Genomic DNA, 144179 nt, shown 5'->3' with positions numbered 1-144179 from the left:
TCAAAGTACTTTATATATCGATTTTGACAACGGCATCGTGTTCCTTGGAAAATTCTAGCCCGATTTGACCTATAAAAGTCCATACTTAAGTTGAAAAATGGCGGTTCTGGAGCAAATTAAAGATTGTTTAAAAATGAGCAACCATGCGTCTCCATCAAACAGAAAAATTAACCCATACGATCAAAATATGTATCTGCAGTTCTGATTATGCCTAGCATGTAGCAAGCGTTTCTGCTGCAAAATGATGAAATATAATTATTTTATCAAATTCTACTCCATAAAGAATTAAAGATAGCTTATAAATATTTAAAGAACAAAAACTTTAAATTTTAATAAAATATCAAATAAAAGCAGTACTGCTGACAATCTGAGGCACATCTAATGATTGGAGAGTGTTATTCTGATGTCTAGGAATGAAATTCAGCCATTCTACCAAATTCTACCTCATTGTAAAATTGTTAATTAATACATTTTTAAAGAAATTTCAACAAATTCCCAAAGAAAATGGAATTTTTTTCAAAATTTCAAGTAAAAGCTACCCTGTGAACAATCGGTGGAGCATTCAATGATTGGAGAGTGTTATTCTGATGTCTAAGAATGAAATTCAGCCATTCTACCAAATTCTACCTCTTTGTAAAATTGTTTATTAATACATTTTTAAAGAAATTTCAACAAATTCCCAAAGAAAATGGATTTTTTTTCAAAATTTCAAGTAAAAGCTACCCTGTGAACAATCGGTGAAGCATTCAATGATTGGAGAGTTGTACGGAATGAGCCTCCCCGAATAGCCGAATAATTACAGTTTCACTGTTCTTTTCCAAAGTCATTTATTATCTTCTCACCGGCCATGGCAACTGCTCTTCTTTCTCTTTTCTTCCTACACCCAACTCTTCCTCACCTCTCCTCGTCGTGCCCGGCCTGCTGCGTTCGTCACCGCGTGGTTGTCTGATGAGCCGGTTCCCTCCGGATCACGTTCGGTTCAGCTGCCGCGGAATGCCGGGTACGACCCGTCCTGGTTCTTGGGGGGTTCACCCGCATGGCGGCGCGTGGTTTCAACGGCGGTTGCGGTCGGCGGCCAGCGAAACGTGATTCTTGTTCGCCGGTGCGCGTGGTTGGCCAGCGGGACGTGGTTCTTGTCCGGCGGTTGCGGTCGGCGGCCAGCGGAACGTGGTTCTTTTAGTTGGATCCAAGTGTTGACCAGCATCACCAGCGCCGGTTCCTGACGGTGGCGCCGAGCTTCCGCGGCCTCCCGCCGCTCTGGTCAACTCCTCCAACGGCGATCTCTTGCGGCGCGATCAAATCAGAAAAGATGCCGCGTGAAAACTTTTCCGCGATGGTTTTTTGCGCGACGCGACCTTCTGCACGAACAGGCAGGCAAGAACTCATCGAGCGAAGACGTGGAAGAAAGTAACCCACCACCACCAGCAGGCCATGAGCTTCGCTCTCTTTTTTCTCCTTACTCACACTCGAACAGGCCGGAAGCAGTGTGAGTGTAGTGGTGTTATCTGCTGCTTGACGTTTCGCTGGGGCGACTTTGAGGTTGGGGTATTGTTCGTTTCAATTAAATCTTACATAATATAGTGGTTTTACAGATTTACATATTATTTTAACTATTGGACCAAAGCAAAAACTACAAACGTTACAGAGTGTTATTCTGATGTCTAGGAACGAAATTCAGCCATTCTACCAAATTCTACCTCATTGTAAAATTGTTTATTAATACATTTTTAAAGAAATTTCAACAAATTCCCAAAGAAAATGGATTTTTTTCAAAATTTCAAGTAAAAGCTACCCTGTGAACAATCGGTGAAGCATTCAATGATTGGAGAGTGTTATTCTGATGTCTAGGAATGAAATTCAGCCATTCTACCAAATTCTACCTCATTGTAAAATTGTTTATTAATACATTTTTAAAGAAATTTCAACAAATTCCCAAAGAAAATGGAAATTTTTCAAAATTTCAAGCAAAAGCTACTTTGTGAACAATCGGTGAAGCATTCAATGATTGGAGAGTGTTATTCTGATGTCTAGGAATGAAATTCAGCCTTTCTACCAAATTCTACCTCATTGTAAAATTGTTTATTAATACATTTTTAAAGAAATTTCAACAAATTCCCAAAGAAAATGGAAATTTTTCAAAATTTCAAGCAAAAGCTACCCTGTGAACAATCGGTGGAGCATTCAATGATTGGAGAGTGTTATTCTGATGTGTAGGAACGAAATTCAGCCATTCTACCAAATTCTACCTCTTTGTAAAATTGTTTATTAATACATTTTTAAAGAAATTTCAACAAATTCCCAAAGAAAATGGAATTTTTTTCAAAATTTCAAGCAAAAGCTACCCTGTGAACAATCGGTGAAGCATTCAATGATTGGAGAGTAGCGTGGTTCACGTTTCTATGAAAAAGACAAAAGTTGTTATTTTGTCTTGGGGAGCGTTCTTTTATTACGTAACGCAGTAGGGGGGGAGGGGGGGTCGGAGGCCGTGTTACGCTCCATACAAAATTTTAAAAATTTGTATGGAAATTTTGTTACGAGGGGGGGGAGGGGGTCCAAAAGTCCGATTTTTCGCGTTACGTAATAAAAGAACGCTCCCTTGCATCAACCGGAATTTCGTTCTTTTATGTCCCCAGAAGCACTCCTGAAAATTTGAGCCCATTTGGTAAGGTCTAGGAGCTCCAGTTTTAATTTGAAATTTATATGGGATTTTGATTTATTTTCCATGGGAAACTATCTTTTTTTACATTGTATTAGGATTTTTTTATAAATCGATGAAATGACTTGATTCTTATAGTAGGAGATAGGTTTTGAACTGGGAACAACTTTGTAGAACATACCAACATGCTAGGAAGTGACCCTTTAAAGATACAGATACTTTTAGATGGTGGCTTTTGAAGGACCAGCCACCATCTAAAAGTATCTGTATCTTTAAAGGGTCACTTCCTAGCATGTTGGTATGTTCTACAAAGTTGTTCCCAGTTCAAAACCTATCTCCTACTATAAGAATCAAGTCATTTCATCGATTTATAAAAAAATCCTAATACAATGTAAAAAAAGATAGTTTCCCATGGAAAATAAATCAAAATCCCATATAAATTTCAAATTAAAACTGGAGCTCCTAGACCTTACCAAATGGGCTCAAATTTTCAGGAGTGCTTCTGGGGACATAAAAGAACGAAATTCCGGTTGATGCAAGACAAAATAACAACTTTTGTCTTTTTCATAGAAACGTGAACCACGCTATTGGAGAGTGTTATTCTGATGTCTAGGAATGAAATTCAGCCATTCTACCAAATTCTACCTCATTGTAAAATTGTTTATTAATACATTTTTAAAGAAATTTCAACAAATTCCCAAAGAAAATGGAAATTTTTCAAAATTTCAAGCAAAAGCTACTTTGTGAACAATCGGTGAAGCATTCAATGATTGGAGAGTGTTATTCTGATGTCTAGGAATGAAATTCAGCCATTCTACCAAATTCTACCTCATTGTAAAATTGTTTATTAATACATTTTTAAAGAAATTTCAACAAATTCCCAAAGAAAATGGAAATTTTTCAAAATTTCAAGCAAAAGCTACCCTGTGAACAATCGGTGGAGCATTCAATGATTGGAGAGTGTTATTCTGATGTGTAGGAACGAAATTCAGCCATTCTACCAAATTCTACCTCATTGTAAAATTGTTTATTAATACATTTTTAAAGAAATTTCAACAAATTCCCAAAGAAAATGGAAATTTTTCAAAATTTCAAGCAAAAGCTACTTTGTGAACAATCGGTGAAACATTCAATGATTGGAGAGTTTTATTTTGATGTCTAGGAATGAAATTCAGTCATTCCTTAATTTAGTCATTCAGTTGATTTAGTCGTTCAGAAAATTATTCGTTTTGATTGTGATTACTAGCAAATTCGAATTGAACTACGTAAATTTACTCACCTTTATGTGTTGTTCCATTCTAATTGTCTTACTTCTAAAATAAACTGCCGTTTTCACTTGTTTCGGATATGCTTGGAATAAATGAAAATACACAATGATTTTTTATATAAGTTATATTGTTCATTTTAAATATTTGCAATTATTATAGTTCAAAAGCCAAGATTATTATGTTTAATTAATCAAAAAAAATAACAAGAAAGGAAAATTGATTTATTATGTTTTTTAAGGACCCTCCTCTCACCCCCATACCAAAAAGCTTAATTTCAAGCCCTCTGGTCTGGACTCCTTTTAAAATTTTTATTATGAAAATCTTTTATTTAATCTTTTATTCTTTTATGGATTTTTAAGTTTTAATGGTTTTATTATCAGTATTAGATCGATTTGTTGAAAGTTTGATTGCCTTATTTTCTTTAATGTTTTTGTTGTGTTTTGCATTGGATTTGAGATTTCTTCCGGATGCTTTTAAAATTTTCTAGTATAAAAAGTATAAAGGAAATACTGCTTGAAGGTTGCTTGATTTTAAAATTAAATAAAATATATCTCATTTCCATTGAAAAGATTTTCAGTTTTATAAATGATTTGAAATAAGTTCAAGCCGATGATCTTTTGTTTTCTCAATATTTATATTCTCTATGGTTGCCTATATTAATAAGTATCAAAGGAATAAAAAAAAGTTTTTCATGAAATGCCTGCTTACGTTATGTACCATGATTTGTTACAAAAATAAAGAAATTACAAGGGATTGAATTTTCTTTAAACTATTATGTGTTTTTACTTAAAATTCCACGGGAACTACTTGCTCTGACGAAAAACAGTCGATACTTGTCAATATTTCTACGGCCATACTAAATCTAATTCTTTTTGACCACGTCAACTCTAGATCGTTCACTATCCCCCTTACTGTCACCCCGTCGCAACGCCTTGGTAACAGCTTGCACGTAGCAAAACGAAATCAGAGATCCGTATCTCAGAATCAGAACCAATGCATCCGCGGCCTCAACCGCTCAACGGCATGTGCATCACCTGTTATACTTTATCAACGTTCGCATCTGTTAAACACGTGGCGTTCGAAACTGTGAAATCTTAAGTCAAAACTGCTCATTATATCTTTTTTAAATACTTTAATAAACTGAAGGTACCAAGATGTGTTGCATTTTTAGTATGCAAATATTTCATGAAAAACGTTAAAAACAGAAGAAAAGTGTTGAGTTTTAAATAATAAGAGAAGAAATAAAATAAAACAAAAGAAAATTTGTTTGAAACTTCTTTAAATAACTGACTACACCAAATCATTCATGAGTCACTTGCAAACTAAACTATATGTATGAAAAAATCAAGCAATCTTCTAAAAATAAAAATAAAAAAATGTCAAAATCTAATTGCATTCAGAAGAAAACACAAAAACAAAATGCAAAGGAAATTATGGTATATGATTTTTTTTTTATTTGATAAGTTAAACATTAGATTTATAGTAGAAATTATATTTACGTTTAGTATTTTTTTTTTCAATCCAATAACAAAAATCAAAAAAACAGCTCTACGTATTTAAATATCAAATGATTTAGGTTCAAAAAATAGTTAAAATACGATTAAAATAACTAGTTTGATAATAATAGTATTAAGGGTGTTTTATTATACATTTTAACTTTTTTTGTCGGATTTTTTTTCATTTTTTTTTTAAATTTGGATATGCACATAAACTCAACAGAATGCAGAGTTTGGAATTTGAAATTTGAATGATTTATTTTTTATTTTCATGGTGAACTGTTATTGTTTGGATTTTTCATGTATTGATTTTATTTTCCTGATTTGTTTTATTTGATTTTTTAATTATTATTTATATGTGTTTGCTTTATTGTAATCATGTTGAAAATGGTCATGTGCTTGGACCAAGGAACTTAAAAAAATCTTCAAATAAAGTGTGGTCGTTGCTGTGAGGTGGTGACTAAAGCTGAAGGATTAATGTATAAATGAATATAACACAAAAATATATTTAAAAAATCACAAAACACACAAAATATAGAAAAACAACAGAGACATCAATAAATTAAAAATAATCTTGTAAATATATATTTAAAAAAATCTTCATGTAATGAATAACGATAGATTTGGCAGGCATTAAGTTCCCTCAACCAATGTTTGAGCAGCAATAAATCAGTAGCACAGGATTAATTATTTTTCCGACTGGTTTACACTTCTTGAGTAGATCATCAAACTGTTCCCATTTACCATTCGCTCTTTTTACGATAGCCACATAGTGTCCCATTCCACGTCGACCTAGTGGTGGAACAAAATGTATAACAGCGCGCAATGTAAACGTTTTATCATTAAGGTTGAATGCTTCTTGAATACTTTCAATTTTAGTGTTATTATATGTAACCAAATGATCTTTTTTTTTGACAATCTATAAGAACAATGTCAGATAGTTTGACTTCGGGAATGACCAAATTTGAGCATGTCTCACAAGATCTTTCTGAAAATTGAATAAATTTGCTAATTCCCCCCAAACTTTCGTCCTCATCGAAAACATCAATTCCAACTGGCAAAAATTTGAATTGCAATTCCTTGTTTACGCAACATTTGAACTCCATTGTTACAGAGGGTCGTTCTTATTTTACTAATCAAATGGCATGCATTCGTAGCACAAGATATTTGTTCAATGAAATTATGTTCTTGAATATTTTCACGGAAAAGATCATGCAAAATTAGGTTTCGGGACTGCTTCGCTTTAATCTTCCATCCAGCTGATGATAAACAGATTAAAAAGTTATGAATCGACTCATTCAACCCGTCATCAATTTTGAAATCAATCAAAAATATAAGAAAAATTTGGCAAATTGCGTCAAATGCACAAGTATTTGTAGTAATAATAATCCGTTTCCCATGGTTAGTCTTAGCACCGTTAGTCATAAATGGAATGTCAGCATTTTTAGTAGGACCACTCGGAAGGTTTTGCTGTTCAAGAATGCTAGTTTGACTACGTCGCAACTTTTTCTCTGCTCGGCTTGCCTTACCCCGCCAGTCTTCCAAAATTTTTGATTCGTTGCGGTATTCAGCAACCGAATCAATACAATCGCTTTCGTAATCACTGTAACCAGTGTGAGTGTTGTGTACAATAATTGATGTGACTCGTCGCGAATTTTGTGTTAAATTATTTAAATGTAAATTATTGTGCCAAGAAGACGTTGTGTTTGTCGACGGGAAGTTACCAGGAAGCCGTCCAGCAAGCAAGAAACCCGAAGCTGGAAGTCCCACACCGTGCGTCGTTACCGCTAGTCACCACCAGGAGCGCTGCTGCATAACATCGCATGGGCGGCCATTGGGGGTGGTGAATGTGCGTAATCCTTGAGGATGACAGGATGAGGAGGAGATGGGTTGGCGCGTAAGAGGTCAGGGGTTCGGGATTTTGGTCTGACCGTTGCTCGGTCATTAAGTCCGGATATCTACCGCGGAAAGGTTGTCGCCAATAGCAACCCTCACCCGCGAAGTCAGTGTACCAGTGTTGAAGTAGTGAATCCTTGGAGGATTGGGAAGTGCCCGGAAGAGCTACATCCGTGGCCGTGCCGAGAGAGCAGGAGTTTCCCGTAGGAGATTTGGACATCCAGGTATGACCGGAAAACCCCCAGGAAAATCCCTGAACAAACCCCTAGCCTGACAATACCCTAACCGCCATTTTGAATCCCTCATCCAGGACCCCTTTGTGTTCCTTTGTTCACTTCGTGAACACCGCTTGGTTTCACCCCGGCCGTACGACATCCGGCCCGGTGAACCATCTGTACGAGCCGTCAGCGTTTCGCTGGACAGTGCTCAACCGCCAGGCCGTTACCGTTATACCCGCGAACCCTAACCCCGGACTGTTCCGACGAAGTCCCCGGACACCGTCGAAGCCTGTTGCACGTCACCAAGCACAGGAAGGGCGCGAACGGCTGGCGAGGGTCCGTGAAGGCTGCAGCCGAAACGTCGGAGGGTCCATCCGACTGACGTAGAAGCCACCCCTTGGCAGAGCGCCGGAGGAGCGTCGACGACAGCAGGAAGGAGCAGCGACGACGGCAGAGCGGCGAGAACGGGGCCCCGAACGCGTGCACCGGAAGTGCGAAGAGAGGAAGAAGAGGACGTGTGAGGTAGGAGTATTTATAAGGAAGTGGGACGGGACGTGTGAGCTAGTGGAAGTTTGGAAGGGATTCCCGGAATAAATCGTCGACTGAGCACGAAATAAAAGTAGTTTCCCTTAGGTAAATGCAGTGTTTTCTTGGTTCTTGAATAATTTCGAGCGTCACGCCGACCCTGGGTATTATAAGGGAGAGTCCCATCGGTTTTGTACGCCCTGACACCGGAAGCACATCTCTTACAAGGTTAGTTCACTTCGAGTATGGACTGGGAGTGAACACCAGTTGTTATACTTGGCGCCCAACAAGAATAGCTTAGCTTATTCAGGCTCGGGAAAACGCTGCATTAATGAGAGGTCGACAGATTCTTTGGTAAAACTTCCGCAACTATACTAGCTCAACTTGCAAAAACTTTACGCTACTTTGAGTGGCTAAATTTAACTAAGATCATTTAGTATTTGAGGGTCTTGAAGATGTTTTAAGGGAGGAAGACTACCAACACTGGAAAGACACAAATTGAACAGAAAAGTCGGAGAATTGTTCATACTTACTCAACTTATTATTTTGGAAAAATCCGGAGTTCTTTACTCATGAAGTGCAGTCCCTGGCAGGACAAATAAAACACCAGACGGAAACAGTCGTTTATTTTCGTTAAAATTTTGTAACCTGTACAATATGCTTGATTTTCTAGGATTTTCTAATTGATTACTTCTGTGATACTTAGGCACTATTTTTCAATTTTCACTTGTGCTTGATTGCTTCTAGGAAGCGTGAATAAATTTTAGGTTTTCTAATTTTTAGTATTTCTTTTTAAATTTTAATTGTTGTGTTTCTAAACGATACCATAATGGAGGTGAAACATATGCTGTCGCAGTATTATGGGATGAATGCATCGCACCTGACGATTGATGAGGTCAGCCATGAGTTGCACATCCGCAAGTTGCCTCTGGATGGAGCACGCAGTCAGCTGGAGAAGGTGTTGTACAATCATCTGAAACAGGAAAGAAAGCAGCTTAATGTGTCGTATGAGTTTGTGAGTGATTCGGTAGACGAAGAACTAGGTGTGTGTGAGGACAAACTAGATTTTATCAAAAACCACTTGGAAACCAGCCGTGCGGCGAAAGCACCTGGTCAAGTGTACAAAACGAGATTGATCCACATGTTATTTAGGATGGAACGATTGAGGAAACATATCACCGAAAACGCAGACTTGGACAGGTTGGCTGTGGTGGCTGTGGAGATAGTTAGACTGTTGAGCGTGTACTACTCCATTGTTTCTCCAATACCGGAAGTAAGAGCAGCTGAGTGGGAGTTGATTAATCAGAGCATTACGGTGGCGAAGAAACAATTGGAGGAAAATACACCAGGAGACGAGAATGGGTCAGGAGGCGATGGTACTGAGAAGAGTGACCAAACAGGAGCACTTGTTGAGAGGCGTGAAAGCGATAAGAGAACTGCTGGCGACGATGGTGAGGAAAAGCAAAAATTGGTCGATCAGAACCAGGAGTTACGACTAGCTGTGAGTGCTTTACTCCAGCGAATCGAAACTCTTGAGTTGAAACAACCCGAAAAAGATCCCGCCACGGCCGCCAACAGCACTCAAATCGCGAGTAACGAAAACGGCAAGCAATCAGGAGAAACTGGAAAAGCAGAACCCGATTTCTTCATGTGGTTGAAGGAAAAGGTTGGCTCGTTGGATAACTCTCGAGACTCGGAACAAAATAACAAGGAAAAACCGAAGTCCAAACCAGAACAGTCGTCTGGGAATGAAAAGTCGAAAGATAACCGAAACCGTTTACCGGTTCATAAATGGACAGTACGATACGACGGAATGGACAACGGTCGCAGACTGAATGAGTTCCTGAAAGAGGTTGAATTCAACGCTCGTTCAGAAGGATTTTCCGAGGCGGAGCTTTTCCAATGTGCGCACCACCTGTTCACTCACAAAGCCAGATCGTGGTTCATGGAGGTGAATGGGAACAATGAATTAGGAACGTGGAGACGCATGGTTAAGGAGTTAAAGAATGAGTTCTTACCCATTGATATCGACTACGTGTACGAGCGGCAGGTGTACAATCGGAAGCAGGGTGCTCGGGAGAAATTTCACGATTTCTACCTGGACATGGCCAGAATTTTCCGCAACATGTCTCAGCAGTGGGACGAAAAACGGAAATTCGACTCCCTGTTCCGCAACACGCGCGAAGATTGCCAGATCGCTATGCTCGCCGCCAATATCCAGGACATAGCTGCAATGAAAGAGTTTGGAAAGAGGTTCGACTCGATTAATTGGCAGTTGTACAAACGGAAGGAGAATAGGTTCACACCTCGTACCGCACACGTTGAAGAAGTAGGAGAACTACGTAGACCGTACGGAGGAAATGGAAAAGGAAATAGGTTCCAGAACAACAACCAAGATGGTAGAGGTTACTATCAGCAGCAGAAACCGCAGGTGAAAGGGTTTCAGAAGGGGAATTGGAATCAACGTCCACCCAAGCAGGAACAACAACAGTATCAGCGGCGTAACCAACAGTATCATCAGCAGCCGAAGAATCGTGAGCAGAGTCAAAGAGAGGAGAAAGCTAAACCGAAACAGGACAACCAGCAACGGCCGAAGAGTCCAGTTCAAGGTCCAAGCGGAACTGACCCACTTCAACGGATCGTGAGAGCGTACATTCCGATCAAGAGAGGAGTGTGCTACAATTGCCATGAAGAAGGTCACGGGTTCAGCGAGTGTCCGAAGAATCGGAACGTCTTCTGTGAACGTTGTGGGTTCCCTGGGTTTGATACGCGAACGTGCCCGTTCTGCGAGTCAAAAAACTTGCAGCGGACTGCTCAGTGAGGCGAGACAGTCGCGGTGCTAACTACACAAGACCTCACGATGGATGCGAAGCGGTACTCAGTGAACTTGGCTATTCGAGAGTGAGTGGAGAAGTTACGAAAGATGATGAGATTGCTTCTTTACTCGTCACCCTAAGTAATGACCCCAGGCCATTCGCAAGAGTTGAGTTTCTGGGTATTACCGTCGTAGGATTGTTAGATAGCGGAGCAGCAAGAACTGTTCTTGGCAAAGGAGGAGAAAAATTGATCCATTCATTAGGACTGAAGGTGAGAGAGTCAGCAGTGTCATTGAAGACAGCTGCGGGACAGCAGATGAACGTCGTAGGTTGTGCAGATGTACCAATTACATTCAATGAAGAGACGAAGATCTTACCTGTTTTGATTGCTCCAGATCTAAAACGTCGTTGTATCTTAGGATACGATTTTTGGCAGAAGTTTGGAATCCGTCCGTCGGTTCACCAGAGTATCGAGACGCTCGACGAGAGTGACGACCAGATTCTAGAAGAGGAGAGATTAGATGAGCATCAAATACAGCAGTTGGAGGAGGTAAAAAAGTTGTTTCTTACAGCGAGTCCTGGAAATCTCGGCAAAACGGGGCTCATTGAGCACAAAATCGAGCTGAAGGAGGAGTTCCAAGGAGCGGATCCAGTCAGGAAAATCCGTACCCCTGGAGTCCGGAGATCCAGCGTAGAATACACCGTGCCGTGGACTTGTTGCTGAGAGATGACATCATTGAGCCTTCTTCTTCTGAATGGGCTTTACCTGTTGTACCTGTGAAGAAGCGAGACAGTGATGAAGTGCGACTTTGCCTCGACGCGAGGAAGTTGAACGAACGTACAAAGAGAGACGCATACCCACTCCCACACCAAAACCGAATTTTAAGTCATTTAGGACCTTTTAAATACCTGTCCACAATAGATTTGACCCAAGCTTTTTTACAAGTGCCCTTGGACCAGGAGTCACGGAAATACACCGCGTTTTCTGTGCCAGGTATGGGTTTATTTCAGTTTAAACGTTTACCGTTTGGCCTGATTAACAGCCCGGCGACTTTGAGTAAGCTGATGGACAAAGTATTGGGACAAGGTGCACTAGAACCGTCAATCTTTGTGTACCTGGACGATATTGTGGTCGTTAGTCAGGACTATGACGATCATATAGCAAAACTACGAGACCTTGCGAGACGCTTAAAAGATGCGAATTTATCAATCAACGTTGAGAAGTCTAGTTTTTGCTGCCATGAATTACCTTACTTGGGTTATATTCTGTCCCGTAACGGACTGAGACCTAATCCGGATCGAGTTAGAGCGATTCTTGGATATGAGGTCCCAAACTCAGTGAGATCTCTGAGACGATTCCTCGGTATGATTAATTACTACCGTAGGTTCATCGAGAACTTCAGTGAACTCACTGCACCACTCACGGATTTACTTAAAAATAAACCGAAGAGAGTGCAGTGGAATACGGCAGCGAACGAAGCTTTTCAGGCCATCAAGGAGAGGCTTATCTCTGCGCCTGTGATGGCCAACCCAGATTTTAATCTTCCGTTTACCGTCCAAACGGACGCAAGCGATACAGCTCTCGCAGGGGTACTCACGCAAGTGCAAGGTGGAGAGGAACGGGTAATTGCGTACCATTCGGAGAAGTTGAAGGGGGCAGAGCAGAACTATCACGCAGCTGAGAAGGAAGGACTTGCCGCTTTGCGGTGTATCGAGAAATTTCGGTGCTACATCGAAGGCACTCACTTCAAGCTCGTGACAGATTCTTCGGCTCTCACCTTCATCATGAGAGCGAAATGGAAGTCTTCATCGCGACTCAGCAGGTGGAGCATCATTCTACAACAGTATGACATGGAGGTCATTCATAGGAAAGGAAAGGACAACGTGGTACCTGACGCTCTGTCCCGGTCCATTGAAGCGTTGGACACGGAGGACGAAGACAGTTGGTACAAACGATTGTACGCATCTGTGGAGAGAGACCCGGAAAAGTACATGGATTTTAAGATCGAGAACAAGAAACTGTACAAGCTGGTGTCAGCTCGCTCCGACGTCCTCGATTACAGGTTCGAGTGGAAGGAGTGCGTTCCGGAGTCGTTACGTCCACAGATCATGAGACAAGAGCACGATGGCAAGATGCACATCGGCTATGAGAAGTGTGTCGACACCCTGAAACGTCGATACTACTGGCCGCGAATGAGTGCCGATCTCAAATCTTACATTGCCAAGTGTGAGGCGTGTAAGATGAACAAACACTCGACGACCGCTTCCGTACCAGAAATGGGAAAGCAACGCGTAGCGACCAGACCTTTCCAGATTGTGTGTATGGATTACATTCAGTCACTTCCCCGGAGTAAGCATGGCAATGCACACTTGTTAGTCATTATGGACATTTTTTCTAAGTACTGCCTGCTCATTCCGGTTAAGAAGATTGCTGCTGGTAATCTGTGCACCAATCTGGAAAAGGAATGGTTCCGTCGGTTTGCGGTTCCTGAGTACGTCATCACGGACAACGCGACAACGTTTATGTCCAAGGAGTTCAAGGAGTTGTTGGACAAGTATGGAGTTCAGCACTGGGCGAACGCTCGACACCACAGTCAGGCTAATCCAACCGAAAGGTTGAATCGTACGATCAATTCAATGATTCGTACCTACGTCCGTCAAGACCAGAAGCTGTGGGATACCAGGATATCAGAAATCGAGTACGTCTTGAACAACACCGTCCACTCATCGACAAAGTTCACGCCTCATCGGATCATATTCGGTCACGAGATCGTGTCCAAGGGCGATGAACATCGCTTAGAGCAGGACGAGGAGTTCACTGAGGAGGAACGGATGAACAAACTCCGCGGAGTGACCAAGAAAGTGTGGGGGACAGTGCGTGAGAACCTCAAGAAGGCTCACGAGAGTACCAAGAAGCAGTACGATTTACGACACAAACGGTACTCACCTACGTTCGACATCGGTCAGCGGGTCTTTAAACGTTCATTCAAGCAATCATCGGCGGGGGACAACTTCAACGCGAAGTTGGGTCCACCGTACACGCCGTGCACCATTACAGCGAAGAAAGGGACCAGCTCGTATGCAGTCTCTGATATGAATGGGAAGCCGCTAGGTGTCTTCTCAGCTGCCGATTTGAAGGCATGAATGGAAGTAGTCAAATGAGCAGCCAGCATGACGATTCTGCGATGAACGAGGAGCTTTTCCGGCAACAGCATTTGGAAATCCGCCGTTCGGCGATTACAGCGTCACAGGGCAGCATAATTTGGTGCTTCATTCATGGAATTGCGCAGCATAGTTTGATTCATTCGTGGTATACCTAATTGGTTGTTTTAGAAAATTTTAATTTGTTTGTTTTGTTGATTTTGGGAAAAGCCCAACCACATGTGGAAAATTTGTTTTGGAAAATAGGAGTTGGAGTTAATTGTGTAGGAGTATCTTCGATACACATGCAACAGACGCAGTCCTTAACCTTGAATGTGTTGTTATCACTTCATTGAACGATACACAATGGGAGGGATGTTGGCTTATGCATGGTGTGTGTGCAAGGTAGTTGTCGATCGATCTTGATCAACCCATAGTGCCAGAATTTAAACTTTACTTTGTAGAACGTTTTCACAACACAGCTGCAATAGTATTTCAATTAACTTACCTTTTTTCGCATTTTTTTTTCCTCATAAATATTCTAGCATCAACAAAATTGTGACCCAAGATAACTTTGGAATTAGTGATCTACCGAGGTAAAACTTATTACTGAAGTGATCAAAGGGCCCTTAATCATCGATCGATTGATTTTAAAACGATAATTTTACGCCCGGTAAGATCAAAATTCACTTAATTTTCTGGAATCACATATTTTGTTGCTGCAAACCACGTTTGACCACTGCACATTTGATAAGATCATGACAGATCGATCTTGACAGCACGCACATGAGTAAAGAACGATAACGTTATCAGTAAAGAGAAGATAAAAAGAGAAGATGAACTCCGACACGCGAAACGTTTCAACTGATCGTTACTGGTATATTGATTACCGTAACTGCGCGCGCGTTTGAAAATATTTTTTTATCCGGATTTTTAATTTATTTTATTCACGTATTGTGATGTATTTTTGAATTTGTTTTGAATTAATTGCATGCCTAAACGAAAAATTATAAAATCAACTTTGCTGTACGAATGGGATCGCTGGAGACCGGAGTTGAATTAAACGTTGATGGTCAGTAGAAGGTTCCGACCTTGAAACAGAGAGGAGTTGACTTCGGTCGACGATGAAAACTTATGACCCCGACCCATTCAAGCTTAGTTATCAAAAACAATTTAGTAGATTTTGCATGCGAGTAGAAAGAAAATTTCCCGGGAAACAAAAAAAAATGTAATGTAAATATTGTAAATAAATTTAACTTGTAAATATTTTGATTTGTGTCTCACCAGCATTGGAAGTAGTACAGTGTGATTGTATCGCTGGAGGCTAGAGTTGTTAAAACGTTGAAGGCCAGTACAAGCAATTGCTTCAAAACAGCACGGAGTTGGTTTAGTCCGACGATGAAGTCTTATGACCCCGATCAAGCCCGCACTGTATGAAATGTTTCAAACCCTTGGCTCATCAACATGACTTAGTAGAATCCAAAATGATTTTTATAAATAGAGCAACCTAAAGCAAGTAAAAAATGAAAAGGTGTTTGCTATTTGGTCTAGTTCGAGTTTTGGGTTCAGAGAGACGTGGCAGTTTATTATATGCAGGGTGTAAAAAAAAACTTGTAAACTCTTCGGAGTTTACAATTTTTTTAACCCGAGCCGGGGGAGAGTGTAACCAGTGTGAGTGTTGTGTACAATAATTGATGTGACTCGTCGCGAATTTTGTGTTAAATTATTTAAATGTAAATTATTGTGCCAAGAAGACGTTGTGTTTGTCGACGGGAAGTTACCAGGAAGCCGTCCAGCAAGCAAGAAACCCGAAGCTGGAAGTCCCACACCGTGCGTCGTTACCGCTAGTCACCACCAGGAGCGCTGCTGCATAACATCGCATGGGCGGCCATTGGGGGTGGTGAATGTGCGTAATCCTTGAGGATGACAGGATGAGGAGGAGATGGGTTGGCGCGTAAGAGGTCAGGGGTTCGGGATTTTGGTCTGACCGTTGCTCGGTCATTAAGTCCGGATATCTACCGCGGAAAGGTTGTCGCCAATAGCAACCCTCACCCGCGAAGTCAGTGTACCAGTGTTGAAGTAGTGAATCCTTGGAGGATTGGGAAGTGCCCGGAAGAGCTACATCCGTGGCCGTGCCGAGAGAGCAGGAGTTTCCCGTAGGAGATTTGGACATCCAGGTATGACCGGAAAACCCCAGGAAAATCCTGAACAAACCCCTAGCCTGACAATACCCTAACCGCCATTTTGAATCCCTCATCCAGGACCCCTTTGTGTTCCTTTGTTCACTTCGTGAACACCGCTTGGTTTCACCCCGGCCGTACGACATCCGGCCCGGTGAACCATCTGTACGAGCCGTCAGCGTTTCGCTGGACAGTGCTCAACCGCCAGGCCGTTACCGTTATACCCGCGAACCCTAACCCCGGACTGTTCCGACGAAGTCCCCGGACACCGTCGAAGCCTGTTGCACGTCACCAAGCACAGGAAGGGCGCGAACGGCTGGCGAGGGTCCGTGAAGGCTGCAGCCGAAACGTCGGAGGGTCCATCCGACTGACGTAGAAGCCACCCCTTGGCAGAGCGCCGGAGGAGCGTCGACGACAGCAGGAAGGAGCAGCGACGACGGCAGAGCGGCGAGAACGGGGCCCCGAACGCGTGCACCGGAAGTGCGAAGAGAGGAAGAAGAGGACGTGTGAGGTAGGAGTATTTATAAGGAAGTGGGACGGGACGTGTGAGCTAGTGGAAGTTTGGAAGGGATTCCCGGAATAAATCGTCGACTGAGCACGAAATAAAAGTAGTTTCCCTTAGGTAAATGCAGTGTTTTCTTGGTTCTTGAATAATTTCGAGCGTCACGCCGACCCTGGGTATTATAAGGGAGAGTCCCATCGGTTTTGTACGCCCTGACACCGGAAGCACATCTCTTACAAGGTTAGTTCACTTCGAGTATGGACTGGGAGTGAACACCAGTTGTTATATCACCGTCTTCATCAGAATCATTATCCTCAATTTTTTCAGTTGATTTCAAAATCCGCAAGGATGCCGAAAGTGACGAACAATACTTTTGAATAAAATAGTCTGCGCGCAAATTAGTTTTTCCCTCAAAAATGTGATTTTTAACGACATTAAACGAACATTCAACCGCAGCAGAAGTTCCCAGTTCAACGGGCGACTCAAACGCATCAATCAATACAGCTGACCACATCGGCAACGTTTGAAATAATCTTTTAAATTCATTGATACAATTTGGAGCGTAGTATAAATTGTCTGTTCCAGAATCGCAAATTTCAACGTTATCGTAAATTTCTGACAGAATCTCAAATTGAAGAAGTTCATCTTCTGGGTAATCCATCAGTCCTTTTGGTTCAGCGTCCAAATTCTTTTCAATATCATGTGAGACAATCGCATTGAAAAGAAATTCTTTCTTGAGTTTTATTGTTGATCCATCATTTTCGAACGGACTGGAAGCAATTGATAGAATCGAAATCATTATTTCTGAAGCAGTTTCGAAAGATCTAGATTTCATTAGCAAGCCAAAAGAATTAAGGAATAATCTTCGGCTTCGTGGATCGAGTTTTAAGAAATATTTGTTTCGATGCAAAATTGAAATAAAATGCGCCACATCAATCCTTATGAAAGTTTGTGGAAGATAAGAAACTTTCTTCGATAAATACTTAAAGCAAGCTTCGAGGTATTGTTTTCGAGTCTTGAATTCTGTAAACGTAGCTATGCAAGAAATAATCAATGCTGGTGAAAAATCAATCACAATTTCTGCTGGCTTTTTAAAATCTTCTGCCCACAACCCCAAGCAATAAGAAATATGGAAAGAAGTGTGTTTGTTAGTGATAATGTGCCCTACTGGAAAACTTTTAAATCCTTCAACTTTAGCCACCACATTATACAGATAAACAGTTGAATTAGAACCATCGATTTCCTTCAGCGGACCTTTAACAATCGTTCCAGTCGCATCAATGAAGATACTCATACGATTTTTACGGTGCAAGATTCCATAAAGCTCCTTTTGTATCGGAAGCCAGAAAATAACAGTGAAAGGGCGGCGACCAACTAGCTTAATCGATCCCCGGAATCGAGTATCCGAATTCGCGTTGAACATGTCAAGCGCCTCGAATACATCGCTGTGAAGCAGTTCCCGTTTAACTCCCTCATACCTAGCCTGCGTTATTTTCTTTTGTGTTGGTAGCACGTTGGAGTTTATATCTTCTGTTGGTTCAAATTCACTTTCGATTATTTCGTTCAAAACGTTAATTGATGATTGATTCTTTGCCTTTTTAATGATATTTTCACGTTCATCTCCGAAAATTTTTCGCTTTCGGCTGTGGTGAGCATCTGTTCCCTCAAAAAATTGCAAGAACAATTTGGAGTCAAAAATTTTGCCATTGACTCTAACCTCTGCTCCGCAGTCGGTGCAACGGGCAGTAGTCAAGAAAACTTCCATCAAAATGTCATGCTCACGGAAAGTAAACACACATTCTTTTGCATGAACTGCTTTGCAAATGATCTTGCTCAGAACAGCACTCCAGCCAGGAGCCAGGCGCTGCCTCGAACGGCGGCCCTGATAAGCAGAAATGGGCTTCAAAAACCCTTCATCAACGTCCACCCACATTTCACCCGAAGGCGGCTTATCAGACCCAAACATAGGGTCTTTTTCATAATCATCCAGCTCATCCAGCTCATCAAGATCGTCGGATGCTGGCAAACAAACTTGCGCATACATATCAGGGAAAATAAATTTCCAGTGGTACTTAAAGGCCAAATAAACAGCCTTCGGCGACACACAATCCCCTCCCTCCCACAAGCGATAATTACTCACAGCTTCCGCAATGAAAGTGTAGGTCTCGAATCCGTCATCGGTTGCAAGACCTGCGATGGTACCATCCTTACGGAACAGTCCATGCTTGTAATCTTGAAAGATCCCGTAAACTTCGGTCCAACGGAAAACCATTTTCACTTTATTACAATACGCACTGAATGATGAAAAATGCACTTATTCTTTTGTTGAAAAAGAGATTGAGATTCAAAGACACCTTATAAGTTGTTTATGAATGACAACGATGACAACAGAACATTGTGTTTTGGCGGGAAAAGCTATTTGAATTTGAATTGACAGGTTGCGTGGTACAATTGCGCCACCTGTGAATTAGTAGCGTAAACAAGTAGAACTAAACCCAGTCAACTAAATCGGAATTCTGGTACGGAATTAAATTTAAATCTTTTACGTATTTCGTTTCAAACGCCACACTCGGTACGAACATGGAATGGAAAGCTATTGTGGAGAATTAGTGTTAATCGGTTTTCCTACATACTGCATGCAATTTTTAGTTGCATGCAAGAACGACGCTCCGCCCTGATTCTCCATACAAACTTTGGAGAAAAATCATTCGGCACCCTCGTGTTGAGTCTTATCAGTCATTTTTGTCATTTTTGTAGGTCAGTGTATTGACCCTAAAGGTTAATTGGGTCGAAGTGATCTTTCAATAAAATGTATGAATACAATTACCGAATCTTAAATATGTGAAGGAAAATTCTTAATCGCTTTGTTTGTTGTGTGATAACAATAAAAGAAAAACAGTTCATTTTTATTATTTATTATATTTTAAAACTATTATTCAACTGATCAAGCTTGTAGAAATATCAACATATGAATTTTTGAACTTCGACTAAAAAGTTAATACAAGTTTTCAACACTGGAAGGGCTAACGCATGTCCAACTTAAACGGACGCCCAAGCCTCTGAAAACATTTGGAACGGTAACTTCAACTAGCTGAATCTCGGGCAAAACTTAACTAATCAAGTACAATCATTTTTTTGTGAATATTGAGGATGTTAAGATGGTTTAATAACTATGCACAACTCGATTTGAAGCTTTTGCTTGAAATTTTGAAAAAATTCCATTTTCTTTGGGAATTTGTTGAAATTTCTTTAAAAATGTATTAATAAACAATTTTACAAAGAGGTAGAATTTGGTAGAATGGCTGAATTTCGTTCCTACACATCAGAATAACACTCTCCAATCATTGAATGCTCCACCGATTGTTCACAGGGTAGCTTTTGCTTGAAATTTTGAAAAATTTCCATTTTCTTTGGGAATTTGTTGAAATTTCTTTAAAAATGTATTAATAAACAATTTTACAATGAGGTAGAATTTGGTAGAATGGCTGAATTTCGTTCCTAGACATCAGAATAACACTCTTCAATCATTGAATGCTTCACCGATTGTTCACAGGGTAGCTTTTGCTTGAAATTTTGAAAAATTTCCATTTTCTTTGGGAATTTGTTGAAATTTCTTTAAAAATGTATTAATAAACAATTTTACAATGAGGTAGAATTTGGTAGAATGGCTGAATTTCGTTCCTAGACATCAGAATAACACTCTACAATCATTGAATGCTCCACCGATTGTTCACAGGGTAGCTTTTGCTTGAAATTTTGAAAAAATTCCATTTTCTTTGGGAATTTGTTGAAATTTCTTTAAAAATGTATTAATAAACAATTTTACAAAGAGGTAGAATTTGGTAGAATGGCTGAATTTCGTTCCTACACATCAGAATAACACTCTCCAATCATTGAATGCTCCACCGATTGTTCACAGGGTAGCTTTTGCTTGAAATTTTGAAAAAAAATTCCATTTTCTTTGGGAATTTGTTGAAATTTCTTTAAAAATGTATTAATAAACAATTTTACAAAGAGGTAGAATTTGGTAGAATGGCTGAATTTCGTTCCTACACATCAGAATAACACTCTCCAATCATTGAATGCTCCACCGATTGTTCACAGGGTAGCTTTTGCTTGAAATTTTGAAAAATTTCCATTTTCTTTGGGAATTTGTTGAAATTTCTTTAAAAATGTATTAATAAACAATTTTACAATGAGGTAGAATTTGGTAGAATGGCTGAATTTCGTTCCTACACATCAGAATAACACTCTCCAATCATTGAATGCTCCACCGATTGTTCACAGGGTAGCTTTTGCTTGAAATTTTGAAAAATTTCCATTTTCTTTGGGAATTTGTTGAAATTTCTTTAAAAATGTATTAATAAACAATTTTACAATGAGGTAGAATTTGATAGAATGGCTGAATTTCGTTCCTACACATCAGAATAACACTCTTCAATCATTGAATGCTTCACCGATTGTTCACAGGGTAGCTTTTGCTTGAAATTTTGAAAAATTTCCATTTTCTTTGGGAATTTGTTGAAATTTCTTTAAAAATGTATTAATAAACAATTTTACAATGAGGTAGAATTTGATAGAATGGCTGAATTTCGTTCCTAGACATCAGAATAACACTCTACAATCATTGAATGCTCCACCGATTGTTCACAGGGTAGCTTTTGCTTGAAATTTTGAAAAATTTCCATTTTCTTTGGGAATTTGTTGAAATTTCTTTAAAAATGTATTAATAAACAATTTTACAAAGAGGTAGAATTTGGTAGAATGGCTGAATTTCGTTCCTAGACATCAGAATAACACTCTCCAATCATTGAATGCTTCACCGATTGTTCACAGGGTAGCTTTTACTTGAAATTTTGAAAAAAATCCATTTTCTTTGGGAATTTGTTGAAATTTCTTTAAAAATGTATTAATAAACAATTTTACAATGAGGTAGAATTTGATAGAATGGCTGAATTTCGTTCCTAGACATCAGAATAACACTCTACAATCATTGAATGCTCCACCGATTGTTCACAGGGTAGCTTTTGCTTGAAATTTTGAAAAATTTCCATTTTCTTTGGGAATTTGTTGAAATTTCTTTAAAAATGTATTAATAAACAATTTTACAAAGAGGTAGAATTTGGTAGAATGGCTGAATTTCGTTCCTAGATATCAGAATAACACTCTCCAATCATTGAATGCTCCACCGATTGTTCACAGGGTAGCTTTTGCTTGAAATTTTGAAAAATTTCCATTTTCTTTGGGAATTTGTTGAAATTTCTTTAAAAATGTATTAATAAACAATTTTACAAAGAGGTAGAATTTGGTAGAATGGCTGAATTTCGTTCCTAGACATCAGAATAACACTCTCCAATCATTGAATGCTTCACCGATTGTTCACAGGGTAGCTTTTGCTTGAAATTTTGAAAAATTTCCATTTTCTTTGGGAATTTGTTGAAATTTCTTTAAAAATGTATTAATTAACAATTTTACAATGAGGTAGAATTTGGTAGAATGGCTGAATTTCATTCCTAGACATCAGAATAACACTCTCCAATCATTAGATGTGCCTCAGATTGTCAGCAGTACTGCTTTTATTTGATATTTTATTAAAATTTAAAGTTTTTGTTCTTTAAATATTTATAAGCTATCTTTAATTCTTTATGGAGTAGAATTTGATAAAATAATTATATTTCATCATTTTGCAGCAGAAACGCTTGCTACATGCTAGGCATAATCAGAACTGCAGATACATATTTTGATCGTATGGGTTAATTTTTCTGTTTGATGGAGACGCATGGTTGCTCATTTTTAAACAATCTTTAATTTGCTCCAGAACCGCCATTTTTCAACTTAAGTATGGACTTTTATAGGTCAAATCGGGCTAGAATTTTCCAAGGAACACGATGCCGTTGTCAAAATCGATATATAAAGTACTTTGAAAATTAAGTATAAAGAGAAGTACTACTTATAAGAAGTTTAGGAAAATTCTGATTGCAGATTCGTTAGGTAGAACGGAGGTAGACTACTTTGTATTACTTCAGAAGTTGATTTGACGTCGTTTTCTTGAAAACAGGTATCTTTCCAGCAGGGCAATGCTACTTATTGAACTATTGAGGTAGACTAAAAATCCTTCGAGGTAGACATATGTACCAATTTGGTAGATCACTTCTGCATACTCGGATTTTTGATTCGGCCGAATTGCCCTGCTGGGTGGATTGATATGGTATTTCTAGAATTGTTCGAGTGAGACAGCACGAACGTTTGATTTAAAGATGCAGGTACAACCTGACTTTGAGAAAATTTCGGTTTGGATTTCGGCTGATGCTTAGCACGAGAATCCAAAACCTTTTTTCTGATGGGGCAGTCCCAGAAATTTGATTTGTGATTTCCACCACAATTTGCACATTTAAATTGGGTGACTTCTTTCACGGGACAATTGTCCTTGTCGTGAGAAGAATCCCCGCAAACCATGCATTTTGGAACCATGGCGCAATGATCAGTACCGTGACCGAATGCCTGGCAACGCCGGCACTGGGTCAGATTCTGGCCATTACCGCCATGTTTCTTAAAATGCTCCCACTTTACCCGTACATGGAACAAAAACTGAACTTTGTCCAAAAGTTTCAAATTGTTGATTTCATTTCTGTTGAAATGAATCAGATAAAATTGTGAAGTCAAACCAAAGCGAGAAATATTCCCGTTTGATTTTTCTTCATTGGTATTACTTGGGATGGGGCAAAGCCAAGCAACACCTTAAGTTCGTTTTTGATCTCATCCACCGACAAGTCGTTGGAGAGACCTTTCAAGACCGCCTTGAATGGCCGAGCATTCTTGGTCTCATACGTGTAGAAATTGTGTTTGTGGTTTTTCAAATAACCAACAAAAGTTTGGTGATCTTGTAAAGATTCCGTCAACAAGCGACATTCTCCTCTTCGACCAAGCTGGAACGAAACCTTCAAATTGCAAGTTTCCTTGCAATTCTTCAGTTGCGTTAGAAAGCTGGCCAAATCGGAGACGGAAGTCACAACAATTGGCGGAGCCTTTACTCGTTTCTCGACGGCAGAAGGCTCAGTACGAGGAGAAGGTTCCTTGTCATCAGTTTCGGATAAAACACCGAAACTGTTTGTCAATGGAATTGGAGGATTGACCTCACATTCAGAATCAGAATCAGACCTCAGAAGAGGCTGTTTTCTTTTTCTGTTTCCGTTAGCCGGTTCAAACGCTTCACCGACGTAACGACCAAATCTTCAGAAGATTTGCGTTTACCTTTGTTTTGACGCATTTTGCAAGCAAAGTTCTCTTAAAAGATGGCTTCGTTTGTAAAATGAGCAATTCTCTGAGATTTCGGTCATTCGATTTTTTGTATTTTTAATCCGGCTGAAACTTTTTGGTGCCTTCGGTATGCCCAAAGAAGCCATTTTGCATCATTAGTTTGTCCATATAATTTTCCATACAAATTTGGCAGCTGTCCATACAAAATGATATGTGAAAATTCAAAAATCTGTATCTTTTGAAGGAATTTTTTGATCGATTTGGTGTCTTCGGCAAAGTTGTAGGTATGAATATGGACTACACTGAAAAAAATTGATACACGATAAAAAAAAATTTGGTGATTTTTAATTTAACTTTTGTCACTAAAACTTGATTTGCAAAAAACACTATTTTTATTTTTTTCATTTTTGATATGTTTTAGAGGACATAAAATGCCAACTTTTCAGAAATTTCAGAATGGGCAAAATCTTTGACCGAGTTATGATTTTTGAATCAATACAGATTTTTTCAAAAAATCGAAATATTGGTCGCAAAAATTTTTCAACTTCATTTTCCGATGTAAAATCGAATTTGCAATCAAAAAGTACTTTAGTGAATTTTTGAAAAAGTGCACCATTTTCAAGTTATAACCTTTTTTAGGTAACTTTTTTGAAAATAGTCGCAGTTTTTCATTTTTTAAAAATAGTGCCCATGTTTGCCCACTATTGAAAAAAATATTTTTGAAGAGCTGAGAAAATTCTCTATATTTTGCTTCTTCGGACTTTGTTGATACGACCCTTAGTTGCTGAGATATTGCCATGCAAAGGTTAAAAACATGAAAATTGATGTTTTCTAAGTCTCACCCAAACAACCCACTATTTTCTAATGTCGATATCTCAGCAACTATAGGTCCGATTCACAATGTTAATATATGAAACATTTGTGAAATTTTCCGATCTTTTCGAAAAAAATATTTTCAAAAATTCAAAATCAAGACTAACATTTCAAACAGGCCAAACATTCAATATTACGCCCATTTGAAATGTTAGTCTTGATTTAAAATTTTTGAAAGTATTTTTTTCGAAAAGATCGGAAAATTTCACGAATGTTTCATGTTTCAACATTGTAAATCGGACCTATAGTTGCTGAGATATCGACATTAGAAAATGGTGGGTTGTTTGGGTGAGACTTAGAAAACATCAATTTTCCTGTTTTTTAACATTTGCATGGCAATATCTAAGGGTCATCAACAAAGTCCGAAAAGCAAAATATAGAGAATTTTCTCAACTTTCAAAATATTTTTTTCCAAAAGTGGGCAAACATGGGCACTATTTTAAAATGAAAAACTGCGACTATTTTCAAAAAGTTACTTAAAAATGGCTATAACTTAAAAACGGTACACTTTATCAAAATTTCACTAAAGTACTTTTGATTGCAAATTTTTACATCGAAAAGTTGAAAAATTTTGCGACCAATATTTCGATTTTTTTAAATCTGTATTGATTCAAAAATCATAACTCGGTCAAAGATGCCCATTCTGAAATTTCTGAAAAGTGGCATTTATAAAACATATCAAAAATGAAAAATTAAAAATAGTGTTTTTGCAAATCAAGTTTTAGTGACAAAGTTAAAAATCACCAAATTTTTTTACCGTGTATCAATTTTTTCAGTGTAGTCCATATCCATACCTACAACTTTGCCGAAGACACAAATCGATCAAAAATTCCTTCAAATACAGATTTTGACATATCATTTTGTATGGACAGCTGCCAAATTTGTATGGAAAATTATATGGACAAACTAATGATGCAAAATGGCCGAAGGCACCAAAATTTCAGCCGGATTAAAAATACAAAAATTAAAATTAAAGAAAAAAGACCGATTCCGTAGAGAACTGCTCAAATACAACAAAATTTCAGGCGGGGTTTCTTGAAAAGACTGTTTAGAATTTTGGAAAATAACTCAGGTAGTCTTTAAAAAGACTGTGAATTTTGTTTTGAAATAACTCTGAGCTTAGGTAGTAAAAAATACCGCAGCTCTAGTGTCCGTTCACCACGAAGGTTCGCAAGACACTGATCTTTCTCCTTTCAGTTCATCTTCACCTACTGCGTATCGGTAAAATTCCCATGGGCAAGGTCCGACAGCAGGTTCAGGATGTCCTGCAGCTGGTACACGATCTGGTGGTTCACCGGCAGCTGACCGTTGTCGACCTTCAGCAGGTAGATCTTGATTTTGCGCAACTGTGAGCTTCAGTCCGCTGGCTGGTGATCTTATGCGTCAAATTTCCGACGGTCGTGTCCTTCATGTCACGCAGCAGGGGTTCCACGCCCACCTCTTCCACTTCCTCCGCCCAGTTTCACTCGGTACGTGCTCAAAGGTCTTCGACGTGGGACTGCCGTCGTCATGCACCTCCTCCACCGCGATGTAAACCTCCGTCGGCAGACCCAGTTCATTCGGCATGGCATCGATTAAGACGAGCACCGAGTATTAGCCCCGGATCAGCTCATTGATGGAGATTTCGTTCTGGCACAGCTTCGGGCCCGTGTGGTACCAGCCGACCAGCCGTTCGCGGACGTTCACCTTTTTGAAAATACCGTACGTGTTCTCCAGGTAGTCGTTGTCCAGGAACCACACCGATTTGTCCTTGTCGTCCTCGTCGAAGGGGACCGCAAAGCTGTTGGACACGTCCAGTACGCTCTTGGCCCTCCAGCAGCCAAGCAGCTTCCGTTTGAAGTGGTCCATCACGCTCAGCAGCACCAGCAGGTGCACAATCACCTTCGTGACGCTCGTTTCCGACAGCATCTTGGTTGCGGGTTAGCTTCCTCGGTCAGGCGGAACAGGTTCTCAAAGATTCCGGCGGGGTTTTGCCTCAAATTCGTGCGGACAATGTTTATTTTGCCACCTGTAAATCTGAGGTTCGGAATTCGGATGATTATTGAGATTTTTCAATTTTGTTTGTTTTACTGTCAAACGTCTGTCACCTTGTCCCTTCAAATCAGGGTAGGATTGAGGGGATGTCTGAAAATTCTTACAGATATTTTAATACACTTTTACAGATTTTACAGATACAGTTAACAGAACAGACTCTTTTACCCATTTTGGAGTATACTCCAAAATAAGTTAGAGAAGAGTGGTCACAAAGAGGGCTTTCAAGTGAGTCTATATTGAATGATTGAATCTATATTATATTAATATTTTTGTTTTTTTTTTTTTTTTTGTATGTTTTGTTTGTCAGGGGGGTTTCACTAACTTGATACATGCAATGTTTACATTACCACATTGAACTGTATAAAAGTATCAGTCCACCGCCTCAACAGAAGCTGAGTTTCTCGATCCGATCGTGAGTTTTGATTGAAAGGTAAGCTATTGTTTCTTGTCTCTTAAATGATTGTTATTAGTTTTCGAACTTATTGGATAACGCTCAAAAACAAAACAATGTAAATGGGCCAATGTCGAATGGTTCCGTCTATCCTGCTCATGTCAGTTGATGTTTACATTAGGAACGAGCAGGATAGACACTGTGTAAACTTCAATATTTGCCCAATTACAATGTTCTGCAAGTTGTTTTGCTAGAAATGATCTATTTTTTATATTTTTGGTTTTAGAACGAATCTGAGGAAATCATATCGCTGGGCATTTCCGTACTGAAATTTCTTAGCAAGGACTCGACCGGAATTGGAATTCTGAATGATTATTTCATGGAACCAATGCTGTATTCGCTGCCGTCGTCCCAGCTTGAGTAGTTTAACTTTGAGTTTAGCGATCACAACAACCGGTAGGTTCAAATATTATTTGAAAAGTTACAGTGAGTTCAACGGTTTAATTTCAGGTACCACGATGACAGTTCATTAATTCCATTGCCATCGGCGGCGAGCCACTCAATCCCACAGGATGCATCCGTCATGTTCTCGGATTCTCCGCCAACGACGCAGGTCTTTAACGGGTTCCAGAAGACAGGCGCAAACCCGTTAGAAAAGGACTTTTATAACCTCAAACTGACCGGTAAGTAACATCTTGATCACCCTTGACATAAGCTTAACATTTTTAAAACTCGCTCCGCAGATCGTGAGCATCGCGTGCTGTACGAAGCGGCCAAGTGCATTCAGAAGTCGTACAAGGGGCGCAAGAGTCGCATTAAGGAGCAGGACAAGGTACGATCGGCGGCCATCGTCGTCCAGAACTACTACCGGCGGAATAAACAGCACGCGTAGTAACGCCAGATGTCCAAGGCGGCCGTCAAAAAAGTCCCAAGCCGGTGGAGGTCACTAGGCTGTCACGTATGGCGTGAGCGGCGCAGTGGACAGTTTTCCGGAGGGGCGTCCAGGTCGACGGCGCGTTACTGCAAGAAGCCGCATTCGCCTCAGCAGCAGCATCACATGAACAATCAGGATGGTTCCTCGAAGGAACCGAGCCCGTCGAAACCGTTGTGGTGAGTGGTGCAGGACTTGATGTAGGTTGTGTGAGACTTTGGGGATCTTTTTTTGCTGACGAACTTATTTGCAGCGAACTCAGAATTAAGCCGCAAGGAAAATTTAATAATTTATTATGATACAATCGATTAATATATCATTAATAATATCATTTTGAAACGCTCTTTTTTTATGGCAGCAGTCTTAGTCAGTTGAACTAATTAAAATATGTTGGACCTCTGGTTTGTCTAGTGAGTTAGAGTTGTATCATGCACACATGCGGAATAGTTTCACAATTCACCGAACTACTACGAACAGAAAGTTCGGCAAACAGGACAATCAAACGACTTGAGACAGCGCTAGTTCCGTGCAAGATATGCCAGAAGAGAGTAGGTTGTTTTCAAATGAGTAATCCTAATTATTTTAATTTTTTTCAGAAAAGCGATTTTCAAAAGAGTTACAAACGCCGCCTGAAGAATATTATCAGATTTTATCTGTGGAGATGAATATCACCAACACGAGCATCTTTAGATAAGTGCATTAATTGTTTTCTTTTGAAAGAATATGACACTTTGTGATCATTTTTATTAATTTTTAGGTTGAACATCAACTAGGACCAACAAGTACACTCAAAAGAAGTAAAATTTGACGGTAAGTCAGTACAGTTTTAAGCCTATAACAAACACACTAAAAAGTAAAAAATCAATGAAAAAAATGCGAATTGTGTATCAAAGATACCTTTTTCAAAACATATTTTCAAATCAGCATTAAAAGCATTTTTTTCTATGTGATAAAATAATAACATTTTTTGTTATGCAATCAATCCATATAAATAACAGTTTTTGTTATTTTGGTGCTCCCCATCCACCGGTCAGAATAACAAACCTTGTTATTCTATTGTTCTGGATTCTATGTTATTAGTATGTTATTGCAATAACAGAGCAATAACAATTTGAGTTATTTTTCGAACAAATCTTTGTTATGGAAATTTGTTATTTTAACAACTAATCCGATCATCCCAATAACGGATATTGATCTTCTCACAATATCAAAAACTGACCTTCCCAAGTTATTTCCGTCTGCTCGGGATATGACGTCAACGCCGACTTCAGCTCTCCAAAAATACCCGACTTCACAGATTCCGACTCCAAGTGAAAGTTGCTGAAAATTAGCTGAATCCGATGCCGTCTCCGAGGTCCGAGGTCTCACTTCAGCTCGAACTTCAACGTCAGCTCCGACTTCCTCGCTCTGTGACAATAATAACATTTTTTGTTATTCACATTTCAAAAATTCTCAATAAATAAATCAATTCCTTTAGAGAATATAACAAACATAAAAAAAAACAACTTCCAAAAGTTAATTTTATCAGATAAATTTAAGCTTAGAGACCCCATTTCATTGTTAAATAAATGATGACGATTAAATTGGTCAAAATTATTCCATAGTTCTAGCTAATTTTAGTAAAGTCCCTTAGGAGTATATCAAATAATTAAAAAATCAACTTTCAAAATTTCAACTTTTTAGAATAATTTAAGCTTTTTTTTTTAATTTATATTTATTCAAATTTCTTTTCCATGTACATTCATTCAGTTAAAATATTATTGAGTGTCCAATCACAAACGATGACTTTTCACCTCAATTTTAAATACTAGCAACTTTCATTTATTCATGAAATATTGTAGCTTTCGCTATTCAGTGATTTCAAATGTAGGAGGTCCTACATGTACAAAAGGGAAAAGGGATACCTTAAAACTAACTTATAAACTATATAAAGAGCGGATCAATGCAGCTGAAGACTGCAATGATTTTTGTCGAAATGCATCAATTATCTTATTGGACATAACATCCAAACTGTCAACTTCGGCTAATTGATGAAGTTCACTGGTGCTGAACCAGGGAGGAAGTTTCAGAATCATTTTCAGAATTTTGTTCTGAATCCTCTGAAGTTTTTTCTTCCTGGTTAAGCAACAGCTTGTCCAGATCGGCACAGCATAAAGCATGGCAGGTCTGAAAATCTGTTTATAAATTAACAGTTTATTCTTGAGACAAAGTCTAGAATTCCTGTTTATAAGTGGATACAAACATTTAATATATTTGTTACATTTAACCTGGATACTTTCAATGTGATCCTTGTACACAGAAAAAAAAATCATGGTAATATTACATCTGGGAAGGGGTACATCTTTTATGTCAGAAAAAAGGTGTAGTTTTACCTCTGGAAATGTGTAATTTTACCACTTTTCTGGTGTAATGTCACTTTTTCATTCTTAATTGAGGTAAAATTACATCAAAAAAGTGTTAATATTCAACCTTCCAAAATTACAGCTTCCAAATTTACAATATTTTTTTCTGTGTAAGTAAGGTTTTTGTCAAAAGCAAGTCCAAGATATTTCACTTGATCCTCCCACTTTAAATTTACCTCATTCATCTTTATAATGTGATGACTTTTTGGTTTAAGAAAATCAGCCCTTGGTTTGTGAGGGAAAATACTAAGTTGAGTTTTTGCAGCATTTGGAGTAATTTTCCATTCTTTCAAATAAGAATTGAAAATATCCAAGCTTTTTTGTAATCTTCTTGTGATGACACGAAGGCTTCTGCCTTTGGCGGAGATGCTTGTGTCATCAGCAAAAGTGATTTCTGACATCCTGGGGCAAATCAGGCAAGTCAGAAGTAAAAATATTGTATAAAATTGGACCCAAAATGCTTCCTTGAGGGACGCCAGCACGTACAGGTAGTTGATCAGATTTGCTATTCTGATAACATACCTGCAGAGTACGATCCGTCAAATAATTTTGAATAATTTTCACGATATAAATCGGAAAATTAAACCTTTTCAATTTCGCAATCAAACCTTTATGCCAAACACTGTCAAATGCTTTTTCTATGTCTAGAAGAGCAGCGCCAGTAGAATAGCCCTCAGATTTGTTGCTTCGAATCAAATTTGAAACTCTCAACAACTGATGAATTGAATTTTCATTAATGTGCGTCATCATTCTATTAAGAATTATTCTTTCGAATAATTTACTAATAGATGAAAGCAAACTAATGGGCCGATAGCTTGACGCTTCAGCAGGATTTTTATCCGGTTTCAAAATCGGAATTACTTTGGCATTTTTCCAACTACTGGGAAAATATGCCAAATCAAAACATTTGTTGAAAATTTTGACCAAGCTACTTAAAGTTGCTTCTGGTAATTTTTTAATTAAAATGTAAAAAATGCCATCCTCACCAGGGGCTTTCATATTTTTAAATTTTTTGATAATAGATTTTATTTCATTCAGATCCGTATTAAGAACTTCATCTGATGAAAATTCTTGTTCAACAATATTCTGAAATTCTATTGAAATTTGATCTTCAATAGGACTCAAAACATTCAAGTTGAAATTATGAGCACTCTCAAACTGCTGAGCAAGTTTTTGAGCTTTTTCCCCATTAGTTAATAGAATATAATCACCATCTTTTAAAGAAGGGATTGGTTTTTGAGGTTTCTTAAGAACCTTTGAAAGTTTCCAAAAAAGTTTGGAATAAGGTTTAATTTGTTCGACATCTCTTGCGAACTTTTCATTTCGCAGGAGAGTGAATCTGTGGTCAATAACCTTTTGCAACTCTTTTTGAATTCGCTTCAGTGCAGGATCACGAGAACGTTGATACTGTCTTCGGCGAACATTTTTTAGGCGAATCAAAAGTTGAAGATCGTCATCAATAATGGGAGAATCAAATTTGACTTGGACTTTAGGAATAGCAATATTCCTAGCATCCAAAATTGCATTAGTTAAAGATTCCAAGGCTGAATCAATATCAGCTTTGGTTTCTAAAACAAAATCATGATTTAAATTATTCTCAATATGATGCTGATACCTGTCCCAATTAGCTTTGTGGTAATTAAACACAGAACTATTGGGTCTGGTAACTGCTTCATGAGAAAGTGAAAAAGTTACTGGAAGGTGATCAGAATCAAAATCAGCATGAGTCACTAAAGGACCACAATACTGACTTTGATTTGTCAAAACCAAATCAATTGTTGATGGATTTCTAACAGAAGAAAAGCAAGTTGGCCCATTCGGATATAAAACCGAATAAAGACCAGAAGTGCAATCTCTGAATAGAATTTTACCATTGGAATTTACTTTAGAATTATTCCAAGATTGGTGTTTGGCATTAAAATCACCGATAATCAAAAATCGAGATCTATGCCGAGTAAGTTTATTCAAATCCCCTTTGAAATAATTTTTATTTTCCCCAGTGCACTGGAATGGCAAATATGCAGCTGCAATCATAATTTTCCCAAAGAAGTTTCAAGTTCAATGCCCAAACTTTCAATAACTTTTAACTTGAAGTCACGTAACGTGCTATAAGTCATACTACGGTGAAGAACTATTGCAACTCCACCGCCATTTCGATTCATTCTGTTATTGGTTATAATCTGGATCACTTTTCAAATAAGTGCCAGTTTTTAAAAATGTTTCGGTTATAACAGCAACATGCACGTTATGAACTCGTAAAAAGTTGAAAAATTCATTTTCTTTCGCTTTTAAAGAGCGAGCATTAAAATTCATAATATTGATGGAATTACTTAGATCCATGATTAAACTTCAGGGTAAGAACAACATCATTCGCAAATTTTAATCCAATCTGGATTGCTTCCATCATGGATGTAGCATTACTCATTGTTTGAATCAAACCAAACAGTGAGTTTTGCAAAAAAGTCATTTTTTCAAACGTAACATCGCCGAGATCAGAAGATCCCAAAGCGTTGCCAGCAGAAAATTTTTCAAATGAGATTTGAGGTACCTTCCCAATTTCAGCAAGATCGGTAGAGGATTTAAAATTCGTGGATGAACCCGAACCCGAAACGACGTTAGCATAAGAAATGCCATTGTTGTTACCTAACTTTTCCACGGTATTGGTATTTCTAGCATTGTTCGAGTGAGACAGCACGAACGTTTGATTTAAAGATGCAGGTACAACCTGACTTTGAGAAAATTTCGGTTTGGATTTCGGCTGATGCTTAGCACGAGAATCCAAAACCTTTTTTCTGATGGGGCAATCCAAGAAATTTGATTTGTGATTTCCACCACAATTTGCACATTTAAATTGGGTGACTTCTTTCACGGGACAATTGTCCTTGTCGTGAGAAGAATCCCCGCAAACCATGCATTTTGGAACCATGGCGCAATGATCAGTACCGTGACCGAATGCCTGGCAACGCCGGCACTGGGTCAGATTCTGGCCATTACCGCCATGTTTCTTAAAATGCTCCCATTTTACCCGTACATGGAACAAAAACTGTACTTTGTCCAAAAGTTTCAAATTGTTGATTTCATTTCTGTTGAAATGAATCAGATAAAATTGTGAAGTCAAACCAAAGCGTGAAATATTCCCGTTTGATTTTTACCTTTCTTACTAAAGAAAGGTATAGTGTTTGCTTTTGGCTCCGACGCCAAATCAAGCTTCGTTCCCAAATCATTTCTCGAGAAATATTCATTCGAAAAATCTGCAAAAAATCATGGACGATCGATTTTCGACGCCCGATCGATTGACAATGACAGAATTCGTCTGCCTCCAATATCCGAATTTTGGCGCTTAATTTACTGTAGAGCACGCGTGACGTCCGTGTGTGGTAAAAAGTGCTCAATTTTGTGGTAGGGGTTTCTCAGAGCCCACATTATGGATTTAAGCTCTCTTGGGCGCATTTGAAAGGGGATGTGCTGAACCTGAACCAGTTCCATACCAAATTTGAATTTATCCATTTTTATGGGGACTCGGAGTGTGTTTTCACCAAATCAGGCGGTTTTCAAATGAAAATTCGGTCGAAAATTGAAGTATTAAAATCGTTTATTTGTCCAAAAAATTGCATTTTTCCAGCCCTACATCCTCCCAAATTTTCATCCATGTCGGTAATGTGGTTTTGATTTACAGCTTGTGGACTAATTCACTGTGAGGGAAAAACCCTAAAAAGGTAAAAGCCAATTTTCACCAAATGCCAAAACTATTCCTTTGGCATTTTATCTAATTTTTTTTCTCCACATCATAATCTAGACCATACTCGATGTTCTGAAACAAATTTGACCTCATTTGGATTTACCGTTCAGATTTTAGAAAATTTCCATTTTTGCCTTTCTTACTAAAGAAAGGAATAGTGTTTGCTTTTGGCTCCGACGCCAAATCAAGCTTCGTTCCCAAATCTCGAGAAATATTCATTCGAAAAATCTGCAAAAAATCATGGACGATCGATTTTCGTCGCCTCGTCGACAAGTTGTCAAGTTGAGCTTCACAAGCAGACGCGAGCAATGCTGGCGCGTATAGAGTTTTGATACTAGATTACCCCCTTTTAGTGCAAGTTGCTTTATCGATTGCTCGTTCATCACACATCGCCTATCATTATTTTCTACACTGAGCAAAACTTACACAGCTCAACGAAGTGTTCTACACATGATCTGGCCCTGCTGTACAGAGCACTCAAATATCAATCGCAAAACACTTGAAATTTCGGTGATTGGCCATGAAATAATGTCAATAGCCAAACACTTGAATTTTAAATGGTGTTGAAAAAAAAGTACGTCAAGCGATTTACAGGTTCTCGCTTGCTAGTCGTGCACGCTACCACTGCGCCGGCCGGCCAGTTGAAGATGGGAGTGTTTTTTGTGCTATTGGTTCTTGCCTCGCTTCTAGCCTTCGATGAAAGTCGCGCAAAAATCAATCAGTGAAACACATTAAATTCATGTGGATAATCACGTTGACTTTGAATAGTGCCTGTTTTGGGTAGATCTTAAGATCATTTTCAAGTGTTTTGCTCATCACTTTGAATAGTTCAAGAAGGTGGGACAAATTCATGAGCAAAACAATTGAAAAGCTTGAGCCACCCGAATGAAAATAGCATGTTAAAAAATACCAAAAAGTCAACCGCCCAAACACTTGCATTTGATAGTGGTTTGGATTGATGTTGAAACACAAACCAATTAGATCTACGATGTGACTTTATTCAATCATTCAAGTGTTTGGGCACTTGAATAAAAAGTGTGGCATATTTTCAGTGTATGCTAAGCTTCAGTTAACGCAAACTAGACGCAAGCAGCTATCTGTTCTGAAGCCTCATGCTCATTCTTTTGCCTTTCTTTTTTGTTTTGCTCATTCTCTGATCGAACTCTGAGCGAACGAATTTCTGGGAAGCGTTCAAGCTTCCCATGTGCCAGTGACAACGCACATCGCGGGTTTGGTTTTCTAGCTTCGGTACTAGCCTTTTTGTGTATTAGTATTTTTGTTCGTCGTACCAGCGCACCAAGGTGGTTTATTCGGTACGTTTGCGTTTGTCGTAGTGAAGTCCCACCGAGCGCTCAGTCGTTGTATGCTTCCCAATCCCAAAAACGCCTAAATGCTTGCTTATTGAAAGCTCACAATTTTGCCGAACGCCTAAATGACAGTTTAGTGAATTACAGTAGGCGTTTCAAAGCTTTCAAGAACATTTATGCGGCTTTACCGTTACATCGTTGTTTACAACACGGCAAATTCTCGGGTGTTGAAACACTTTCTGCCAGTTATTTTGTAACCACTTTAACGCATTGGAGCAAGACGGAATTATTTTGTTTTCTCGTTAATTTTTAATATTTTGAAAAGTGCAAAAACACTCAGAGAATACGAACAATTTAGCGATATGCAGAAAACATTACGAACATCGCAAATTGTGAGCTAATTCTCTGTCTCAAAAACAATGTGTTCTGATTTAAAAAATCGAAAATGCTTGTGTGCGAGCACAGCTTACAACCGGCCATGGCAAATGGGGCAAAAACCAGCGCTTTTCAGTTATATGAAAAAATATGGTTGAGTTTCGAATTGTATTATGAATGGACCATTCTTTATATTGCTATTTCTTTGAAAAAAAATCAACTGCCGTTAACTTCCTTTTGTAAGAAAGGCTCTATCTCACCCCAGGTGGGATTAAATCGGGTTTTTCTTCATTGGTGTTACTTGGGATGGGGCAAAGCCAAGCAACACCTTAAGTTCGTTTTTGATCTCATCCACCGACAAGTCGTTGGAGAGACCTTTCAGGACCGCCTTGAATGGGCGAGCATTCTTGGTCTCATACGTGTAGAAATTGTGTTTGTGGTTTTTCAAATAACCAACAAAAGTTTGGTGATCTTGTAAAGATTCCGTAAACAAGCGACATTCTCCTCTTCGACCAAGTTGGAACGAAACTTTCAAATTGCAAGTTTCCTTGCAATTCTTCAGTTGCGTTCGAAAGCTGGCCAAATCGGAGACGGAAGTCACTACAATGGAACACCTGACGGGGTGTTTCACCAAACTGCCGCCAGGTTCGCATATTTTGTACGCTACATCCCTCTGGTGGTACATTTGATGAACTAAATTTTAACCAATAGATAGCACCACTGTGACGTAAACAGTTACCGTACGGAGTAGTTACATTGGTTTTAAATAAATTTAATCAAATTCTCAATTTTTCAAACAATTTTTAAACTAAGCTATGCAAAAGTTTGCAGAACTGACATATCTACAGTGCAATATTTTTTTCTTAACATATTATCGTGATATTTCCCTTAAAACAGAAAAACAAATTTTTATTTCAATACCGTATGGTGGTACAGTACGGTAGGATTTGTTTATGTTTATACTGCTGTTGTTGTTTTTTCTCATTAAATTTTCAGAAGCTGTGCTTTGAGTTGGTGGATGCGGCCAAGGATTCGTCGGAGAATGTGATTTACCGGATCGATATTCCGGCCAAACGATCTGCTGTGCCTGGAGGGACTGGCACGTGTGTGACATACAACCGCATCCCGAAGACTTTTCCTGCCACAATGCACATCGCCCGGCAATACTCCCTGAACAAACTGACCGAGCAACTCCGTGAACAAATCTCCCAAGCCGGATTCACCGACGGCCTGACCTTTACACTGTCCTCGCGGGACGACATCGCCGGCAAGCTGAACCGGGACATCGAGAAGATTCCAGCCATTCACATCGCCAACCCAATTTCAAGTCGTGCGAACCACGCTCATCCCCGGACTGCTCAAAACCCTGGCCGCGAACCGCAAAATTCCCCTTCCCATTAAGCTGTTTGAAATGTCCGACATGGTCCTGGCGGATTCCAAGGCCGAAGTCAGGACCAAGAACGAGCGTTGCGTTTGTGCCGTCAACTGCAACAAAACGGCTGGCTACGAGGTCGTCCACGGGCTGCTGGATCGCGTCATGCTGTTGCTGGGATGCCCTGGGACAAGGAGCAGTGTTACTTCCTGAGGGGGAGGGGGGGGGGGGTTGGGGCGTTCAAGCTGACCACGCCCTGCTCGGTTGACATGGAGTATTTCGTTTGACTGCGGCAGTCATTTGCGTTAGGCGTTAGTAATTTAATCGCAGTTGCTTTCGAAAGTTGAACAATCGCGTTTTCCCCAAGTTCTGCCGCGTGTTTAATTCCCCCGATTGGACGTTCCCCGTAAGGTGATCTCCGCCAGTGATTAATCACCCGGCATCGCTAGTGCTCGCCACGCAGGTGCACTCTTCGAACTCGCCTCCTAGTGCTAAGCTGGTTTCAGATCTACCAGCCCAGTTTAATTGCCCCAAAAATTGCGCCACGCTGAAATCGTTCGATTGGTCATCCCCCACTGAAACGATCCCGAATGGTGATAAGGTTACCCAGCCCGTGGGCTGCCCGTCTTCCGCCGATGGAGCTGCTCGATAAGCAGCCGCTGACGATTAGTGCCCTGCGCTAGCCACGTTTCGAAGAGCTGTATTCGGACCGGTTCCCGACGCAGTTTAAACAGTAAGGATTATTTGTTGGGGCGTCGCCCGAGTTGGGCAAAGATGACGATTGCGGAATTTACAGCAGAATCCGCGCGATCGGGTTGTTCATTTGGTCTCGCGAAACGCTCTGGCCGAGGTGATCTCCAAGGATTGGCACCAGAAGTTTGGCCACAACTCGGGATGTAAGGTGGTCAAATAAGCGGGGGAAACCGGAACGGATATGAAGCTGAGTGCCAAGGGACAAATTATCGTGACCACGGCAGACAAGTGTAACATTTTGTCGCGACGTTGGAAGCAGGGGAAGATCCGGATCGTCGCCATGTTGACATCGCTGTTGGACGCCCGGGACGTTTCAACTTTATGACAACGCGTCGAGGATTGCGGCCATGTCCAAACCGGTGTACAACGCCTTAACCAAGTTCAGTCCTCACAAACCGGTGATTGTGAGGTCGAGAAAGCTGGATCGCATCACGGACCGTGAGTCAACTGGTCCGTCTACGCCGAGAAGGTGAATACAAGCCGTTCCTGGATCGCATGGCGAATAAAACGCTGAAGGAGACACTCTCGCAAAGCGTTGCGTACATCCATGAAGGCTTGACGGAGTCGTATCATCACATCGTGGAGCAGCTGTTCGATTTCGGAGCGGTGTAGATTTCCGTCGTCACGCGCGATCTGTACTGGGATTTGAACATTTCCGCCCACTTGGTGGTCAACATGGACACGCATTTCTACAACGACTACCCAGTCATGGATGTGTCGAAACAAACAGGACGCCGTTGATTACCGTTCCTGTACCGGCGACTCACCCAGAACCCCAACTCTCCGATCTCGAGCAGTCCAGTGCATCAGCGTGGAGGATGAAATAGACTGCCGCTGAACCCGGGCATGATCGCGGCGTACTACTACATAAACTTCACCACAATCGAGCTGTTCAACTTGTCGTTGAATCCAAGGCCTGCTGGAGATCATCTCAAGGACAACATTTTGATGAGCTTGGCCGCGCGGCTGCCAAACAAGCTGACCAGATCGAACGGGACCGCTTACATACTTGAAATGAATACTAAATATTCGCAGAACATCAATTTCGACCATTTCCCCCCATTCAGATACATCGACCCTCACATCAAGACATGTCTGCTTCTGCAGGCGTACCTCTCCCGCCTCCAAAAATAAAGTTCCCGCCACAGACAGAAGCAGGACAAAGTATTTCCCACGGTTATTGCCGATGGCAACGTTACGATCTATCCGATGTCCAAGGACTGCGTGGACGCGATTCGAACTGACTGGGTTTGCCCCCGATCAGGTGCATTGCTGCCGCATCGATGCGTTAGTTGCAGGCCCGTAGCCAGGGGGGGGGAGCTTCCGGGCTGCAGCCCCCCCCCCCCGAAATTTTTTCCAATTTTTTTAAAATTGAACTACCTTAAAAAAATCTTAAATCAATGATTGTGTGTTCTCTTCCCAGAAATAATTTGTAAGATAGAGAATCAAGAATTGATTGATCAAACTAAGTAATTTGCCTATCCATTGCCGGGTTCAGTTTTTGTAGATTATGGATCCAAAATTTGGATATTTAAAAATTGAGCTGCAGATTTGAACATTGTTCCATTCAGTAACATCTCATTTATCTTGTAGTTTTAGCATTACATTGGTTAGGATGGTCCAAATCTGGGCTTACTTGGGGCTATCCCTGAAATCAAAGATTTACGCATCACTAGCCTAAGTTCCAAAATTTGAGCTTTTTCTGACCACTGACCACCAAGTTTGGGCAAAATCGTCAAATTGTATGGAGAAAAGCAACTGTTTCAGTTTTTGACCAATGGAAGGCGCAATAACTATCCAGTTCTTATCAATTTTCAGAACTAATATCTTCTTTAAATTTGGAAAAACTTTCCCGAACACACCTTATTTTTTTGGTTTTTTTTTCTAAAAAGTTATTAACCTTCGAAAATAGCAATTTCCGAGCGGACTGCTCTAAGGGGCTACATAGAAATAATTACCGTCATCTGGGGCGAATCGGGACCACAGTCTGAATAGGGACAGCAAAAATCCTTAGATCTTGTTGTCTTATTTTTGATTGTAGAACTTAAGTATGACCCCTAAAGAACCATAAAATAATTTAGAATTTTTGGATTCAATGTGGCGGTCAAAATGGAGGTCAAGAAATATTTCTGGTGTTTTTTTTTAAAGGTCTAATAAACCAAATTTCCAGTTTTTGCTTTTTGGGTGCTTTTGAAACTGTCAGGGGTATTGAAAAAACCCAAAAAGCAAAAACTTGGTGTATTTGCCGAATTTGATGTTAAAAACATGCCGATTTCATTTGTTCCTGATTCGGTTATCCGAAGTCCTTCGAACTTCGGATAATCGAAACTTTGGATAATCGAGGCTTCGGCTAGTCGAATTTGGATTGTAAAATAATAGCCCTCCTTTATTTGCATTAAAACCTTTAAACTGTTAATACATGTTTTTTCTCTACATTTTTCAAAATTTATCATAATTTCTCAAAAATATTTAGATTTTGTTTTCAAAAACGAAAGCATTTAATATGAAAAACATTTGAGTGAATTTTGACTATTATCAGAAATACAATTCTAATTTTATCGTTTTGGTTTTAAGAATATGGTTAGTTACATATCTAAGACCTTAGAGAAAAATGCTTGAGAAATATCTGTGTGTATTTTTTTATTACTTTTTCGCAGAGTTCGGAAACTCACTCACGAGGTACTCAACTATGAGGAAAAACTAAGTTACCTGCGAGTAAATTACTCATCACTCTCGGTGAGTGTGAGGGCCTTCCTCATTTACTCACAAAGAGGGCTTTGAGCGCTCATGAGGGCTATTTTAGAAAACAAATTTCGAGATGTCAAACTCTACACAGAAAAAAAAATCCGGTAAATTTACATCGTTTATGATGTACCAAAAGTGCTCGTCATAAATGGTGCGAATTTACATCAATTTCAACTGAAATTTAAATGCCATCCGATGTAAATGTTTCGAACAAAAATGGCCATGAAAACATGTAAATTTCCGATGAAATCTACGTAAATTTACCTAAACCCAAAATTTTTTTACCCCGTTGAATCTAGAATCTGATGTAATTTTAAAATACTTTTTTGCCAGATGTAGGATTGACGTATGGTAAAAAAGGTTTGGAAGTTTGTATCAGATTCTAAATTCAACGGAGTAACAAAATAGGACTGTGAAGTAACAAAGTTATACTTGCCTGTGATTTCAGTCTGTCTCTCTATTAAACTGATGAATTGAGACGCAATCTTCCTGATTCGCTTAACGGTTTTCACCAGTTCTACAATAGTTGTGATCATGTGACTATTCTGTGCAGCATTCTGAAGACACAACTCTGGTTGAAGGGATTCGTACAAAACTCGACATCCACGGGCAAGGCCTGAAAACGTATAATGTTAAGTTTGTAGAACGGCAACTTAAAAGTAAGGATGTAACAAACTTACGGCAACGCTTATTCATTCCTGGTTTCCTGCTGGACCAAAATTCTGATGTGCATCAACCGTGGCGCGAAGATTCTAATCGCCAACACTCCGGGCAAGATCATGTTTGACTCGACGGCGAAGATTGCCGCTGTGATCTGATCGAGAATGTCATGATCGCTGCGTTTTAGCGAAGGTCCCCTAGGAGAGGCATGCACTTTAATGATCTGTAGGGCCACCCAGTACCACCCCCTTGCCATGCCGTGTTTCAGCTGGCCGCGGAAACCCTCGGCAAGGAAACGAAGCCAATGCAAGCATTTGGTCGCACTCTGCTCCACATAAGAAGACGAGAGCCGACAGCGGATGTTTATGATTCGGAGACAGAGCAGAAGGCAAGATGCATCGTTTCGCCCAGGTGAGATAATCTGCTGTCGATCACGAGTACCATTGCTTGCTTGTATTCCTTTGATCCTTGAAACCACCCAAAACCTAGTCGTGGTCTCCCCCAGCGGCCCGTCGCCGTGCAGCGTCACCTCCCGGTGTTTCGCGCGCATCACGATGTGGGACCCGGACGTCCTGCCGCGTCCGTTACCGAACTATTCTTGCAGATGTTCATTATCACGACCGTACTCGGCTCATGAATGCCGCAGTAATGGCACGCGTGTTCTTCTGCTGGCCACCGAGCGGCCCATCATATTGGTTTTCCTCGAACTGCAGCTGGCGGACGTGATGTCGCCGATTTTCAACGCCTCCGACCTGAGCCGACATCCGAACTAGATGAGCTGTGTCGAAACAATGGGAAAGGTTAGATTCTTGTGAATTTTTCGATGATTGAGTTGTTTTACCTGTCCTCCGGCGTCACCGGTTCTGCTGGTGCCGGCTGCTCCCGCTTCTCCCCCGAGGTGGTTAAGTTGCGGGGCCAACGTATATCCACCACGAAAAACGAAAAAGAAACGCCAAATTGCTGAAAAGGTGCATCAATTTAGAAAAATATTGTTTTGATTATATATAATCTTGCAAAGAAAAATAAACGTACCTTTGAGTGCTCACTTTGGTCGGCTTGTAATCCGTGGCTTTGGTTGCATCCCTGCTTCTACTGCCGGAAGGACGAAATCCGGTCTTATTTTCTCCCGACGACAACTTAAACAACAAAAAATGCCTTTGATCGCAGTAGGCTGGTAGGCGGCCACTAACACAGACGAACACTGCTCTGAAAAGTCAAAACAAAATATACACGTTGTGCAAGAATCAGTGAATCCGAGCAAGGTTACTCATTTTAAAATGATTAAACTTAAGATGAACACTGAATTCAATGTCTTCTTTTTCATTAGCGTGTAGTTTTTAGGATTATATCTGGGAAATTACTGATCTCATAGCTACGTGCACAATAATTGTTTTCCAATAATTTTGACAGTCTTTATTTTGTATGTATTCCATGGATGAGATCTATATTTTCTTTAAGATTTGTTTAGTCTAGCTGCTTTTTGAAATTTATTGAAAAACACGGTCGCAGGCACGATCAGTCTCCCATTAAGCTTGATTTTTGTGTTTGGCAAAGCGTAGTCGCGGAAATGTGGACCAGCATGCAAGGAAATTATCAAAAACCAGCGCAGACCGATTCCCGTTTGCTGCCGTTTTATGGCCCGTGACGATCTTGTTCCGCAGACGTACCCTTCTTGGCGATCCATATCAAACGGAACAGGAACCCAGAAGCAGGAGTGTCTCAGAAAATACTATTCCGGCTGGAGTGCTTGGGCGTCGCGTTTCCCGGATATCAGGAACATAACCTTTACTTCAATCCAGCAGGTATTTCCGTAAAATCAGATCATTTAATGTTCCTTTGATTACTGAAATAACACATGAACATTTAAGCTGACTCTGCAAAATATTACAGATTACAATTTTTTGTTGTGACAAAAACCTACCTGTCCTGTTTAATTTAACGTGATATAGCTGGAATATTTTCAAAACATTTCTAGGAAGTCACCAAAAGCACGACAGTTCCGTTTTCCTTCATAGATTTTCGGCAACAACGGGAACCCTGCAGCAGGTGTCATTATTCATTATTTTAAAACTTCAGAACGACTTTTCCACATGTTGTTTACATTTCAACATTAAAACTCAACATAAATATCAGATAAACACGTCCGCTTCTCACGCGAAACACGATAATAATAATGAACTGTCATTGACAACATCAAGCATAATTGTAAAGTTGAAATTTACGTGCTGGGATTGGGTTTATTTTACATCGTTTCAAAATTACATGCTTTTCATATTTTCAAATTTGAGTATCGCCAACAAAATAATGATCGTTTACATGAGATTTAAGGTTTACGTGCAATTTTAATTTACATGAACCGTCTTTAAATGAAATACAACGATTTACATCGGTTTTCAAATTTACATCGAGCATGTTTACGATTGATACATGGATTCAGTGTCGTGTAAATTTACACTTTTTTTCTGTGTAGATCGGTGATTTTCTAGTTCACTCAACAGCGAAAAAGTAGTCCTGTTGGTAGAGGCGCAGAGCTATCAATTAGAAGTTTTTGTATCACAGTAGTTCAAATCCTGATTTTTATCTGTTTTTTTTCAGCGAGTTTATTTTTTTAATCACATAGTTTGTTGTCAGCTTCCAGCTGTCCTACCGACGGATAGGTCGGAGGTTGTTTAGACGGGAGATGCCTCTGCGGGTGGATTTTTACAGCTTTACCAGCAATGGATGGCCGTGTTGCTGAGGTAAGTGGCCACTGCCGGTCGTCGACAGTTATACAAATGTGTTTTGGTTCAGCATCGGGACATGCCGAAGAAGTTACAGTAGCCGCCGGTGGCTTTGGCTTGGAGGCTCACTGAAAACTAAAAAAGGCCGATCCAGTGCTTTAAACAGCTTTAGGCCAGGGAACTGTCAGCGACCGGGAGTGGCCACAGTTGCACAGCTGTCGAAGGGAGTGACCACCATTACTCACAGCAACACGGCCGTCTTCTTTTGGTATGGCTGCCAACATCCACCCGCAGAAGCTGCCCTCGTCTGCGGCCTCCGATTTGTCCTGCGGTAGGTCTATCCACAACGGATTCGACTGGTCACCAATCTTAAAATTATGAAATTAATTGCCCATCCATTGAACTTTGACAATCCAAGGTTTCTTTTGAAGCAATGAAAAAAAAATTACGGACAAAAAAATATTTATATCACATTAATACCAACCTTGAACCTTCGGATTTATAGACATTGACGCTACCTCCAATGTACAACCGATTGATAAAGACACATGATTTTGAATTGATGTTGTCATTGATTTTGTAAATAACAAATTTTTGGAAACGGCCTACTCACACCCTCATTTTACTCAAATATGAGTAAATTTACTCAGCCCTCACACTCACGGTGAGTATCGAGAGTGTTTGCTGTGAGGAAGCCTACTCGATTTGTGAGTGTGAGTGGTTTTCCGAACTCTGCTTTTTCGTAAACCTTTTTTTCCGAAACCACTCGTCCAAAATGCTTTCTTTTGGTCACATTTTTTAGTTTCCACCGTGGCCAATCTCCAATTTTTATTTAATATATCAAAAATCGGAAGATCAACTAAGTGAATACTTATTATCAACTAATTTTCACTTTGTGCATGAGCTTGCGATTTTTAAAGGAAGAAATAAAATGATAAAAATATTCAAAACGTTAAAAAAATTTAAGCTTGGATTCAAAAACTCTGAAATTAAATTAATTAAACATAACTTTCAAATTATATAATTTCTGATCAATAATTCATTTTTAAACTATTAAATTTCTATTTTTTGGATTTTACAGATTAGAATTTGCATTTTGAAAATTTTAAAATTTCTTTATTATTTTTTTATAATTTCTTATTTCTGAATATCAATTGTAAATATTTTCCAAAGTTTATGTTGCCACCTTTTCAAAATGGACCAAAAACAGAGAGCAAATACAATATTTAAAAAAATAGCTTCACAATTTTAATGGAAATAACTTATTTCGATTAAGTCTTTTAGGACCAGCGACCAGGTCGGTCCGGAAAACAAATTTGAAATGTTTTTCCTGCTTTGATAATCATATACGACATGTTTGGGCTCGTTTAAAAATATTTAGAATTTTTGTAACATGTCGTGGAACCGCGGAAAGTTTTTTCTCACGAAAAAATGATTTCGCCATCAGCTAGATATTTTGAAAACTAATGATGCAAAACAACTGTACTGATTTAAAGTGTGTTTTGAACACTTTTAAAATAATAAAATCATAGCTTGTAGTTTTGATTTGTAACCCTCTCAACTTTAGTCAGAGTTTAGTGACATAAACTTCAGAATAATATTCGCAACGGCTAATTGAAGATTTAAAAATTTTACACTTTCAAATTTCTAGATTTTTATAATTTTTGATTTAAATTTTTTTGGTATAAGACAAAGAAATGCCAGAAATAAAAAATAAAAATAATAAAAACATAAAAAATTTAAGATAACAATTCAACAGAATAATATCAAAAAATCTGAAATTCCAAAAATTAAAAAATCTAAAACTGAAAAATTAATAAAATAATTGATACTTAAGAAATCCTAAACTAAAAAAAATATCATTTTAAAAATTAAGTTATTCAAAATCCAATAAATTATGTTTTTTCAATCTTAATTTTTGGATGCTTTAAATATTTTTATGTTTGAATTCTAGTATTCCTAAATTAATTTTTATTTACCAGAAAATTAAGTGTTTTTTGTAATGGCTTTTCCCTTATTTCAGCATTTTAAGATTCAGCGTTTTGATAGTCAGCTTCTTGAGGCAATTCTTCAATATTATTTAAGCGAATACATTTTTTTCAAACGTTATTTTCAGTCGCATGCAAATAAACAAATCAAAATCTCATCAACACATATTGCTCCCGAAGAAATATCAAACGACGCTTTTTGTTTCTGTTCCTTTTCAGCTGCGTACCGCTTAAGAGAAGTCTTTTCGTAAACCTTTTCTTGACCGTTCCTTGAGATTTTTTTGTATGGAGTTTTAAGAGTCTCCGTACTACAGGACATTTTTTAAAATTTTCGTTTGAAAGTAAAATATAGTTCTTGTAGCAAAATTCAGACTAAGATTTGATTTACAGGAAAAATGTAAACATAAATTTAAGATAATAATTACACATGATAATTTCAAAAAAATCAGAAATTCCAAAAATGAAAAAAATCAAATACATAAAAAAAATATAAAATAATTACAACAAAAAAATCCTTAAATTATAAAAAAAAACATTTTTTATCATTTTTAAATAAAGATATTCAAAAAATAATTTTCAATCATTTCAATAAATTATGTTTTAATAATCTTATTTTTTTTTTGATGCTTCGAATATTGGTATGCTTGAATTCAAGTGCAGACTAAGATTAGATTTACAGGATAAAACTAATCAATTTATGAATTCTTACATAAAGTTTTCTTTATTTTTAATTTAGCAACGTTTCATAATATAAAATTTCTTAACCATAAAATGTGCAGGATTTTGTTCCTAGAGTCAAGATATTGCTTGAACAAACATCGATTTTAATAAATGGTTACAATCCTAAATTATTAAACATGTATATTAGAGTGGGTACGTTTTTCAAAAAGTTCTCGGATCAAGTTTTAGTATGGTTCCCCTTGTAGCGCATGCCCATAGGGACATTCATGCCAAATATCAGCTCATTTGGTTGTAAACTGGCTGCGCGCATCAGGGTTAAAGTTTACATGGGAATTACTATGGGAAATTGGAACTTTTTGTTAAAACGCTCCTACAGGTCTGGGAAAATCACGCGCCAACTTCTGGTATGGTCAGGCCTAAGGGGAATGGTCTGGTGAACACTTTTCCCGAAGAGAGCATATGGATTCGTTGTCCCTAGACCTGGCGCATCGGCAAACAATCCGATGTCTCCGGAATCAACGGTTTTCCCTGAAAAAGCATCAAATTTTCCTTAGCATGCTATGAAAGTATGATGAACACCGCGACGCCATACGTCAGACAGCTACCACGTGGTTGAAAAATTTGCAAAAAAATACGAATTTGCTATGCATATATTCAGAATTCGACTAAATAATATCAGGACTGCTCGAAATGAACATTTTCTAGTTAAAGATGGTTTACAATTGAATATTCCAGCCGTTTCTCACCCACGTGGTAGCTGTCTGACATAAGGCGTCGCGGTGTTCATCAAGATTTCATAGCATGCTAAGGAAAATTTGATGCTTTTTGAGGGAAAACCGTTGATTCCGGAGACATCGGATTGTTTGCCGATGCGCCAGCTCTAGGGACAACGAATCCATATGCTCTCTTCGGGAAAAGTGTTCACCAGACCATTCCCCTTAGGCCTGACCATTCCAGAAGTTGGCGCGTGATTTTCCCAGACCTGTAGGAGCGTTTTAACAAAAAGTTCCAATTTCCCATAGTAATTCCCATGTAAACTTTAACCCTGATGCGCGCAGCCAGTTTACAACCAAATGAGCTGATATTTGGCATGAAAGTCCCTATGGGCATGCCCTACAAGGGGGACCATACTAAAACTTGATCCGAGAAGTTTTTGAAAAACGTACCCACCCTAATGTATATAGATTAAAATTTTATTAAAAAATTATCTTTAGAATTGAGATCTGATTAAATTTTTTTGTCATGTTTTAAAATTTTATTTTTGCTCAAATTCTGGACCAATTTTCAGAATACAATGAGTAATGAATTTGAAAATGGCGTTTAGTCGGAATATTAAAGTTAAACATGATTCGTTTTAATGTTTGATGCAATCGAGGAAAATTTTAACGGTTACATATGCATTTAAAAATGGTTACATGTGCATTATTAACAACTCTTCCAGTGAATATTTTGGCGTTAAAAATTAATTTAATACATTTTATCTAAATTTTTTAACACATTAAAATTAAACACAGGCACTGATTTTTTTTCTTCAAATATATATTTATTATAGGCCTACACAGAAAAAAAAATGTGAATTTACTCGACACGGAAAAAATGAATCACATGTAAACTCAGTTGATGTCAACTTGAGATTCGACGTCATTTTTTTTTGCTGAAGCTGAAATTTCAACGATTATATTTTTTGTATTTCATTAAAATTATTTATTTTTGAGAGCACCAGGAGCTTCGCAAAATATGAAATGGCTTCAATAGCTTAGAACAATTAAAATAAAACATTGTTTAAGTTTGTTTATAAAATTTTAAGAAAAACAAATATTCCAGTTATGAGTTTTATGTTGTGCTAGAAAAAATGAAAAATGTTAGATAAACCATCACAATTATCACACAGCTGAAAATGTAAATCCAGACGGTTTAAAATTTCTCTCAGTATAAAATACAGAAAACATAATACTTATGGTTAGATAAATCGATATTTCTTTAAAAAAAAAATTATGCTTTCAAAAATTTGATTCAAGTTAAGTATATTTTAAATTTAGCGACGTTTATCACGAAATTGGATTACAATTAAACAATTCAAGAAAATGTTAAAAAACACTTTCTCTACTCCTTTAATACAAACTAGCTGTTAAAATAAAGAAAAAAAATGACGAACGAGTTTCTTCAATAAATACATTGATAACTTAATATGAAAATCTTCGAAAACTTTTTTGCATACATTACATTAAAATTTTATAATTCATCTCAATAATTATACCACAAACCAAGTGATGGTATACAGTATGTAAAAAAAGTATTTACACCCCTTGAGCACTATGCACATTTTGTGATGAAACATGTAAAGAATTTAAAGTTTGACAGGAACCTAGTACTACGTTTTGTTCAGAAACTCATGCCAAACATTTTGCTACAAACAGCTCATGAAAAGATGATTTCTATAAAAGTTATATAACAAATACTATTACGAAAATAAAAAGGTGCAAAAAAGTTTGTACACCTTTCGAAAAATTAACATAAATAATGTTATTTGTTGACAAATCACCATAAATCCAGTCTCCTAACTCCAAATAGGCATCCTTGACTGATTAAAAAATGATTTGGATTGAATATAAAGTTTACTAACTACTTAGTATAAAAGTTTATATAACTCTGGAAATTCTATATAAAACTTATCTAAACTTAATTTTGCAAACTTTTAATTCAACTAAATGTCAATATATTACCATAGAATTGCTAAATAAATATTTTGGAGTGGGTATAACACCGTTTTGGGGGTATTTGTATCGATAGAATAGATTTTTCGTTGGAATTTCGTACCAACCCGGAATTACGTCGTCGGAAAATCCGCCGGCATTCGAACCGGTCCATAATTCTTAAGTCAACCTATGTGGCATCGGAAAGGGCATAAAATTTCCGATCTTTTGATACCCATACATCTAGGTTTTCTATAAAACCCACGTTTTTAAATACCTGGGCAAAAAGTAAGTTTGATCCACGAGAACAAAAATTACGAAATTCCATACATTTTTGGCAGATTGCTCAAACAAAACCATAACAACGTTTTTACCTAGGTATATAAAATCGTGGGTTTTATAGAAAACCTAGATGTATGGGTATCAAAAGATCGGAAATTTTATGCCCTTTCCGATGCCACATAGGTTGACTTAAGAATTGTAGACCGGTTCGGATGCCGGCGGATTTTCCGACGACGTAATTCCGGGTTGGTACGAAATTCCAACGAAAAATCTATTCTATCGATACAAATACCCCCAAAACGGTGTTATACCCACTCCAAAATGTTTATTTAGCAATTATATGGTAATATATTGACATTTAGTTGAATTAAAAGTTTGCAAAATTAAGTTTAGATAAGTTTTATATAGAATTTCAGAGTTATATAAACTTTTATACTAAGTTGTTAGTAAACTTTATATTCAATCCAAATTATTTTATAAATCAGTCAAGGATGCCTATTTGAAGTTGGGAGACTGGATTTATGGTGATTTGTCAACAAATAACATTATTTATGTTAATTTTTCGAAAGGTGTACAAACTTTTTTTGCACCTTTTTTAGTTTCGTAATAGTATTTGTTATATAACTTTTTATAGAAATCATCTTTTCATGAGCTTTTTGTAGCAAAATGTCTGGCATGAGTTTCTGAACAAAACGTAGTACTAGGTTTCTGTCAACATTAAATTGTTTAGATGTTTCATCACAATATGTGCATAGTGCCCAAGGGGTGTAAATACTTTTTATACATACTGTAAATGATTTGCTGATTTTTATACTCCTTGAATTTTTGCACCCAAGCCCCCCCCCGAACAAAAATCCTGGCTACGGCCCTGGTTAGTTGTGTTGTCCTCTGAACAGCAGCTGATTATCGTGGTGATTATTGCATTCGATCGTTATATTACGATCGTTATTTCTCGACTCACGATCGAGATTTCTCGATGGTAAGATTACGACTTACCATCGACAAATCTCGATCTACCATCGACAAATTAGGACTTAGGTACCATCGAGAAATTACGATCGCAATTTTACTGTTGAGAAATCTCGCTCGTGGATCGAGAAATTACGATCGTGATTTGTAATGCCATTTTTTGAATATTTTTTATTTAAACGGCATTTTTATTTCAAAAATTTCAAAAGTTTCAAAAATTTTAAAAAATTCAAAAAAAATTAAAAATTTTAGAAAATCCAAGAATTGAAAAATTTTCAAAATTTTAAAAAATTTCCAAAATTTCAAAATTAAAAAAAAATATTTATTTCAAAAATTTTAAATTTTTTTTTTTAATATTTCAGAAGATTTTTAAAAAAATTAAAAAAAATTAAAAACATCGAAAATTTGAAAAATTAAAAAAAAATTACAAATTTTAAAAACTTTGAAAATTTCAATATTTTTTAAAATTTTAATTTTTTTTAATGTTTTAAAAATTTCAACAATTTTATTTTTTTTTCAAATTTCAATTTTTTTTTAAATTTATAAAAAATAAACAAAATTAAATAAAATCAAAAATTTCACAAATTTTAAAAACTTTGAAAATTTCAATAGTTTTTAAAATTTAATTATTTTTTAATGTTTTAAAAATTACAACAATTTTTAATATTTTTTAAATTTATTTTTTTTTAAATTTATAAAAAATTAAAAAATGAAATAAAATCCAATCCAATCCAATAACTCCTTCGCGAAAAAACTGGATTTCCTCCTGATTTGTTTTTTTTTTTCTCTTTTGAAAAAGCACACGATGTTGAACCAAACTGCATCAATAACTCTAAATTGATAAAAATGCAAATGGGACATTTATGCGATCAGGGGCAGTACAGTCCACACTCGATTATCCGAAGGTCTCGCAAAAATTTCACTTCGGATTATCGAATAACGAAAATACAATTTGTTTCGTTGTTTAATTTTTGATTGTCGAGCAAAATGGTGGCCAATAAAATTTATTGATTTTTTTTTTTAAATTTTTGAGATTTAAAAAAAATAATAAAATAATAAATTTTTGAAATTTTTAAAACTTTAAATTTTTTTGAAATTTCGAATTTTTTTGAAATTTTTGATTTTTAAAATTTTTAAAATTTTTGAAATTTTCTGTGAATTTTTGAAATTTTAGAATTTTTTGAATTTTTTGGAAATTTTTGAAATTTTTGAAACTTTTAAAATTTTTAATATTTTTGAAAATTTCAAAAATTTAAAAAAAAATAGCAAATTTTAAAATTTAAAAAAAATTGAAATTTTTAATTTTTTTAAAAAAATTGAAATTTTTAAATTTTTTAAAAAAATTGAAATTTTTAAAATTTTGAAAATTTTTGTAATTTTTGTAGTTTTTAAATTTTTGAAAATTTTTAAATTTTTGAAATTTTTAAAATTTTTGAAATTTTTGAAATTTACCAAATTTATAAAAAAATTAAGATTTTAAAATTTATAAAAAAAAATAATTTTTCAAATTTAAAAAAAAAATGAAATTTTTGACATTTTCAAAATTTTTGGTTTTTTTTTTTTAATTTTTGAATACTTGAATTTTTTAAAACACGTATCGAGATTTTCTCGATCGCTAGTCGTAAATTGTCAACGGTAGATCGAGAAATTACGATCGAATGATCTCAATCTACTATCGACAAATTACAACTTACCATTGACAAATTACGATCGAGAAATCTCGATCGTGACTCGAGAAATTACGATCGAAATATTACGATCGAATGCAATAATCACCACGTGGCACGTGTTCTGCTGGATCTCTCTTCCTAGAGAGTCGTGCATTAGCATGGGTTCACCAACGTCCGACAAAGATTCGGACTACGATCCGCTGGCGGATCTGCATCACGAGGATCCGCCAATAATAAAACAAAAGAAGAAAACAACCTTGAGACCCCCCCTCCCTTCTTCCCCGCTTATTTTTTTTTATTATTTAATATTAATATTTAACAAGTAAGCACACATTTAGGTTACGAAGATCGCGGCGCGGATGATCAGCTTCGCAATGGCGATCGTGTACAGCGATGCTAGGTGACATTCGAGCAAGTACTGGCCGATCATGATCAGGTTCATCTCCACCACCATTGACTCCCAGCAGAATGCTCTGCAATCAAATTAAATAAATATATATTTTTAATTTTAACTACTTCCATTCAACTAACCAACTTGTTCTAAGCGCTTAAGATCTGCTGGATTCAGGCGAGCTTCTCTGGACGCTCTGCATGCGCTCGACCTCGTGTGCATATTGCGTCACAGATTTTGATCAGAACGATGTACTCGAGGCACGAGTTGAATAGCAGCGTTAGCTTGTCCGAAACGAGCATCTCCGTGATGGGTTTCAGCGAGATCAGCAGGTCGTGAAGTCAGCTCGATGCGATGGCCGAGCACGGTGAAGAAGCCCAGCTTGAGCTGTTTGGCGATGTGGGGGTCCGTGAGTACTTTCACCACTTTGATGACCTGAAGTCGTTCTTGGGCTCCGTCAACGTGTACTTGATGGGGACGATTCTACGATCGCGCATGACAGAGCCTATCTCGACGACGGCCTACATCCGAGAAACGGCACGCTCAATCGGCAGGTTGATGTACTTCCTATTTGAAGTGAGCATCATCTGAAAGTGCACACTTCCCTCGATATTCTCCATGTTCAGCTGGCGCAACCGCTGAAAAAAAACTCCGTCAGGTAGGGCGTAAACGGCGCCATCATTTGCACCATAGCCATCAACACGTCGTACAGCGTATCCAACTCGTGGTAGTTATCCTCCACGCCAAACTCGCCTTTGATACGCTTGCGGTTCATGTGCACATACCAGTCGGTCAGCTGATCGATGAACTTGGTCAACCGCGGCACGACCGTGTACAACTGGTACGCCTTCATCTCCTTGACCACAAACTCCAGCAGCGACTCCTTGAACGATGTATCCACACATCCATCACGTTCGTCGAGCTCTTGCTTGCGCGACGACCCGCGTCATATCGGTAAACAATCTTGTCCTCCTTCTCGAACCGATCAATATTCTGCAACAGGAAGCGGAACGCGTTGAACCACGACAGGAACACGTCCTTGATGATGTCCTTGAAGCTGAAAGATACATCATTGTTAGCAACGACTTCTAAAGCAACGCTCAAGATATCAAACCCACTGCAAATTCTCCGCGCGCACAACCGGTGAATTGATGAGGTACAGCCGCAGCTCGTCCGCCCCGTATTTGAGGTGCACCTCCAATGGGTACGGGTAGTTCTTCTTGCGCTTGCTCATCTTCTGCCCGTCGGCGGCCAGCACCAACCGGGTGCAGTTCGGTCCGGGTAAATCTCAGAATTCCATAAAGTTTGGCTGGTGCGCCATCGTCACCTTCTGTCCCTCCATTAGGCGACCGTTCATCTGGACCATGGCCTTGGCGGCATCGGCCGCCTCAAAGTACTGGATGTTACCGAAACCCTTGGAGAGTCCCGTCTCCTTGTCCATCACCAGCCGGAGCGCCGTAACGGTTCCGAACGGAGAGAATTTCGCCGCCAGCTGCTGGACGTTGATGGTTCGCTTCAGATTTCCCACAAACAAGACCTTTCCCTTGGTGGATTCCTTCGGGACCTTGGCCTTTGCAGCAACGGGACTGGCAATCGGAGCAGGACCCTTCCGACCTCAAGACGGGCGCCACGACGGATTCCGGCGGTTAGAGCGGTCATGCACACGAGTCCATCATCCGTAAAGGTGGCCAAAACAATCCGACTAGACGTGCCATCGTACCGAGCCTGAATTAACTTAAATTGGTTAAATTTCTCAAGTATTTCAAACTTTTTAGCAAACTTACCTACGTAGGGGAGAAAACTCGCGAGCAGCAAAACGAAAATCGTACGGAATGTTCTGCAACAGGAAGCGGAACGCGGATCTTTGAGGCCAATTCGGAAGCGTGTCAGTTAGACGAAACTGAGGATTACTTTCGCGTAGCAGACCTTGCGGTGGCCACTTTCTTTTACATTTTCTTCGACGCTTCCGCCAGTTGCTGGCAAGTTACCTTTCTGCAGCCGCCTTCCCGTAGATTATGCCCATCTTTGGCAACCATTAATCAAGATTTTTTGTCGATTCCGGCCGGTTATTGATTCCAGTGAGAAAATAAAAATTTGTAGAAGAACCACAAATATTTTTTGCCGGACACATTCAAAACAAAAACAATGGTTTGACAGATCTAGCTGTCAAGAGCGGGGAGAGAAAGAGAAAAAATGATGATGGCGGCTGCTGTCATGCTGGTAGTAAGCGATTTAAAAAATGTATGGGGGGAATCAATTTAAATTAAATATTTCCCAAATTAAAGATCGGTTAGGGATAAAATTTGACCTGGTGAAAGCTAATTTTTTTGTGAATCAGCAGGTCAAATTTTGTAACCCTGCGATTTGTAGTTGCTGAAATATTCATAAAAAAGTAAATTTCTCAGAACAAATTTGAATTTCTTACTACCAAACGAACAGCGCCATCTATGAGAAATTTTGGCCCGTCCGGTAATCCATTGGCGGAGCCTTTACTCGTTTCTCGACGGCAGAAGGCTCAGTACGAGGAGAAGGTTCCTTGTCACCAGTTTCGGATAAAACACCGAAACTGTTTGTCAATGGAATTGGAGAATTGACCTCACATTCAGAATCAGAATCAGACCTCAGAAGAGGCTGTTTTCTTTTTCTGTTTCCGTTAGCCGGTTTAGCGTTCAAACGCTTCACCGACGTAACGACCAAATCTTCAGAAGATTTGCGTTTACCTTTGTTTTGACGCATTTTGCAAGCAAAGTTCTCTTAAAAGATGGCTTCGTTTGTAAAATACAACAAAATTTCAGGTGGTGTTAGTCTTGAAAAGACTGTTTAGAATTTTGGAAAATAACTCAGGTAGTCTTTAAAAAGACTGTGAATTTTGTTTTGAAATAACTCTGAGCTTAGGTAGTAAAAAATACCGCAGCTCTAGTGTCCGTTCACCACGAAGGTTCGCAAGACACTGAGAATAATTTAAGCTTAAGGACCTCATTTCATGGCCAAAATAATGATCCCGACGAAAATGGTCAAAATTATCCCATAGTTCTACTAGCCAATATAAGCAAAGTCCCTTTTAGTGGGTATATCAAATGATTAGAAAAAAATCAACTTTCAAAATTTCAACTTTTTAGAATAACTGTAGCTTAAGGACCCCATTTCATGGCCAAAATAATGACCCCGACGAAAATGGTCAACATTTTCCCATAGTTCTAGCCAATTTTAGCAAAGTCCTTTAGGGGGTATATCAAATGGGTAATTATCTACCAACTCACACGAAATCGGGAAAAGTTGCCCCGACCCCTCTTCGATTTGCGTGAAACTTTGTCCTAAGGGGTAACTTTTGTCCCTGATCACGAATCCGAGGTCCGTTTTTTGATATCTCGTGACGGAGGGGCGGTACGACCCCTTTCATTTTTGAACATGCGAAAAAAGAGGTGTTTTTCAATAATTTGCAGCCTGAAACGGTGATGAGATAGAAATTTGATGTCAAAGGGACTTTTATGTAAAATTAGACGCCCGATTTGATGGCGTACTCAGAATTCCGAAAAAACCTATTTTTCATCGTAAAAAACACTAAAAAAGTTTTAAAAATTCTCCCATTTTCCGGAATTACTCGACTGTAAAAATTTTTGGAACATTTCATTTTATGGGAAATTTAATGTACTTTTCGAATCTCCATTGACCCAGATGGGTAATTTTTTCATTTAGAACAAATTTTTCCATTTTAAAATTTCGTGTTTTTTCTAACTTTGCAGGGTTATTTTTTAGAGTGTAACAATGTTCTACAAAGTTGTAAAGCAGACAATTACAAAAAAATTGATATGTAGACATAAGGGGTTTGCTTATAAACATCACGAGATATCACGATTTTACGAAGAAAAGCCTCTTTTTTCGCATGTTCAAAAATGAAAGGTGTCGTACCGCCCCTCCGTCACGAGATATCTAAAAACGGACCTCGAATTCGTGATCAGGGACAAAAGTTACCCCTTAGGACAAAGTTTCACGCAAATCGAAGAGGGGTCCGGGCAACTACTGTGTGAGTTGGCGGAGAATAACCCAAATAATAAAAAAAAACAACTTTCAAATTTTCAACTTTTTAGAATAACTGTAGCTTAAGGACCCCATTTCATTGTCAAATTAATTACCCTGACGAAATTGGTCAAAATTATCCCTTAGTATTAGCCATTTTAAATAAAGTCCCTTTGGGGGTATATCAAATAATTAAAAAAAACTCTCAAAATTTCAACGTTTTTGAATAATTTAAGTTTGAGGACCCCATTTCATGGTTAAATAAATGACCACGATTAAATTGGTCAAAATTATTCCATAGTTCTAGCCAATTTTAGTAAAGTCCCTTAGTGGGTATATCAAATGATTAAAAACAAAAAAAAAAAACAACTTTCAAAATTCCAACTTTCTAGAATAATTGTAGCTTAAGGACCCCATTTCATTGCCAACATAATGACCCCGACGAAAATGGTCAAAATTATCCCATAGTTCTAGCCAATTTTAGCAAAGTCCTTTAGAGGGTATATCAAAAATTAAAAAAAATCAACTTTCAAATTTTCAACTTTTTCGAATAATTTTAGCTTAAGGACCCCATGGCCAAAATAATGACCCCGACGAAATTGGACAAAATTATATCAAAGATCTAAACATATTTAACAAAAGAAAAAATAATAACAGATTTTGTTATGGACACTTAAAAACTTTTCCATTTTTGCGATTAATTGTAATTTTATTTCTAAGTCAGAATACCAAACGAACACAGAAAAAAATAATCCGGTAAATTTACATCATTAATGATGTACCAAAAGTGCACGTCATTAATGATGCTAATTTACATCAACTTCATTTTAAATTTACATGTCATCCTACGTAATCGTTCCCAGGCAAAATATTTCAAATAAGTGTAAATTTCCGATGAAAATAACGTAAATTTACCGGAGGAACTTTTTTTTTTGCTTCGCTGAATCTAGAATCCGATGTAAATTTCAATCGCATTTGATATTCATTGCGTTTTGAAAATTTGTCGGAATCAAGATCCAGCGAAGCAAAATAAGTAAATGGGATAATGCTAAACGTTAGAAGTAGAAAAGAGAGAACGTCCTAATATAAGTTGTCAATGTTAGAAAATTGTGATTTTGGTAATACGGAATGTACTCACCTAATAATTATGTGTTCTCGATCCGTTGAGTTGCTTCGGTGCCAACGAATTGTCTGCCGTCGAGCAGCCGCTGCAGTTAATGGTTCCGATACAACTCTAAAGTGGAGTCCATCGACGATGATTCTGCTCAGTAACGAAGTCTCGAAGTCGGCTCGTTGATGGTGACCAGCATCTCACCACGACCTTCTGGGTATCGGCCCAGACCTTGATAGTACGAAGACATGCAGAACAATCGAACAACTTTTCATCCGTGTGGACACGCGCTTTCGCAGGACTTAACCGTGCCGGAACCATCCTGCTCAACAAGGCAGCGCAGAAATTCCTCCTCGATCCGGATGCTACTCTTGGGAAACACTTTCGGAATCGCTGTCGTGTCGGTGAGGTGATTTGCTGGAAATCAGAATATTGTTCTTGTGCCTACATATGTTTATGATCGTTCCGAAAAACTTACGCTCGGAGACGTTTCTTTGACGATCTGCGACACTGCGATTGCAAACTGGAACCGCACAATCGTACAAACCAGGTCAAATCGACGAGGTGGATGCACATGACCAGTCTGCACTCGTTCCTCACTAGGAAGATTTATCGTTGTTGAGAACTAAAAAATTTAACGTGTTATTCTACATCGTATACGTATTATTAAAAGAAACTAACTCAATAATACCTGAACATCCTCCCTGAAAAATTTACGATCTGCCCAAAAACACCTGTACGTCACACTCGAACATTTTTTTTTGCTTCGCGGCGCTGTTTTTTTGCACCGAAATGACCGATTTTTGCATCTGGCAGTCTACGATCTTTCCGAACTTGGCCAAATAACCGAGAATGTCCGCTTCTTCCACCTGGCGCGGGATATTCGTGACCAGCAGCTTCGTTTGCGACTCCGATTCTGGTTCGTAGCCACCACTCTGTTCCGGATCAAGCCAGTCTTCTGTGCTTTGCTAACAGGATGCAAATTTTCTTACGCACTGGTTGAATCTCGATGTCAACACCTTGGAGAAATCGAATCTACACTCACGACGAAAAAAATATAGACGCACTGAGAACAAATCAAAACAAAAACAAACTAGTTGAACGCTGCAAAAGAATCAAGCAGAATCGATTTTGAATTTACTTTCTAATTTTTTTTTTCAGAAGAATATTTTTTAAAATAATTTTTGCTTTACTCTGACTCATAATTTCAAAGATTTAATTTTTTCAACTAAAATTACAAAAGTGTATTTAACTTAAATTGCAAATTTGGTTATCTGTAACAACGTGTAATATTCGCTCGACCCACCGCACAGTGGCCGGTTAGAGAACCATATTATCCAAGACATGAACCAAACTTGTGCGATACACGTTTCTGGAAGAATACCGAATAAGTAAAGAGTTTAAATTAAGTTTAGTGACCCATTTTTCCACAACGTGTCCCATTTCTTATTAAATCTCCTGCAACGTGCCAAATTTGTTTATTTTCGTTTTTTTTAAGTTGCCTTCAGTTTCGATTGTAGTTTTTAGTTACTGCCGATTTTTCTTTTATAAGAATCTAAGAATTTCCAAAAAAATAAGAATTTTTAGTGATTAAAAAGAAATTACAAGCTGGGCGTGCAAATTTGAGTATGTTCGCCTCGTTCCTCTTCAACATAAGTTCTATCTTTGGTAAGTTCTTGGAACATTTCTATACTTCTGCAACTCTGACCAAAACAAAACCCACCGCATGTGCAGGCCTTTCTACAACTCCACGGCAGTTCCGTCATCGGAAAATCACCCTTGGGTACCTGTTTGGAGGGTCCCGTGGCATAATCGATACGCGTTGGCGAGGACACCACCAAAGAGAAAAAAACCCCAATTAAACATGCTGCACAAAGACTAGTTTTGGTCAAGCCCCTACTAGCTGCTTCTCCAACACTGTAACCAGGATATTGTCCACGAGAAGCTCAACAAGGACTCGTGTTCGATCTTGCCGGAAACATGCACCAAGACTGCTAGGACCTGAGAAAGTCCAAGTATGACGGCGCAACTGAATACCAGTTATCCGGCGCCCCAACGTCAACAACCATCGCAAAAAGGTAAAAAAAACCTCTTGCCTCGGAAACCATTTCCACCTGCAAAAACTGAATCATATTAGTGTTTCCAGCACATAAATTTGGACGTTTTTCGATCGGCAAGGAGTAAACACCCGTTGTAAACAACTTACTTTAGCTACTAAATCAGGATCAGCAGCTAACGGGCAACATCCCGGATCCCGGCGCTAAGTCACAAGCAAGTGCATTTCAGCTTCCGGAATCTATTTTGAAATAGAATGGTGAAAATTCCAAATTATTTTACCCGGCTTCATTTTTAAACTTACATTTTGAAATAAGCTGAACCAGAATCAATTCCTCAAGACTTCTGGTCGTATGCTGTTTCTTGTTTCCACACCTTGCAATCGGGAATGGGAACGGGTTTCGGAACACCGACCAGAAGTGTCCCCACTATCGATACAGATTGCCAATGTTACCATGAAAGTGGTCCGCCGGAAAGAAACTTACATTTCCGAGCAACCGAACTGACCCGCAGCTGCTCATAATTGTTTTGATTTTGCTAGCTGTCAATCACAAAAGCAAGCAAAACAATTGAGATTTTATATTATTTTAGCATTTACATGAAACGTTTTTAGATGTTTTTCACAGTTTACATGTTTTTCATCCATTCAAATTTGTCGGTTTTCGTAAAAAAACAATTCATTTACACGAGATTTACCGATTACGTACAATCTAATTTTACATGATGGGTGTTTAAATGGCATTTAACCATTTACATCGGATTTCAAATTTACATGAAGCGAGTTTACGTCTAAAACAAAGTTTCTGTGTCGGGTAATTTTACACTTTTTTTCTGTGAATGACAAATCTTGTTATTAGGAGAGTTTTTGAAATGTATAAATGTAGCCTTCCAAAGTTGGCGAAAAAGTTCGGTCCACCGGTGGACGGATTGCGGCACAAGGATGCAAGAGGAATCCGTCCGCCGGTTGACGGATTGCCTGCACAAGGTTTTGCAAGAGGAATCCGTCCACCGGTGGACGGTTTGCCTTCCAATGTTGGTGAAAAAGTTCGGTCCACCGGTGAACGGATTACGGCACAAGGATGGATGCAAGAGGAATCCGTCCGCCGGTGGACAGATTGCCATCCAATGTTGGTGGAAAAGTTTGGTCCACCGGTGGACGGATTACGGCACAAGAATGCAAGAGGAATCCGTCCGCCGGTGGACAGATTGCCATCCAATGTTGGTGGAAAAGTTCGGTCCACCGGTGGACGGATTACGGCACAAGGATGCAAGAGGAATCCGTCCGCCGGTGGACGGATTGCCATCCAATGTTGGTGGAAAAGTTCGGTCCATCGGTCGACGGATTACTGGACAAGGACGCAAGAGGAATCCGTCCGCCGGTGGACGGATTGCCTTCCAATGTTGGTGAAAAAGTTCGGTTCACCGGTGGATGGATTACTGGACAAGGATGCAAGAGGAATCCGTCTGCCGGTGGACGGATTGCCTTCCTATGTTGGCGAAAGGGTTCGGAGAATTCTTTCCACCGGTGGACAGGTTTCGGCAAAAATGAGAAGAGCTTTCGGATAGGCGTTGGATGGATTTTTATGGGTTAAACCCAGGGCGTGACAATAGTAAAAAATTAAATAATTTAATTAATTAACTGCAGAAATTAACGAATTAACTTTTGTTTCCGATCATAACATCGCCACCTCTCTTTACATCACATTGGTTTGCCGATGACGTGTGACAGTTTGACATCTCGTGTAATTGTTGTTGTTGCGTTTGGTGGAATATTTTTATTTTTATCTTCAAAAAGAAAATGGCTGGCCCGTACACTGGATCCGTTAGGAAAGGACACCGAGTTCAGGAAACCTGTTGTAGCTGGCAAGTCCAAAGCATCGTTTCGGTTTTCAATCAGCTGAAAACTCGTCGGAACTAAGCAAGTGGACGGATTCGGTTGATAAAAAGAAGCGAGGTGATTCCGGAAGTGGTGGAGGATGACTGCGAACTTGAAGCGAAAAAGGTAGTAATTTATACGAGGGTGGACAACACAATGTCATTCCACCCTAAGATCGATCCGCCGTCAGGAGAACAGGTCGTGCCTCAACGACACACATCTGGTGCGGGGCGTACAAGCCTGAACCTGAACCTGAACGGCTACAACGCGATCTTTAACAAAATGGTCGTGCACCTGTAAAGTGTCCTCGTGTCAATGGAACGATGTTCTTCTGCGACACTGGGTACAACTTCCAGCAATTCCGCTCCTGGTGTACAGCTTGGTGGTCCAAATGCTGACAACTCGTGCCATTAGATTTGGTCAGATTCGATTACCATTACCGACCGATGTTCGCTCGATGGAGGATTCAGAAGACTGGACGTGTTACGGTTCAGCTGCGGATGCTACGTGCCGGAGAAAAAAAAGTGATTTGTTGATTGTGACAACTCGGCTCTGGGGGTTTCAGCGTCGGCCTTCTACAAGGGCAAGCATAAGATGCTGGCCAGGTTGGCGAACGAGACTAACAACGCGCCGCCAAAGTACTTTAGAAGACTAAAAGGTAGGTAGCCCCTCAACAGTGGATTAGTATCAGAATCTATTATCCTCTCAATTCCAGAGCACGAAGCTGCTGCTGAACATCGAGTGTTTCATGAATGAGATTAACGTGTCCCCGCCGTTGCAACGACAGATCATGGAGCAGATGTGCGCGGGTCTACTGCAGCGCATCGCGGCCAGCATTAAGAAGTTGCTGGTAGATTCAAAGCTGACCCCGGAGGAAATACACGTGAGCCTGAGTTTACCTATAGCAACGTGGAGCCCTACTCAAAGTTTTTTGGTGAATAGTCCACCACCAAACCTGTGAAAAACGGGACCCGAACCCCGACCCGCTCACCAACCCTGATCCGACCGGCACAACTCGTCAGTAACGTCGGCCAGATTGTCATCACAAGCAGTCCTACCACCCAGTCGCCGTCTACTTCGACCGCCCTGAGCTGGAATAGTCGTCGAGCGGACTCAAAATCCACGTCTCTCAAACCCACTCCAATCCGGCCATCGTATTATCGCGCCAGATCCATGAGCAGCAGCAGCTTTGCAACAATACTCTCCCCCGCCAAGCGACGCACCAGCCGAAGTTGTAGTGGCCGCCACCACTGATTTATTTGATTAGAAATACCCACCTGCGTTGCGAGCCGAACATTCTCCAGAGGTAGCGGAGGAAGAACCTGCCAAACCGGAGTTCTTCGAAAAGAACAAAGCAACCGTCGCCAAGATGGAACCCGAGTTTAGAAGTTCGTCCAAGGTGAGCCTCCTTGAGAACCTCTGCCGAAGGAACCGAATCCAGTTCCAACCTAGGTTCCAACGCACAGTAATTATACCAGCTGATCGCCGTGCCGGCGGAAACTTCGACGGACCTGCGATCGTGCTGATTGTGGAAGCATAAACACAAGCAGATCATTCTTTATTTATTGTTTCAATTCCAACAACTCAAAGCCAAAAGTACCTACATGCAGCTGAATAAAAAAAAACGAAATAAATAAATAATTATTGCACTTATTTTTTTTTATTTGCTATTAGCATCGACCTTTTTCGGGGCAAAAACGACAGTGCAACCGCCCATCGATGTGGCTACGGGGAATTCCCTTGTTCAAAGAAACCGCAGCCCATGTCGTCCTCGCATTCGGGCTATTCCATCTTCTAATCCTTTTTCTTCTCCTCGGCGGCAATGACGGGCACAGCACCACCGGACGACATCGAGGACTGGTTCTCGCGGCCGGAAGCGATCAGTTTCTCGATGACCTCCTTGTTGATGCGGGTTGAGTCAGCCTCGAGACCGACCGAGCGGCATTTCGAAACCTTTTGTAGCTACCAGCAACCGAAATTTACTAATTCCTTTCGGAAACATTCGCGAAAATAAATTAAAAACAATAACAAATGACCGGCATCTCCTCATTTTTGAGCAAGAGCAAATCAATACAAACTTGACAGGCGGGTGTGCGAAGGAGACGCAAAACAAATCAATGTTTTCGACAAAGCAAATATATTAAGGCCAGTTTCGCGCCCCTCGATCCAGGGTTAAACTAATATTGACTTTTTTTACTTTTTAGAATATTTCAAAAAAATACGAATACTCTGCAAGACCTTACTTCCCAAAGATCTTTTCGATTCCAGCATGGATGTGCCTTGGGTCGGACTAGCCGAAACGACAACATCGCCGCATCACAGGTGTGCGACGGGGTTCGCTGAACCGCCCGTCCTTTCGTATTATTTTTGTCACCATTTGCGATGGATCCTTTGTCCCTACCGAGTACGCATTCTGGAATCGCCCACCCTCAAACTGGTAAAACTTTTTCTTGAACTAACCTTCTTTTTTTTTTAGGCCAACTCGGACATTCCCTGAATCCCGGAAAAAAACATCTGAAGCTGGTGGGAAGTCAGACGAGTGCGCATTGGTTCCACGAGGTCGTGTGGAGTCTGCTGGATTTTGGTACGGCCACGAACCCGAACGGGGTCATCCTCGGTGGTTGCGAAGGTGGCATCATCCAGGTTTACGCTTTGAAGCTGTTGTGCGGGGAGAACGCGCTGATGGCCCAGCAGGACAAACATAACGGAGCAGTGCGCATTATGGACTACAATTCGTACCAGAATAAACTGTTGGCCTCAGGAGCGTCGGAGTAGGAAATCTTCATCTGGGATCTGAACATCACGGCGGCGCCGATGAGCCCAGGAGTGAAGGCACAACTGACCGACACCCAATCGCGGATCCGTTGGCGAGCGCCGTCCAGTGGCACCCGGAAGTGGCCACCCAGTTGTGGGTAACTAGCGAGGCAGATCAAGCCTCCCCCGTTCAACTGTGGGATCTCCGCTACACCCCCACCAAAACCTTCCACATCCACCAGCGGGGTGTCCTCGGTTTGACCTGGTGCCCGAAGAATTTCGACCTGGTCGCTTCCTGCGGCAAAGACAACAAAATCTACTGCTGGAACCAAAACTCCGAAGAGCAAAACGGGGAAATCCTCTCCGAGCTCGCGACCACCAACCAGTGGAACTTTGACGTGGCCTGGTGTCCACGCAACCCGGCGCTCATCGCCGGTTCCAGCTTCGACGGCAACGTAACCGTTTATTCGATCAACGGCGGAGCGCACGCCCAGCTGCAAACGGTGAACAAAATAGCCGATTCGTTTACCGGAGTCTACGGCATCGAGCACGAGCCGGTTCACCAGTCCGCAGGACAACCGCAGCCCACCTACAACGATCTGAAGCGACCGGCGGGAGCGTGCTTTGGGGTGAGTCGCCATCATAAACTTTCACAAAACAAAACCAAACATTTTCAACCCCTCACAGTTCAGCGGCAAGCTGGACACATTCAACGGAATGAGCCGCACCGTCATCGTGAACCAGGTCCTAACGGATCGCGAGCTGATCGAATGCTCGAACCGTCTCGAGCAAGTACTGGCCGAGGGAACTCGCTCCGACACCTGCGTGGGAAGGAACTTGAAGGATTGCTGGGAGACTTCACGGCTTGACTGCGCGAACTTTTCCGATGCCGGGGACATTTGAAGCGACCTAAATTTTCTCGAAGCACCATTTAAAGAAAAAAAATGTTATTGTTTTTATTGCTGTACTATTTTACATATTAATAAATAACTACACGCAGAAAAATAAGGCATATTTGAATCAACAAAACGTTTTGTTGATTTGAAAATCATGATTTTTGTTGAATCAACGCTAAACGTCAAAGCAGCTTTTTCAAAACAACAAAAGAATTTTGTGGAATTGAGAAAATCAAGGTTTGTTTCAACGCAATTTTTTGTTGACTATATTCAACAAAAATTTTGTTGATTCAAACCTCGTACAGGCTGATTCTACAAAACATTTATCTGCGTGTATGCCGTTGTGGTTTTATTTTAGTTTCTAATTAAAATTATTTCAATTCCAATCCCTCAAGAAAAACCAGAAAGCGTCCGAATATAGGCAACATCCGAACAGATTTGTTCCAGTGAAATATTTCTCCACGCTCGAACTCGGCAAATCATGAAAATCATGATTTGCCAGTTCGACCCATTTTACCAAAAAAACGTTACTTAATCCACCCTTAGGTGGTTGGTGCCTTCCTCTCATTCAAAGGGTAATGCTATCCATAATAGACACGCTCGTGGGAAGGTCTTTAAATTACCTATCCAAAGATAGGTCGCATGATATATTTGGAATACGTTTTCATCTAAATATCTGAGAACTAGCCTCCAAAAAGTGTATAAATAACTCTTAAGTGCTCATAAATTTTGATAGGGTTGTCAGATCTTCAATGTTTTGGACGCGTTGGAAAGGTCTTTTGATTACCTGTTCAACGACGGGTTGCATGATATATCCGGACAACGTTTTCATCGTGATATCTGAGATCCGGCTTCCAAAAAGTGCATAAATAACACTTAATTGCTAATAACTTTTGATAGGGTTGTCAGATCTTCAATGTATTGGTCGCGTTGGAAAGGTCTTTTAAATACCTTTCTAAAAATGTGTAGCATGCTGGGGTTTCTTACAAAAACCACCCTTTTTACAATCTTTCGGACTTTAGTCAAAATTGTTTTTTTAGCATAACTTTTGAAGTACTTTACTAAACTTCATAATCTTCAATAGGGACTTATGGGACCCCAAGACGAATCGAATGAGACCAAAACGGTCCAAATCGGTTAAGCCAGTGCTGAGATAATCGAGTGCATATTTTTTGGTGCACAGACCCACATCCCTACACACACACACACACACACACACACACACACACACACACACACACACACACACACACACACACACACACACACACACACACACACACAGACATTTGCTCAGAATTCGATTCTGAGTCGATAGGTATACATGAAGGTGGGTCTAGGAGGTCTAATTGAGAAGTTCAGTTTTCGAGTGATTTTATAGCCTTTCCTCAGTAAGGTGAGGAAGGCAAAAAGTGTTATCCGAGTTGAACTCGAAAAATCTTGATAATTACCATTTTTTTGGTTTTATTTGGTAAGCGTGTATAATCACTAGCGTGCCCAGCTCTTTGAGGAAGATGGGGCAATAATATGGACGTTTTGAAAAATACGTCATTTGTGGACACCCCTGCCCAAATGTACACGCAAAATCCACATAACACAGATCTGTGTAAAATTTGACACAGATTGCCCAAAACCGGTAATACACAGAATCTGTGTAAAAGCCTAGTATAGAACAAATTTCTGAGGATGGTGGGGCAGTTGCCCCATGCTGCCCCGCCCTGTGCACGCTAGTGTATATAATATCACTTCAATACCAAATCTTGTTATTTTATCAAAAACTGTTATTATTTTTTTTCTTGAAGTTGAAGTTCAGGATAAAATAATAACACTTTTTGTTATTTTAACAGGATTTGTTATTGAAATATTATTAATTTTGTTATTACCGTCTGCCCGGGAAGAGAGATAGACTGTAAGTTTACGTCTAGGGTTTCACCCTCTTTAAAAGTTACTATGGATTCATCCGGCAATGAAACAAAAAATTGGAGGTGGGCAAAACCCTAGGGGGTGGTCAGATCGGTTAACACGTTATCAGTACATTAAAATAGTTGGTCAGTTTATTTACTTTTCGTCAATATATTGACGAAACCCCACCTTTTAATTTTCACCGTTTTAACCTCAGTTTTAACTAACCTTGGTTTCCCACCCTACCTCATTGAACGTGTTAGAAAAAAAAATCGTGTTGGACGCCATTTTTTCATTGCTTTGGTTGCGTTCGGTCGATGAAGGTTCGTTTTCGAAGTGCTCGGTTTTTGAAGAAAATTTGATTCGAATTTGCTGAATCTGAAAAGATGGTAAGTAGGTTATCCTGCGCGTTTGTGATTATTGCAAGAAGGGGCCGAAAAACAGGCTGGATGAGCGACTGAAGGCCGCTGGAAATTGAAATCAAAACTTAGCAAATTGCTTGCCATTTGTTACTGGTTAATACTGGTTTTTCTTATTTTCCCCCTGCAGGGGTCTTGAAAAAGGCTAGGCTGGCTGTCCAGTGCCCCGACGATGCTGGTTACGATAGAGGACGATGATTATTATTTGGAGGAAGCGGTTTCTTCCGAGCAAATCGTGATTCTGACGGCCAGCAAAGAAATCTCACGCACTTGCACATAACCCCGCCGAAGGAGAGCTTTTCGTTTCAACGGCGAACGTTGGCCGGAAGATGTGGCAAACCCTGACCATTGCATCCGGAAACAGTTCGTCGGGGAGAGGAGCAGGAGAAAAAAATACCTGCAAACGATTATAAGAAGTTGGAATAGGAAGCACAAGTGCCGCCGCACCTCAACCGACCCCGGATGTTGTCAACCCCCTTCGGTCGTCTTCGGTATCGCCTCTGTAAAAACTAAATTCAGCAATGATCTCATAAAGTGTTATATTTCTTCAGTTATTAGTTTTTTGTGAATAAAATGCTATTTCCTTTTTTGTTTTACTTCCCGCTACCAACCTTAATCAGGCTGGAAGGGGGAAAGCTTTCATAAAGATGGCCACCTCGATAGCTGATGCACGGCCTCCGTTCCTGAACTGGTTCCGTTCCTAGACAACAGTGCTTTGCCATAAAACTAAGCTGTCCCTCTAGGTTCCATCGGCGTTCTTTCCGCGTACTTGCTGGTCGCACCCGTAACAAATACCCCACCAGCGGAATGTCTTCCGGACAATCTTTTCCATTCTTCCTTCTACAATCAACACTGGAAAAAGCTGCTGAGCTGCTCGAATTTCTCTTATTCCAATGCTGTAGACCGGTACCCATCGCCAGCAGGTTCACATGCCCTCGGAACGGATTTCCATGTCCAACAATTTTTCTCCCGTTTCACCGAAAAGGTGCCGGTTTCTTTCATCGTTGCAAAAATGTTTTTTTTTTTTTTTTTTTGATTTTTTAATCATCTGTCAAACACGATCGATATATATGGTGGGAACGTTCGAACGAATTTTTCGTCAAAGTATTAACTAGTATATCGATAACAACGTCAATATATCAACGGATGGTAAAAACTTTTACTCTGTCTAGCCCCTAGGCAAAACCGCTCTTTTTTAGGAGCCGCTTATTTTCGTTCGCTCATGAAAAAGAGCCGCTCTTTTGAACGGCTCTTTCGCTCTTTTTCAAAATTTTGATAAAAAGGTTATTTTTAAGAATGGTGTGATTTTTAAAGTTACATCACATTGGACTTTTATAAATCATTGCGTTTATTTTGTCTAAAATTGAACTTAGGCTGATATTTTATTTGGAGAAAATATTCTGCGAACTCTTTTCTAGATTCTGATTTAATCGATGAAGTCTATAAACGCTGAAGTTTAATCAGGCAAGAGAATTATTTTTTCCATAATCTCTCAGATATTTAGTAGATTTTTGGTAATATTTTACAAGCTATGCAATTTTAAATGCTCAAATTTGTATTCGGAAAATACTTTAATGTACGATCAGTTATAAGCGGTGTATGTACTGCGGAAGGATTTGGTCAAGAAAAATTTCAAATGGGCAGCAGCGGCAGCGAAAGCAAGCCAGAGAGGGTGAAGAAAAGCCCCAAGAAAACGCTCCCTCTCCTTTGTTCTGCTGTTCGTAAAGCTGATTCTTGACCCATTTCCTTCCGATCTCCATACTAGCCAATATAAAGAAAAGTTTTTTCATTTTGTTTACAAAATCATTTACTTTTTGAATTTCAAAGAAAAGTAGGAAACTGAAAATGAGTTTTAAACTTATAAGTGGTGTTTGGCAGCAATGCTATTTTGGGATTAATGTTTATAAGCAATTATTTTTCAATTTAGAATTGCATTTTCAATGCCAAAAACAAATTTTATGATGCAATTTGTTCGAAATTCAACAATTATTTATAACAAGATTAAAAATAATTCCATCTTAGAATGGTTCTTTCAGAAGACCGAAGTTTAAAAAGAATCACGGTTCTTTTTTGTGAGCTATGGTTCGTTCGCTCTTTTTAATGAACTGGCTCTTTGAGCGGCTCGCTCTTTTTTTGCCCACCTCTACAAAAAATCATCTTTCTTCGAACATGCCAAGAATAGAAGTCATCACCATGAGGGGAAAAACGTATTGAAATATAATATAGTTTATTTATCATCAATCATTATCATCTTTTTTCTTTTTTGAGACTACTTAGCTGGCGTGTAAGTCTATCAATCTCCAATCCTAATGTATCGATGTTTTCCTAAAACATAAAAAAACAGTTAATATATTTCTGTTAATAAAACTGAAATTAATGGAATAACATTCAACAAATATATCCATTAGGGTGGTCCAAATCCGGTAAATCATAGATTGACCCATCACTAAGCTAAATTCCAAATTTGAGCTCATTCTGACCACGGGAACCCCTCCCTCCAATCGCTTGAAGTTTGTACACTCAAACCCCGATGATTTGACACTAACTGTTGTCAAGCGAACGGGGTCACTTTTTAGTTTGACAACCATTTTACACGGAGTTCACACACATCACCAAACGTTTGTTTTGATAGTGTGCGTGAGCGCCGTGTAAAAAGTGACAGTTCGGTGATTTTGGCGTGTTTCTGTATACGGACGTTGAGGAAGCGCCGCCGGCGCCGGCCGCCGATGAGTCCAAGGTGCTGAACGACAGCATCGAGTGTCAGAATGGCCGACCGGTTAAAGCAGCGGTTGGATTTGATCTCGAACGGAAGCAGCACACCGAACGCGGCCGTCAGCTCGAGCAACGTGTACAATCCGACCCCGATCCAGAAGCAGTTCGAAATCAGCTCGGAGAGCGTGAGCAAGATTACGCGACCCTCGGTAGACAACAGCCACAGGAGGACGAGGAGGAGCACGGCGTCATCGTGGCGGACAATTCAGCAGCCGGCTGTTGCAGCGAAGGAGCCGGAGCCCAAGAAGGATGCTCCCGAAACAAGCAAGGAATCTGTTGCCTCGTCGGTGAAAGAAGAAAGCAGTCTGAAATCATCGGAGGTCGATTCGTGTACAGGTTTGTTGCACCGGGTAGGAGATTGGCTTGGGCGTCATCCATAAAGTACGTCACGCTCTTAGGGGGGGAGGGGGTTTGGCGAAGCGTGACAAAGTGTGACAAGGGGGAGGGGGTTCAGATCAGCGTGACGTACCGTTAGATTTATTTTTCTTTTAATTTGTCCTAAACAACCAACCGCAATGCCAAAAGCTTGAAATAGAAAGCAATTCTAAAACGCATCCGTAGCCAACTCAAAAATAGGTTTGTGCAAACTTGATTCTAAGTACACGGTTTAAGCGTGTGAAATCAATACACACGATTATAGAATTTTTGAATTTTCATGAGTTTCGTCAGATTATTAGTATGCTTCATTGAGAGTGTACTCAGTTGACAGCTACAATTTTAAATTTTCAACTGTTCTTTTGACGTGTGCGGCGCAAATTGAGCGGAAGTTTTTTTTAAACCAAGTGCAAAGAACGACTTAAAAATGGACCACAACGAAATGTTTGGTGACCTTTTCAAGGCTTTCGTCAAAGCGTATCCCGAGAAGAAGAAATCTGCATGCCAAGCAGAGGCGATCCTCTTTTGGAACCAGCTCAACACATCTGAACCGAAGGACAAACTTCCGGAACTCGTAAGGTTAAAAATTCAGCAGCTCGAAGCGCTGGCGCTTGGACGGCAGGGAGCTTTAATGAAGTTCTGGGGGAAGGCTGCAAGCGCTGCTAGCCCAACTCCTGCGGTATCGCAGTCGAGGGCGTCTCCATCGGAACATGGAGCATCGGGGTCCGGACAGTCGAGCCAAAAAGGCGAAGCAAAAATAGCGCAGCCAAGTTCCGCGAGCTGTTTGAAGCGACCTGCGCCAGTCCAGCAGAAAATCTCGGAAGAGCTGAACGAGGTTACAGCCCAAGTGCTGCGGATGAAAGAGCGCGAATCTGCGGGATTGAAGCAGGTAAGTTAAAAAAGCTGGGTTTTTACACCTCTAAAATAAAATATGTTTATATTCTCAGCCAAGTTCCTGTCAGTAAGATCAAACATCGGCCGTCCACGCCTGGAAGAGCAGCAAACAGATTTATTGAAGGCCATCTGTGATATCGCGATCTACGGTTCGGCGACTCAGGACAAGCGACAGTTTGAAGCGATTCGAAGTATTCATACATTGGACGAACTCAAAGATGCGCTGTTCCACCAAGGTTTCAAGCTGAGTAGATCTGCAACCTACTTACGATTGCTGCCACGTAGATCGAACACTGCGGAAGGGGGACGTCACGTCAATCCAGTTCCGGTCAAACTGCAAAAAGCCACTAACACCAAGCACCATGATCATTCAGATGGTCGATTTTGCACGTCTACAATTCGGTCTCTGGAAGAGCTCTCTTCACTGCTAGGACCGGAAGAGGTTGCATTTCTAAGCCAGGACGACAAAGCGCGAGTTGTAATCGGTTTAACAGCCGCAAACAAACAGTCCCCATTCTTGATGCACATCGAATACCGAGTTAAACTTCCAGACCACAACTGGGTCGTCGCACAGCGACACAAGCTTATCCCATCAGTCACCGCTGGAATAATTATCAAGAAAAATGGATTGGGAAAGCCGGAGGCTGTTGGGTATTCCGGTCCGACATACGTTGGAATCCGCTCCGGAAAGCACTCGTCGTCAACCGCGTATTCTCATGCACTGGGTTTCAAACGATTGACCGAGCTGGAAGAATTTGCGCCGATCTTGCGTCATGATGGGATCATCAAACCCGTGGTTGTGATTGTGGTGGATGGTGGGCCTGACGAAAACCCGCGCTATCGCAAGGTTATTCAGGTCGCCATCCACCACTTTCTTGAACATAACCTTGATGCCATTTTCATCGCGACTAACGCGCCGGGAAGAAGTGCCTTCAACCGGGTCGAAAGACGGATGTCCCCGTTAAGCCGAGAGCTAGCAGGTCTAATCCTTCCTCATGATCATTATGGATCACATCTAGACTCACAAATGCGGACCACAGATGAACATTTGGAGCGGCAGAATTTCAAGTTCGCTGGAAAAACGCTTGCGGAGGTTTGGGGTGGGCTGATCATTGATGGATATCCGACGGTTGCTGAATTTATTGAGCCAGAAGCGTCAGAAGTTGACCCCGAATCGTTGGAGTGTCGTGACCAATGCTGGTTTTCGAACCACGTTCGAACCAGCCAATACATGCTCCAGATTGTGAAGTGTGATAATAGGTAAATTTATCATATATTAATTTAAAACAATAATAATTAAAACATTTTTTTGCATTTCATTTCAGATCCTGCTGTTCGCCACTGCGAAGCTCTTTGTCGACGGTACTTCCTGGACGGTTTCTTCCTCCACCAATTCCGCTTATCCACTCGTCCGATGGACTAAAAGCGGCAGGAAAGGATGACCACCAACACTTTCCATCTTTGTTTGTCGCCATTTCACTCGACGTTTCGAAGATCCTACCAAAATCTTATCTTGGGTTCAAGAAAATCCCGTATGATCTGTTTTGCCCTTCTCAGACCAATCTGGTCAACGATCGGATCTGTACGACCTGTGGACTGTACCATGCGTCTCTAGTTATGCTTAAGGAGCATAAAAAAGAGCACAAAGTTACGGCAGCGACGAAGAAGATTCGTTCCAAGCGTGTCGTGACCAGACGACGAAATGAGCTATTAGTGGCGACAGCGGACGGCGGTGATCTTGACTGGCTGGATAGTGATACAGTTGATCTCACTGGTATCCCCATGGATTGGGCAGAAGGTGTTGAGAACTTAAACGATTCACATCCCATAATTGATATCGAAAAACATCTGCTAAATCCTTGGGGTGAAGATCAGCATTGCTAGATTGATTTGCGTTGACTGCTGAAACGATGATATTATATTGTTATAACAATGAAATAAAAACAACTTGAAATAAGATAACTTCGTTTTTTTAAATAAGATTTTTCTATTGGCTGGGGGAGATGGGGGGGTTCTGTTATGTGACGTACTTTTATAGGGGGGGGGGGGGTAATATGAAGCGTGACAAAGTGTGACATGGGGGGGAGGGGGGGTTAAAAATCGCCCGATTTAGCGTGACATACTTTATGGATGACGCCTTGCAGGGAAGTGTTATTTAATGAATATTATTCTCTCGCAGAGGAGACCAACCTGTACGCCAGCAATGCCCGCAAATTCAACGGAATCTCCTCCACGTCAGGATCCGAGCTAGACGGTAAATCTGCCGTGCAGACGCCAGCAAATTTGACGACCACTGCAGCCTCGACCACAACGACAACCACCGCCGCCAACAAGCTTGACCTTACCCAGGCACTGACTTCCGAGGATGCGCTGTACGAGGTCAGCGTATGGTTCGACGGAACGGAGTTGCAGTTCTTGTCGGTGGAGAAGGTGATCAAGCTGGCAGCGCCCGGTTTGGCCGAGTCCACCCAAGATCTGACAGGAATTGACTCGTCAAAGCAGTCCTCCAACGGTAGCGTGGGAAGTCTTGGCCCGTTCCAGCTGCCTTCGGCGAGACCGGCTGCTGATTCACACTCAAGCGCAACGGAAGGTTCGGGGACAGTCATCAGTCAGTCGAAGGCACCACTATTCAAGGTTCAGCACACCGTCCGAGGGGCCAAGTTGATGATCGAGGAATTCACCAAGATCAAGCATGGATGATGAGCTATCGGACGCGGAACTGGACCAAAGCAGTTCCAACGCGAAGACGCCCAAAACAACCACCGAAAAGTGGTCGAGGAAAGAAGCGAACCCGCACCGAGTCCGAAGTCGAAGCAAGCCTCCCCGAAGAGCGCCAAGAAGCAGAAACCGGAAACACCCGTACCTGCCGAGCCGGAACCGCCAGTGAACCAGGACGATTGGTTGTGCTGTATGGCGCGGTGGTCCGACCGAAAGTACTATGCAGGCAAGGTCACAAGGAGACAACAAGTTCATGATGCTGTTCGAGGACGGTGCCTCGAAGGCCGATCGTGATCTTGATCGGCGACAAGGACACGCTCCCGATCGTCGGCCACACCGTGCACGCGTTCACCGGAGGCGACACCTACGAGGCCGGTTTCGTCGACGAGGTCAAGCGGAACGAAACCATCAACGAAGTATTGTACGTGGTCCGGATCGGCAAGGGCACCATCGAGGTGACCGCCTCCGGCCTGTACCTGAACGAGGAGCAGGCCAAGTAGTCAACTGGGCATGCAAAGCCGCCGAAGGAGGCGCGGACGATCCGATGCAGTCGCCGTCGGCCAACGGCAAGCGGGGCAGCGCGACAAACACGACGATCCTACATACGAAGCGTCCGCCGCGGGGGATGGCGAAAAGGGTTCGCGGTCGATGCGGAACAAGGTACCTGCGTAGAATTTGAATTGCGGTCGTCGACCTTCGATGATCTGATGACCGCCAGACTAGGAGAGCATCACAGATTGTCACCAGGATACATGTTTTAGTCCAGGTTGAAGCGGAGCCGTTAAAGAACGTACATCACGTGTGCCAGTATTGTCTGGCAGTTTGATCCAAGAAAGCAGCTGAACGAAAAAATGGTTGGAGCTGAGTAAATGTTCGAAATGGTTCATTAACTACAAGGCGCAGAGTACGGGAACCTGATCTGCACTGAACGACTCAACTCAACTCAGATCCGCATATGACATCAGTTTCAAAAAGTACATCAACGAACTCGACACGGCGAGATTTTAATAGGATTTAATAGGGTTTACAAAAAACGATACTAATAATACTTATAATTGTATGGAAAGACCTCTTACACTTTTCCCGCACTTTTTTTATTCAGTAAAAGTAGAAAATAAAGTCATGCAATATAAAATCATCGACATGCAACACTTTTCTTTCTATGCACTTGGTGGACTCACATGGAGAAGTTGAATAGCAATGACATTGAAGTAATCCAATCTTTTTTTTTTTGAAATTAAATATGTCTTTATTGAACTTTCTTATAATAATTACATTTCATTTACATTCTAAGTGGTATGGCTACATGCTCTTCATCTTTGTTATATTTTTCGTTTTCTTATTAACTGTTCACATTCATTTATTTACTTCAAATTGTTTTACATTTTTGCATTAAATCGAATGCATTTGGGTAAAAAAAAAAAAACGCTTTAGCAACTAATCCTAACAAAAACTAAAAAAGTAAATTCATTGAAATATTCAAAATCATTAGAACGAGTAAACTACGAACTGTATTTTAAGATAAATCCTCCAAGCGTTCTTACTTGTTCCGCACGAGTTTTGCAACCACGCAGTGTTGTTGTCATCTCGATGAAAATGTTCAGAAGTTCTTGTGGTGAAAACAGGTCACTACTGCCATCATCCGTTGATGCTGGTTGGTTTTCCTTCGTTTGCTGACTGAAACCAGGAGGTGTTGTATTCTCTGCAACTTTTTGCCGCTGATACAACGGCAATGGCTGCAGATTTGGAACCACTCGAACAGATCCCGCACCAGGTGACGCCAAAGCAGGAAAATCCACGTCCGTGAAAGTTGGTGGTGTTTTGCGACGATTTGGTTGGTGCCTCGTCGTCGCTTGCTGCCGAATTTTTACAAACTCAGCTCGTTTTGGGCAGCTCCGATTCTTGGTAGAATGGTCGCCGCCGCAATTGAAGCATTTGGCTTCAATGTTCTCGTTGATTGTTTCGCAAGCTTGAGTTTTGTGCTCACCTCCGCAGGTTGCACAACGACTCTTGATGAAACAGTTCCTTCCACCATGTCCAAACTGCAAGCAGTTCGAACACTGCGTCACGTCACGGTGCACTGGACGATAACGTTCCCAAGTCACGATGATGTTGAAAATTGCCCGAACTGCTTTCAGCTCAGACGGCGTTGTCGATCCTTTCTCGAGATGAACCAGGTACAGTTGATCACGATACTTGATGTCCTTGTTGTGTCTCGTCATCTTGAAGACTTCGATCACGTTCAACTTAAGAGTTTTGAGCTCTTCTTTCAGCACACTCACATCCATGTCGTACAGGCCACGGAGGACCTGTTTCATGGGGCGTTTACCTGGATCGTCATGGCTGTAGCATTCAATCTTGGTGTTGTTCAGGAAATCCCGAACGTAGTTGTAATACTTTCTGGTAGGTAGCAGAATTTTGAGTCCATCAGCACACACGCGAATGTAAGCTCGTAAAGCACCAGATTTGATAAACCCGGTCAGCCACTTTCGCACCGAATCCGATGACGATGTTTTCACAAAAATGGGAGGCAACTTTTCCCGTCGTTCAAATTCTTCCTTCTCGCTCACGTCCACAGGGAGGGTAGCGAACTGGTTTCCAGACGAAATTCGAGCGTCCTTGCTCAAACTGCCTGGCTTTGCAGGTAGCGCTTCGGCATTCTTTAGCTTCTTCAAATCTGCCGATCCTGCTGGTGAGGACCGCCTCTTTTTCTTGCCGTGAGGCATTTTTGCACTTTTTAAGCACTTTTTTGGTTTGTGAGGGACGCACGTCTGACTCACTTCTCTGCTGATCGCAGACTCCTTGAAGTAATCCAATCTGAAGACGTATCCGGTCTTTTGAGCGATTTGTACCTTCTGGGCTTCACTGAAGGAATTTATTTTGTGTTTTGTTTTGTGAAAGCTTTTAATATAAAAAGTTTATTTGCGTGTTGGTGTTTGCAAACGCCCAGCCGGAGCAGCAAAGGCCTCAAATATCCGCGTTGGACCTTTTACGCTCTCTACCGCCGGCCATCACCGGAAATCTGCTTCACATTCCGGATTGTGGTGGAACTATCCAGCTTAAGGGTCGGCGATGGTGACCTTGACCTCTACACCGGGCTTGATGTTGATCGAGGTTATCTGCTTGACGATCTCGGACGGCGAGTGCAGATCGATGATACGCTTGTGCAGGCGCATCTGGAAGCGATCTTTTTGGAACCATCACCGCAAGGCGGGTCGTAATACGCAGGATCTTGGTCGGCATGCGAACCGAGCCCTTAACGTGCAGCTTCTGCTTCTTGGCGCCGCTGATCAGGTCAGCGCACACCTTCTCCAGGCTGCGGACATTGCGCAAGGTCAGCGTGACGCGGTTCCGGTGAAGGGTCGCGACCTTTTCGATGTCCTTTCTAGTGGCGGCCATTTTGCACGATTTTCATGGATTCTCACTTGTCCTGGTCGAGATAATCGAACGGGAACTTTGATGGCAGTAAACGAAAATGGTAGTCGTGCGGTTAAGCGGCAACGTGGCCGTTTTTGTGTTTCCGCCGGAAAAATGTTCAGCTCGGCCCTTGGGTTAGCTTCGGCTGGTGCCGCCGTAGATGATGGTGTTGTTGCTGGTGAAGGTCGCAGTTTTGTGGCATGAGCTGTGTAGACTTTAGTGCAGTTGGACAACCGTCACTTGCTAAATCAACGACGGTTTTAGTTGTAACTCGTAAGCGAAACTTGCATGGCCGCGGGCAAATTCAGGGTGGCCCTGGTGGGAGACTAAGATGCTGCCACCCGAACCAGCGAGCAGTTCTCTTAAAAGAGAAAAAAAAACAAGTAGTCAGTCAAAACTCTCAACCCACAAAGCCGGTAAATTCCCTACCGGAAAGTTCTCGCCGTCGTCGTACCAACAAAGCCGGTATTATCAGATGCTTCTCCGGCTTGGCCACCGGTAGCCGCGTAATACCGTTTTCTCCGCGGCACAGGTTCCTTTGTCCAACAAATGTGAACGTGAAAAAAAATGAAAAGTTCAAAACAAACTGCTCGACTGATTTGACAACGAGATCTGTCATTTGCTCTTGACAGTTCTCGTTGTCAAAAAAAATCGAGCAGTCTGAAGTGCGAACGCAAGAAAAGGCAACAGAAAAGGCGAGCTAAGGCGCGTTAAAGCAATAAAAGGTCAAGGTGAATGGTTTTGAAAAAGGAATTTCAACGCTGGACCAAGGCGGAAGTTAGCCACCCCCTCGGTGTCAAACGAAAAAGTGACCAACCACCGGGGGTTGAGTGTATGGGAAAAATCGTCAAAATGTATGGAGAAAAGCAACTGTTTCAGTTTTTTTACCTGGGGAGGGTGCAATAGTCGTCAATTCTTTATCAATGTAGATGTAGAACCTTTACTAAATTAATAACAATTTTTCAGAAGACTCCATACTTTTAGGATGTTTTGCTGAAAGTTATTAGCTTCCGAAAAGGACCTTTTTGCGCAGACGGCTTATGTTTCCCCTTTGAGCTGACCGAGCAAAAACGGTTCTTTTTTGCAGCTAACAACTTTTCATCAAAAAATCCTAAAAATATAGAGTCTTTTGGAAAGTTGTTGTTCGGTCGCGATAGCAAGTTTAGTTGTCACTCTGCCGTGTAGCATAAATTTTTATCTTGCTATAATTTTCTATCTTGAGTGTGGTTTCGTCGGGCTGGGGAGTTTTGTTGACGCAGCTGTTGGTGTCGAAGATGGACTATGCATTGCAGAAGAGCTGGGAGGAAGCGGCGCTGAAACTAGCGGACCCGACGTTCGTGGATGTGATCCATTTTTTAGAGAACCCTCGTCTGATTCTTCAAAAACTGAATCACATCCCCGAACGTCGGGTCCGCTAGTTTCAGCGCCGCTTCCTCCCAGCTCTTCTGCGATGCATCGTCCATCTTCGACACCAACAGCTGCGTCAACAAAACTCCCCAGCCACGCTTCACCCAACTGATCCAAGATCTTCGTACACCGGTCGAAACAGTCGATCACTTCATGAATCCCACTCGCCGTCAACTTCTCCTCGCGCGGAAAGTGCAACAACGCGTTGACATGCCGTTTCTTATTGAGATACTTGTTGGAGAACCGTTTGACAAGAGTATCCCACGCAATCTCATAGTTGATCGCGCTCAACTGGAGATTCTCGATTTTTCTCTCAGCCTCTTCAACCACGCATGACCGCAAATAGTGGAACTTTTGAATGGTCTTTAAATCCGGGTTGTCATGGATCGAAGACTTGAAGGTGTCATGGAAAGGCAATCGTAATCCCCGTTAAAATTTGGCAATTCAATCTTGGGCAGATGAACGCCAGCATGCACTTTTGGTGTCCCATCGTTAGAACCAGAAGAAGGCGCAACCACCTTTGGCATCCTAGCTAGCAACCCTGCCCTTACCTCGTAATACAGTTCCTCCAACCTCCTCATCATGTCCTCTCGCTGCTGCTCCTTCTCCTCCAACTGCTTCACTCGTTTCTCCACTTCTTCCTTGGATGCGTCGGCAGTGACGCCTGCCTTGTAGTCCTTGTCCTCGAGCTCCTCGATCTCCAGCTGCAACGCTTCAAACTCCTCCCATTTTCCTTCGAGCTTTTCCATCCGTACAGACACTAGATGCCGTTGCGTCGCCACATCGTAGCCCTTGAGGAAACTCTTCGTTTGAGTCAGGTGCGCGATGATCAGGTCCCGCTTCTTGACCAGCTTGGCCCTAGTCGACATGATGACGCAGATGGCACACTGTGGGAAAGGTACACAAGCGAAGCACCACAAACAACGCGCTTAACGGAATGGAAAGAGGCTCACCTGTGAGCCTGTAAAACTAGGCCTTGTATGTTTTACGCCCAACAGGAACAAACAGCAACTTTCCGTCCTTCCAGCAGTGAGCAGGCCAGTGACGTCACCAGCGCGGCAGTGTTACTCGTCGAGAGCAGCGAGTTGTCCACCGGAGCAATCCGAGAAAGCAAAAGGGTTGCAATACACCGTCGAGCAAGAATTCGTGCCGAGTACTCACCCTGTGAGCCTGGCAGTACAGGCCTTGTAAACCAACCGTATAAAAATACGCGCCCCGGTAAACAAAACACCTGTCCAAACACCTCAGTCCTCTAGTACAGCACAGGTACCGCTCGTACTCGAAACCGTCGCCAATCACACAGCAGTCGGCCGTATGTGTTTGTGATCGTCCAAATTGTTCAGCAGCAAACTTCAACAGCAGCAAAACGTCCCAGTAGGACAGTACCGAGAAAGTACAACAACGTTGAGGATTCCAAACGTAAACAGAATAGACAAGTGTACTCACCGTGCACTATGGGGTATTTCCATATAAGCGAGCGGCCAAAAATATTTTTTTGCTTTTTTGTGACTTTTTTGTGTTGTTTGTACTTAGTATACAGCAATTCCATTTGAAAAGAGCCTAAACCGAAAAAAAAGTTCTCCGATCGGGCTCAAAATTTTTCTAGGGGTTCCTTGGCCAAAATAATTAGACCCGTATTTTTTTGTTTGGCCATTAGGGTGACCTACATCGTGCTAGGGTGGTTCGAAAAATGGCAATTTTCGTCATTTTTCGCAAAAATCACTTTTTTCGAAAAATCATATCTCCGCGCCATTTCATCCGATTTTAGCTGTCTTAGACACAAAGAAAGGTGATGAGTTTGGCTATTTGGGAAAAATAGTAAAAGTTCCAAAATCTAGCTTAACTATTGAAAAGTCGTATGAAAACTTAAAATGGCGTTTTGACCGTGTCCGGACCAAAGAGCCTATGTCTGAAAATATTTTTATCGGATTCCTCGGAAAATTTCACATACCATATCAAAAAATTGGCGATGTCGAACCGTACGTTTTGGAGATACGATTTTTTGAAAATAAAAACTGCGTTTTTCGACGCGCCACACGCAAAAACAGGAAAATGACGAAATCGGCAAAAAATCAACTTTTTTCACTAAAACTGCGATAACTTTAAAATTTCAGCGATGACCTATAGATGTTATGGTACCAAAAGTTGCGTCTTTCAATTACAAAAATTTTGATACCCAAACATCTATAGGTCATCGCTGAAATTTTAAAGTTATCGCAGTTTTAGTGAAAAAAGTTGATTTTTTGCCGATTTCGTCATTTTCCCGTTTTTGCGCGTGGCGCGTCGAAATACGCAGTTTTTATTTTCAAAAATCGTATCTCCAAAACGTACGGTTCGACATCGCCAATTTTGATATGTTATGTGAAATTTTCCGAGGAATCCGATAAAAATATTTTCAGACATAGGCTCTTTGGTCCAGACACGGTCAAAACGCCATTTTAAGTTTTCATACGACTTTTCAATAGTTAAGCTAGATTTTTGGACTTTACTATTTTTCCCAAATAGCCAAACTCATCACCTTTCTTTGCATCTAAGACAGCTAAAATCGGATGAAATGGCGCGAGAATGATTTTAGAAAAAGTGGTTTTTGCGAAAATGACGAAAACGATGTAGGTCACCTAATGGCCAAACAAAAATACGGGTCTAATTATTTTGGCCAAGGAACCCCAGAAAAAGCCCGATCGGAACTTTTTTGGCTCTTTTCAAATGGAATTGCTGTATAATGAAAACAAATGAATTTTGATATTTTTCCAAAAAAAAAGTTTAATTTTCGTTTTTTCATATATTTGAGGCCACATGCATTAAAGTGGTGAATTTTAATATTCTTGCTCTGTCTTTTTGATGCACGGAATGGCGGTTTATGCTATGTTAAAGTTTCTGATTTACGTTCAATCTCCCTCCCCTTCTTCTTGAGTTAAAATCCACCTCTCTTTGAAGACCCTCCCCTCCTCTCCCCTTCCAATTAAAATTTGATTTTTGCGGTGTTTTAGAATTTTAGACGGTTTATTTTATGGAACATTGTATGGATTCTCGTCCACGTTTTTTGTTGATCCACTTGCAAAATTCACGTTTTCCACGATAAATTCTTCTAAATCAAAATCACTATGGAGCCGATTGTCGTTAGATTACTTAAAATATGAACTTCTTCTATGGGCTTTTGTATACCTCGTTTTGAAGCTACAGAACAACATGCGTAGTTTTTCCTCTGTGGTTTTTCCCTGAGTTGATCATGTGATGGTTCTGCAATGTTGTAATTCTTACAAATATACTCGAAAGCAGTTCTCACGTTTTCAGAATAGTGCTTCGTTATATCGTACAGGGACACTACGGTATTATTATCCATACTTTCAAAAGGACACAAAAACGAACTGATATGAATATTCGACGAATCGTTTCTGTAAAATACTTAGAATAGGAATTTATAATTTTATTAAACGTACCTAAGTACCAACAAAGTCATGAATATCAAATCAATTTCAAAACATACATAGCAGGTACGTCATTTCTGCCTCCGCAGGTAAATAATGTGATTTTAACCAAGCGTATACGCGAAATCATTAATTTTCTTGCATGAATAAAAATGTTCAAAATGGCATAACTCAAAAAGTGCACATAAGTGCACTTTGAAATTTGGAGACAAGTTAGGACATGGTTCAAATTTTAAGCTGCAAAATTTTCAGATCGCACAAATGCACACAAAAAAAGTACTCCATCAACAAAGTTGAAAAAAACTAAATTTTGAATAAAAATCCATCTTTTTTGATTTTTATTATTTTTTTTAGCCTGTAAAAGTGTGTTTTGTAAAATGTTATTGAAAAGTTGAATCAATTACCTTTCTGAATATATATAATGATGCAGGAAAAAATACATAAACAGCTACACAGTACAACTATGAAAAATAATCATTTTTATGTAAAAAAAACATGTTTTTTCTTACCATTTTCGCCTTTGAAGGTCTGCAATTCAGTGAATTTTGAACCTACAACTTTCAAACTCCGGATTTTTCTTAGTTAGAATGTTTATTTTCGAAAAAAATACCAAAAAAATAATTAGAGTATGTCGGTTTTTCGATTTATGGCCGCCTGAAACCCCATAGTGCCGTGTGAGCCTGTCTTCCAGGCCGTGCACGTCTTAACACTTAAACTCCCATGACGAAAATTATCCCGCGGACTACCAAGCTCGCGAAAAAAGTCGGAAGTCAAACTTTGACAAGCTGTATCTCGGCTCCCCTTGGACGGATTATCAAAATTCAAAATGTAAAAGATGCGGCCAGATGTCTAGATAATTTTCTTTTTTTGAAAAGTCAAAAAAATATGCATTTACCCTAAGTTATGTAAGAATCAATGAAACAACTTTTTTTTCAAAAAAGTCGGAAGTCGATTTTGATCAGCTATATCTTCGCTCCTTGAGGGCGGATTTTCAAAATTCAGAAAGCCAAAGATAGGGACAGATGTCCAAATGATGTTCCTTGTATGAAAAGTCAAAAATAGAGCCATTTACTCTAAGTTATGGGCGAACCAATAAAGAAACTTTTTTTCAACTCGTTTCATACGATGTGTCTTGACAGAAGATTGAAATATTATGTGATAATATTTATTAGATTCATATCACAGTGAAAGTGTATACTTATTCATGATACTCAAGACCAATTCTGGACCGATGCGGCCACTTTGAGGCCGGTTCCAGGTTCCTCGGTGAAACCCGGTGTACGGGAACATATAGTGTTTTTCGGGGAATATATTTTTCCTGCCAATATGAGTATCCTAGTACAGAATTTTCAAAATCAAACTCATCCATGATGCTCAAGACCACTCTTGGAACGATCTGGCCACTTTGGGACCGGTTCCAGGTTCCCTGGTATAATCCGTAGTTCGGGAAGATAAGAGATTATTAGTGGAATATTTTTTTTCCTGCCAGTATGACTATCCTAGTACATAATTTTCGAAATCAAACTCATTCATGATAATGAAGACCAATTCTGGACCGATGTGGCCACTTTGGAACCGGTTCCAGGGTCCCCGGAGAAATCTGGAGTACGGGAAGAATTGGTGTTGTTCGGGAATATATTTTCCCTGCCAGTATGAGTATCTTAGTACATAATTTTCGAAATCAAACTCATTCATGATACTGAAGACCAATTCTGGACCGATGTGGCCACTTTGGAACCGGTTCCAGGGTCCCCGGAGAAATCCGGAGTACGGGAAGAATTGGTGTTGTTCGGGGAATATATTTTCCCTGCCAGTATGAGTATCTTAGTACATAATTTTCGAAATCAAACTCATTCATGATACTGAAGACCAATTCTGGACCGATGTGGCCACTTTGGAACCGGTTCCAGGGTTCCCGGAGAAATCCGGAGTACGGGAAGAATTGGTGTTGTTCGGGGAATATATTTTCCCTGCCAGTATGAGTATCTTAGTACATAATTTTCGAAATCAAACTCATTCATGATACTGAAGACCAATTCTGGACCGATGTGGCCACTTTGGAACCGGTTCCAGGGTCCCCGGAGAAATCTGGAGTACGGGAAGAATTGGTGTTGTTCGGGAATATATTTTTCCTGCCAGCATGAGTATCCTAGTACATAATTTTCGAAATCAAACTTATTCATGATGCTGAAGACCATTCTTGGAACGATCAGGCCACTTTGGAACCGGTTCCAGGTTCTCCGGAGAAATCCGGAGTACGGAAAGAATTGGTGTTGTTCGGGGAATATTTTTTTCCTGCAAGTATGCAAAATCAAACTCATTCATGATACTCAAGACCAACCTAGGAAAGACCTGGCCACTTTGGAACCGGTTCCAGGTTACCCGGAGAAATCCGGAGTATGGGAAGAATTGGTGTTGTTCGTGGAATATATTTTCCTACCAGTATGAGTATCCTAGTACAACATTTTCAAAATCAAACTCATCCATGATGCTCAAGACCACTCTTGGAAAGATCTGGTCACTTTGGAACCGGTTCCAGGTTCCGGTCCCAAAGTGGCCAGATCGTTCGAAGAATGGTGTTGAGTATCATGAACTAGATCATGAATGAAATTTCATTCTATATTAGGATACTCATACTGTCAGGAAAAAAATAACTCCCCGAACAACACCATATGTTCCCGTACTCCGGGATTCACTGTGGAACCTGGAACCGGTCTCAAAGTGGCCGCATCGGTCCAGAATTGATCTTGAGTATCATGAATAAGTTTGATTTCTAGGATACTCATACTGGCAGGAAAAATATTCCTCGAACAACACCATATGTTCCCGTACTCCGGATTTCTCCGGGGAACCTGGAACCGGTTCCAAAGTGGCCAGATCGTTCCAGAATTGTTCTTGAGTATCATGAATAAGTTTGATTTCGAAAATTCTGTACTAAGATACTCATACTGGCAGCGAAAATATATTCCCCGAACAACACCAATTCTTCCCGTACTCCGGATTTCTCCGGGGACCCTGGAACCGGTTCCAAAGTGGCCACATCGGTCTAGAATTGGTCTTCAGTATCATAAATGAGTTTGATTTCGAAAATTATGTACTAAGATACTCATACAGTTCGCTTTGGTTCGTTTCTGAGGCCAGACGTGTTTTAGCAGCAGTGCGAGTTTCTTTGTACAAACAGTGGTTCAAGGTCACAGTGAACAATGGATGCCAAGAGTGTCCATCTAAACTGCCTCAAAGTGCAGTTTGGGCCGGCTACCAAAATGCCATCGGACAAGGAGATTTTCGCTTTCTTTCGTAAGCGAAACTGGGCACCGGATACGTTGAACGCTATGTTCCGTGCGCCCAGAGAACACTGCGTGTACGTGAAGTTCCGGTCGGAGGAATCGATGAAGGCTGCACTCCTTGAGTGTCCAGCTACGGCAGTATTCCAGTATGAGAACGGCGAAAGTGTTGAAGTTACATTTGCAACAGCTCGGGGCGACTACAAATATGTTCGCATATTTGGACTGCCAATTGAGATCGAGAACAAGGAGTTGGTCAGTGTTTTGTCCAAGTTCGGAAAGGTTCACAGCTTCACCCGGGAACGATATGGTCCGGACACCGGATATCCGATCTTCAACGGAGTGCGCGGGATACAGATGGAACTGTCAAAAGAAATTCCGGCGCAGTTGTACGTGCAACATTTTCAAGTTCGTGTTGCTTACGATGGAATGATCAATCGGTGCTTCGTGTGTAAGGCCCCTGACCACGTGAAGGCGGACTGCCCAAAGCGGTCATCCGTAAGTAATCGGCTGCAGGAAGGTTCAACCCAGTCAACGTATGCTGATGCATTAAACGGTACTCCACAACCAGCTGTAGTTCCCGGTCCCGTGAATACCCCATCGCTCAAGCCGCTAGAAGGTGGCAATCCTACCAATTCGGATTATTTAGAAGTTCCCGTAGTTTCAACAGATATTTTCAATGAAATCGCATTTGGCTTAAACTTGGACGAATACCCAGTTATTTCAGACAAGGAAGAAGTAGAAGAGTACACAAATGATGCTGAGTGGAGGTCGACAAAAAAGCGAAACAGAGCTAAGAAAAACAAGAAACAAGCCAGCGGTTCAGATTCTTCAGAGCCGGGACAAATCAAGGTTCCACGAGGAACGTCCGTGACGAAGGCGCAGGCTGAATACATGAAAAGGTTGCGCAGTCAGAAAAAGGAATAAGCGAATTAAGTGTTACTTTTTCTTATTTTTGTGGTATCAAAACATTATCAATAAAGTATGAAAAAAAAGATACTCATACTGGCAGGAAAATATATTCCCCGAACAACACCAATTCTTCCCGTACTCCGGATTTCTCCGGGGACCCTGGAACCGGTTCCAAAGTGGCCACATCGGTCCAGAATTGGTCTTCAGTATCATGAATGAGTTTGATTTCGAAAATTATGTACTAGGATAGTCATACTGGCAGGAAAAAAAAATCCACGAATAATCTCTTATCTTCCCGTACTCCGGGTTATACCAGGAACCTGGAACCGGTCCCAAAGTGGCCAGATCGTTCCAAGAGTGGTCTTGAGCATCATGGATGAGTTTGATTTCGAAAATTCTGTACTAGGATACTTATACCGGCAGGAAAAATATATTCCCCGAAAAACATCTGACATCTGTCCCTATCTTTGGCTTTCTGAATTTTGAAAATCCGCCCTCAAGAAGCGAAGATATAGCTGATCAAAATCGACTTTTTTGAAAAAAAGTTGTTTCATTGATTCTTACATAACTTAGGGTAAATGCATCTTTTTTTGACTTTTCAAAAAAGGAAAATTATCTAGACATCTGTCCGCATCTTTTGCATTTTGAATTTTGAAAATCCGTCCAGGGGAGCCGAGATACAGCTTGTCAAAGTTGGACTTCCGACTTTTTCGAGCATGGGAGTTTAAGTGTTAATGGAAATCCTCTCCCTCGCAGGGTCGTTGACCTCCCGGTCGTTGAACTTGTTGCTGTTGCTGAGCGCCAAAACAAACAGTCGCGATGGCCGCAGAGTCTTTCTTCTCCTGCAGCGATGGCGAACTCTTCTCGGCGCACAAAGGTGATCGCGATGGCGTTTCGCTGGGCCACCCAAGGAACAAATCCTGTTCACGGCACCAATGTTCGGACCCAACCCCGTCTGGTCACGAAAACGCTCTCTCACCTGTACCGTTTACGCTGGAGCTTCTTTCTACGTTGTGTCTAGTTGTTGTGTGTTTGTCCTTCGTGAGTTGTGTCGTCTTTCTGTGTTCCAAATCCTTCCTTCCCGTGCTCGTTTTCCTCGCACCACAATGTTCGGACCCAATCCCGTCTGGCCACGAAAACGCTCTCTCGCCTGTACCGTTTGCACTGGAGCTTCTTTCTACGTTGTGTCTAGTTGTTGTGTGTTTGTCCAACACAACACTCCTTCTGTGTTCCAAATCCTTCCTTCCCGTGCTCGTATTCCTCCTCCCCTTTTCTTTGTAGGTTCTACAAGCAGCAGCAGTAGCAGAATCGACGGCGACCACAGGTAAGTATCCCGGGTAAGTATTTCCTTCCACAGGTAGCAAACAAACGACTTTGCACGATAGAAAACTACAGTTTATTTTAACTTAAAGATTCTTCTTCTCATCTTTCTTTATTCGCGCGTAACGTAAACAAATCTCCTCAGAGAAATGCGAGACGACCGGCTGCGACGACGGTTTATTTCTTCTGAACATTACACTCAAGCAGTGCAAAAGGGAATGCAAATGAACTACGCGATAGTGCGCGTGATCTGCACGATCAACCACACCACTACTGTTGCCTTGCCGTGTGCACACACAAGATAGAAAATTATAGCAAGATAGAAATTTATGCTACACGGCAGGGTGACAACTCAACTTGCTATCGCGACCGAACATTCCGGCCACCAAAATTCTGTAAGAATTTAAAACTAGAGAAAAAATTCAAAACTAATTTTGCTTACTAACCTACTTAAAACTAACACTGCTTAAATTTCAAAATAATTTTCTTCACGCCTTCTTCGCCCATCTCCGTTGCGCTGTATGGATGTCTGTCGACAGCGATTCCTCCGGTTACGGTGCGCCTTGTGAAGGTTGAGGGTTGAAGGCGTTCGGAGTCTGCCCGATCGAGTCCCTCTCGAAAGGCAGCATGCAAACTCGGGATGCTTGTCGCTTGTAGACAGCACCGTTCGGCAGGCGCAGCTTCACGACCCGAACGACGCCATCAGGACCGGGGTAGACCTCGACGATGTGGGCAAGAGGCCACTCGATTGCCGCCTTGTTGTCCTCCTTGAGGACTACCATCTGGCCAGCCTTCAGCTGGGTTGCTTGCGGGAACTTCTGGTTCTGATTGTGGAGTTGCGAGATGTACTCTCGCCTCCACCGCTTCCAGTGCTGCTGCACCAGTTGTTGCAGCTGCTGGTAATGCTGCAGCCGGTTCGTGGGAATGTCCGAATAGTCCGGATCTGGGATCGCCAGCAGCGACGTTCCGGTCAGAAAGTGCCCTGGTGTGAGCACGTCCAGCTCGTCCGGATCCTCGGAAAAAGGAGTAAGCGGACGGGAATTCATCGCTGCTTCGATTTGCGCGAGGACGGTACTCATGTCCTCGAACGAGTTGTCGCTGACCAAGCACACGGATGAGCGACGTCTTGGCGGACTTTACCGCCACCTCCCACAAGCCACCGAAATTCGGCGCTCTCGGTGGGATAAACTTCCAGTCGATGCCACGACGAGTAGTTTCGTTGGTGACCTTCTCGATCACCGTAGGGTCTTGCAACAGATCGTAGAGCTCTCGCAGATTGTTGCTAGCTCCATGAAAGTTCAGGCCATTGTCCAAGTGGACTTCCGAGGGCAGGGCTCGGCGCGCAACGAAACGTCGCAGAGCCGCAAGAAACGCCGCGGTCGTCAGATCCCCTACTAGCTCTAGGTGGACAGCTTTTGTGCTGAAGCACACGAACACGGCGATGTACGCTTTCAGCGCAGCCGCTCGACGATGCGCGGGCTTCAGGTAGACCGGGTCACAATAGTCTACACCGGTGACGTTGAACGGACGAGAGGGAGTTGTACGAGGCTTTGGGAGTTGACCAGGGGGTTGCTTGACAGGGACAGGGTTGCTTCGGAAACATCGCACACAGTTCCGATACGTGTAGGTTGCCAGTTGCTTGCCACTTAGCGGCCAAAACTCCTGGCGAACTTGAGCGAGCGTCATGCGAGGACCAGAGTGGAAGGAAATTGCGTGGTACGCGACGGCTACTTTTCGCGTGAAAGTGTGACTGTTGGGGAGTATCATGGGATGCCGGGTGGAAAACGATTCGCCTGCGAGTCTAAGCCGGCCACCAACGCGGAGTACGCCCTGCTGATCTAGAAATGGGTTCAACAGCTTCAACGACGAATGGGCGGGCACGAGTCGGTGGTTCGCGAGTGCCTTGATCTCCGTGGCGAAAGGTTCCTGCTGCACACTGCGCACCAGCGCCAGTGTAGCCTCCTTCAGCTCGCCAACGGTGAGGTACGACGTTGTGGATGGCTTCTTGCGACGCTGACAATTCCAAGCGAACCTCATGCAGTACGCCGTGATCCTCAGCAGCTTCCAATAGCACGCGTAGCGATCGATGAGCGGGTGAGGTTTCGGGGATTCCGATACCACCAGAATTTTCTTCTTCCTCTCCAACAGTTCTTCGGCCGGATCTTCGGTATCCTCGTGCTTCGCTTTGCTCCAATACTCCTCGAATGTCTCCAACCAGTGCGGACCTTGAAACCACAGACGCAGTCCAACGAGATCCTTCGGCATCACGCCGCGCGAGACGAGGTCCACCGGATTCTCCGTCCCCTTGACATGGTTCCAACGATGTCCCTTCGTCAGCTTCTGAATGTGCGAGACTCGGCTCGCGATGAACGTTGGCCAGACGTACGATGGCGACTTGAACCACGCCAGCACGACTGTCGAATCTGACCAAAACCAAGTTTCCGTACCCTCCATCTTGAGAGCTTGGACCACTCTACCACAGACAAACAGACGGGACACTCGAGTGCCGAACCATCGTCCTCCAAAAACGGTTATTTCAAATTCAATTTTGTTTCGGCATGCATACACCCGGCGCTGATGGCGCTGCTGTCGTGACAGCTCGCCCGTCTTTTCTCAGTGTGTGTGATGCGTGTTTTTTTGTTTTTAAGTTGAGCGTGAGCACGTGTGAGGCAGCAAATAAAAAAAACAGCCTTCCACCTCGAGTGCATCCAGTTCAACCCGCCGGAAGGTCGCTTCATCTGTGGAGAGTTCGAGTCCGGCCGAATGCACCTGAACGACGAGAGCCAGCGGTCCCGGACGTAGTGTTCCGGTGGAAACACGAGCAAACGGACATTTACGGGCACTTCTTCGACACGCACGACTTTGGGTGTATCAATCGGAGGCAAATCTACCTCACGAGGGCGACTCGGACCGGAAGCGGTCGGACATGATGGAGTAGTACAACGAGTCAGAACGAGTGCGTTTTCGGTGGAGGAGGAATCTTATACGGAACATGCAAGCAACGGGAGGACCAGTGGTGTGGTCTCTGTCATTGCGTTTGTTTTGCATCGCTGCAGGTGCTGCCGCATGATTTGCCTCATGAGGTTCTGCCATTGGAAACGGAACCGACCGTGGAACCGACTAACCGTCATTTTCGGCCGTCGGTCTTGATTTATTTATTTTGATTTTGTTACTGATGATCAGCAACAACAACCCTCGGCTTTGTCATAATGAGTATCATAGGTTTGATGCTTATTTGGCAAGGAGTATGATTTGATCCGATGTGGAATTAAAATCGAAGTTTTCAGTATATTGCTGAAGCTTCCATTTTTACACATGGACACCACTTCATGCTACGAGAACCCACTTTGACGCAGTCTCAGGGCTTAATCGATGACCGGTAAGCTGTCATCGAAACAAGGAGGTTCTCCGATAGTGGAAATATCACATTTCGTGCTTACCATTTCATTAGGGCACAAAACTTTTGTAAACAAGAGTGTATCCCTCTCACACCTTATGCAAACTGTCATTTGAGTGAAAGGGATACACTATTGTTTACAAAAGTTTTGTGCCCTAATGAAATGTTAGGCTCCATTTGTACAATGAATCGCTACATATGTGATTTTCCCTATCTTAATGCGGGTGTCAGGCTAGGATGCAGGTTTTTAAAAATTCAGTTTTTGTAGAATTTAGGATTTTAACTATAAATATCAACTTTTTATACTTTGAATTTAGTTATTTAGTGACAAAATTAGTAACAGTGAATTTAGTAATCCTATCAGAATCGGTGATTTTCATTCAAGTAGCATAAAAACCATTCTGATTTGTCAAAATTTCCATAGAGTTTCGATCAATCAATAGTGAAATGATATCGGACTAAATTCGTTGATCTGTTGAACTAACGACTGTCGGATTATGATTGTATCGACCATTGTTGCGAATCGAGGATCTACTGGAATTCTGCAATCAAATGGTCGTCTCTTTTTCAATGCACGACTTGTAAAATATGAAATGTTAATCTATTTTTTTTTTTAAGAAACCAGACAGGTTTTAAAAGAAACGTTCTAGATTTTTTGGCTATTAATTAAAATGTCGGGGATTTGAGATAAGAGTAGCTTTCGGATATGTTACTTTAAATCTTGTATTCAATAGAGTTATCTACGCGCGCATGTATTGCGTGTACGTACACGAAAAAGATTGAGGTTAAATTTTGTACCAGCCAGCAAAACAAATGGTGTGCTAGTGTGTGTGTGATCGGGCTTAGATAACTCTATTCAAGTTATCCGCAAATGAATATTTGGACTTATATGAATAATTGAACATTTTGGACTTATAAATAACACACAACTGTGCATTTATTCTAGAGTCAGATCCATACAGCGTCAGTGTTTATTTGGTCGAAGTGTACTAATTCATTGGCAGATCTGGTTCTAGTTGTAATGAACGACAAGACTACTGACGGACGTGACAGGACGAGGGCCCAGTTTAGAGGTTTCGACATCAACGATGTGCGGCTGGATCACCCTCCCAAAAAAATGATCAGCAAAAACAAAATTATTTCGAAACAGCTGTTAATTTTACAATCGTTAAGGCTTGGCGCATACACTGACATGACACATGACAATAATGGGCTTGTATTGGTGTGTTTGGGCTGCGCTTCGGCATAAGCTCACCAGGCAGCGCTGGCGTCGCCGTGATTTGGTGGTTTGATGAAGGACGATGGATTTCAAAAATAATTTGTATGGAGAGTCACGTCTGTTTGTCTGTGTCTCTACTGTACAGCTTCGCTGCCATCAAAGCCGCGCACAGCTCCAGTCTTGCTAGAGTGACCTTCTTCAAACCTGCAGGACGCGACTTCGCCGCCAACAGGCAAATATGCTCCGTATGCAGCCTCCGATGCGTCCGCAAACACTTGGAACTCGACGTGCGCTGGATTCTCCACGAATGCGCACCTGTCGACTGCTATCTTGGCCAACTCGGGTAGTTGTTGGTGGAATTCCGTCCATTGTGTCTCCAACGCCGATGCCAACGGGTCGTCCCACCCTTGCGTCGCTGCCCACAGCAGCTGCATCCGGATTTTGGCCCATGATATCACCGCCCCGGTGATTCCGCTCGGATCCCACAGTTGGGCGATTATCGCGTAGACCCTTCCTCTGGTCCACGGTCCGCTCACGGACAAACTCGACACGTCGATTCCCAGCACATCTGGCCCAGGTTGCCTGTTGATGCCCAGCGTCTTCACCTGCTCCTGGTTGAAGTTGAGCTTGGTCTGCGTCCCCAGATCGTCCGCAGCCAGCCCCGCCAAAGCCCCTGTGGCGTTCGACACCCACTTGCGCAGCCTGAAACCGCCCTTCGGCAGTAGCTGCTCCAGCTCTTGCCGCAGCAAAAGCGCTTTGTTCGGTCGCGATAGCAAGTTGAGTTGTCACCCTGCCGTGTAGCATAAATTTCTATCTTGCTATAATTTTCTATCTTGTGTGTGCACACGGCAGGGCAACAGTAGTGGTGTGGTTGATCGTGCAGATCACGCGCACGCTATCGAACAATGTGTAAGATTTGTTTATAACCTTCTAAGAATTTTTAGAGTTACTCATTTGCAGAAAACACTTATTGGATGTAATTTTTCGCAATTCTATAAATTTCGTTCATGTTTTAACTTGTTCAGAATTATTCATACCGTCAGTGGGGGTGACTATGGGTCAAAAAACGAAACACCTCTCGAAATTTCTTAATAACAAAAACAATTTAAATAACATCGAAAATCTTTTAACGTAGATTTGTTCTTAGATAGTTTACTAACATTTTCCCAAAATATGGTCGATTTTGATGAACACTACCTTAAATGCCAATTGTTTGAAAATTGACCCAATCTCACCCCTTAGAGGGGGTGACATTGGGTCAAATGAAACTAAAATGATGCTGAAATACAAAGATATGGTAAAAAAAGTCATCCAACAGCGTTTCTTGTTCGAGGGAATCGTATTGACACGCTACAATGTTTGAAGTGGAGATTTTCAAACACTTGGGTAGTTTTCGAGCAATTCTAACAAAAATATTAGAAAAATGATTTTTCGAGAGGTCATTTTTGGCCAAAAACGTACCCCAACTTTAGACATCTGCCAAAATAACAGGATATGTTTTAGGAACGAATTTTTTTCAGCGAAGTCATCTTAAGATGTCCCCTACACAACCCTTTTAACAGAATTCAGTTTCATTGAAAAGAATCTGAGAAATGGTAAAATCCGTAAAAAATCATTTTGACCCAATCTCACCCCCCAGACCCAATGTCACCCCCACTGACGGTACTAAAAAACCAGAATATTTATATTCTAAGCTAAGACCATTAAGATCTACAAGAACAAAAAAAATTTTGATACCGCAACATTCGTCTTTTTACTATAGTCAATCTTTCTTTGCGAGAGGGGTTGTGAATTGGAATCAATTAAGCATTAGTATAAAAAGTCATTCTTATAAAAATTTCAAAGAAAACCTACTGTCAGAACTCGCCAGCGTTAATTAGAATTAGGATAAAGAGAAGCATAGCATTAAGGAATCGATTTATCAATATTGAATTAAATCCTGCATCTGCACACTTTGTAACAAATTAAAATGCTAAGCCTTAAGTTACATTATTTGAATTAAATAAATAAATAAATAAATAATTCTATTTAATAACTATAACTAAACAAAGTAGATAAAACTCGTGTCTCTTCTGACGATCGCGACGAGGTGTCTTTACGTCCGACCGGATGGGACGTATAGGCTTGCGATGAACTTGCTCGTGACGCGCAAATTTCTCGTCCTCTCCTCCCGTTGCGCCGTCATCAACGACGCGCCGTTGCCACTATGGGGTTTCAGGCGGCCATAAATCGAAAAACCGACATACTCTAATTATTTTTTGGTATTTTTTCGAAAATAAACATTCTAACTAAGAAAAATCCGGAGTTTGAAAGTTGTAGGTTCAAAATTCACTGAATTGCAGACCTTCAAAGGCAAAATGGTAAGAAAAACATGTTTTTTGACAAAAAAATGATTATTTTTCATAGTTGTACTGTGTAGCTGTTTATGTATTTTTTCCTGCATCATTATATATATTCAGAAAGGTAATTGATTCAACTTTTCAATAAAATTTTACAAAACACACTTTTACAGGCTAAAAAAAATAATAAAAATCAAAAAAGATGGATTTTTGTTCAAAATTTAGTTTTTTTTAACTTTGTTAATGGAGTACTTTTTTTGTGTGCATTTGTGCGATCTGAAAATTTCCCAGCTTAAAATTTGAACCATGTCCTAACTTGTCTCCAAATTTCAAAGTGCACTTATGTGCACTTTTTGAGTTATGCCATTTTGAACATTTTGATTCATGCAAGAAAATTAATGATTTCGCGCATACGCTTGGTTAAAATCACAATATTTACCTGCGGAGGCAGAAATGACGTACCTGCTATGTATGTTTTGGAATTGATTTGATATTCATGACTTTGTTGGTACTTAGGTACGTTTAATAAAATTAGAAATACCTATGCTAAGTATTTAACAGCAACAATTCTTCGAATATTCATATCAGTTAGTTGTTGCGTTCTTTTAAAAATATGGATAATAATACCGTAGTGTCCATGTTCGATGTAACGAAGCACCATTCTGAAAATGTGAAAACTGCTTTCGAGTATATTTGTAAGAATTACAACATTGCAGAACCATCACATGATCTACTCAGGAAAAACTACGCATGTTGTTCTTTAGCTTTAAAACGAGGTATACAAAAGCCCATAGAAGAAGTTCATTTTTGAGTCATCTAACAACAATTGGTTACATAGTGAGTTTGATTTAGAAGGATTTATCGTGGAAAACGTGAATTTAACAAGTGGATCAACGAAAAACGTGGACGAGAACCCAAAGAGTTTGATGCGAAGAGTGATAGGAGTGTTCGACGTACCATTGATAATGAATCATTGGATCCTAAAGTGGATTCAATTCATAAGGCTTTGTTAATGGCAAGGAGAACAGCATTTAAAAGGCACGATGTGAATGTAGTTAAAGTGATAGGACACCTCCTGAAAAATCAGGATTACTTTTCTAAAATGTACGTTCAGTTAACTAACGACCGACAGTTAAAAACGCCGGAAGAAGCATTTGCGCTGATTATCGAAGCACACCTTACTAAGGCTCAGTATGAAATATTTCATTTTGATTGCCCTTCGAGATATCCGCCTTACAATGTTATAGCAGGTGCCAAAAAAACATGCGCACCTCCTGTTGAATTCATCGAAGGGTCAGCCTCGAAGATAAAAGTGGAATTGCAAGCTCTGATGAATCATACGGCATCTAGAATACTTCAAGTAATAAGGCAGGATGTGACAGATTATCTAGATAGTCATGATTTAGATTGCGCCGAATTGGTTTTATTGAGTAGTTGGGGAATGGATGGATCCACTGGATATTCTCAATTTAATCATTCATTGCCAGAAGGTAGCATTGATGATTCCGATGTCTTTGCTGCAACGTTAACTCCCATCCAATTATACGTGCATAGTGATGGTAAACATATTTTATGGCATAATCCTACACCTCAAAGCTGTAACAAGATTTGTCCCAGATAATCGAAACTAACGAAACCAACGATACGAAACTGAATGGAACAATTATGCTACAAGGTCGGCTTGACCGCGACCCTTATCGAACTGTAAGAATGAAACGCACTTCGCTTAAGCGCCAACGCGACCCTAGCAGGGACGCGTACGAAGTCGCGAGATGAAGCCTGCCCGGACTAGCTCGCTCAGGGCGGGTATGACTGGAAGCGATCCAACTCAATTTAACTCAGATCTGACGAAAACAAGTGGTTAAGTCCATACTAATTTATTGCCATGAAAGGATAAGAGATTAGGGGAGGGAAATAGTCATAAGTCAGCTCAGTCCACGCTTACAAATTGGACACCTTGACTCAGAGCTTACTTTTCTTCCGACTTATTTATTAAATACAAGGGGCCTTAATACTAATGCGCATGAATGGTTAGTTATGTGTACACATAAAGGAAAGATCTGACCTTGTGGTGGTAACCTAGGTTACGTCGGTGTCCTGGCTGGTCTGCGGCGGTCGCTGCTGCTCGCGCGTTGATTCTCGCTCTGCTGTTCGGTGCTTCTGCTCCTCGTACTCTGCAGGGCCACCTTCGCCGGCTTGGCCGGCAGGTCCGGAATGCCGTCCCGTGGACGGTTTGCTGCTCGTGGAATCGTTCGTGGCTTAGTTGATACGCCCACGCCTGAGTGGCGGGCTGGTTTGGCGCGCTCGTCGAGCGCGGTGTTGCTTGTGCTGCTGCCTAGTTGAACCGTCGATCGTGTTGTATACCCACGTACTTCGTTCTTGTCGATCGCTGCTACCCAATGACTCGGGCCCGGTTGCGGGTGGGCCCTACAGGTGGCAGAATCTTGGCGCGCTGCTCCCAATTGCTCGGAGGTGCGGACGGTGCACTCCTACGGGATTCAACGCAGGACACTTGGGGAACGAAAGGGTGGCACTGGACCGAAGGTTGCGCTCAGAGTGAAGTGAATGTGTCGAGCGCTGTTGTCGTCGTGCGAGCTACAAATTCCAGTTGCTCAGGGCGGTTGACAGGGGCCCCTACGGAGAGATGTGCTCAATTGCGTCGATACCCTTTTGCTCAGAGCCGGTGGCGTGGACTCCTACAGGTCTGACGCCAGGCACGTGTGACGACGCGCTGGACCCAATGGTACTTCACGTACAGCTGGCAGAGAAACGATTCCTTCACGAGGCGATCACGTATCGCGGGCCTTGGCCGGCGGCTGTCTGGCCGTTTCGATCGTGCGCGTTGACGTTGCTTGGCGAGGTGGTTAAGGGTAACGCTGTTGCCGTTCGTGCGAGTCGTTGCTTCCTTTGCTCAGAGGGTTTGGCTCGGCCTCCTACGGAGAGCAAAACTCACGTGCGCCGTGGCCCTTTGGCTCAGAGTCGGCAATGTGGACTCCTACGGGAACCGGCGCTGCACGCGTGAACGACGCGTTATTGCCTTGACCTCGCGGGGGGCTTAATCGATGCTGTTAGTAGCGCTACACGTGGTCAGGTTGCTGGAAGCTGATGGCACGAGTCGTACTTGCCGGCACGTGCTGTGCGCGGGCTTAGTCAGCCCGGGTGCGAAATTATCGCGTTGCCACGTGCGCGTGCGCGCCGCGCTCTTTGAGCCCCGCACGTCAACCTTTGAATGAGAGGGTTATCTTAGCACTTACTTAACCGCAATTCTACCTGGTCGCAAGTTACCTTCTTCTTAGTTGGCTTCTGGGGAGAACTTTACAATCTTTCTCACTTTCGATCACCGTCTAATAACGAAACCTTTAATGTCGTGTCTACTGTTAATTTCGAATCAATTCTACTATTTAAGTGAACTTACTGCTTGGATATGCCCTAACAGCGGCGAAGTCGCCGACGGCGACTTGCTGGTTCAGTGCGATGGTGACGTCCGCACCTATTTAATTGATTGGTTCAACTTTAAAAACGATTTAACTGTTTTAGCGCTTAATCACTTACGATAGTTTTGGCTTAATCACGCTTTTGACCGTGCCGTAGCACGCGGCGAACCAGGGACGATTCGGGGCCTGAGGTGGGAAGCGGATTAGATCGCGAACACCTAGCGAGTACAAACTTACGTTTGGCTTATTAATCGTCCAGGTCTTCCTCTGTCGATTAGAACACTTTACACTTCTCTTCGTACTTTCTCGTACACTCCTTACTCGTGACGACGGTGATCGGGGTAAAACTAAACTTGCGACTTGCTTGCTGCGTATATGAACGACTTATGGCTATTTAAGGTTCGGGGAGCTAGGAGGAAAGGTGGGTGGACAAAGGGATAGAAGGGCTCATCAGCGGAAATCACTTTTGCGTCATCGAACTGATGAAATAATATCTCATCCTAATCATCATCGTCTCATCTTCGGGAGGCAAACCAGTGCGACCCGCCCAGATCAAGCGAATTCGAGCAGTTGGGAACTCGCGTGTTCTGCGTCTTCGCTAGGGTCTGGGCGGAGTTTTTCTTCTCGCGGAATTAACTGTTACAATGCATCAGATTTTGTCGACCAATTATGTTACAGTTTATTAAAGAATCTAGAGAAATCATCCTGAAAACAAAACATGATCTGGAAAAAGAAATGTGTGAATTGACACCTTTGAAAATTGATCTTCCGGGTGATAAATTCGTGTTGATCGATTATAATTTTGTTTTGAGTATGATAGACGGAAAAGTGCTGACATATATTACTGGTTCATCATCGATGCAAAATTGTCCTATATGTGGGGCAACACCTAATATAATGAACTCCATCGAAAAACTAGAAGAAGGATTTACTGCCAATGAAGACACATTATACTATGGAATATCTCCACTTCATGCTTGGATACGGTTTTTCGAATGTCTGTTACATATTTCATATCGGATGGAGATCAAACAATGGAGGGTTACGAAGGATCTTAAGCTGAATTATCTTAAACGAAAAAAGATGGTTCTGGAAGCATTGCACAAGGCATTTGGATTTAGAGCTGATCAACCAAGATCAGGCGGTAAAGGTACGAGTACTACCGGAAACATTTGTAGGAAAGCATTTTCTAACCCGGAACTTTTAAGCAGTGTATTGGGCATTGAAAAAGAGGTGATCGAGAGATTTCGTAATATTTTGATAGCGATCAACTGCCAAGAAGCCATTAATCCTGAAATATTTGATGAATATTGCAAAGATACATATAGGTTCTATTTAGAACACTACGAATGGTATAAAATTCCAGCAACTCTGCATAAAGTGCTTGCTCATGCAGGTGATATAATTCTTCATTCTCCTGCTCCTCTTGGTGTTTTGGCAGAAGAAGCCGCTGAATGTCAACACAAACATTTGAAATTATTTCGTTCGCATTTTGCTAGAAAAAGATCACGAGAAGCAAATTTAATGGATGTATTTTTAAGGGCATTGCATGAGTCGGACCCATATTTAAGTTCAATGTGGGTAAGCAAAAAACATACCAAGAAAGTTTGCTCTTCATACCCAACAGTTGTTAGAAGTTTCATGGTTTTCGAGGATTCTGAAAGTGATACAAGTTCTAACATAATGAATGATCTTATGGATGCTGTTGATGAAGTTGACGAAGATTTTGAAGAAGATGTTGTGGACGAAGATTAGATTTTTGACTGATGAAGAGCATTGAGATATATCTAGTCATGTAATATTTATTAAGTGTTGGTCAATAAATTTTTAATAATCAAATTAATTGCATTTTCATAAACATTCCTTTGTTTCCTCCTTCTGTGATGGTACAATGTTCCAGAAAATCCTAAAACATCGTAATTTTTTTAATTTGGGTGGTGAGGGGGAGGGGGTCAAAGAGAGGTAGATTTTGACTCAAGAGGAAGGGGAGGGGGATTGAAAGTAAACGAAAACTATAACAAAGCATAAGCCGCCATTCCGTGCATCAAACAGACAGAGAAAGGATATTAAAATTCACCATTTCAATGCATGTGGGTCAAATGTATAAAAAAATCGAAAAAAATCGAAAATTTAATTTTTTTTTTGAAAAATATCAAATTTCCTTTGTTTACATGATAATAAGTACAAACAACACAAAAAAGTCACAAAAAAGTGAAAAAATATTTTTGGCCGCTCGCTTCTATGGAAATACCCCATAGTGCGTTGCTTGCTTCGGCATACTTACACAGCAACTTTCTTTCACTGAATTTCAGTAAAAATTTACTGAAATCTGCACTACTGAATCTTCAGCAAGTTTTTCAGTAAATAGTAAATTGCTGAAACTTCAGTTTCCTGAAACCAATCAGGATGACAGATGGTTAACTGGATTTTCAGTAAGTTTGAAAATGTCAAAATGACGTAAGAAAAGCTGAATTTTCAGCAATCGAAGATCTGTCAAATAAAACTGAATTTTCAGTAATTATAAGCTGTCAAAGTGAACTGAATTTTCAGTAAGCACGAATTATCAAACAATACTGAATTTTCAGTAATTCTTTACTGTCAAACTGAACTGTGTCTTCAGTTAATCCGTATAGGCCTGGGTGATACTGGAATCACTAAAATGGCCATAGCTCAGCGAAAACTCAACCAATTGGCATACTTCTTTATTAGTTGAACTCGTTAGAATGTCTTTTTTCCAAAAATGACCCGCAGAACCCGGAAATGTTTCGGTGGCCGGAGATATTCCGGAGATATTCCGGTGGGTCTCTGGGTCAAAGTGGATCAAAATTGCCATTTTGGGTCCCGCATAATTTTGTTACAGAACTCTTGGGAAAAATAAAAACGATCTTTGTTCTAACCGCAGACAGTGCTGACCGTGGATATTGAACCACCGGGGATTTTCCGGATTGAACGGGCAGGTTTCCTACCCCGGGGACGCGGATAAACTCTCAACTTACAACGGCACGCTTCGAGAACAAACTAAAATGGCGACCCAAATAGACTGGCAGAGCAAATGTCAGAAACTTAAATAGACTGGCAGCAATGTTACTGATTTTCAGTAAATTTGATACGGTTTACTGATTTTCAGTAATTCCAAAAGACTAATGCTGAATTTCAGTAAAAATAGGATTACTGAAAATTTTCAGTAAACTTATTTACTGAAAACGAACATCAAAATTTGGTGTGTACTGTCTCGCATACGCCGTTTCGCTCGCTCTCTCATTGACAGCAAAGCAGGCTGTTCAGCCATCGTCGCTACGACTGTCATCGCAGTGTCTTGCGAACCTTCGAGGTGAACGGACACTAGAGCTGCGGTATTTTTTTACTACCTATGCTCAGAGTTATTTTCCTGAGTTATACTACCTGTGTTATTTTCCCAAATTCTAAACAGTCTTTTCAAGACTAACCTCACCTGAGATTTTGTTGTATTTTACAAACGAAGCCATCTCTTTAAGAGAACTTTGCTTGCATAGCCGGTACCAATTTGGAGTATCCATCTGGGGCTCAGCCTGTGCGTCACATCTGAAGACAGTCCAGATCCAGCAAAACCGGTGCCTGAAAGCGATCCTGAAGCTGCCTTTCCTGTTCCCTACACTCGAACTTTACAATTCAACTCTTCACAATGCTCTACCTATTGCTGCTCTCCACGAACTCCAAACAACTATACTAACGCATCGCATGGTTAAACTGAAAGACATCCATCATAACTTCGAAATCCGCATGCTGAATCACCAACGTGGGATGAGAATCCAAGAACGTTTAGTCGTTCCCCGCTTTAGGACGGAATTAGGGAGGAAAAGATTTTGCTGCAACGGACCAAGAATGTACAATAATTTACCCGGTGATTTAAAATCAAGTGATCAACTTCTTAAATTTAAATAAAAAGTGAAATTTTTCATCCGTGCCAACCTAGCTAGATACTTGTAACGATTTAATATGTATTGTAGTGACATGTTAGTGTAATCTTAGATAATGTAAACAGTACTTGAGCAATTCTCTACAAAACCGGCCGATTTCGACCATTTTTATTTTTTGTATTTTTTGATTTGGCTCAAACTTTGTGGGGCCTTCCTATGACCAAAGCCATTTTGCATCATTAGTTTGTCCATATAAATTTCCATACAAATTTGGCAGCTGTTCATACAAAAATGGTACGTAAATATTCGAAAATCTGTAACTTTTGAAGGAATTTTTGATCAATTTGGTGTCTTCGGCAAAGTTGTAGGTATTGTTAAGGACTATTTAGAAAAAATAGGTACACGGAAAAAAATTTCCCGATTTTTTATTAACTTTTTTCAAACTCAAATTCCCAAAATACGTATTTTGATTTTCGAGATTTTTGATATGTTTTAGGACAAAAATCCGCAACTTTTGAGCTATAGAAACATGGTCAAAATCTGCCGCCGAGTTATGATTTTTGAAAAACTGGTGATTTTGGAAAAAATCGAAATTTCATACATAAAATTTTTACCTCATTTTTAATGCAAAATTGAATTTGCAATCGAAAAGTACTTTACAGATTTTTGATAAAGGGCTCCGTTTTCAAGATATAGCCACCGAAAGTTTGATTTTAGCGAAATATTTGCAGTTTTTCAATTTTTAAAAATAGTGACCATGAGTGACCATTTCTAAAATTTTTTTGAAAAGTTCAGAAAATTTGCTATAAAATTGTCTAAGAGACATTGAAGATTGGACCTCTGGTTGCTGAGATACAGCGGCTTAAAGAAAAACACGAAAATTGAAGTTTTCTAAGTCTCACCCAAACAGCCCACCATTTTCTAATGACGATATCTCAGCAATTAATGGTCCGATTTTCAATGTTAACACATGAAACATTCGTGAAATTTTCCGATCTTTTCGAAAAAAATATTTTGAAAATTTTTAAATCAAGACTAACATTTTAAAAGGGCCAAACTTTGAATATTATGCCCATTAAAAATGTTAGTCTTGATTTAAAAATTTTCAAAATATTTTTTTCGAAAAGATCGGAAAATTTCACGAATGTTTCATGTTATAACATTGAAAATCGGACCATTAATTGCTGAGATATCGTCATTAGAAAATGGTGGGCTGTTTGGGTGAGACTTAGAAAACTTCAATTTTCGTGTTCTGCTTAAGCCGCTGTATCTCAGCAACCAGAGGTCCAATCATCAATGTCTCTAGACAATTTTATAGCAAATTTTCTGAACTCTTCAAAAAAAATATTTTTAGAAATGGTCACTCATGGTCACTATTTTTAAAAATCGAAAAACTGCAAATATTTCGCTGAAATCAAACTTTCGGTGGCTATATCTTGAAAACGGAGCCCTTTATCAAAAAATCTTTAAAGTACTTTTCGATTGCAAATTCAATTTTGCATTAAAAAATGAGGTAAAAAAAATTTTATGTATGAAATTTCGATTTTTTCTAAAAATCACCAGTTTTTCAAAAAATCATAACTCGGCGATTTTGACCATGTTTCTCTATAGCTCAAAAGTTGCGGATTTTTGTCCCTAAAACATATCAAAAATCTCGAAAATCAAAAATACGTATTTTGGGAATTTGAGTTTTTGTGAAAAAGTTAATAAAAATCGTGAAATTTTTTTCCGTGTACCTATTTTTTCTAAATAGTCCTTAACAATACCTACAACTTTGCCGAAGACACCAAATTGATCAAAAATTCCTTCAAAAGTTACAGATTTTCGAATATTTACATACCATTTTTGTATGAACAGCTGCCAAATTTGTATGGAAATTTATATGGACAAACTAATGATGCAAAATGGCTTCTTTGGTCATAGGGAAGGCCCCCACAAAGTTTGAGCCAAATCAAAAAATACAAATAAAATCCATTTCCGGTTTTGGTAGAGAATTGCTCACTTGTAACTAATCGTTACTGCAAAGAGGTTTTTTAGAGGAACGCAAGTTCATTGAGACCTTAAGTGCACACGAATTGTTAAACTGAAAATAAACGACTAATTTGATTGATTGATTGAAAATGCGTCAAAACAAAGGTAAACGCAAATCTTCTGAAGATTTGGTCGTTACGTCGGTGAAGCGTTTGAACGCTAAATCGGCTAACGGAAACAGAAAAAGAAAACAGCCTCATCCGCGATCTGATTCTGATTCTGAAAGTGAGGTCAATCCTCCAATCCCATTGGCAAATTGTTTCGGTGTTTTATCCGAAACTGTTGACAAGGATCCTTCTCATCGTACTGAGCCTTCTGCCGTCGAGAAACGAGTAAAGGCTCCGCCAATTGTAGTGACTTCCGTTTCCGATTTGGCCAGCTTTCGAACGCAACTGAAGAATTGCAAGGAAACTTGCAATTTGAAGGTTTCGTTCCAGCTTGGTCGAAGAGGAGAATGTCGCTTGTTGACGGAATCTTTACAAGATCACCAAGCTTTTGTTGGTTATTTGAAAACCACAAACACAATTTCTACACTATGAGACCAAGAATGCTCGTCCATTCAAAGCGGTCCTGAAAGGTCTCTCCAACGACTTGTCGGTGGATGAGATCAAAAACGAACTTAAGGTGTTGCTTGGCTTTGCCCCATCCCAAGTAATACCAATGAAGAAAAAATCAAACGGGAATATTTCTCGCTTTGGTTTAACTTCACAATTTTATCTGATTCATTCCAACAGAAATGAAATCAACAATTTGAAACTTTTGGACAAAGTTCAGTTTTTGTTCCATGTACGGGTAAAGTGGGAGCATTTTAAGAAAAATGGCGGTAATGGCCAGAATCTGACCCAGTGCCGGCGTTGCCAGGCATTCGGTCACGGTACTGATCATTGCGCCATGGTTCCAAAATGCATGGTTTGCGGGGATTCTTCTCACGACAAGGACAATTGTCCCGTGAAAGAAGTCACCCAATTTAAATGTGCAAATTGTGGTGGAAATCACAAATCAAATTTCTGGGATTGCCCCATCAGAAAAAAGGTTTTGGATTCTCGTGCTAAGCATCAGCCGAAATCCAAACCGAAATTTTCTCAAAGTCAGGTTGTACCTGCATCTTTAAATCAAACGTTCGTGCTGTCTCACTCGAACAATGCTAGAAATACCCCTACCGTGGAAAAGTTAGGTACCGTAATCTGGGGTGAATCGGGATTACAGTCGGAATAGGGACAGCAATTTTAGAGCACAATGGATGTACACATTTTGTTGGCCTGAGTCTGTTCTAACCGAAACCAGCCAGAAAAATCTAAATATTGTGCTCCAACATGGTTAAAACTGCTGTCCCAATTCGCCCCATGTGTCCCGATTGACCCCAGTTTACGGTAACACAAATTTTAAAGTATTTCTTATGCCAACGTCGTTTCGGGTTCGGGTTCATCCACGAATTTTAAATACTCTACCAATCTTCCTGAAATTGGGCAGGTACCTCAAATTTCATTTGAAAATGTTTCTGCTGGCAACGCTTTGGGATCTTCTGATCTTGGCGATGTTACGTTTGAAAAACTGACTTTTTTGCAAAACTCACTGTTTGGTTTGATTCAAACAATGAGTAATGCTACATCCAAGATGGAAGCAATCCAGATTGGATTAAAATTTGCGAATGATGTTGTTCTTACCCTGAAGTTTAATCATGGATCTAAGTAATTCCATCAATATTATGAATTTTAATGCTCGCTCTTTAAAAGCGAAAGAAAATGATTTTTCAACTTTTACGAGTTCATAACGTGCATGTTGATGTTTAACCGAAACATTTTTAAAAACTGGCACTTATTTGAAAAGTGATCCAGATTATAACCAATAACAGAATGAATCGAAATGGCGGTGGAGTTGCAATAGTTCTTCACCGTAGTATGACTTATAGCACGTTACGTGACTTCAAGTTAAAAGTTATTGAAAGTTTGGGCATTGAACTTGAAACTTCTTTTGGGAAAATTATGATTGCAGCTGCATATTTGCCTTTCAATGCACTGGAGAAAATAGAAATTATTTCAAAGGGGATTTGAATAAACTTACTCGGCATAGATCTAGATTTTTGATTATCGGTGATTTTAATGCCAAACACCAATCTTGGAATAATTCAAAAGTAAATTCCAATGGTAAAATTCTATTCAGAGATTGCACTTCTGGTCTTTATTCGGTTTTATTCCCGAATGGGCCAACTTGCTTTTCTTCTGTTAGAAATACATCAACAATTGATTTGGTTTTGACAAATCAAAGTCAGTATTGTGGTTCTTTAGTGACTCATGCTGATTTTGATTCTGATCATCTTCCAGTAAATTTTTCACTTTCTCATGAAGCAGTTACCAGACCCAATAGTTCTGTGTTTAATTATCACAAAGCTAATTGGGACAGGTATCAGCATCATATTGAGAATAATTTGAATCATGATTTTGTTTTAGAAACCAAAGCTGATATTGATTCAGCCATGGAATCTTTAACCAATGCGATTTTGGATGCTAGGAATATTGCTATTCCTAAAGTCCAAGTCAAATTTGATTTTCCCATTATTGATGACGAGTTTCAGCTTCTGATTCGTCTTTAAAATGTTCACCGAAGACAGTATCAACGTTCTCGTGATCCTGCACTGAAGCGAATTCAAAAAGATTTGCAAAAGGTTATTGACCACAGATTCACTCTCCTGCGAAATGAAATGTTCGCAAGAGATGTCGAACAAATTAAACCTTATTCCAAACCTTTTTGGAAACTTTCAAAGGTTCTTAAGAAACCTCAAAAACCAATCCAATCTATAAACTAATGGGGAGAAAGCTCAAAAACTTGCTCAGCAGTTTGAGAGTGCTCATAATTTCAACTTAAATGTTTTGAGTCCTATTGAAGATCAAATTTCAATAGAATTTCAGAATATTGTTGAACAAGAATTTTCATCAGATGAAGTTTTTAATACGGATCTGAATGAAATAAAATCTATTATCAAAAAATTTAAAAATATGAAAGCCCCTGGTGAGGATGGCATTTTTTACATTTTAATTAAAAAATTACCTGTAGCAACTTTAAGTAGATTGGTCAAAATTTGCAACAAATGTTTTGATTTGGCATATTTTCCCAGTAGTTGGAAAAATGCCAAAGTAGTTCCGATTTTGAAACCGGATAAAAATCCTGCTGAAGCCTCAAGCTATCGGCCCATTAGTTTGCTTTCATCTATTAGTAAATTATTCGAAAGAATAATTCTTAATAGAATGATGACGCACATTAATGAAAATTCAATTTTCGCTGATGAGCAGTTTGGATTTCGCCTTGGGCATTCAACTACTCATCAGTTGTTGAGAGTTTCAAATTTGATTCGAAGCAACAAATTTGAGGGCTTTTCTACTGGCGCTGCTCTTCTAGACATAGAAAAAGCATTTGACAGTGTTTGGCATATAGGTTTGATTGCGAAATTGAAAAGGTTTAATTTTCCGATTTACATCGTGAAAATTATTCAAAATTATTTGACGGATCGTACTCTGCAGGTATGTTATCAGAACAGCAAATCTGATCAACTACCTGTACGTGCTGGCGTCCCTCAAGGAAGCATTTTGGGTCCAATTTTATACAATATTTTTACTTCTGACTTGCCTGATTTGCCCCAGGATGTCAGAAATCACTTTTTGCTGATGATACAAGCATCTCCGCCAAAGGCAGAAGCCTTCGTGTCATCACAAGAAGATTACAAAAAAGCTTGGATATTTTCAATTCTTATTTGAAAGAATGGAAAATTACTCCAAATGCTGCAAAAACTCAACTTAGTATTTTCCCTCACAAACCAAGGGCTGATTTTCTTAAACCAAAAAGTCATCACGTTATAAAGATGAATGAGGTAAATTTAAAGTGGGAGGATCAAGTAAAATATCTTGGACTTGGTTTTGACAAAAACCTTACTTACAAGGATCACATTGAAAGTATCCAGGTTAAATGTAACAAATATATTAAATGTTTGTATCCCCTTATAAACAGGAATTCTAGACTTTGTCTCAAGAATAAACTGTTAATTTATAAACAGATTTTCAGACCTGCCATGCTTTATGCTGTGCCGATCTGGACAAGCTGTTGCTTAACCAGGAAGAAAAAACTTCAGAGGATTCAGAACAAAATTCTGAAAATGATTCTGAAACTTCCTCCCTGGTTCAGCACCAGTGAACTTCATCAATCAGCCGAAGTTGACACTTTGGATGTTATGTCCAATAAGATAATTGATGCATTTCGACAAAAATCATTGCAGTCTTCAGCTACATTGATCCGCTCTTTATATAGTTTATAAGTTAGTTTTAAGGTATCTTCCCTTTTCTACATGTAGGACCTCCTACATTTGAAATCACTGAATAGCGAAAGCTAGAATATTTCATGAATAAATGAAAGTTGCTAGTATTTGAAATTGAGGTGAAAAGTCATCAATTGTGATTGGACACTCAATAATATTTTAACTGAATGAATGTACATGGAAGAAAAAAAATCTGAATAAATATAAATTTAAAAAAAAAACGACTGTCATCGCAGTAAGCGCAGGGCTGCAAAAACAACTCCAAATTGTCTTTGAGCTGATCCTGTCAGGCTCAAACAACGACCGAAGCCAAGATGGCTGCTCCTCTCTCTCTTTTTACAAAAATCGCTATTTTAAAAAAAAAGTCATAACTCTTTGGCAAAAGGAGAATGGGTGGATTTGGTCCAAGGATGTACACGAACGGGACTTATTTTTTTCGAAAGATCTCGCCGAGACATGAAAAAAAGTCTTCTGGACCAACTTTCTAAGCCCCGGGTTCAAAAGTTACAAGCTGTTGAAGTTTGATCATTTTTGGTAAAAATGGACAAAAAATCGTATTTTTGCTATTTCTAAAATCATTTATAAAATCTCGATTTAATTATGGATTTCGATCATCTTGACTTCATTCGACGCGTATCAGCAAAAACTATAAGTTCTGATGTGTCTTAGCATGATTCAAACATGATTTCTCTTGTTTTTATCCGTTTGAACCGTTTGTGCAAGAGGCATTCCATAGAAACAAGTCGAAACTTCAAGATTTTGAAACCGGATCCTACCCAGACTATTTCAGTGAGTATGAAAGGCTTCAGTACAATGTTGTAACAACTTATTGGGATGTTCTGAGTCATCCGAGAACTCCTTGGAGTTAAGACCGGTGAGTCTACCGCCGTAACAAGCAAGAGGTCGGCGATTTTTGACCGCTGATCATACCCGCATGGCTTCAGTGAGTATGGTAGACTACTATGCTAATGTGTTGAAGTGTCCTGGGTTCTCCTAGGACTCCCTGAAGTTAAGATCTGTGGGTCTACTATTGTAACAAGCAAAATGTCGACCGGTTTTGACAACGGAACATACCCGCATAGCTTCAGTGAGTGTGGTAGACTACTTTGCTGATGTGTAAGGATGTCCTGGGTCATCCAAGGACTCCTGGAGTTAAGATCTGTGAATCTACCGCTATAACAAGCAAGAGGTCGACGGTTTTCGACCCCAGAACTTACCCGCATAGCTTCAGTCAGTATGGCAGACTGCTTTGTTGATGTGTTGGGATGTCTTTGGTCATCCTAGGACTCCTGGAGTTAAGATATTTGGGCCACTGTAACAAGAAAAAGGTTGACGGCTTTTAACTGCGCATCATAACCGCATAGATTCAGTGAGTATGGCAGACTGTATTGCTGTTATGTTGGGATGTTCTGGACCATTCCATGGAGTCCTTGTAGCAGCCGTAGACCCACAAATCATAACTCCAGGGAGTTCTTAGACGACCCAAGACATCCCAAGCCATTAACAAAGCAGTCTACCATACTCACTGAAGCTATTCGGGTATGATCCGTGGTAAAAACCGGTCGACATCTTGCTTGTTACGGTAGTAGACTTACAAATCTTAACTCCAGGGAGTCCTAAAATGATCCAAGACATGTCAACACATTAGAAACATACACACAAAAAAATATTACGGTAATGACAAAAGTAACTTACTTTCGAAAATTTGCTACATTAAATGTTTTTTTCTTGTTTTGAAAATGAAAACTTTTACTGCTACAGTTTTTGAAAATCTCATTGCTCACTGATTTAAAAGTTTTTCCTTTTAATTTGACTGTAAAATTTCTTTCATTTTGACGTTCTCGTGTAACCGTGTACGCCTAAGTCGCAAATGTAAACAAACACTGGTGGGTCCGGTGGTGCTGGTGAGTCTAGGACGCAAAGTAAAGCCCGAGGGGCGTGACAAAGGCCTTAATATATTAATTTTTGGTATTTAATACATTAAGGAATTAAATTCCTCATGTCATTTGAGATTTGACAGCGCCACACCTGCTTTGAAAACTTTGGTTTGCTTCGTGTCTCTTTCGCACGCTCGGCTGTCAAGCTTGTTTTGGTTTCGTATAAAAATGAATGACGACGTGGAGCTCAAGAGATTTTGGAGGAGGACGATCCAAACGTGCATTGACGGAAAAGTTGCAGCCGGCGGAGTGGATTACTTTAACCAGTAGATGGTTAAGTGCGGTTTCACCTATGACAAGATCCTGGAACGCGCTTTGCCGGAGTGTTATGGTCAAGTTCAAGAATAGAAATCAGACGTTATACAAGAGCAAGATTTCGTTGCAGCTGGTGGTGGCTTGCGACAGCGATGCCTTCAACAAATCGGCATCGGGGAAATAAATTGCAACTTCTGTGCAACCGTAAACTGCACTACGAGCGCTGTGATGACAACGCCGCTCTGCGGTGCACTAGAGCTAGGGTGCTGGACTGAGGCAGGTTCGGGAATGGGTGACACGGAAAAGCATTCAGGAGTAGTCCATTATAATTTCATCAGTGGCTTTATAATTACTTGGAGTGGCTTTTATCTACGTTAGGTGGTACTTTTTGGTAGATTGCATTGAAAAGAAGAAAATAAAATATCTCATCTTTGTTGTTTCATTTATTTCAATAAAAATTCCGCCATGTTAAGTTGGCCAGTTCTTGAGTGTCTGGAATAACGGCGCCACTTTGCCGATCGCCAAGGACCCAGGCGCAGAAGCTGGGGCTGGGGCGAAGCTGGTGGGCCGCATTCAACATGCCCAGCTGTTTGGCGGGAGGGCTGACGAAAAAGCCAGACCAAACCAACTGGACCATGTTTGCGGAAATATGTGGGTGGAGAATTGGAATCGAGGATACGTTTCAACAAACGCAGCATCGAGGTGTGTCTCAATGCGCCGCTCGATGGCCTTCTCCAACAAATCTTCTGGCTGGACCAGCTTCGATATCGTCCAAAACGTCATTGCTACCGCCTTGGATGGCGCTGCGCAACTTTTCCGGTTTGCCTGTGCCGCGCTGGCACTTTCCTGCTCAACCTGCTTTCCCACGACACAAATTTTGCGCCAAACACAACAACAAACACGCGCGGTGTCAAACTGTCAAATCAATGTAGTGTAAGAAGAGGTGGCGTTGTTTTGAACGTAAAAAATCGTTAATGTATTTAATTCCTACCGTTAATTAATTAAATTATTTAATTTCTTACTACTGTCCCGCCCCTCGGTAAAGCCGACCGCGGCAGCAGCCAGGACTCGGACGCGGAAACCTTCGTGAGTCAAACGGCAGCAGCGGAACGCCTTCGAATGAGCTGTTCCACGGCCGGAATGCGTAAGAAGGAAGCTTGGGTATTTTGTGGGGTTTGTGTTTGATTTTGTTTGTTTTTGTAGGATGAGAGGTAGGAATGTGGATTCGCACCGGTTGTATTCGGTGGTGGTGGCCCGGGATTGGTGATTGAAGGTCAATTCCCGCGAGGACTGGGGCGAGATCATCGAGGAGATGGCGCTGCCGAAGCATTGCGTGAACAACGAGATTGCGATGAAGAAGATTAACTTCCGGTTTTTGGACAAGTACGAGAAAGTTTATTTTCACGGTGAGGAGAGGGATCCGACGAAGAGGAGGACGACGAAAAGCTACATAATCGGAGGTGGTCAGCGCAGATGTTGCACTCGGTGCCGGCGATTCACAACACCGGTGAGTATTGAGAATGTGTGCAGTGGCTAGCCAACTTCACTTACTCTCCATCTCTTTTAGCAACTTCCCGCCCACAAACACTCACCTCGCGATGGCGCAGCTTCAGCCGAATGAACCTGGACAGTGAGCCAAAAAAAATCTTTGTCATTCCCGAAATAGGGCGTCATCCATAAAGTACGTCACGCTCTTAGGGGAGGGTTTGGCGAAGCGTGACAAAGTGTGACAAGGGGGGGAGGGGGGGTTCAGATCAGCGTGACGTACCGTTAGATTTATTTTTCTTTTAATTTGTCCTAAACAACCAACCGCAATGCCAAAAAGCTTGAAATAGAAAGCAATTCTAAAACGCATCCGTAGCCAACTCAAAAATAGGTTTGTGCAAACTTGATTCTAAGTACACGGTTTAAGCGTGTGAAATCAATATACACGATTATAGAATTTTTGAATTTGCATGAGTTTCGTCAGATTATTAGTATGCTTCATTGAGAGTGTACTCAGTTGACAGCTACAATTTTAAATTTTCAACTGTTCTTTTGACGTGTGCGGCGCAAATTGAGCGGAAGTTTTTTTTTAAACCAAGTGCAAAGAACGACTTAAAAATGGACCACAACGAAATGTTTGGTGACCTTTTCAAGGCTTTCGTTAAAGCGTATCCTGAGAAGAAGAAATCTGCGTGCCAAGCAGAGGCGATCCTCTTTTTGGAACCAGCTCAAAACATCTGAACCGAAGGACAAACTGCCGGAACTCGTAAGGTCAAAAATTCAGCAGCTCGAAGCGCTGGCGCTTGGACGGCAGGGAGCTTTAATGAAGTTCTGGGGGAAGGCTGCAAGCGCTGCTAGCCCAACTCCTGCGGTATCGCAGTCGAGGGCGTCTCCATCGGAACATGGAGCATCGGGGTCCGGACAGTCGAGCCGAAAGGCGAAGCAAAAATAGCGCAGCCAAGTTCCGCGAGCTGTTTGAAGCGACCTGCGCCAGTCCAGCAGAAAATCTCGGAAGAGCTGAACGAGGTTACAGCCCAAGTGCTGCGGATGAAAGAGCGCGAATCTGCGGGATTGATGACTGAAGGCCTGAAGGGAATTCAAGCAATTGAAATTATTGACTGGCCAAAGAAATAAGTTGGAAAAATAGTTGAAAGCAAAAATCAGCCAGCAGGAGAGGCAGAAAAAGCGACGAGTCGTTGAAAAGAGCGCCAAGGAAAGGCTTCTTGAAGAGATTCCTGAAGCAGGTAAGTTAAAAAAGCTGGGTTTTTACACCTCTAAAATAAAATATGTTTATATTCTCAGCCAAGTTCCTGTCAGTAAGATCAAACATCGGCCGTCCACGCCTGGAAGAGCAGCAAACAGATTTATTGAAGGCCATCTGTGATATCGCGATCTACGGTTCGGCGGCTCAGGACAAGCGACAGTTAGAAGCGATTCGAAGTATTCATACATTGGACGAACTCAAAGATGCGCTGTTCCACCAAGGTTTCAAGCTGAGTAGATCTGCAACCTACTTACGATTGCTGCCACGTAGATCGAACACTGTGGAAGGGGAACGTCACGTCAATCCAGTTCCGGTCAAACTGCAAAAGCCACTAACACCAAGCACCATGATCATTCAGATGGTCGATTTTGCACGTCTACAATTTGGTCTCTGGAAGAGCTCTCTTCACTGCTAGGACCGGAAGAGGTTGCATTTCTAAGCCAGGACGACAAAGCGCGAGTTGTAATCGGTTTAACAGCCGCAAACAAACAGTCCCCATTCTTGATGCACATCGAATACCGAGTTAAACTTCCAGACCACAACTGGGTCGTCGCACAGCGACACAAGCTTATCCCATCAGTCACCGCTGGAATAATTATGAGCATGAGCATGAGCATGGTTGACTGCCAATGAGCTGCTACTCCGTTATTGACGGATCAGCTGAAGTTACACAATGAACCAACAGATGAATAGTGGGAGCTAATCATCCTCACTGTATAACCCCTGAAGATCTCTGCTTTAAGTCAATACCGGCGCCCCCCCAAGGAGATGCAGTTCAACAAAGGTAGGAATGTTAGTCCGATAGTTGAAGTTGCAGACTCATCAGACACAGAGTTTGTCACTCTATACCTGTTGACACCGCATGAGACCGTTGAATCCACAGCATCTCCTTCAAGCATCACGGGAAGTGGGGAATTGTGTTAGTAGGGAAGGAAAGGGAAGGTCAGGATTCATCTTGGTAGATGATATGACCAGAATGTGAAACAATCGTTGCCTTCCGAGCTACGACGCTATGAGAAGGTCTTATCAATCGCGTATTTTTACTTCTTACCGCCGGCGTGCCATCCGAGCAACGATGCTTTGGGAAGGACTTTCAAAACGAAATGAATTTTGAATTAACGTATTATTCGGTGATGTACAATTTAGGATAGATCAGGATCCATTTTTGTAAGATGATATGACCAAAAAGTGAAACATTATCGCTGCCTTCCGAGTTGCGACGCTTTGAGAAGGACTTATCAATTCCTTAATCGTGTGTTATGTTTAACTTCTTACCGCCGGCGTGCCATCCGAGCAACGATGCTATGGGATGGGCTTTCAAAACGAAATGAAATTATAATATATAATTCAACGATGCGAATCTCTATTTCAATGCATTTCCGATCTACTTCTCGCGGGTTCGCGCGCGTCGATTCACTCTCCGATCGATCCAACGAACTTCACACGACTGATGGCCCAACTTCTCTGGCCATACCGCGACCCCTTTTTCAATGATTTCGAGAATTTTCGACCACTTTCCCGCGGGTTCGCGCGCGTCGATTCACGCTCCGATCGATCCAACGAACACCACACGACTGATGGCCCAACTTCTCTGGCCACACCGCGACCCCTTTTTCAATGATTTCGAGAATTTTCTACCACTTTCCCGCGGGTTCGCGCGCGTCGATTCACTCTCCGATCGATCCAACGAACACCACACGACTGATGGCCCAACTTCTCTGGCCACACCGCGACCCCTTTTTCAATGATTTCGAGAACTTTCTACTACTTTCCCGCGGGTTCGCGCGCGTCGATTCACTCTCCGATCGATCCAACGAACACCACACGACTGATGGCCCAACTTCTCTGGCCACACCGCGACCCCTTTTTCAATGATTTCGAGAATTTTCTACCACTTTCCCGCGGGTTCGCGCGCGTCGATTCACTCTCCGATCGATCCAACGAACACCACACGACTGATGGCCCAACTTCTCTGGCCACACCGCGACCCCTTTTTCAATGATTTCGAGAACTTTCTACCACTTTCCCGCGGGTTCGCGCGCGTCGATTCACTCTCCGATCGCTCCAACGAACACCACACGACTGATGGCCCAACTTCTCTGGCCACACCGCGACCCCTTTTCAATGATTTCGAGAATTTTCTACCACTTTCCCGCGGGTTCGCGCGCGTCGATTCACTCTCCGATCGATCCAACGAACACCACACGACTGATGGCCCAACTTCTCTGGCCACATCGCGACCCCTTTTTCAATGATTTCGAGAATTTTCGACCACTTTCCCGCGGGTTCGCGCGCGTCGATTCACTCTCCGATCGCTCCAACGAACACCACACGACTGATGGCCCAACTTCTCTGGCCACACCGCGACCCCTTTTTCAATGATTTCGAGAATTTTCTACCACTTTCCCGCGGGTTCGCGCGCGTCGATTCACTCTCCGATCGATCCAACGAACACCACACGACTGATGGCCCAACTTCTCTGGCCACACCGCGACCCCTTTTCAATGATTTCGAGAATTTTCTACCACTTTCCCGCGGGTTCGCGCGCGTCGATTCACTCTCCGATCGCTCCAACGAACACCACACGACTGATGGCCCAACTTCTCTGGCCACACCGCGACCCCTTTTTCAATGATTTCGAGAATTTTCTACCACTTTCCCGCGGGTTCGCGCGCGTCGATTCACTCTCCGATCGATCCAACGAACACCACACGACTCTCAGTCACCGCTGGAATAATTATCAAGAAAAATGGATTGGGAAAGCCGGAGGCTGTTGGGTATTCCGGTCCGACATACGTTGGAATCCGCTCCGGAAAGCACTCGTCGTCAACCGCGTATTCTCATGCACTGGATTTCAAACGATTGACCGAGCTGGAAGAATTTGCGCCGATCTTGCGTCATGATGGGATCATCAAACCCGTGGTTGTAATTGTGGTGGATGGTGGGCCTGACGAAAACCCGCGCTATCGCAAGGTTATTCAGGTCGCCATCCACCACTTTCTTGAACATAACCTTGATGCCATTTTCATCGCGACTAACGCGCCGGGAAGAAGTGCCTTCAACCGGGTCGAAAGACGGATGTCCCCGTTAAACCGAGAGCTAGCAGGTCTAATCCTCCCTCACGATAATTATGGATCACATCTAGACTCACAAATGCGGACCACAGATGAACATTTGGAGCGGCAGAATTTCAAGTTCGCTGGAAAAACGCTTGCGGAGGTTTGGGGTGGGCTGATCATTGATGGATATCCGACGGTTGCTGAATTTATTGAGCCAGAAGCGTCAGAAGTTGACCCCGAATCGTTGGAGTGTCGTGACCAATGCTGGTTTTCGAACCACGTTCGAACCAGCCAATACATGCTCCAGATTGTGAAGTGTGATAATAGGTAAATTTAGCATATATTAATTTAAAACAATAATAATTAAAACATTTTTTTGCATTTTATTTCAGATCCTGCTGTTCGCCACTGCGAAGCTCTTTGTCGACGGTACTTCCTGGACGGTTTCTTCCTCCACCAATTCCGTTTATCCACTCGTCCGATGTACTAAAAGCTGCAGGAAAGGATGACCACCAACACTTTCCATCTTTGTTTGTCGCCATTTCACTCGACGTTTCGAAGATCCTACCAAAATCTTATCTTGGGTTCAAGAAAATCCCGTATGATCTGTTTTGCCCTTCTCAGACCAATCTGGTCAACGATCGGATCTGTACGACCTGTGGACTGTACCATGCGTCTCTAGTTATGCTTAAGGAGCATAAAAAAGAGCACAAAGTTACGGCAGCGACGAAGAAGATTCGTTCCAAGCATGTCGTGACCAGACGACGAAATGAGCTATTAGTGACGACAGCGGACGGCGGTGATCTTGACTGGCTGGATAGTGATACAGTTGATCTCACTGGTATCCCCATGGATTGGGCAGAAGGTGTTGAGAACTTAAACGATTCACATCCCATAATTGATATCGAAAAACATCTGCTAAATCCTTGGGGTGAAGATTAGCATTGCTAGATTGATTTGCGTTGACTGCTGAAACGATGATATTATATTGTTATATTGTGGATTTAGCTCGTAGCTGGATTTTCTGGCATCTTCTCACGGTCATTGGAAACGCTCGTGGATACACCTAGGGGTTCCCAGTTGGAGTGAAAAAATTCAATTTATAGAAAAATTATGGATTAACATTTTGCTTTTTTATCACATCTCCGACATCAGGAATAATTGTTTGAACATGCTCGCAATTCTTTTATTCGGTCGGAAAAATATTATTTTTCTTGAAAAAACTTTCATTTTTAATCACATGATCACCCCTAATTCTGGCTCGATGCCGCCATCATGCGACCGCGTGCTCCGTTTGTTTGTCAACAAATTTGCAGCTGGATGGTGAGACGAAGTGAGGGGGGAAGAGATTTTGACATTTTTATGCCCGCATCTGGCCCGCCGCCTATTTCGTCGGTACCGTCAGTGGGGGTGACATTGGGTCTGGGGGGTGAGATTGGGTCAAAGTGATTTTTTACGGATTTTACCATTTCTCAGATTCTTTTCAATGAAACTGAACTCTGTTAAAAGGGTTGTGTAGGGGACATCTTAAGATGACTTCGCTGAAAAAAATTCGTTCCTAGAACATATCCTGTTATTTTGGCAGATGTCTAAAGTTGGGGTACGTTTTTGGCCAAAAATGACCTCTCGAAAAATCATTTTTCTAATATTTTTGTTAGAATTGCTCGAAAACTACCCAAGTGTTTGAAAATCTCCACTTCAAACATTGTAGCGTGTCAATACGATTCCCTCGAACAAGAAACGCTGTTGGATGACTTGTTTTTACCATATCTTTGTATTTCAGCATCATTTTAGTTTCATTTGACCCAATGTCACCCCCTCTAAGGGGTGAGATTGGGTCAATTTTCAAACAATTGGCATTTAAGGTAGTGTTCATCAAAATCGACCATATTTTGGGAAAATGTTAGTAAACTATCGAAGAACAAATCTACGTTAAAAGATTTTCGATGTTATTTAAATTGTTTTTGTTATTAAGAAATTTCGAGAGGTGTTTCGTTTTTTGACCCATAGTCACCCCCACTGACGGTACCTGAGCAGCCGGTCGTTTCCAGTGACCGAGTCCAGCTAGGTACTGATCGTACAATAACAATGAAATAAAAACAACTTGAAATAAGATAACTTCGTTTTTTTAAATAAGATTTTTCTATTGGCTGGGGGAGGCGGGGGGGTCATGTTATGTGACGTACTTTTATAGGGGGGTTAATATGAAGCGTGACAAAGTGTGACATGGGGGGTTAAAAATCGCCCGATTTAGCGTGACATACTTTATGGATGACGCCTAGGATTACGTGCTCAAAATCGAATTCCGTTCCGAGGGCCTCATCAACTCCATGTTCCGGATGCGCTTCCAGGATTGGGAACTCCCCGTTCAGGCACTTTACTTTCCTGCCGGAAAACGTCGACCACTCTTCCCGAATCAACGGCCAACTCCTCCAAGACTATCCTGATTGAGGCCGGAAACGTGACCATCGTGTTAAACTGCTGTCGCGCGTCGAAACCTCCATCCGGAACCGTCCTGGGGTATTCGGAAGTGACTGGTGGCGTACCGTATGAATCGGTACAGCTTGGACTCGAATATTGGCCTACCTTGAGCTGAAGCTAGTGGAGAGGCGTTAAATACAATAAAAAATGTTTTTTTTTAACATACAGTTTAAAAAAAAACCAAGCACATTTTTCTGAAATTATCCCTGTAGTGCTAAATGTTGTGTATTCTTGCCATAAAAGGTTTCTTTTCCAATTAAAAGTAAAATACTTTTACCAATACAACGATTTTGTTCCATAAATGCATAGTAGTATCAAAAACTTTCCAACTTTTAAATTGAAAAGTTTGAACTTTCTACGAACCAACGCGAACTTTTAATCCAACGAACGATCTTTTAAATTTAGAGTAATTTTTCTTTGTGTGTAGTCTACTACACACACTGAAGCAATGCGGGTATGTTCCGTTGTCAAAACCGGTCGACATTTTGCTTGTTACGGTAGTAGACCCACAGATCATAACTTCAGGTAGTCCTAGGAGAACCCAGGACACTCCAACACATTAGCATAATAGTCTACCATACTCACTAAAGCCATGCGGGTATGATCAGCGTTCAAAAATCGCCGACCTCTTGCTTGTTACGGCGGTAGACTCACCGGTCTTAACTCCAAGGAGTTCTCGGATGACTCAGAACGCTGCTCTTCTGGACATAGAAAAAGCATTTGACAGTGTTTGGCATAAAGGTTTGATTGCGAAATTGAAAAGGTTTAATTTTCCGATTTATATCGTGAAAATCATTCAAAATTATTTGACGGATCGTACTGAAGCAATGCAGGTATGTTCCGTTGTCAAAACCGGTCGACATTTTGCTTGTTACGGTAGTAGACCCACAGATCATAACTTCAGGTAGTCCTAGGAGAACCCAGGACACTCCAACACATTAGCATAGTAGTCTACCATCCTCACTAAAGCCATGCGGGTATGATCAGCGTTCAAAAATCGCCGACCTCTTGCTTGTTACGGCGGTAGACTCACCGGTCTTAACTCCAAGGAGTTCTCGGATGACTCAGAACATCACAATAAGTTGTTACAACATTGCATTGAAGCCTTCCATACTCACTTAAGTAGTCTGTGTAGGATCCGGTTTCAAAATCTTGAAGTTTCGACTTGTTTCTATGGAATGCCTCTTGCACAAACGGTTCAAACGGATAAAAACAAGAGAAATCATGTTTCAATCATGCTAAAACATATCAGAACTTATAGTTTTTGCTGATACTCGTCGAATGAAGTCAAGATGATCGAAATCCATGATAAAATAAGGATGTTATGAGTGATTTTAGAAATAGCAAAAATACGATTTTTTGTACATTTTAACCCAAAATGCTCAAACTTCAACAGCTTGTGCCTAGAGAGTTGGTCCAGAAGACTTTTTTTCATGTCTCGGCGAGATCTTTCGGAAAAAATTGGCCCCGTTCGTGTACATCCTTGGACCAGCTCCCATACAAATGTGCCCATTCTCCTTTTGGTCCATACATGGCTTAATAAATTATATTGTGAATTTGCGTCGCGTACGGAAAATTTCGCTTCGGGCATTACATCTGGCGAAGAAACGATGCTGGATTTAAATTTTTTTTAACTGGACCTGGACATCATCACCATAGGAGAAAAGGAGAAGGAAGAAAACTAGTGGCAGCTACTTCGAAAATCTGGTGAGATCAGACCATATCGGACATTTTGAAAACTGAAATATTTTTACTTGCTACTTGCTTACGATCGGAAGTTTCAAAATAGGTCGAGGACCCGTCTGGTTCTTGCTCTATCTTTATGCGGGACCAGACAATGCCCAGTGACCTCAGAATTGGACCGCAAGGAACTCTGTCATTCTGAAATGGGTCACTGGAAGCAGCGAGGGCTGACACCACCTAATACCCGGGACTGAGATAAGCAGTGTATGCACATCGGAAGGAACCGGTCAAGAAAAATTTCAAATGGGCAGCAGCGGCAGCGAAAGCAAGCCAGAAAGGTGAAGAAAAGTTGATTAAAAAACTGAAACTTATGACTTTGGTCAGTTATCAATGACGGCTAGCACAGTCCTTTCCTTTTCAGGTCAAAAGACCATCAACTCAAAAGTATTCGTAGGCGGAAGCTATTTACTACTCATCACTCATGGTTGGCACGTATTACTAGGCGGATTCAGGTAGATACGGATAGGGCATTCAATATCAAAGAACCACACTTTTCAAATAAAACGTGTATTTCTGTGTAAAGTGTGTGTGTGTGTGTGTGTGTGTGTGTGTGTGTGTGTGTGTGTGTGTGTGTGTGTGTGTGTGTGTGTGTGTGTGTGTGTGTGTGTGTGTGTGTGTGTGTGTGTGTGTGTGTGTGTGTGTGTGTGTGTGTGTGTGTGTGTGTGTGTGTGTGTGTGTGTGTGTGTGTGTGTGTGTGTGTGTGTGTGTGTGTGTGTGTGTGTGTGTGTGTGTGTGTGTGTGTGTGTGTGTGTGTGTGTGTGTGTGTGTGTGTGTGTGTGTGTGTGTGTGTGTGTGTGTGTGTGTGTGTGTGTGTGTGTGTGTGTGTGTGTGTGTGTGTGTGTGTGTGTGTGTGTGTGTGTGTGTGTGTGTGTGTGTGTGTGTGTGTGTTGTGTGTCGGAATCTGCTACCAGACACCTGAGAATTCATTCCTCAGGTAGTGTGGGGTTGGGAAAACAAAAAAAAGAGTTTTCCCGACCCACTAAACCAGTCCTTAAACGCCGTGCCCTTGTCCCCCCGGGACCACCTTTCGGTATAACTTCGGGGGGAGGCGTTGCATTTTCTGCACTAGTCTACTTACAGGATCCATGCCGGGTGCTAGAACCATTTCCTGTCCTACATACATATGAGTCCATGCGAGGGTTTAACCGCGCCCAAGAATCGCGTTGCTTTTGATCGGCTAGTCATATGCAGCCCTCTCCTTGGACCATCGAGACGTGTACCGATTTGGTAGAGCCAACCGTCATAACGTGCTCTCCTTCACAGCCACACTCGTGGGTTCTCGACTCCTGTGACCATCGAGACGTGTACCGATTTGGTAGAGCCGACCATCATAACGTGCTCTCCTTCACAGCCACACTCGTGGGTTTTCGACTAGGCTCCTAGTCGTTCCTCCTCTGATCGTCTCTCCATTTCCGCTGGAGAGCCGAAGTGATCTGCGTCACCGCTCCGACGACCGCATTCCACTTGGCGATGTCGCTGCACATTCTTCGCACCACATTATCCGGGCTGGTGTCCGCTCCGATAATGGCCAGCATTTCGCTTCGCGCTGCCTCGAAGCGAGGGCAGGCGAACACCACGTGCTCCGGTGTTTCCTCGCAATCGACGCAGTCCGGACAGAGAGGAGACTCTGCATGTCCAAACCTGTGCAGGTACTTCCTGAAGCAGCCATGGCCCGACAGGAACTGTGTGAGGTGGAAGGTGACCTCTCCATGCCTTCTGCTCACCCACGTGGATACGGACGGGATAAGCCGATGCGTCCATCTGCCTTTCTCCGTGGTGTCCCACTCACGTTGCCACCTTGCCAGCGATTCGGCTCTCGCAGCTTCCCGGATACCTCTCGTGCCTCTCCGGGTGTAGCGCACGGTGTCCTCCTCCAGTGTGATGCCGATGGGGATCATTCCGGCTATGACGCCAACTGCTTCCGACGAAATGGTCCTGTACGCGCTTGCAACCCGCATGGCCATCAGTCTCTGCGTTCTGTCGAGCAGCGCTCGATTTCGCTTCGTCCCCAGCGCCGTCCACCATACCGGTCCGCCGTACCTAAGTATGGACGTCGCGACACTTGCCAAGAGGCGGCGCCTACTGCTCCTGGGTCCAGCGTTGTTCGGCATCATCCTCGACAGTGCCATGATCGCCTTAGCCGCCTTCTCGCAGGCGTAATCGACGTGGCTGTTGAAGTTCAGCCGGTCATCCACCATCACCCCGAGGTACTTGAGCGCTCTCTTCGAGTGCACGACGTGTTCTCCAACGTGAATTTGGGCCTGCTGCACCTTCTTGTGGTTACTAACCAGCACCATCTCCGTCTTGTGGTGAGCGATCCGCAGCTTCACCTCGAGCATCCAGTTCTCGATCATTGCGATTGCCTCCATAGCCAGCACTTCGACCTCCTCGACATTTTCGCCGGTTACCGTCAGCACTATGTCGTCTGCAAAGCCCACAATCTCTACGCCGTTGGGTAGTCCCAGTGTCAACACTCCGTCATACATTCCATTCCACAGTGCTGAACCCAGAATGGATCCCTGTGGAACTCCCGCGGTAACAACAACGGTTTTTGTCCATCGGCAGTGTCGTAGACCAGCACGCGGTTCTCGAAGTAGCTCTTCAAGATCATGCACAAATAGTCAGGCACCTTCATTTTGTGCAGCGCTGCTGCTATGGCCGCCCAGCTCGCACTGTTGAACGCGTTCTTGACGTCAATCGTGACTATTGCGCAGCAACGGTTCCCCCTGCGTTTTTCCTCCGCGCTTCGTCGGCTTTCTCGACCACTTTCCGGATGGCGTCCACCGTGGATCTCCCTTTACGGAAGCCGAACTGCCTCGCTGCTAAGCCATGCTCGCTCTCCGTGTACTTGGTCAGCCGGTTAAGGATGATCCGTTCCAGAAGCTTTCCGAGGGTGTCCAGCAAACATATAGGCCTATACGATGATGGGTCCCCCGGTGGTTTGCCTGGCTTCGGCAGCAACACGAGCTTTTGAATCTTCCACGGGTCGGGGAAGTGTCCTTCGTCCAGGCATTCCTGCAGGACTGTTCGAAACCTGTCCGGGAATGCTAGAACCGCCGATTTCAGGGCGAAATTCGGGATTCCATCCGGACCGGGAGCTTTCTTCACCTTCAATCTCTTCGCTACTGCCACAAGTTCCTCGTTGGTGATCAGATGACCTTCGGCGTTGCTACCCCTTCGTCGTTGTACGGTGTAGGAGGCCATGTCGTTGGGTCATGTCTTGGGAAGAGCCCTTCCACAATGACCTTCAGCTTGTCGGGACACGTTTCAGCCACCATCGATGGGCCTCTGATCTTCGCCATCGCTACACGATATGCGCTCCCCAAGGGTTTGCATCAGCGTCTTGGCATAACTCCTTGAAGCAGTTTGTCTTGCTGCATTTGATCGCTTTCTTGAGCGCGGCCTTTGCAGACCGGTACTCCTCTCTGCACTCCTCTCTAGTTGCTTCGGATCTTGCTCTCTGGACTCGTCTTCTGGCGCTGAGGCAACTTGCCCGAAGGGTACCGAGTTCTTCATTCCACCAGTAGGCTGGACGACGACAGTTCCTTGGCTCCAGTCTCCGCGGCATGGTTGTGTCGCATGCTGTCACCAGTTGTGCTGTTAGCACGTCGGCACTCAAGTCTTGGGGACCATCACACCAATGGAGCGCTTCCACGAAGAGACCCTCGTCGAAGTACTGCAGCTTCCATTTCCTTCCGTAGGACCGGCTGCTCCTATCTGGTACAGGGGCTCGTCTCCCGATGCTGTACCGGATCGCTTGGTGATCGCTATGGGTATAGTCCTCACTCACCCTCCAGTTCATGTCGGCCGCCAGTCGCGGGCTACAGAACGTAACGTCGATAATGGACTCACGACCGTCTTTGCGGAAGGTACTGCTGGTTCCGCGATTCGCCAGCCTAACGTCTAGCTTTGCCAGAGCTTCCATTAGGCTATGCCCCTAGCATTGGTGCATCTGCTACCCCACTCGACCGCCCACGCGTTGAAGTCACCTCCGATAACGATCGGGCTTCGTCCGATCAGTTCATCGGTCAGACTATCCAGCATCTGCTGAAACTGCTCCAAGGTCCATCTTGGGGAGCATAGCAGCTACAGAAGAAGGTTCCGTTTACTTTGGCGATCACGAATCCTTCAAACGCCCTCGAGACCACTTCCTGTATGGGGTACCGCCCCATCACGTGTATCGCCGCCATTCTTGCTGTATCCGCGGCCCAGTTTCCGTTGTCGTGTGGAACTCGGTACGGTTCTGCAATAATTGCCACGTCACACCCCGTCTCCGCGGTCGACTGCCACAGCAGTTGCTGTGCAGTGTCGCAGTGATTGAGGTTCACCTGGGACACCTCCATTACTTTTTGCCCGAGGCCAGCTTCTTGTACACCGGGCAATTAAAGCCACCCGTCGCATGGCTATTGCCGTCGCCTTCTTTACAGAGCACGCACTTCGGCTGATTTTTGCAGTCTCTTGCCATGTGGCCTTCTCTACCACACCTTCTGCAACTGTTGGTTTGATCGGGACCGTCGCAATTTCTCGCCTGGTGGCCGAAGCCCATACAGCGGAAACACCTCGTCATCTGCTGGGTCACTCGAGGAACAGGCCTCAGTGGGCACACCGACCACCCTACTTTGACCTTGCCGGTTTCCAGCAGCTTAGACGCCGAAGGCGTCGATAGTCGGATCGACGCAATTTGCGTGCCGCCGTAGGCTTTCCTCAACCGGATTGCCATCGGTGTCGTACGGTCATCCAGAAGAACGATCAGCGCATCTTCTAGCTCTTCCTCCGTCGTGATCTCGTCCAAGTTCCTGCACTCGATCGTTGTCTCCGGTGATAGCGCTCTTACCTTCGACTCGTAGCCTACGGCTTTCTCGACGAGGGACTTAAAAGCTGAGCTCTTGACCGCGGGATCCTTCTTCAGCTCAAAAAGCATCGCTCCGGTTTGGGTGCGCCTGGTTTTAACCACGTTCTCGCCAAGCTCCTTGAGTTCCGGATCGGTTCGTACTTTCCGGAGGAGGTCTGCGTACGAAACACCTTCCTTCACCTCGACCACCAAAGCCTCGCCTTTGTTACGCTCCCTGCGAAACTTGGGTTTTTGGTGTCCTCGTTCTGCTTCCCTTTTTCTTCCGCTTCTTCTTCTTGACCTTCTCCCATTCCTTCTCCTTCCCTGGGGTTGGTTCTGGTTCCTTCGCCGGGTCCGGACTGTCTCCATTCCCCTGCTTCTGCTTCTTTGCGTCCTCCTCCTCTCCAGGCGTTTCCCTGTCCCTTTTAGAGCTTGGGCCGGGCGGCGTTTTCGGTTCTTTCTCCCGTAGCGCTTCCTCCTCCAGTTTTGCATTCAGCGTTTCTTCGGCTCTTTCAGCTCTGAGCTTCAGTGAATTCCGCGTCACCACCAGCGAGTTGTTTTCGCGCTCTGCGGCATTCATGGCTGCCTTGACTCCATTCACCATCTGCTTGATTCTGGTGTGGACGTTGTTTTTGTCCTTGATGAAATCAAAGAGTTCGTTGACCCTCCTCCTGACCTCCTGTAACGCGGTCCTTCCAAGCAGGACTCCGTCCTGAGGGGTACTGCCGGCGAAGTTCAACAAGGATGACTTGGGAGTCTCCTCTCCAATTACTCCTATCTGCTGACTCGAAGCAGCCGCCTGGTTCAACACTGGGGATCTCAACACCTTCCCGCTTCCACGGAACGCGCTCGCCACTCCGCCTGCTGTGTCGCCGCCGTTTGACTCGCCTCCTGCCATTTCGACGTTTGCGTCCTCTTCTACCTCCGTGTTTTCCGATGCTTGGGGCGCATCGGGACCCTTTGTTGGTTTGTTTCACTTGTCTTCATTTTGAATCCCACGAGTCGCTAGGGAAATACGGTCCGCTGCGCCAGTGCCCTGCCGTGACGCAGTAAGGGCAAATTACGTGTGGGGTTCGCCCCTGTGCCCCACAGGCTCCGTTATCGACTGGGAATTTGTTGAACCCCCAGCCATGCATCCTCGACACGGGTCGCATCACATCTTGGATTCGGGGTTTGGTGAGGTTTTGGGCTAAAACACTTATAGCGGCGTTCGATCGCTTGACAGAGGTGTTTACGGACCCATGTGGTTTTTCGAAGAAATTAAACAGTGCCCTTGTTCAATTCCGCCACGTCCTAGACATCCTCCCGCTGCTGGTCCGGGGCGATGCAATGAATGTATGCAATCGCCGACAGCTATCCGCCTACTGCAACCCGCCCGGTAGCTGGCAGCTAAGCTCCGCAGGGACCCTCACCTGTCCCCACGGTTCACGGGTGTGTGTGTGTGTGTGTGTGTGTGTGTGTGTGTGTGTGTGTGTGTGTGTGTGTGTGTGTGTGTGTGTGTGTGTGTGTGTTTTACAAGGTCAGAATCTGCTACCAGACTCCTGAGAATTCATTTCTCAGGTAGTGTGGGGTTGGGAAAAAAATCCCGACCCACTAAACCATTCCGTGATTACCGTGCCCTTTTCCCCCCGGGACCACCTTTCGGTATAACTTCGGAGGGAGGCGTTGCATTTCTGCACTAGTCTACTTACAGGATCCATGCCGGGTACTAGAACCATTTCCTGTTCTACATACATATTGGCGATGTCGCTGCACATTCTTCGCACCACATTATCCGGGCTGGTGTCTGCTCCGATAATGGTCAGCATTTCGCTTCGCGCTGCCTCGAAGCGAGGGCAGCCGAACACCACGTGCTCCGGTGTTTCCTCGCAATCGACGCAATCCGGACAGAGAGGAGACTCTGCATGTCCGAACCTGTGCAGGTACTTCCTGAAGCAGCCATGGCCCGACAGGAACTGTGTGAGGTGGAAGGTGACCTCTCCATGCCACCCACGTGGATACGGACGGGATAAGCCGATGCGTCCATCTGCCTTTCTTCGTAATGTCCCACTCACGTTGCTACCTTGCCAGCGATTCGGCTCTTCCCGGATACCTCTCGTGCCTCTTCGGGTGTAGCGCACGGTGTCCTCCTCCAGTGCGATGCCGATGGGGATCATTCCGGCTATGACGCCAACCGCTTCCGACGAGATGGTCCTGTACGCGCTTGCAACCCGCATGGCCATCAGTCTCTGCCTTCTGTCGAGCAGCGCTCGATTTCGCTTCGTCCCCAGCACCGTCCACAATACCGGTCCGCCGTACCTAAGTATGGACGTCGCGACACTTGACAAAAGGCGGCGCCTACTGCTCCTGGGTCCAGCGTTGTTCGGCATGATTCTCGACAGTGCCATGACCGCCTTAGCCGCCTTCTCGCAGGCGTAATCGACGTGGCTGTTGAAGTTCAGCCGGCCATCCACCATCACCCCGAGATACTTGAGCGCTCTCTTCGAGTTCCCCAACGTGTATCTAGGCCTGCTGCACCTTCTTGTGGTCCTTACTTCACAAACCCAAATCCAAAATGTGCAGCCATCCGTGTCGAGGGATTCATGGCTAGGAGGGTTTAAAACAGCCTAGCTGCTAACGGTAGCCTGTGGGGCAACAGGGCAACCCCACAGTATTATAGCCCTTACCGCGTTAAAGCAGGACACTGGCGCGGCGGACCGTGTTTTCCCTAGCGACTCGTGCGATTCGAAACATGTTGACAAATCTAAATATTAACAAAAAAGAGGTTTCCGATGCACCTAAAGCATTGGTATCTGAAGTAAGTCCGGTGGAAAACGCGGAGCCTGGGGGGACCTCCTCCCAGCTTGCCTTAGTAGAACCGGCCGTCGCGATGGCACACTGGCTTGAGAGTTCAAAACAGTGCCAGCCGATCGGACCTATAGTTCCCGCGTTCCCCTTCGGAACGCCGCGGGAATACAATGACGAACCCGCCAAGGATTCCTCCAAGAGAAAACTTGGTAGAGAGTCAATCGAGGGGGTTCCTAAGCGAGTCAGAAATGACCAAAACCGAACGTAGGATGAGAGCTCCTGCCACCGTAGACAGTGTTGAAACACACGCGCGAGCGCATGTTGGGCTAGGCGACCTACTCATGGTAAATAGACTAACGTCCACTCCACCATTGAGGAAGTCGATAAGCTAAACGATTTCATACAAAACGCCGGCAACATCCGGAACGACATCACAAGATCAGGTTTGTCGCTTTCGGTGCTGGCGCGTCATGTAGAGGAGCTCTGAAAGGAGCTGCGATCGAAGTACAATGCCCTCCTCGTAGAGGAGGCTAGTGCGGAGAAAGCGGCGAGGTTGTTGTTGGAGCAAAGGGTGATCGCCCTTGAAGCCCATAGCGACTCTCATCCTTCCATTGAAGTAGAGTATCAGGTAGCCCCTAGCGAATTCCAAGCGCTACGGGAGCAGAACGCGGCGCTCCAAGCCACGGTTGAGGAATTATCCAAAACCATCACGGAGCTTGCATCTGCTAAGTCTGCATCCGCTCAAGCTGCGCTCAACATCGAAGTGTCCGCACTCCGCGAGCAGAACCTGGCGCTCACCGCCGAGGTTGCAGCACTGAGAGAGACGGCGGCGAAGAGTTGCGCCAAGAACGCAGATCCCAAACCTGCAGTTCCCAACACGCCTCCAGGTAGCCAAGAGGATGTCACCAGCCCCGATGGGGCGTCCCAAGGTGGCTCCCCGGGCGACGAAAGCGTCGAAGGAAATGCTAATGATGGCTTCACGGTAGTGAATTGACAGAAACCCAGGTCCAAGCAAAAGCCCCGGTTGAGGAACGAGGCTATAGCGATTAAGGCTGACGAGCAAAGTTACGCGAGCCTATTGCGAAACATGCGCTCTAATGACGACTTGAAGGACGTAGGGGAGGCTACCAAGTCGGTACGGCGATCTCGCCGGAACGAGCTTCAAAAAGAGTGTGAAGCCCAGTTCCGAGTACGCCCGACTGGTTGCCGAGAGCGTTGGAAGTGACGAAATCACTCTCCAGTGTAAGAACTTGGATGAGACGGCGACAGCTGAAGACCTCCTTGACGCCATAACAACACAGTGCCTCACGGGTACCCTCTCGGCACCCGTCCAACTGAGGAAGTACAATCAAGGCACGCAGACGTTACCAGCGAAAATCGCGGCCATGGTGCTTAAGGTAAGTAAGATCAAAGTTAACTGGTCAGCATGCTCGGTGTCAGCGATCGAACGCCCAACCGTCTGCTTCAGATATCTTGAGTACGGCCACAAGTCGTGGGTGTTATGTAAGGAGGGTAAGGTGATACAAATGAGACATCTAACACGGTTGACGGTGGAACTAGGAATCATTTTTATTTTAACTTCAAACTTATTGCTAACTTAAACTTAAGTCTTGTTGGCTGTGGTGAATTCCTAGAACAAGATGGCTAATAAGCCACACCTACTTTTTGGCTATTTACCATCGAGTACTCTTTCGGTGGTCGCTTGAATATAACAAAGTGCTTGGTGCATGTTTGTCAACATCTGGTACCCATCAAAGAGGGTCAGTGTTAAACACAACACGGAAAGCAACTGCTGACTTCAAAGTGTCACAGAATGTGGGCCACAAGAAGGTCGCCCAAGAAGTAGAACATAAATAATTTGTTACTGACTCAAGTGTTGTAATTTGAGTCAGCGTTAAATGATACGTTGCATGTGTCGACCCACTACACGCCTCTTCTGGGAAAAATTAAAAATTATTCTATAGTGATAATTTTTAATACTATTTGAAAATTAATCTAAGTACTATATGTAAGTATGTGTTGATGTTATAATATATGTAAGTGTAGTGTATTATGTTATAATGGTGTATTGTGGTTTTATATATTTACTGCTTGTTCTGCTTGTTCCTTCAAAAAAATTTTTTATTTAGATGAATTTTCGTATTCGATTCTTATGAATTGTATCTATTTTACCTTTAATTTTTATTCTTAGATTACTTCCTAAATCTTCTAAAACTTCATATGGTCCTTCAAATTTCTGTTCTAACTTGGAACCAGTTTCATTTTTAATAAGTACTAGATCTTTAGATTTATATAGATTTTTATCGTCATGTCCGGTATTTTTAGCAATTCTCATTTCTTTAAATTTTAACAGACTTTCTCTAGCTTGATTTTGAGCTGTCTGTAATTTAAATTTAAGAATAACGGAATAGTCGTCTATGTTGTAGACTGGACTGATTTCCGTTTCTTCTTGTATGCTTGAGGGTAAATTGCATAATTTCCCGTATATTAATTCGAATGGAGTTTTTCCAGTTGCGCTGTGTACCGTAGTATTTAAGCGAACTTATAATACGGTACCCATTTGGACCAATATACGTAAGAATTATTTGTTTGAATGCGTAGAAAATTCCCAAGAACTTTGTGAGAATTTTCCAATGCTCCGATAGTTTCATGATGATAGGCTGTTGAATTTAGCTTCTCAATATTCAACAACTCGCATACTTTTATAAACACAGAAGACATGAACTCTGTTCCTCTGTCCGTCAAAATTTGCATTGGAACATTGGAACATTGGACCTTGGACATTGGAACTACTGATTCAACGAATGCTTTGGCCACAGCATTCGATGATTTGTCTAAAATCGGTGCTGCAGTTATAAATTTTGTAAGATCGCATTGAGTATTTAGTATATACTGATTCCCACTAGCGTCTGGTAATAATGGACTAACAAGATCCAAGAAAACTTTCTCAAATGCACTTTTCGCTGTGCTCGTAATTGTTATCGGTATTTTTGTCCGAAAATACTTATTTTGTTGGCATTTCACACATTTTTTAATAACATTTGAGATATCCTGGTCCATGGATTTCCAGTAATATCTTTGTTTGATGGTATTTTGTGTTCGTTTTATACCAGCATGCCCTGCAGTTGGCAATATGTGGTAATTATTAATGATGAGTTGTTGCTCATCTTTATTTTCAACATGTTTTATTTCATTTCCTATTACAATGATAGGTGGCATACCATTTATTTTTAGAGCTTCTATTTGCTCTTTTATTTTTTATATGTCTGCGTATTTTGCACGACTAGGCCTTTTATCGGATTCTTTTCTGTAAACACCACTAGTCGTTTCAATACTCCCCGTAGGTGAGATATTGACGTTTTAGGGTTAATAATCAGAGTTCCATCCTCAATCTTAAATTCATTTTCATTACTTCCAATTTGGATTTGTATGTAATCTGTTGCAACCTCACTTTTATCTTCATTTTTCTCAGCTGTTTTAATTTTATTTTTATTTTGTGCTCTTGTACACACAACATTTATTTGAGGCGTAAGTGCCTGGAGATCTTCAATAGAAATACGTGACAACGCGTCCGCTATCACGTTTTCTGATCCCTTTTTGTATATGACATCAAATTTATATTCTTCGAGTGCTAACCGAAATTTGGTTAATCTACTCGAAGGGTCAGTTAATGTGAATAAATAAACTAAAGGACGGTGGTCTGAATAAACATCAAATCTTCTCCCATACAAATATGGTCTGAAATGTCTGATTGCCCAAACCACTCCAAGTAGTTCTTTTTCAATTGTGCTGTAGTTTATCTCAGCTTTATTCAATGCTTTACTCGCAAATGCAATAGGTCTACCATTTTGGTTGCTTAAAACAGCACTGTTGCGAGCACACCGTGCCGACTGCGCCGACTGCGCCGACCGTGCCCCTCGGATCATCGCCCAAACGAGATTGAATAAAAATGGTATAGATAAGATCCGTCACGCTGACGCAGGGAAGACAGATAAGAGAAGACGATGATCTCGCAGGTTTACGGGTATCAGTTGTCAACTAGCAATTAAACAAAATACTAGCAGTTGAATTTTGGTAAATTATATTTTCTGTAATTTCTTTATATTTCTAACCAGAACTGTATTTTTTAGCAATTAATTGATTAATCGAGCACTCTGGCTCGTTGATAGAGTTCGTCTGTTTGTGACAAGTGTGAAAGTAGGAGACTAAATGTAAGTTTTGAACTATTAATACGCGAACGAATTTGAACTTAACCCTAACTGAATTTAAATATATATTTTAGCTTTGAGCTATACTCTACCACAAAACCCAGTGTTTGCTACAAGAAGTCCGAATATTTTACGTCGCCAACAGAAACTCAAAGATTTATATACGATGGCCTCGAATCCCCGCAAGTCGTTCGTTCGTCAGACCCGCTCGATGACGCGCGCGGCTCAAGAAGCAGCTAACCTCCAAATTGGAGACGCTCGAGATGATGCTGCGAAACCGTTCGAGCCATCTGTCGTCAAACCGGAGCGAGGGGATGAGCAGGATTGCGCTGGATGTACCAGGTCGAACAACGCCGAGCTGTACATGGTGCGGTGTGAAAAGTGCGAGCTGTACATCCACTTCTCGTGCGCGAACGTCACCACCGCAACCGTCAATCAGCCGCCGTTTGTGTGCCGTACTTGCGTGCCCTTTCGGCCAAGATCTGCCCGTTCATCGGGCTCCCATGTGAGCAGTACACGTTCGGCACGAATTGCCCTAGAACTGCAGCAGATGGAGGAGCAGTTCCGGATCCAGGAAGCGCTCACGAAGGAACGACTCGCGCAGTTGGAGCGACAGTACCTGTACAGCTCGAAGAAGTACGCGCTTCTTCGGGAACAGGAAGAAGAAGATGGGGGACGTAGTGTCCGTAGCAGAGATAGCCGCGCTTCGACGAGCAGGGTTGAGAAGTGGATCAATGCTCAGGCTGAGACCGGCAACACCGGTCCAGGCGTCAACAAGGAGACGACCGAGTCTGACGATCACGTCCAGCCACTGAGTGAGGACAAGGCCGATAGTCTGCACGTGAAGTTCACGTCTACTCCGCTCGCTTCGCCAAATGCTTCGTTCAACGAATCGCCGTACGTTTCCCTCCATTTCCTCCCTATTGCCGGACAGTCTCGAAGAAAGCAGCGAAAAGTCGATCCCTGAGGGACCCAAGGACCCCGGGCAGACCGCGGCTGAAACTCCATCCAGCGAGGTTCCAGAACCACCTACCACTATGGAAAGCATCCTCAAACTGCTGCAAATCTCACTGGGGAAGCCGCAGAACACCGGTGCTATCCCGAAGATCCTCAAAGTCACCTCAGCCGCTTTCGAGGAGTGGCGAAACAGCATGCAGCGGAAGGATCTCGACCCGATTCCAGAAGAGTTAAGCGAAGAGACGAAGAAAAACGAGCAAAACTTGCTTGTGCTCCTTCAGCAGCTCGAGGATCAGCGCGCCGAGGACCAGCAGTTGCAGCGCCAGCGGGAAGAGCAGCTCAAACGCAAGCTGCAGCAGCAAGAACGTGAGCAATCGAAGCAGAAGCAAGAACTGCAGCGTCGACTTCAGCAGGTGGAAGCAGAGCAGAAGGAAGAAATGCAGCGTTTACTGTAGCAGCAACAAAGAGAGCTGGCCGAGCAGAAGCGGGAGCTGAAACAGCGTCTCAAGGAGCAGAAGCAACAGCAAGCCAAGCAGCAAGAAGAGCTTGACCGTTTGCGAGAGCTCGAGAGGCTGCAAAAGCTGGCAGAATCTCGGGACAAGAACCACTCGTCGGCAGCGGGCCGCAACGGCACGGTCGAAAACAACGAAAGCCGATCAGCAGAAAGAATCCGATCAGGAACAACATCTGTACCAAGCGTTGACGATGTCCTGCCACCTCCATCTAACGAGCGATCTCGCGCCTCTGCAAACTTTGGCAATTCTTCCGTAAGGAGCTCTCGATCTTTATCTTCAAGGTCGTCTACTTTGACAACACCGTCGGTCGTACCTTTCTGTTGGATCATTCCCCTCTCTCGTGCCGCCGCTGCCGGCACCGCCTCCGTACCAAGGACCGACTTCGCAGCAGATTGCTGCACGTCAGGTGGTCAACAAGGAACTCCCAGTTTTCACAGGGAATCCTGTTGACTGGCCGATCTTCATCAGCAGTTATAACCACTCTACGCTGACGTGCGGATACACCGACAACGAGAACCTGTTGCGACTGCAGCGTGCGATCCAGGGGAGGGCGAGAGAAGAAGTGAGCAGCCTGCTCCTCAATCCGTCGACGATACCGCAATTGCTGACCTCTCTGAAGCTGCTGTACGGACGACCGGAGCAGATCGTTCACACGATGATCGAGAAAGTACGCGCGACCCCCGCACCGAGAGCGGACAAGCTGGAGTCTCTCGTCTCGTTCGGTCTGGTGGTCCACAATCTCTGTGGGCATTTGAAGGCTATTGGCATGGAGAAACACCTGTCGAACCCCATCTTGCTGCACGAGCTCGTTGCCAAGTTGCCTTCCAACGTAATGTTCAACTGGGCACTCTACCAGGAGCAACTGCCAGAAGTGGACCTTAACGTGTTCGGCGACTACATGTCGAAAATAGCGACCGCTACCAGCGGTGTGACATTGTTCGCTGCGAAGGCTGCCAAGGACGATTTCCGGCCCAAGAAGGAGAAGGCGGCGTACGTCAACACGCACTCGACTGCCGAGCAAGGTCGGCGCAAGGGTGACGACGAGATCAAGGAGAAGCCGACGGACCGTCCGTCTTCGAACATCAAGGTGTGCCCGATGTGCGACAACAGCGGCCATTTGGCGGCCAACTGCTCGAAGTTCAGCAAACTTTGTCTCGACGACCGTTGGAAGCTGGTCAAGGAGAAAAGACTTTGTCGTCGCTGTCTGGTTGCCCACTCGCGCTGGCCGTGCAAATGCGATCCCTGCGGAGTCCAAGGTTGCCAGAAGAAGCATCATCCGCTGCTCCACTACGAACAAGCACCCACGGAAGCGAAGCGCAGCGAGCCCGCAACGAGCGGCGTAGTCGCACTGCATCGTCAACCGACGATATCAACTTTGTTCCGTATGTTGCCCGTCACGTTGTACGGAAAGAAAGGGAATGTAAACACGTTCGCCTTTCTCGATGACGGCTCGTCGGTGACACTCCTGGAGCGGAAGTTGGCGGCAACCCTTGGTCTGGAAGGAAAGCAAGCATCTCTGTGCATCCACTGGACATCCGGCATCAAGAAGAACTTCTCGGAGACGCGGGAGGTTGAGCTGGAGATTTCTGGCGCTGATCGTCCGCAGCGGTTCGTCGCGTCAAACGTGTACACGGTGGACAAGCTCGGACTTCCGGAACAAACGATGGACGTCGCGGCCATGGCGGAAGAGTTCGCGTACCTGCAGGACCTGCCGCTATCGAGCTTTAAGTCTGCGGTTCCCGGAATACTCATCGGTCTGAACAACGTGCACCTGCTGGCAACACTGAAACTGCGGGAAGGACGCAAAGGAGAACCGATCGCTACCAAAACGCGTCTCGGTTGGACGGTCTACGGGAGTATGCCAGCGGCTACACAGTCTTTCGCCCATCGCCAGTTCCACATCTCTGAGGAACAAGCCGAAGTTGACCTGCACGAATACGTCAAGAGCTTCTTTGCGGTTAAAAGCCTCGGAGTCATGGCAGTACCGAGCGAGGAGAGCGTCGACGATCAGCGTGCCAACAAGATTCTGTCCGAAACTACCAAACGAGTCGAAGGTGGGCGGTTTGAAACTGGCCTTCTCTGGAAACAGGACTACGTGGAGTTTCCGGAAAGCAGACCGATGGCGGAGAAGCGGATGAAGTGTTTGGAGCGACGCCTGGGACGAGATCCAGCACTGTACGATCAAGTACGAAAGCAGATCGCGGACTTCCAGTCGAAAGGTTTTGCGCACAAGGCGACCGCTGCGGAACTGGACACTTTCGACCCTCGCCGGACCTGGTATTTGCCCCTCGGAGTAGTACTGAACCCATAAAAGCCCGGCAAAGTGCGCGTGATCTGGGACGTGGCTGCCAAGGTCGACGGCGTGTCCCTGAATACCATGCTGTTGAAGGGGCCCGACCTGTTGACGCCGCTACTGTCCGTGCTCTTCCAGTTCAGGGAGAGACAGGTTGCCATCTGCGCAGACATCGAAGCCATGTTTCACCAGGTGAAGATTCGGGAACCCGACCGCAGCGCGCAGCTGTTCCTGTGGAGGGACTCGCCGGACAAGCCGCTGGAAACCATGGTGACCGACGTCGCTATCTTTGGGGCGACGTGCTCCCCAGCCCACTCGCAGTACGTGAAAAACCTCAACGCTAACGAACACGAAGCAGATCATCCGAAGGCGGCAGCAGCGCACTACGTCGACGATTACCTCGACAGTGTCGATACGGCGGACGAAGCAGTTGCGATGGCGCTGGAGGTAGCCGAGGTTCACGCGAAAGCCGGATTCCACATCCGGAACTGGATCTCGAACGACAAAACCGTGCTGGCGCGGATCGGAGTGGTCAACCCTACGACGGTCAAGAACTTCGTGATCGAGAAGGAGAACGGATTCGAGCGTCTGCTGGGAATGGTGTGGCTGCCCGACGAAGACATGTTCTCGTTCGCACTGAGCCTGCGAGAGGACAACATGAAGCTGCTGACTGGAGAGGTGGTGCCGACGAAGACCCAGCTGCTGAGTATCGTGATGAGCATCTACGACCCGAACGGGTTAGTCGCCGTCTTCATCATCCACGGAAAAATACTCGTGCAGGACGTGTGGCGATCCGGTGTCGGCTGGAAAGACAAAATCCCGGAGAAGCTCATCGGACGCTGGAAGCAGTGGATTGCGCTGCTGCGCAAAATCGAAACGGTGAGAGTTCCACGTTGCTATTTCAAGGATTACGAACCAGCTAGCCTGAAAACATTGCAACTCCACGTGTTTGTCGACGCCAGCGAGCAAGCTTACTCTGCGATGGCATACTTTCGTCTGGAGGATCGCGGTCAAGTCCGGTGCTCACTGGTGGTAACCAAAACGAAGGTCGCACCTCTACAGCCGCTTCCCATCCCACGTCTCGAAGTTCTGTCGGGCGTAACTGGATCGCGCTTGCGGAAGACCATCCAGGACGGACACTCACTCCCTATTTCGAAGGTCGTTTTCTGGTCGGACTCCAAGACGGCACTGCAGTGGATCAGGTCAACCGACCTCCGCCGATTTCGCCCGTATGTGGCGTTCCGGGTCAACGAGATCCTGTCACTGTCCAAGGCCGCCGAGTGGAGATACTGTCCATCGCGCATGAACGTCGCCGACGAAGCTACGAAGTGGGGTAAAGGGACCAACTTTCGACCCCGATGCGCAAGTTTACGTCTGCCACAAGTTCATTTACGGTCAAGAAGAAGACTGGCCCGAAGACTGCCTCGAGCGGGTTGAGGCGACGGAAGAACTCAGGCCAGCGTTCATGTTCAGCCACTTCGTGGTCAAGCCCATCATTCGACTGGATCTGTTTTCGCGATGGGAACGCCTGCTGAGGATGGTCGCCTACGTCCATCGTTTTCTCGCGCGCAGACTGAAGCTGAAGCAGGAAACCTGTCCGGGCGCGCTGACACGTGAGGAGCTGCAGAAAGCCGAACGAAGCCTGTGGCGCTTGGCTCAATCCGACGCTTATCCGGACGAGGTCGCCACGCTGAACCAGAACCTGCTAGTGCCAGCCGAGAAACGAGAGTGTCTGGAGACGTCAAGCAGCATATTTAAGTTGTCCCCTCTGCTGGACGACAGCGGAGTGCTTCGAGCTGGAAGTCGCTTGGAGGCCGCCGAGTTCGCCGCGTTTGACGCCAAGTTTCCCGTGATTCTCCCGAACAAACATCGCGTGACCTGGCTGCTCGTGGACTCCTACCACCGAAGATTTCGCCACGCAAACAACGAGACGGTGGTCAACGAGATACGGCAGAAGTTCAACATACCGAAGCTGCGGGTCCTGATAAGGCAGGTGGCGAGTAAATGCTGTTTCTACCGCATAAAAAAGGCCATCGCGGTGGCACCCATGATGGCACCCCTTCCACGTGTGAGGCTGTCCCCTTTCGTGCGCCCATTCACGTTCACAGGCGTGGACTACTTCGGCCCGGTCCTGATCAAGGTTGGACGCAGTGTTGCGAAACGCTGGGTGGCGCTTTTCACCTGCTTGACGATCCGCGCAGTTCACCTGGAGCTCGTCGCGAGCTTGTCAACGGACTCGTGCAAGAAAGCAATCCGCCGGTTCATCGCGCGACGTGGAGCGCCGCAGGAGATATACTCGGACAACGGTACAAATTTCCAAGGAGCCAGTGGAGAGCTGTCGAAGGAATTAGCCAAGGTCAACCACAACGAACTCAGCAGCACATTCACGGACACGCACACCCAGTGGCGATTCAACCCGCCGGCCGCGCCGCACATGGGTGGCTGCTGGGAACGAATGGTAAGATCGGTGAAGGCTGCACTGGGCGCAATCCCGGTGGAACGTAAGCTGGATGAGGAGTCGCTGGTAACCCTACTAGCGGAGGCGGAGCATATGGTCAACTCGCGCCCCTTGACTTTCGTGCCGCTGGAGAGCGCAGACAGTGAGTCCTTGACCCCCAACCATTTTCTCATGCTGAGTTCGAGCGGTGTTCAGCAGGCCGTCAAGGATCCGGTCGGCGTAAGCGCGGCTATCAAAAACAGCTGGAACAGTATCCAGCACACACTGGACGAGTTCTGGAGCCGCTGGGTGAAAGAATATCTGCCGACGATCGCGAGGAGGACTAAATGGTTTGAGGAGGTGAGACCAATCAAAGAGGGCGATCTCGTGCTCGTTGTGGACGAAGGACATCGGAACGGGTGGCTGCGAGGACGCGTTGCAAGGACGTATCCCGGCAAGGATGGCAGAATACGTCGAGCGGATGTACACACATCGAAGGGTCTGGTGCGTGAGCGAGCAGTCGTCAAGCTTGCTCTGCTGGACGTTGGTGACGCTGAGGATTCTGGTGCAGATCATCATGCGACACGTGGGGGAGGATGTTGCGAGCACACCGTGCCGACTGCGCCGACTGCGCCGACCGTGCCCCTCGGATCATCGCCCAAACGAGATTGAATAAAAATGGTATAGATAAGATCCGTCACGCTGACGCAGGGAAGACAGATAAGAGAAGACGATGATCTCGCAGGTTTAAGGGTATCAGTTGTCAACTAGCAATTAAACAAAATACTAGCAGTTGAATTTTGGTAAATTATATTTTCTGTAATTTCTTTATATTTCTAACCAGAACTGTATTTTTTAGCAATAAATTGATTAATCGAGCACTCTGGCTCGTTGATAGAGTTCGTCTGTTTGTGACAAGTGTGAAAGTAGGAGACTAAATGTAAGTTTTGAACTATTAATACGCGAACGAATTTGAACTTAACCCTAACTGAATTTAAATATATATTTTAGCTTTGAGCTATACTCTACCACAAAACCCAGAGTTTGCTACAAGAAGTCCGAATATTTTACGTCGCCAACAAGCACCAATAGCTTTTCCTGATGCATCTGTGTGTAAAGTAAATGTGTTTTTATCCGAAAAATCTGGATAATCTAATATTGGTGGAGTAATAAAACAATTTTTCAAATGCTGGAAACTGTTTTCACATTCTTCCGACCACTCAAAATCTACACCTTTTCTTGTTAGTCTATTTAAAGGACTGCAAAGTTTGGCAAAATTTTTGATGTGCTTTCTATAGTAATTAGAAAAAGCTACAAATCTCTTTACTTCATCAGCCGTTTTAGGGCTGCTCCATTTTTTAATTATTTCAATTTTCGAAGGATCTGGTTTGATACCTTCTTTAGAAACAGTATGACCCAAATAGATCAACTCCTTCTTCAAAAAGTTACATTTCAACGGGTTTAATTTCAAATTAGATTGTCGTAATCGTTCGAAAACATCAAAAAGATTTCGATTGTGATCTTCAAGTGTTTTGCCAAAGACGATTATATCATCAAGATAAACTAAACACCTTTCCATATTGAGACCACCCATCGCGACAGTCATTAATCTTGAAAAAATTGAAGGGCTATTTTTTAAACCCATAGGAAAACGAGTCATTTGGTACTGCCCCCTATTTGTACAAAATGAAGTACAGGATCTGTCCTCCGGTCTTATCTCACATTGATAATAACCTTGAGTTAGATCCAAATGCGAAAAATATTTTGCTCCTGCTAAAGATTCTATAACTTCCTCAATATTTGGAAGTGGAAATTTATCATCCTGTAAAACGTTGTTTAACTTACGATAATCTATGACTAACCGCCATTTTTTACTATCGTCAGTTGATTTCTTAGGAACTAATAACAAAGGACTATTCCATTCTGATACAGTCTCTTCGATTATATTGTCGTTCAGCATTTTATCAACTTGTCTCTGTACCTCATCACGCTGAGATTGTGGTAACTTATATGGGCGGGTATACACTGGTTGTGTATCCGGTTTAACTTTCAAAGATGGCTGATAAATTTTTGTAACAGTAATTTTGTCATCTGTTAAACAAAATATATCACTAAACTTCAAACAAAGTTTAGTAATTTCAACTTTATCTTTTTCATTAATTCCATCAAAATTTAATTCTGATAAAAGTTTGTTTGCTCTGTCCACATTATGAGGATAAGCACTACCTATTTTTATCAAATCATAATTTTTAAAAGGTTTGGCCAAAAGTTTCAAGTCATTTACCTTTACGGCTTTATTTTTCAAATTCATCAGTCTAACCGGAATCTTTCCGTTGACTAGAGAAACTAACTTACTTACTTTTACTTTACTTTTATTGGCGCTACACCATTAGTTTGGCCTGCTGCACGATTCTCCGCCAACAAGCTCGGTCCATGGCTGCATGTCTCCAATTTCGCGGTGCACCCACACTTTCTAGATCGCTCTCCACTTGGTCCACCCACCTCGCACGTTGCACCCCCTACGTCTTGTTCCTACCGGCTCCGACACAAACACCAACTTCGCAGGATTGATCTTCTGGTTCCGTTGGCTCAATTGCTCGGTACGTTCCGGCATCCTTGCAACATGACCGGCCCACTGCAACCGTCCAGCATTCGCGACCTTCCGGATGCTTGGTTCGTTGTAGAGTTGTGCAAGTTCGTGGTTCATTCTCCGCCGCCATCCGTCGTTCTCATATACGCCGCCAAAGATGGTCCTTAGCACTCGACGTTCGAAGACGCTTAGCGCTCGTATGTCCTCTTCGAGCATTGTCCACGTCGTAGAGGACGACCGGTCTTATCAGCGACTTGTAGATGGAACACTTCGTATGTAGGGAGAATTTCCGGGACCTTAGGCTCTTGTGGAGACCGAAATAAGCACGACTTCCAGCGATGATGCGTCTCCGAATTTCCCTGCTGCAGCTGTTGTCCGACGTCACCAACGATCCGAGGTACACAAACTCCTCTACCACCTCGAATTCGTCCCCGTCGATTGTAACGCTTGGTCCAATGCGAGCCCTAAGGGACTTGGTTCCTCCTGCCAGCAGGTACTTTGTCTTCGCCGCATTCACCCTTAGCCCAACCTTCTCTGCTTCCCGCTTCAAGCCGGTGTACGCATCCGCAACCGCCTTGAACGTTCTGCCAACAATGTCCATGTCGTCAGCGAAGCAGATGAATTGGTTGGACTTGCTGAAGATCGTGCCCCGCATATTGAAGCCCGCTCGTCTCATAACACCTTCCAGTACAACATTGAAACAGAGGCAAGAAATCCCATCGCCTTGCCGAAGCCCCCCGAGTGAAGGAAACGAGTCCGATTCCGCACCCGATATCTTCACACAGCACCGAGCCCCATCCATCGTCATCTTGATCAGTCTGATCAACTTCCCGGGAAAGCCGTTCTCGTCCATAATTTTCCATAGCTCTTCGCGATCGACTGAGTCGTACGCGGCTTTGAAGTCGATGAATAGGTGGTGCGTGGGAACTTGGTACTCGCGACACTTTTGGAGGATTTGTCGCACAGTGAAGATTTGGTCGGTTGTTGATCTCCCCATGACGAATGCGGCTTGATAACTTCCAACAAAACCTTCCGCTATTGGCGATAGGCGGCTGAAGAGGATCTGGGAGAACACTTTGTAGGCCGCGTTGAGGACTGTGATGGCACGGTAGTTTTCACAATCTAACTTATCCCCCTTCTTGTAGATCGGGCATATTACTCCCTCTTTCCACTCCTCCGGTAGCTGTTCTGACTCCCAGATCCTGACTATCAGTCGGTGCAGACAGGACGCCAGCTTCTCCGGGCCCATCTTGATGAGTTCCGCACCGATACCAGAGAAACTAACGCATTAGCTATAAAAACTAAAGGTTCTATTTCTTGATTTAAAATAACTAAATCCTCCTTAAAACTTGTTTCAATAAATGTTACTACTTCCGTTCTTGCGGGTATAACGAAGTTTTCATGGAACAATGGTTCCCGTAAAATCATAGTAGAATTTTCAAAATCTATTACTGCTCCGAACTTTCTTAAAAAAAATCATTCCAACCAATTCTACTATAGAAGGTGATAGGTTTTCAACAATATGAAATGTTATGGGGTATTCATAACCATTATATTCTATAAACAATGATACAGTGCCAAGAGTGTGCGTAACTCCGTTTAAACCACGAACCTCTATGGACTGCGTAGCATTGATTTTTTCACGAAATTTTTGGGGTAAATAATTTATGTCTAGTAGACAACAAGATGCTCCACTGTCTACTATTAACGAAATTTCCGAGTTATTAATTTTAAATTTTAGGCGTAGGGCTCTTTCGGCATTTGAACTATGCACGAAAAACTCGCCTACATTAACCTCTTCACGTGGTTGCTGAGGTTGTTGTTGTTGTTGCTGTGGGCGAAGTTCTCCCTGCGCCACATTCGCGACTCCTCGATTTCCACCTCCGCGGTTATGTTGGTAACCTCGATTTCCTCTGTGGCCTCGATTCGAATTATAACCCTGCTGCTGCTGGTTATAACCTTGCTGGTTGTAACCTTGCTGGTTATAATCGTTTGGATTTTCAAAATTTCTATTATTTTGGAAACCACGGTTCCCACTAAATTTGCCTTTCTTTCCACGACCACGGCCTCTGAAGCCTGGGTTACTATAACTGGCATAGGTCCACATGACTTCCTCGGGCATGGGCTGCGCATGTATCTCCAGAGCATCCGACAATGCTTTGGTTAAGGTTTCCGGATTCCTTGACCGCATTTGCAATACTTTCGATTGATCCTTAAGACCATTTATAAA

The 144179-nt window shown here is 42.5% G+C and overlaps 4 protein-coding genes, 2 long non-coding RNA genes and 1 pseudogene across 6 annotated transcripts; 2 read left to right on the top strand and 5 right to left on the bottom strand.

The window, feature by feature from the left end:
- Nucleotides 1–25976: 25976 nt before the first annotated feature.
- On the bottom strand, nucleotides 25977–26861 carry LOC6052199 (annotated as a pseudogene).
- Nucleotides 26862–59382: 32521 nt separating this feature from the next.
- Nucleotides 59383–64181, top strand: LOC119765090. The gene is made up of 3 exons (XR_005276496.1): nucleotides 59383–59727; nucleotides 59794–62648; nucleotides 62706–64181. It is a non-coding gene; the product is annotated as an uncharacterized LOC119765090 (long non-coding RNA).
- An 11273-nt stretch (nucleotides 64182–75454) lies between these two features.
- LOC119765086 lies at nucleotides 75455–81059 on the bottom strand. The gene is made up of 2 exons (XM_038248218.1): nucleotides 80096–81059; nucleotides 75455–75559 (listed from the first exon to the last, which is right to left on the bottom strand). Exons 1-2 carry the CDS (start codon nucleotides 80411–80413, stop codon nucleotides 75461–75463), a joined length of 417 nt encoding a protein of 138 aa, XP_038104146.1. The 5' UTR covers nucleotides 80414–81059; the 3' UTR covers nucleotides 75455–75460.
- Nucleotides 77740–78171, bottom strand: LOC6052191 (40S ribosomal protein S20). The gene is given in 3 exon segments (XM_038248219.1): nucleotides 77740–77910; nucleotides 77913–77933; nucleotides 77936–78171. Coding segments are annotated over 3 exon segments (336 nt in total). The 5' UTR covers nucleotides 78120–78171; the 3' UTR covers nucleotides 77740–77779.
- Nucleotides 81060–89039: 7980 nt separating the features above from the next.
- LOC119770174 lies at nucleotides 89040–90942 on the bottom strand. Its single transcript, XM_038264602.1, has 2 exons — nucleotides 89592–90942; nucleotides 89040–89539 (listed from the first exon to the last, which is right to left on the bottom strand). The coding sequence occupies exons 1-2, from the start codon at nucleotides 90940–90942 to the stop codon at nucleotides 89040–89042; spliced, it is 1851 nt and encodes a 616-aa protein (XP_038120530.1).
- Nucleotides 90943–97304: 6362 nt separating this feature from the next.
- Nucleotides 97305–99339, bottom strand: LOC119765088. The gene is made up of 2 exons (XR_005276494.1): nucleotides 99115–99339; nucleotides 97305–99063 (listed from the first exon to the last, which is right to left on the bottom strand). It is a non-coding gene; the product is annotated as an uncharacterized LOC119765088 (long non-coding RNA).
- A 37667-nt stretch (nucleotides 99340–137006) lies between these two features.
- LOC119770172 lies at nucleotides 137007–140031 on the top strand. Its single transcript, XM_038264591.1, has 2 exons — nucleotides 137007–138255; nucleotides 138323–140031. Exons 1-2 carry the CDS (start codon nucleotides 137007–137009, stop codon nucleotides 140029–140031), a joined length of 2958 nt encoding a protein of 985 aa, XP_038120519.1.
- The last annotated feature ends 4148 nt before the right edge of the window (nucleotides 140032–144179 follow it).

Source organism: Culex quinquefasciatus, chromosome 1 (assembly GCF_015732765.1).
Source record: "Culex quinquefasciatus strain JHB chromosome 1, VPISU_Cqui_1.0_pri_paternal, whole genome shotgun sequence".
Lineage (NCBI taxonomy): Eukaryota > Metazoa > Arthropoda > Insecta > Diptera > Culicidae > Culex > Culex quinquefasciatus.
Note: the sequence above shows the minus strand (reverse complement) of the source record. Positions and strands in the feature narration are given on the sequence as shown.

Bases quoted from the DNA above. Each gene is read 5' to 3' on its own strand.
- LOC119765086 (XM_038248218.1), bottom strand. From the start codon at position 80,413: ATGTCGACTAGGGCCAAGCTGGTCAAGAAGCGGGACCTGATCATCGCG. The intron at 75,560-80,095 runs GTAAGGGCAGGG...TTTTTCGTTCAG, and splicing joins TGGAGGAACTGTATTACGAG to CTGCTTTCTTGGATCAAACT.
- LOC119770174 (XM_038264602.1), bottom strand. From the start codon at position 90,942: ATGGAGGGTACGGAAACTTGGTTTTGGTCAGATTCGACAGTCGTGCTG. The intron at 89,540-89,591 runs GTCAGCGACAAC...CGCAAATCGAAG, and splicing joins GTCGCTCATCCGTGTGCTTG to CAGCGATGAATTCCCGTCCG.
- LOC119770172 (XM_038264591.1), top strand. From the start codon at position 137,007: ATGCTGTTGAAGGGGCCCGACCTGTTGACGCCGCTACTGTCCGTGCTC. The intron at 138,256-138,322 runs GTAAAGGGACCA...TTTACGGTCAAG, and splicing joins CGACGAAGCTACGAAGTGGG to AAGAAGACTGGCCCGAAGAC.